Source organism: Phodopus roborovskii, unplaced genomic scaffold, assembly GCF_943737965.1.
Source record: "Phodopus roborovskii unplaced genomic scaffold, PHOROB, whole genome shotgun sequence".
Taxonomy (NCBI): Eukaryota; Metazoa; Chordata; class Mammalia; order Rodentia; family Cricetidae; genus Phodopus; species Phodopus roborovskii.
Window position 1 is genome coordinate 28,886,380 of NW_026126418.1, and position 144,179 is coordinate 29,030,558.

Consider the following 144,179-nt stretch of genomic DNA (forward strand, 5'->3'; position numbering starts at 1 on the left):
ATGACGTGCTTCCTTTCCAGCCATATCCAATTGGTTAGGACTGTGGCTGGGGACAGCCACAGGTATGTTGAGAGGACAGAGGGAGCACACTGACACATATACCAGCTGATTCCAGGCAACTGCTCCTCCCTCACTATGGAAGCATGAACGAACATGCCAAACCTAAGAGGGGTCCAGTGGAAAGAACAGAGGGGTGTCAGGGCCAGAGGGGAGGCATATTAAATGACTCCAAACCAACCAGCCAGCCCACCAACCCTCCTTCATCCCCCAACCCCAATAACTGGTCCCAAATCTCACAATTATTAACTGAAGTCTTGGGGTTGGAGTTTGGGTAACTTTGGATTCACTCCTTCCTCTCTAGATTTTAGACTGTCGTCTGATGCCACCTATGATGCAGCCCAGCTGGAGCACCACCAGGGAGCTGGAAGGTTGTGCTTACAGTGGCATACCCACAGGGGTAAGGCAAGATGATTTTGCTCGTGGTTTATAGTGAAAAGTTTTACTGCACACTCTCCTCTTAGATTCCCTTCAACAGTTTAATTGCCATAAAAAATAGGCATACCATATGTGGTAGGTTTTAAAATGTCCATCCAACAAATGGATCTGCTTCTCACGAGGCCTGGGGCTGGCAGATTTTACCTTCACATTCCTCACTGAGGAACCCAAGCTGGATGGCTGGAATCAGTCCGCTGAGCTATAAGGAGGAGATGGACTCGGTCCTATGACCCACAGAAAGGGGACACGGTTGCCATGTTTCCTTCCTTACGTTGGTGACAAAGGAGTCTGAGTTATCAGCAAGGCTTCTTCTGTTCCAGGAACATGAAGAAGTCTGTGAAAGTGGGGAAGGCTTTCTGCCTGCCCCTCAGAGCCTTTCAGACAAGCAGGCTTAGGCTTCTCCACAATGGCACACTGAAGCTGCTCCTGCCGACCCCATCAGCTCCTGATCTCCCCCACACTCCCAAGAGTGGCTCCGAGTAAATCTGAGACCTTCAGAGAGTTCCCAACACCAAATTCTCATCGTCTAAAATCTTAGCTGTTCGGATTGGAGGGATGATGGCTCAGCAGTTAGGAGTACTTCTGCTCTTCCAGAGGACCTAGGTTCGATTCCCAGTACCCACAGGGCAACTCAAAACCATCTGTATACATACATGGTGCAGGCAAGACACCTGGACACATATAGTAAAATAAAACATTTAAATTAAAAAATGACTAGCTACTTTACTGCATCGTTAAAGGACCTTTCTAGTTAGATCCTTAAGCTTTTGGAAAAAGAAAAATCACTAGGTAGGCAAGTGAGCAGCCCCCTGCCCTCACTCCCCACCAGTACAGTCAGAAGACTAAGACACAGTTTGGGAACCCTTACCCAAAAGGATCACAGTTCTCAACTAAGCCAGACAAATTACCCAAGTTGGAGCCTTTACCTAGCTCTTCTGCTCCCTGACATTCACAACCATGCTGCTATTCAACTGTTTTTAAAAGGAGTCTAAGTCCTCCATGAAGGCAGAGTGAAACAATAAGAAATACTTGTCAAAAAGACGTTATTACAAATGTGCTCAATAAAATGCATGTAACATAAGTCTGCTTAATAAAGTTGTAGCCTAAAGTGAGACATGGAGAACCTGCTCCGTTTTCATTAAAGCTGAATTTATTGCTTTGGTTTATTGGCTTATGTTCTCAGAACTTAATTCAGTCTTCAGATAATTTGCTCCCAAAGAAAGCAGGTGGGTCAGCTGTGCATTGCACTGTGCCAGTTTAATGAGTTGTGAAGCAGGTATTCACTAACCTTGGCTTGAATCAGCATCCCTCCTCCAAACCAAACAAAATTGCAACTAAAAAAAAAAAAAATTCAAACGATTCCTAACTTCGTCAGCATTAGTTTTCAGTAACTATAAATGGAACTTTTTTTTTTTTTTTTAACTGCAATGAATCTCATTTTCAGATCTCCTGCCCGGCTTTCTCCTGATAGCCCCCCTTTTCTGCACTCTCTCCCATCTTCTCCATCTGTTTGTGATGGAGGCTTGATTTAGGGCTTTCCCACTGCTGTGACAAAAGGGGCATAAGGGAGGATTTCTTTCCCCAGGCAGCCGAACTAGAAACAACTGACCACTTGCTATAGCTAGCTTTCTCTTTGGTGTTCGAGCCCAGGGAATGGTGAGGCATTTAGGGTGGGTCTTCCTAGTCCATGAACTCAATGTAAACCCTCACTGGCTACTAGTGACCTGAGGCACACCTAATCAGGAAGGCTTATCTCTTGAATTACAGATCTGGTCAAACTGACTATAAACAACACCACAGGCTGCATTGTTTCTTGGGATATGTATGTATGTATGTATGTATGTATGTATGTATGTATATGTATACATACATATATATTTACATATAGATCCCAGTTCCTTCTCCTTCTCTCCCTCCCTCCCATGCCCCCCTGACTCCCTCCCATCCCACCCCCACCCCAACTCCACAGGGAGGGTGATGCATTCCAGGAGGGATCATCAAAATCTGTCAAGTCATTTTCCCGGGTGCACAAAAGGACTTTGGGAGCACATTCCCCATGGAGGAATACCCCCTTAGCCTAAGGCAGGAGGGAGGACCTAGTCCCTACTCCAAATGACTTGACAGATTTTGATGATCCCCTCTTGGGGGCATTTTTATTTCCCTGTTCGGAGAACTGGAAGTGTGACATGAAGGAGGTAGTGGCAGGAAAGTCAGTCCCAGCATCATTAGTGGATGCTCAGGGGTAAAAGTCAACCAGGATTCCAGAGAAAGCAGGGACAAATTAGCCATCCCGAAAAAAGGAAGTCTGGAGTAAATAGGAGAAAGAAATAACAACTAGAAAACGTTTGCAAAAAAATGTTCTTCTATCAGAGGAGATGATGCTTCAGCATAGATATGGTTAAAATACCAATAAATATTGTTTCCATTACTAAGTTATTGGTTTTCTAAAACAAAGAAGCAACCATTTGTGAGTGGTTTTAAAGGTGATGGCCAAATACAGTGCACACAGGATTAATCGTGTGTTTTGACAGTCAGAAAGATTAATATGTCAAGAATCAAATATCATTTCTCTCTTTACCAACAGCCTGCCTGAAATTCTTCTACATGAAATTCAGTAAAATCCACCTTAAGCCCCAAGCCATTTCCTGGAAGCCTAACTCCTTTCGATAAGGTACTAAATCATTGTATTGCAAACACCACATGCTTTCTCATTGCTAAGAATACTATTACACATTCGCCTTTTCAAAATTCCATTGCAAACAAAATGATCCTTTGTGATATTTCTTAATATCCCACCAAGTTTATTGCTTTCTAGGGTTTCTATCATTACAGGGTCTCCTTTCACCACCCCAGCTTCCTAAAAAAAGAAGAAAAAAAAAACCTAATCTATTCCCCAACTACCTATCGGGGACCAAACAGAGGTGAGGCTGTCACAGCAGTGGTGACAGTCATTCCAGTCTCACAGCGGGACTTGTGCACTCACAGCATTTTAAAAATGACCCGGCCCCCAATCTGTCTAAATCAAATGTTCTTCCCAATCCTGGCCATTAGAGCAGCTTCCCGTGAAATATGGAGGGGGGACACAGAAGCCACACACACACACACACACACACTCACACACACTCACATACACACTCACACACACACTCACATACATACACACACTCACACACATATACACACATACACAACATACACACACACTCACATACATACACACACTCACACACATACACACACATACACACACTCACACACACTCACACACATACACACACTCACATACATACACACACTCACACAATACACACACTCACACACATACACACACACATACACACACTCACACACATACACACACTCACACACACTCACACACATACACACACTCACACACACACATACACACTCACACACATACACACTCACACACGCTCACTCACACACACATACACACACTCACGCACACACTCACACTCACACACACACATACACACACTCACACACACTCACACATACACACACACACTCACACATACACACACACACACACACACACACACTTCAGCTACCATGCTCACAGATAGGCACCAACACAATGCAACTTGAATACAGTGGCTCTCAACTTTCCTAATGCTGCGTGTGACCCTTTAATATATTTGTTCCTCATGTTGTGGTGACCCCAACCATAAGCTTATTTTTGTTGTTGTCTCATAACAGGAATTTTGCTACTGTTATAAATTGTATTGTAAATATTTGATATTCAGGATATCCAATGAGACACCAAGGGGTTCCTGAGCAATAGGTTGAAAACAGCTGTTCTAGATAGTTCCTGTAGGCAGCCATGAAAACTGGAGGGGGGGGGGGAAGAACAGAGAGTCTTTTCATTTTTTTCTGTGTGTTTTAAGAAGTCATTGTACATGAATGTTTTCATAGTGTAAACATAGTTTGGCAAACAGAAAAACTAAAAATGAGAAGGGCACTTTCTTCCTCCCCATTTCTTTCATCTTATCTTGAGTTAGCAGCTGCTTACCCTGAGTAGTAGTCCAATGTGCAAGGATTTGAAAACATTGCATCTTCTGGATATTGTTTTCAAAAAGCAAAAGCCAACCACCCCAGCATGAGGGAACCCTCCTAGCTCCTGACCATTGAGCAGTATTACATAGAATCCCTCAGTCTGCATGCAATCCTGCACAGAAGACTATACAGGGCCACAGCTTGGGGTGTCTTGGATTAGTTATAATTGCTTTTGCCAGTAGCTTCCTCTGTTGGTCCAGAGCTATACTTAATCCTTGTGATGTGAGATACTGTCTCTCACTTCCTTAGTATTCATGCAAAATTTTCTTCTCCAGTCCTGTAGAGCAGAATATTTGAGAAATGATCTTCTGTCTAGTACAGCTTTTTTCTAGATGTAAAAGATGTCTGGAATCTATGTTACATCCTAGTAATTACAACCTAACACCTTTTCATTGATATAACTCAAGCCACAAAGTTCAGATTTCTACTGCCCAAACCAGACTTTTTTTTTAAACTAGAAAACAATTTTAAAAAGCAAGTTTGTTACAGAATATTCCTTTACATTAAGTGAAGATATGGCACTTTGATTGGTAAAGAGCTGAATGACTAATAGCTAGTCAGGAAGAGGTTAGATGGATCTCCTGGGGACAGAAAGGGGAAGAAGAAAGGTGAAGTTGCCAGTCAGATGCAGAGGAAGCAGGACATGTCGGAGGAGAGGTAAAAGCTACAAGCCATGTGGCAGCACGTAGATTAATGAAAATATGGGTAATTTAAATTAGCTAGTGGGACTAACCTAAGCTAAGACCAAGCTTTCATAATTAATACTAAGTCTCCATGTTATTACTTGGGAGCTGGCTGGTGGAGGCAAACAAAGAATCATTACACAAGTCACTAATATTCCCTAAAATATAGGTCCATATATGATGAATAGGTTAACTACTAGATTAGTTTTTAAGATAACACAGCTCACCCCCTTTCTGTGTGGGTTTGAACAAGTTATTTCAACTGTTCTGAGCCACATAGTCTTCCTTATCTGCAATACACAGATGAGATTACAGGAAAGTTATAATTAGCTTGTGAGAAGCCTAAGAGAGTGCCATGAAATATGGTTGGTGTTGGCTCCAAAATGTGACTACAGAAAAGATCAATGGGCCCCAGTTTACTGAAGAGATGAGCAATACCCTTAATCACAAAGCAAAGACATGCTTTCATTTGGTATGTCTTGGGTGGCCGCCAGGCCAGTGGAGATCATGGAAACCTGTAGATGTAACACTTTCCCAGGTGTCTAGCAGAGCTACTACCAATGACACATACTCATAAATAACAGCCTTATTACTGAAAAATCATACAATCTGTCACTATCTCATTTGGATAGAACAGTTTTATAATCTTCTAACATATTTACTTCTCTAATACTTGACTAAACATATTTACAGCTCCTACATGTTAGGATTAGTAAGAGTTATGGTTTTCAATAGTGGTTCGATATAATTTTGTAAGTCTGTAGTTTTTCATTGCCCCATCATACTAATGAAATTTATACAGAATAACCTCTCCTAAATGATAACACAGAACCTAGAGGCCCATTCTAAATAGATTGGGGAAGGGGATAATTTCTGCCTAGAGATTTTCAAATTAAGAGTCTGGGTGTGAAAAAGGGGTTGGCAATGTGTTTCTACTTTATATACAAAAATCCAAATTTTAGCCAGCTCAATCATACCCCAAAACACCTTCACAAGCTTGAGTCTCAGACAAACACACCATAGTGTCTGGTAAAGTTTAGACTCTAAATTCTAAACATCAGAGGATTAGAAAGGTAAAACATAGGAGAGTGGAGGAAATGTTAGTTTTATGGTTTTTCCTTGGAGAAGGAAAAGACTAAAGTCATGTTAATCAATTCAAGCAACCATTTACATTCTTAACAGTCATCGTCTAAGAAAAAGGAGGCGAGTGACTTGAACTTAAATTTCAAACAGAGCCAATTACAATGCAGACCCTTCTTTGCCTTCCCCCGAACCACTCGAAATGAATAAAATACGGACCGCCTGGCCCTGCTTGATAACGCTCTCCGAAAGTGGGCTTCAGATGAGCTGGCAAGAATATACTACAATTCCTGGATTCCAGAGATGACGCGCCTTTCCCTTCACGTCATTATCGCTAAGCAACTCGAAACGTCACGGAACTGCCTCGGCATCGCAAGAGATTTTCAGCTACAAACTTTACTTCACCTTCAGAAGGAAGCTTTCAGAGCAATAGAAACAGGCAAAAGTGCCCCATCCTACTGAAAAGGCAGAGACCCCAATCCCTGGAAGAGGGTCAAGCAGAAGAAACTACATCTCCCAGAATGCAGCGCAATCAAGGAACTTGTGCATGCTGGGACATGGAGTGTCCCTGTCTGAAACGCCTAGGGAAGTGTCCAGTCCAGACCCAACTGCCTCTCCACAGTCCAGACTGTTTCAAAACTAAGCCAGAAGTTGATAAACCCGCGCCGGGGGGTCGCTGTTAACCACAACAGGATACTTTCTCTGCAAAGTAGCTTGTGAACAGCTTCCGTTTCCGGTTGGCATATTGCCTTGGAAACGAAGATGCACAAGAATCTGGGTGAATATGGCGGGGCTGAGCAGCTCACAAATCCCCGACGGTGAGTTCACAGCGGTCGTGTACCGGCTCATCCGCGACTCCCGCTACTCAGAGGCGGTGCAGCTGCTGGGCGCCGAGCTGCAGAGGAGTCCCCGGAGCCGCGCCGGGCTGTCGCTGCTGGCCTACTGCTACTACCGCCTGCAGGAGTTCGAGCTCGCTGCAGAGTGCTATGAGCAGCTGAGCCAGATGCACCCGGAACTCGAGCAGTACCGCCTGTACCAGGCCCAGGCTCTGTACAAGGCCTGTCTGTATCCAGAGGCCACGCGGGTCGCCTTCCTCCTGGACAACCCCACCTATCAGACTCGTGTCCTTCGCCTTCAAGCTGCTATCAAGTACAGTGAGGGTGACCTGCCAGGAGCCAGGAGCCTGGTGGAGCAGCTGCTGAGTGGGGAAGGTGTGGAGGACAGTGGAGGGGGAAATGACTATGATGGCCAGATCAACCTGGGTTGTCTGCTGTACAAGGAGGGGCATTATGAAGCTGCCTGTTCCAAGTTCTTAGCGGCCCTGCAGGCTTCTGGCTACCAGCCTGACCTTTCCTACAACTTGGCTTTGGCATATTACAGCAGTAGGCAGTATGCCCCTGCTCTAAAGCATATCGCTGATATCATTGAGCGTGGCATCCGTCAGCACCCAGAGCTAGGTGTGGGCATGACCACTGAAGGAATCGATGTTCGCAGTGTGGGCAACACCTTAGTCCTTCACCAGACTGCTCTGGTTGAAGCCTTCAACCTCAAGGCAGCCATAGAGTACCAACTGAGAAACTATGAGGCAGCTCAGGAAGCACTCACTGACATGCCACCCAGAGCAGAGGAAGAGTTGGACCCTGTGACCCTGCACAACCAGGCTCTGATGAACATGGATGCCAGGCCTACAGAGGGCTTTGAAAAGCTCCAGTTCCTGCTCCAGCAGAACCCCTTTCCCCCAGAGACCTTTGGCAACCTGTTGCTGCTCTACTGTAAATATGAGTATTTTGACCTGGCAGCTGATGTCCTGGCAGAAAATGCCCACTTGACTTACAAGTTCCTCACACCCTATCTCTATGACTTCTTGGATGCCATGATCACTTGCCAGACAGCTCCTGAAGAGGCTTTCATAAAGCTTGATGGGCTGGCAGGCATGCTGACTGAGCAGCTCAGGAGACTCACCATACAAGTACAGGATGCAAGACATAGTAGAGATGATGAATCTGCCAAAAAGGCTGTGAATGAATATGATGAAACTCTTGAGAAGTATATCCCTGTACTGATGGCCCAGGCAAAAATCTACTGGAACTTTGAAAATTACCCCATGGTGGAGAAGATCTTCCGCAAATCTGTGGAATTCTGTAATGACCATGATGTGTGGAAGCTGAATGTGGCCCATGTTCTCTTCATGCAGGAGAACAAATACAAAGAGGCCATTGGCTTCTATGAGCCCATCGTCAAGAAGAACTATGATAACATCCTGAGCGTCAGCGCCATTGTGTTAGCCAACCTGTGTGTCTCCTATATTATGACAAGTCAAAATGAGGAAGCCGAGGAGCTTATGAGGAAGATTGAAAAGGAGGAAGAACAGCTCTCCTATGGTGACCCAGACAAGAAAATCTACCACCTTTGCATTGTGAATCTGGTGATAGGAACACTTTATTGTGCCAAGGGAAACTATGACTTTGGCATCTCTCGGGTCATCAAAAGCCTGGAACCTTACCATAAAAAGCTAGGAACTGACACGTGGTATTATGCCAAAAGATGCTTCCTGTCCTTGCTGGAAAACATGTCAAAGCATACAATCATGCTGAGGGACACTGTCATTCAAGAATGTATCCAGTTCCTGGAACACTGTGAACTTTATGGTAGAAACATCCCTGCTGTCATAGAACAACCCTTAGAGGAAGAGAGGATGCACACTGGGAAGAATACAGTCACGTATGAATCAAGAAAATTAAGGGCTCTGATTTATGAGATCATTGGATGGAATATGTAATTATGGCTGACAATTACTTTTATCATAATGATTTTGTATGTAAATTTAAAATTTTACCTGTATCTAGCTTTTGCTATTTGTATTTGCTATATGTGAGACTTTGTATATTTTAGTGTAATAAAAACACTATTAGGTATAACCTGCCCTTTTAGATTACCCATCAAATGAGATTTTGTAAGAACTGAGAAAGATGTTGTGTCTATCATGTTTCCTTCATCTTTGGTTTGGTGTATCTTGGGCAGAGTTTGTATTTACATTATCAGGGGACAAGACACTAAGTTCAGAACTTAGTAGTATATAATGTCTTTTAGTAATCACTCCAGGGAGTGTGTTTTCTCTTTGCACAACTCCCATGTTTCTTATAGAGAATTTAGAGTATTTGTCAGAGTTTTCTAATAATTTTGTCCAGATTAAATTACTCAGGTAATTTAATGGTTTTGCTAGTGTTCAAAGTTCAGTAGATTCACTTAACAAACTACAACACTAATAAATATAAAAAATAAATAATTATTATAAAAGAAAAGTGGTGTGGTGTTTATTTCCATGAGTTAATTATTTGAATTTATGAACAAGTTATATTGCTGCTGTTTTTTCAAATAGTTTACTTTCATTTATTTCTCAAAATAACTAGGATCAGAGGTAACCAGAGAACTCAGTTCATTTTTTTTTTCATTCTCTCATATAAATACATCGGTTTCCTCTCCTTTCCATCCTCCCAGTTCCTCACTCCCACCACCCTTCTCCCCCAGATCCACTCCTCCATTTTCCTTCAGAAAAGAGCATGCCTCCCAGGGATATCAACCGAAATCAGCATAAAAAAGTTACAGTAAGACAACACACATACCTTTATATCAAGACTGTATGACCCAAGAGAAGGAAAAGTGTCCCAAGAGTAGGTGAAAGAGTCAGAGCGCCTTCCCCTCCCACTGTTAGAAATCCCACAAAGACACCAGGCTAACCACCATAACAGATATGCAGAGGGCTTAGCACAGACCCATGTGGCCTCCATGGATGTCTACAGTCTCTGTTAGCAGCTTGAGCCCTGCTTAGTTGACTCTGTGGGCTGTGGAGAACTTATTAATTACCTTTAGCTGTACAATTTTGAGTGCAATGTAGTTTCCTTGTTTTATTGACTTAGGTACAGATTTACTTCATTAATCATTACCCTGTCCAAAGTAACCCTTCTGTCCCCACAATCGACTAGAAAATCAGTCCTGGGATATAAATTCATAGATTCCTTTTTGCTGTCCATGACTCCTAGTAGTTTTTCTGGCTTCCCACTGAGATCCCTGCTCATTCTAACCAATTTATTTTATTTTCTGAATACTACAAAAAGTAATTGTTTCTCAGCCCTTCATCCTTGTCTTTCCATATGACCTGGTTTTAAAAAGGCAACAGTATCAGGCTTGACCACAGATGACTGTTGATTTTGAATTTCTTACCTATAAATTCAGCAGTTTCTAGGGTTCAACCTAATTACTTTCTATAGGTAGGCAAAGCCCCTGCCATAAGGTGAAGGTGACTTTTCCCCTGTAGGGGTATTTTAGCCACATAGGCACAGCATGCAGGTTCATCATGTTTCAGCAGAGTGAACTCGTAGATGCTCAATCTCCATTAGAAAAGACAACCTGGCTTACTGTGTAGTCTAATGGTTTGGGACTAAGGCAATTGGAATAATGACCTGAGCTGCTGTCATTTTGGAGGTGTTTGTTTGGGAGAGAATCAGTGTTCAGTGACCTCTTCAGAATGGCACCCACAGCATATGCTATGTCTCAGAAATGTTCTTTGATAAGTTCTGCTGGGACAGTAGCTCTGAGCACCTCTCAATCTCTGTGGTCGCTTAAAAACTGGAAAGTAGATGAACCGAAATTGTATTTTCAAAAAAAACAACATTAATTTTTCCTATTTCCTCTTAACTGCACTTTTCTTTAAAAAAAAAAAAAAGTATCAAGTAATTGATGGGAGATTCTGTAAATATGTTTCTCGTATTGGTTAATGAATAAAGCACTGTTGACCAATATTTAGCAAGATAGGTGGGACTAGGAGACAAGGAGGACGGAGAGAGTAGGTCAATAAAATGAGACCACGTGGAAATACTTAGATTAATAGAAATGGGTTAATATTTAAGACAGATCTAGCCAATAAGAAATGCTAGTAACAGGCCAACAGAATTATATGTAATATAGTTGTTTCTGTGTGTTATTTAGGGCTGGCACAACTCTGGGGCCAGATCAGCAAGGGAAAACATACTCTTGACAAAAAAAATCTTAACCATTAAAAAGCAAATGTTTTCCAGATCCCTGTTTGCAAACAGCTCAGGCTTTATTTGACCAATTTACTTGCCCAAGTGCTGTCTGTGGTTTGTGTGTATGTGTGGCTTCATTTTAAAACATAAAAAACTTTTCAGAGACACTTTTAGCCCCAGCAGCTGGGCAGTCAGGAAATTCTGTTCTACCACCAAGTAAAGGAATAAAGCTCAATCAGGGCAATTGTCTCCTGCCTTACTCTGGCTCTCCAGGGAAGCAGCCATGGCTTCAGTGACAGCAAATCCTCAGGAGCCCTGCAGAAGCTTGGGGCTGAGGCCTGGATGAGCTTGGCGGGAGTGGCATTCTTAATTTCTCTGGAGTATTTACTATATGTTATTGTTAGAATACATATGATAGATATACATATATGTAAGAATTTTTGCCGGGTGTTGGTGGTGCATGCCGTTAATCCCAGCACTCAGGAAGCAGAGGCAGGTGGATCTATTTGAGTTGAGGCCAGCCTGGTCTATAGCGCTAGTTCCAGGACAGCTAGGGCTGTTACACAGAGAAACCTCGAAAAAAAAAAAATTAAAATTTACTTAGTGTGCATTTGAGTGCAAGTGTGCCTGAGCCATGGTGCCTATGTGGTGCTAAGAAACTTGCTGCTTGTTTCCTAATACTAAAATATCTTTACAATGCCAGCCCCTCTCCTCATGTTGTTATTTGACAAGCAATGAATTAAGTACTGTTCCATGACCTTCACACATACACAATAGTACTAAAATCACTTTTCTTGACAAAGGCAATGTTATTTCTGAAGCCTTACTCTTCAATGTAAACCTACATCTCATGATTAGTCAGCCCTGGATCTCCAAACACAGAATTTGAGCATGCTACCAGAATTTTAAGGCAAAATCTCCAACTATGGGTGTCACAACAGTCTAGGCTCCGTTACACACAATACACAGGTGAAATGCAGGAAAAAGAAATGTAATTGGCATGGCCAAGGTAGAAAGACCAAGTAAAGCAATGTGTGACCCCAAGTTCATCCTCATGGGCAAAAGATGAGATTTTAATGACGAGGCTTTATTTTAATAAACAGCACGTGATGTTTTGGGGACAGTGGGTCATTTTCTCTGCTTTGATTCTACAAAGCGTTTATAGAAGATGTCAAGGTCATCAACTGAGGGGAACAATTAGATTCCTATAAGAAGATTGCATTTCCAAGGTTCAACTCCACCAGCATTTGGTGGGTCTCATCAGAGGTGGTGAGATCTGTGAAACGTGCTGTTATTGATCAGTGATAGTCTGAGAACCTTATCAAAAAGGTGTTTATTCATCTTGAAATCCAAGATTTACTTTAGATGAGTGACCAAGGAAGAAAAAAAATTAGGGATTTAAAAAAAAAAAAAAAAAAAAGCCAGGGTTGTGTGTTGGGGGTTAGCATGGTGGCTCACATCTTTAACCCCAGCACTCAGAAAGCAGAGGCATCTTTAAGACCGGCCAGGGTAACAGTTTCTCAGTCCCTACCACATACAGCGCTACAAAACTTTCACTTGATTTGGATTCTTCAAGCCATCTCTTTGAATGTGGTCTTTGCTATAGCATGGATGGCGCACTAAGGTTGTGAAGGCTGGGTGTGCATGAGCAAACTCACACCCGTTCCCCAGAGGCCAAACACCAGAAACCAGGAGTGCTGGTGAAAACGGTGGCGGCACAGCTGCCGCCTCACTCCTCAGGGGTGACACAGAGGAGCCTTCCTTCACGGGACTGTCATGACAGGTTTGGCCCCACATTAGGGTTCCTTCTTTATGAGGACTGTGGGGGGGGTAGGGTTCCTGTTGCTGTAATAAACACAACCAAAGGCAGTTTGGGGAGGAAAGGGTTTATTTTAGCTTACAGTTCCATATCACAGTCCTTCACTGTGGGAAGTTAGGGCAGGAACCTGGAAGCAAGAGCGAATGCAGACCTATCAAAGAATGCTGCTAACTGGCTCACTCAGTCTGCTTTCTTATGGAATCCAGGACCATTAGCCTAGGGGTTAACAGTAAACTGAGCACAGTAAACTGAACCCTCCCACATCAATTACCAACTTAAAACGTGCACCTGTTTTGCCCACAAGCCAATCTAATAGGGGCACTTTCTCAATAAGGTTCCCTCTTCCCAGATAACTCTACCTCTATCTGGACAGCCTTGTGGCCATTTGATGTTTTTACCCTTAGCTGCTGAGGTCTAACTATAAGACCTCCACGCCCCCAGAGCAGTAGCAATGTGCCTGCTAGTCTAGTTACTAGTTAGTGCATCGAACATGAATTAGGTTGCCCATTCTGAGTTTAGCACACATCCTTTTTTTGTTTTGTTTTGGGTTTTTTTTTAAAGCATGTGAATGTATAGCACGTGAATATTCATATATCTAGGTACACTTGCAGGTGTGTAGGTGTGTAGGTTACATGCAAGGGACCCCAAGGTTGATATTTAGTCTTCCTCGATTGCTTTCCACTTCAGTTTTCCCCTTTATTTTGTGTGTATGGGTATTTTATCTGCATGCATGTCTATGTACCACATGCATGTAATGCCCATGGGGGCCAGAAGGCGGCATCAGGTTCCTGGAACTGGAGATGAAGGTAGTTGTGAGCCCCATGTACTGGGAATCAAACCTGGATCTTCTGGAAGAGCAACCAAACCTGGCAACCACTGAACTATTTCTGAGAGAAGATGCTACTGGTAAGGTTTAAATTAGATCTCTAGGAAATAAGAAGTTCTGTAAACAATTAGTTTTTAGAAATGTTTTATTTGTTCCCAGCACATCTTTTAAAAATTACACATGGGCATTTTTTGTTCTAAAACAACAAAGTCTAAGAAAAACCAATAAAAGGAAATTCTCAACATACACTAAAAGCATGGTATATGGACTATGCATTGAGCCCTTGTGAAAACGGATGGCATGGCTCAGTTTGACCTCAACAAGCTCTATTAGAATCTCTGAGAAATGCTACCTCCCACTACATATCCACTGTTAGTGTAAAGGGAAGACTTGTTTCCTACACATTAGTTACAGTGGTATAATGGCTTACAGACATATTTTACCCACATGTAATTCCCAAAAGATTACTACAGTACTGGCAGAAACATGTACTGCCATGGAGGAAGACTCAGCATAAGAAATTATTCAAGTCAAGGTATCAGAGCAAAGTATTTCACAGGCTTAGCAAAACAGGACAAATCTGTAGAGAACACACCTACTTCTCACAGGATTTGTTATTGCCCAGGAACAAAACACTCATTATTCTGACAGCACCATCACACACAAAAAAGACAGACACAAGGCATAAGGACTACAAATCCCGCTTCCAGGCTCTATTCCTTAGGCAGCTGTGTAAACAAGCCAAAAAGCATACAGTGGGTGTCTCAAGGCTTGCCAAGTGTTTGCACTCGCCAAGCCACATCTTAGGGCTACCAGGTTGGGACAACAGGAATGAGAAGTAGACACAAACCCCACCAACTGATTGAATGCTTGAGTCCAGGTTCAACATATAACTGATTAAATATATAGACAACCCAAACCTACACTGAGCAGTGTTTCTACCACACAATCACCAAATTCTGATGTGTTCTTGGAGAGGAAGAACCTTGATTTGCTAAACCATCTGTCTTTACAGACATGCCCTCTCTCATTTAAAACTGTTTCATGGAAGAAAAGAGAAAACTCCCAAGAAGGCACTGTGAGCTTTAAGGGTTAGTGTTAAAGTCATCACTCAATAAATACCCATTTAGAGAAGCCACACTGACACAGGCATTCAGGACCTCTGTGAACAGTCAAGAGGATAACAACACTCCACATGATGAGCGTAGTGCTGCTGAGAAACAACACTAACAATCAGCTGTCTCCCAAATGATGTGCAGCCAAGCAATCTATGCAAGAATTTTTTTTTCCTGTTTCCCCGCTCTCAGAAAATAAGTTCCTAGTATCTAGGGGGAAAAAAACCAACCAACCAACCAAACAAACAAACAAAATCAATGTATTACCTATTCCTTCCTTAAAAATAAAAGTACCTTTTGGGAATAACATCAATAGAATCTTTTCATGTGCACAGAATAGAAGTAACTCTGTGAGGGTTCTTTGGCTCGAGTGTGGTCTACATCAGTGACATTCGCTTCTTCTATTAAGGAATTGACTGTACTCATTTACAGCATGTGAGAATGCTCACTGTGACCATCCAGGTTTGAAAGGGAATGCTTCAGAATCACAAAGACTCAACGCCACCTAAAAGTTTACTGATGCAACCAAGTTATGATATATTCAGCTATAAAGACAAAGGAATTTAGTCATAGTTAGTTGTCCTTATTATGCTACATTAGCAGACTTATAAAAATTATTTTCTATCTTCAAACCCATGGAAATATGAAGTAAAAAAGTAAAATTGAAAACATATGCAAACAGAAGAAAAAAACCGCTTCACACCTCCTTTTGATTTTAAAAAAAATCATAGGCCATGTCCATTTTATTAATAATATTTCTATAATCTCTTAACATTATACAAGCAGTTTTTACAGTTAAGTTTCACACTGAAGACAAACACTATTTGGCTTAAGGAACAGAAAGCTGGGTTACATCCTTCATGTCAAACACATACTTCAACAGTTGTTTTATACTTTTATACTTTCTGGATTTCCCTCTCATAAGTGATTTTCTTTTTTTCAGCAAAGAGAAAGAATTAAATGAATCTGCAGGCAGATGGCTCCCATTGGAACATAAAACCCTGAGCCAAGCCAAGCCTCCACAAAGGACAAAACCAAAGGCAGAAACTCAAGACTCTCCAATCCTAGCCTGCTCCCTGCTGTGCTCCCTGCCACAAGTGTAGCCTGGTTAAAATCAAAATCACTGAAGATTAAGTGAGGGAGAAAACCCTCAAAATTACTAAAGCTATTCATTGCTGTGCCTCAGCACTCTTCCACAGACACCATCTGTGGCTGCTCAGGCACTATCACCCACGGTGTAAAGCGGTCCCTCTACATCACTGTGTTCTGACAGTGATACCAAATCCAGCTCCATTTGGAGCAGCATACTTCATGTTGGGACTTCAGAGCTTCTCTGATCAGTTACAGTTAGAAGCTGTTGATATGAAAGAATATGACAAAGGAAAATCTCTGGGACTAACATGCAGAAAGGCTTTTCAAATATGCAAACTAGTACTCAGTTATAATATTCTGGAGGGGGGAAAGGGTTCTTGCATGTGTTTATATCTGATATAATATACACACCGATGGAAGCTTGTCTTTTATTGAATTTTTGTTTTCCAAAATAAAATAATAACACAAATATGATTAATACTAGAAAGCATCCAGATTCATACATAATCTTAGATCAATATTCCTAAAATATGTAAGCATTTCAAGTAACAACCTCTTATTCCTAAAAGAGCAGAATTTAATCCTGTATTCTTTGATGAAATGCTGGACACAAGAAATATGTGGCCTCACAATCCAGCTAACTAAGAGGCTCAAGGAACATAGCATGAGATTCAATTCACTTACACATCACTATATGTTAAAACACACATTTAAGGCAACAGTTTCTCCAAGGTCAATAAAGCCTGTCCATTTGAGTCTTTAGGATTTAAATCTCACTAGCAGCAAGTTCCCATTCCCTAAAACCCCAACCTACACGTGACATCATTAGATTTAAGCAAAGTATTACACCTATGACTAATCTAAGAAGGATGGGTCAGCATTAGGTGCTTCTGAGTATCAAATAGGCTACAGCTTTTAAAGAAACTTTTAAAGATACTTCAGGTAGGTAACAATATTCTCCTGGGTTTAGCTTCATGAAGCTATGTGCAGACACTTCTGAAAGAGGCAAGGTTTAGTAAGTGCTTTGTGCATATTCATAAACTCGTGTTCCTCTGAAGACACAGTCTACATGGAGGCACCTCCTAGAAGTGGGTGGGAAGGCTTCCTGATTTACAGCCTGAGAGAAACAGCACTAATGAATGTTCTTGTGTTTTAAAAGGATCCTTGTTGAAATTATTTCAAACAAAAAACTGTAATAACCATTATAGAATTAGGGTTGGTCAGGCCTGCATACAAAGTAAAAGAGAAACAAAGACATAAACTGCTAACCTCCACAAAGCTTGTGTCAGAGGGCGAACCCAACTATTTCAGGTGATAGTTACACTTACAGTACAGATTGCCAAGGCTATAGAATCTGAACTCCTTGGAGAAAGGTCTTAACAATCACATGCAAGGAACTGGATTTGCTAATAAATCTGTTTATTTAAAAATTACTTGGAAACATGTATACACTTCCAGTGAGATGTTGGAATCTTACTAAATGTTACATATCAGTCACCAATTAAGGAATCACCATGAAGAGATACATTTTATAAAGAATCTTATAATTCTAGAGGCAATTTCCTTGAGTGTCCAGCTATTTCAAACCATCAAAATCTTTAATCAAAGATATGGAAATTTTATAATTGAAAATAAATCTTCAATAAAGAGGCAGCTTCCAAAAAATAAATATTGAGTTTTTCTCGTTAAGCTAATACTTCATATTGATTTTTTTCTACAGATTTAAATTTGTTAGTTTGAGGCCAATTTTAATAGTTAAAAAAAATTATCATTTTGAAGTCTTAAAAATATCATTTTGTCAATTTTAAATTTTCACTGTTCTGTTTAAGGCTACTTCAGATATAAAAGGTATCAAACTGCTCCAATCTATTTGGAGCTGTTGCTACACAGACAGAATGTCCTTTTAAAGGACCATCTGCATTTTGACTTACATTATCTGATTAAATATTTTAAAAAATTATCAAAAGTTAGATATTGCATTAAGAAAAGAACCCATCTCACAATGTGAATCAGAAACCTCAACAGTGATTTAAAGCAATTGTTCCACTTATTTCTATATCCAGTTGTGAATGTAAAAATGTCCACTAAATGTGATTAATAATCTCTTTTTTATTTAAGAAATAGGATATTTCAAACTTGTGATTATGGCATATGCAATAATACGTTTTTAAAATTTAGGTTAAACCAGTAATTCAAAAAGTCATTAAACCATTATTAAGAACTGAATTGAAACTAATTTTCCATGAAAATTTATCAGGCTATTTGTGGCTAATTAGAAAAAAAAAGATTGTTGTCATTGAAATTACAGAGGCTTTCAAATCTAAGAGTCAACTGACAACTGATTCTTTAGCCAAAGAATTCTTTAAACTGGAGACAGCAGGTTCAGGAGCCTTCCTTTTGTTCATGCTGCAGCTGCTTGTGCAGCTTGGCAACAAGCATGTGTCAGCAGAAACATAAGGACTGGAGGATGGACAATGGCCTTCACTTCATGGTAAACCCTGCCCATCACCTATAGTAAGGCAGCTTTTCTTACAAAGTATGTTATGGATGGTGTAGAACACAACAACAGGTTACCCACAGTGACACAAATACGACTCACACCTACTAGAAACAGACGCGCAGAACAAAAATGTGTCTGCTCACAGAGTAATTTGTATGTTGGCAATTTAAGTTTGTAACTGTGTATTCACTTCAAGCAAACCTTAGGCTGAGCACCTTATACAGATGAAGGCATGCTAGTAACAGACTGCTGGCTCTGGCCTGAGTGTCCTCTAACCTCAATGGTCTACTCCCAGGAAAGGACGCTTTTAACAACACACACAAGTATCTCTCCCCAGCAGAACCTTTGCTAGATATCTGCTCTAGGGAAATGTTTAAGAAAGGACATAACATAGGAGAGGCTAGATGAGCAGCAGATGACACCATCTGCCTCGGCTCACCTAGAGGAACATGTAAAACAGCTGGCAGCATCTTCTTCAGATAATGGGCAGCCTTGTGCTGCCTGACTAAAATCTGAAATGGCAACCAGTTAGTTGGCTATAAATGGGTACATCTACAATGAGAGAGACCTAGGGATGCCATCTGTCAATCTATAGATGTAGAAACAAAGCACAGAACAAAACCCAACTTATTTGAAACCAACAAACAAATGTACAGTCCTTGATATATTTGATTACTGGTATAACCATAGCTGATGACTTTTAAAAGGTAACACTTTTCATAATGCTATCCATGGAGTTACAAAAGGTTTCTGTTTCCAAAGATGTTACTGGGGTCCACATATTCCTTGACAGACTTTAGCATCCCAAAGCCGACATCAGAAATGCTCTCCTTTAGCCACTGCTTTCGTAACTTGCCCACTGGAAAACAAAATAAAAAAGGCTTCAGTACACACCTTAAATACTGGAAACCAATCAATCTTGTGACCATGAGTGAGCAAACACTGTGTGATAAATGCTTTTATTCAAAAATGAGAAATGTTTTGCTTTATTTGATTTATTGAGCCCACCAGACTATCAAGCTCATTAAGCCCAATGCATTCCCAGGGGAAGTCTGTGCCCCACAGAGTCTCCTTTCTCAGCAAACTATGAAATGGAGATTGAAGGAAGTGTGGACTGAGATCACAGCCTATTTTACAAATAACAAGATGAAAAGGATCATGCTTTTCCAAAAGCCTACTACTTGTTAGAATTCCCAGAAAGCCAAAATTTTGTAGAAAATGAAGCTTGCTGGAGAAAAATATAGAAAAATGAATTTGTTGGGTAGAATTGACAAACATGACAGGCTAAATAGATCTTGAAAGTACTTTACGGAGTACACTTAAGAGAAATGAGAATATGACTGAAAGGATGGGGGGATCTAGTTATGAATCTTTCCAATCAAAAATTCCCTTCCAAGTGCTTTAAATAAATCCACATACCTCAAATAGCAGTTGACATTCTTGCCACTGTCCAGCCTGATCCAAACATTTTTCTTTTCTTTCTTTCTTTCTTTCTTTTTTTTTTTTTTTTTTTTTTTTTTTTTTTTGGGCACATACAAAAGCAGGTACCTGATCTGTTTTAAATTTAACTTCCTCTTAACTGTCCACTTTATTTTTTCCTTATTTTAGGTCTTACAAACTTGAGGGAATGAAGTCTCACAATAATTAGCCTAATTATTTTTAAAGGCACTAAATAAAAAACAGTCTTTTCTATATAAAACTTTTGGGAGGGACAGATAAAAAGAATTCTGACTTCCAACTTTGCTTTGGCACTGAAAGTAACGCAGTATATTATTCTAACATGACAAAATGGGAGTTTTTAATCTACGGTAGGGCTATTCGTAGTGGGCACACTTCTCAAATATATGAATTATTATAATAACTGGATTCAAATGGCCACTTTGCACAAATGTTTATTAATGATCCAAAGTCATCAACGGAGATTTACTTGGCCAACAGAAATGGGAAGCCTTTCATTAAAGTAACCAGCCTATTGCTCTAAAGTGCACTCCCATTCATCAGACTGCAGAAAGACATCACAGCACATGCCATTTGGAACCTTAAATATCACACCAGTTCAGCTCAAAGCAGTGTTCAGGTCCAGTTTTCTAGGAAACAGTCAAACCATCATCCAAATAACAAATGGATTGGTACTTCAGAAAGATGGGTATCTGTGGCTGGTGCAAGAAACAACAAAGCATTGTAGTGCTACAATACAAGAAACAAAGTCTAGTCAGGGAAAAGATCTAAAGTTCTCAGTGAACGTTTCTGTTCAGAGATGCCTGTCCAAAACCAGACGACTCACGTGGACTCCTCAAACAGCCTCCACCTGAAGATTTCTGACAGGACCATTATCACCTTGGCACCAAGCTGCAACCTGAACTTTTTCATCTGCAAATGGATTTGCCTATTCAATTGTAACATCCTAAGCAAGTTAAAAGTCTGCATTTCCAGATTTGCCCTGTGAGGCTGATAAGTAAATAAATAAACAAGCAGCAGCAGCTAGTCTGAGTTGTGGAAGGTGCTACTCAAGGCTGTAGCAGCTCAGGAGAGGGATCAAGTGCAGTCGGTGCCAGTCTCCACAGTTATCTGTAATATAGCTTCACCGAATGTGTCCTGTGGTTATGGATGCAATTGTCCCGAAAAGACGGCAAACAACTGCTCCAACAAGATGGAACCCATTAGAAGCTCAGCAGGATGCCCAACAGCTAGCTTGTCTGCCTGGTTTTACACCTCTAGTAATAATGCAATTCCACAAGGAACTGAACCATTGTCTGAGAAGCCACCCAACAGCCACTGCATACTTAATGAAGTCACTCACCAAGCACTTGAAAACAGAAGGTGCTTGGAGTGCATCATTAGTTCTGTCAGAAGGATAATTTACACATCTATCTTGTCAAATTGTCTATGGTTTATACTTTGACAATAATCAATCTAACATACATTTGATTAGTGAACTAGCAAGCAGCGGGGGAGAAGGCATAGCTGTGGCCCCTATAAACATGTTTGATGAAAGAATTTAACCCATTGGTGGTGGTACTGGTCTGTGAGCTGCTTATGTTACTGGTAAGAAATGGCAAAGCAAGGGGTTGGAGTCATGGTTTACCCAAGTGAAGGAACTAGAAATCTTTGGTTTTGCTTAACAAATTAAGCAAACTACCCTGTAGACTAAGTGTACAAGAATTTTTTATTAAATATGAGCATCCCATGAGACTTACTAATCAGACAATAACTGGAAACAGCTCTGAGATTCTGGGGAACTCTGTAGGGCTGCCTGAGATGACACATCAAGAAATTAAAACAGCACAGGCCTATGCCCAGAAAAGGAAGTGGCTTCCAAATACAAGACTTGTCAGTCCCTGGTCGCCTAATGGATAAAACATTGGCCTCCTAAATACAAGACTTTCTTTCCAGAGCTGGACCATAAAATCCTTCAGAAAATTATTAACTTGCCATATATTCATCAATTAGATGCCACACTCATCTGTACACACATGACACATGTGCTACACACTTATATGGTAGCATCTTAAACATTTACACAGCTTATTATCTGAAAAGGAAGTTTTCTTTCTGTCGCATGTCATATCAAAAGGGAAAAATGAATAGCTACAAATATTTGCTAATACGACAATTTCTATATACTTACTTTGTAGCAGTCACTACTAAGAAGCATATGACATGATAAAACTTAAGCTTTCTATACCGCGACTATCCCAAGTGTGGTGTTAATAGCCATTTGAGAATCTGATGGCTAGAGACATCTTTTTCTGCTTAAACTAAAAATGGATTTCACGTTTTAAGTCTGGTTTCCAGTTTTGTCTGTGTGCATTTAATGAATAGACAGGGTCTAGGGTAGACAGGAGTTCCAGGGTTGGCTTTTGAAATCACTTACTTAACATAACTGGAGAGATTCAGAGATCATTGTATTCTATAGTATGATATATAGCATTAAAATAATGAACAGGGGCCAGAGCGATGGCTCAATGGGTAAAGGCCTTGCTCTACTAAAGCAGGAGGACCTGAGTTTGGGTCTTCAGTACCCATATAAAAGCCAGGTGGGGGCATTTTGTTTGTAAACACAGTGCTGCACGTGGGCTTGCTGGTCTAGCACAGAAGGCAAATCCTATGTTCAATGAGAATCCCTGCTTCAAAAGCTAAGGGGTGTGTGTGTGTGCGTGTGTGTGTGTGTGTGTGTGTGTGTACCCGAGGTTCACACACATGCACACATACACACACAGGAGTTGTAGACACACAGGCACACAAGGTAAGGGTAAAGTTAGTGGTGCTATCCTGGCCCACAAATACCTGGGACTACTCTATGTGGTTTAAGAGACTGAAGACTTAGCAGGACCTACTAAATAATTCAATCTAAAAGAACGAAATCTGGGCCAGCTGTCCTTATAAGGGAGAACAAAATGGGAGGGCTGGCACAGAGGTAAAGAGCTTGCCTAGCATGCTACAAGGGTCTAGGTTCAACCCCAGTACTTGGAGGAGTGGTGGAGGAGGTGAAGTTGACCAGAAAGAGGAGAAAAGAGCTAACTATAAAACAGACCATTTATTCAGGAGCTTACTAAAGCTGAAGAACAAAGCAGAATTAGCAAAAGCCTAAACCAGCAGCCATTATTATAACAACCATGTCTTGAGAACTAAGGTTGCTGGAATGTCCAGGATGCGCAGGCCTGACCTTATTCTCCATCGTCACAAAGTGAGCAACACCAAATAAACAAAAAACTACATTTAACACACAATGTACCTAGTCAGCCTCCCTTCCACTAGTGTACAGTATAAGTGCTTCTGGGGAATGTGGAGGCCCAAAGAGGATGCCAGGTGTCTCCCTCTATTCCTCCAAGGCACGGTTTCTCACTAAACCTGGTGCTCACGTTTTCTCAGTTACAGTGGCAGCTAGCAAGCCCTAGTGATCCTCTTGTCTCCATCCCACTCAGAACCTCGGTTACAGAGTGTACCAGATGGCCAGTTTGTTATATGGGTGGTGGGATCTGAACTCTGGTCCTTGTGATGTACAGAAAGCATTCTTGACCATTGAGTCATCTCTCTCTAGTCCCCATTAATTAGCATAATGAAACTACTGCTAGGTTACACATAGAACTGTTATTGGATGGACATCCAGGGTCTTGTCAGATGAAATTTGGACACTATGGTAACTGTTTGGTACTGAGAAGAAAGAAAACCAATGGACAATCTGACTCAGAGTTACTCAGCCGAGCTAGCAATGCTTCTTAAAAGGAGACTTAGAAAGGGCTCTGACTTACATATCTGCTTGTGCCAGAACATACATTGTGGCTAGTTGATTCTGGCAAAGCTGTATGCTTCATAAATGCCAGTCAACAGACCTCTACCATGAGAAATGATAACATCTAGCCCTTAAGAGAATCTGAGATGGGGCTATGAGTCTTCATGACTTCACAAGAGAAACCAAATACTCAAAGGCCACAACACTACCTATTTGTGTCATCTGCTAATGGAACTTCTGACATTAAGACAGGCTGATGAATACCACAGACTTTACAAAGGCAATCAAAATCCAGTGTTGCATGGGTTTTCTCTTATTGCTGGCATTTAAAATGCCTATTTTCTTTCTGCCTTATTGGTTTTCTTGTGGTGGGGTCCTGACACTGAGATTGTACTGCCTCAGCTGCCTGAGTGCTGGAGTTACAGTCAAGCCCACCATCCACCATGCTTAATTGTAGCACCAGGTTGTTTAATGCTAAGGGTTTGTCCACACAGCTTAGTTAACAGCTCTGAATGTTTGCATAGCTCTTTTGAGACTAGAAACTGATTAGAGTAAGTAGATCACAAGAGCCAGATTCAATCTGCCTTCAGTGGCATCAATTATTTTGTTTGGTGCACTTGAAATTTAAATCTGAGTAGAACTGAGTGTTTATACAACAGAGACCAAAGCAAGTAAACAGGTTAAATAAAAATGAGACAGAGAAAAGTAGAAAGACCAGAAAATTTTATCTTTCTTGAAGACTAAGAACAATGCTTTATTGTACTTTGTAATCCTGTTATATAACACAGAATCTACCACACAGTTAGATAGTCAATAAATTTACTTCAAGTATAAAAGAACCGAACCATAGTTATTTCTAAGACATTTTAAATACCACATAGGGATTCAAAACTCTAGTAATGTAGTTTATGTCCTCAATTGTATTTACCCTGTGTTCTCTTTATCTAGACATTACTTCTTGGAGATACCCAGAGCTATTCTGCAGTAGGTAGAAGGAATGACACTGAACTCCAGGTTCTCATTTGTTCAAAATCTAAGGGACTCTCTGAACCTTACTGGTGATTCTCAACTGCAGTGACTGGTATTTAGCAATGCCTACAGACATTCCTGTCTGCCCTAATGTGGCAATTATTATTGGCATTGTGCCAGGTAGTTTTACATCAATTTGACACAAGCTAAAGTCATCTAAGAAGAAAGAATCTCAATTAAGAAAATGCCCCCATAAGATTGGGCTGCAAGCAAGCCTGTGGGGCATTTTCTTAATTAATTGATGTGGGAAGGCCCAGCCCATTATGGATAGCACAATTCCTGGGTTGAGCAAGCCATGGGGGAGCAAGTAAGTAAGTAAGCAGTACCCCTCCATGGTCTTCTGCATCAATTCCTGGCTCCAAGTTCCAGCCCTGTTTGAGTTCCTTTTCTGATTCCCTTCAGTGATAGACTACAATGTGGATAAGCCAAATAAAACATAAGCTCTTTCCTCTCCAATTTGCTTTTGGTCATGGTGTTCATCATAGGCATCTATTAGATGCAAGCCATGGATGCTGTTAATCATTCTAAAACTCATAGAGCAGCAACCAAACAAAAAATTATCTGACCAAAAATGTAAATAATACCAAGATTGAGGAATCCATGGGTCTCTCTGTTTCTAAGTGTGTAACACCTAAGAAACCAAACAACTGTCATAAAGGTATACTTTTACCGCTATAAAAACTGGATCAGCAGTAGCTAGGGGCACAGTTCTGCAAGAAAATAATTGAAATCTAGACTGTTCATCATAGTGGCCATTAGTTATATATAGATATAGAGCATTTGAAATGTGGTTAGCATAACTAAGAGAGTAAATTTTTATTTTATTTTATTTTAATTACAGAAATTTAAATAGAATGACAGCAGAAAAAGTGTACATAAAAAGTTCTTTTTTGTTTTGTTTTTGGCTTTTCAAGATAGGGTATCTTTCTGTAGTCCTGGCCGTCCTAGAACTCACTCTGTACACCAGGCTGACCTCAAACTCGGAGCTCTGCCTGCCTATGCCTCCCGGGTGCTGGATTAAAGGTGTACACCACTACTGTCTCAGATATAGTATTTTCAACAAATACCATACTTGAAAATATCTATTAGAATTAACTTTGGTAACCACAGACTATAACAAACTGTTACGTATCTATAAGAATATGATAATGTAATATGGGAATCCTCACACTAACACCTTACTTTTATAAGGGCCTATAAGCTGCCAGGAAGGGTATGTTCTCTTTAATTCCCTCACTCCTCCCAAACCGATGGCTGCTATTCAAGCCACCATCCAAGTTCAGCACATGGGACAGCCTAACAGATAAATGTTGACTCAGTCCTTTATCTGAGGCTCAGCCTCTGCAGCTGCCCAGGTGGAGTTTGTGGTAAGCAGTGTACTCTCAATAGTTTTCCCTGTGAGCTCAAAATTTGCTACACCTATGATAGGAATGAAAAGTTGCAATGTTCTGATCCATTATGAATTACATTTGTTTTTAATGCTTTGTTGTTAGAATATATTTACATTGCTTCAATAGAAAAATAGTTTATGTAATGCACAAATTCTGGGAGAAAAAGCCAGCCATAAAGAAACTCAAAATATTAACTTAAATGTTAAAACAAACTTTTGCTCTCATGGTGATCTGATACAGCACTGTTGGCCACACTACTCAGCTGCTAGCTATTCAGAGCCACAGCTTTCACACTGCTACAGTCAAGATGTAGGACAGCTTTGTCTCAAAAGCATCCATGTATTACCTGTCATGTCAAAACTGCTACAGAAACATAAATACAAGAAGTCACTTGAGATTGGCTTTTATACATTCAGCACAGTCCCCTAGAGATGCAGCCAAATATAGTCAATAGTTCGTTCCTTTTTGTTACTGAATAGTATTCCAGAACATGAATTAACAGGATTTATTTAGCCATTCACAGGTTAAAAGATATCCAGGCTGCCCCACCTTCATCTTGTTAACAGTTAAGCCTAGTTAACCAATGTTTCCTTTTGTGGATTATGCTTCTGGATCCAATCCCAAGAATTCTTTGTCAGGCTCTATACCTGAAGATTTTTCTTCTATGCTATTTTCTAATAGTTTCAGGGTGTCATGGTTTACATTTAAGATCACGGCCCATTTGGGATTAATTTCTCTATGAATGTAGATTTAAGTCATTGTTCTTTTGTATGAACAGTTGCATGTGTATGTGCTTGCAAATGTACAGCTGTTCCACCATCATTTCCACTGGAGTGTTCTGTCAAAATAATTAGAGTTCTGTGTTCTTTATTCTCCTCCATAGACCTAACACTGCAGTCTTCATGACTAACAATATACAATAAAGCTTAAAATCAGGAAGACTTTTTCCCCAAAAATTATTTTAGTTATATAGTTCTTTTGTCTTGCCATATAAAATTTAGAATAATCTTTCCTAGATATATTTAATTAAAAACAAACAAACAAAAAAAACCAAACAAACCTTGCTAAAAGCCAGGTGGTAGTGGTCACACCTTCAATCCCAACACTAGAGACAGAGGCAGGTAAATCTCTGAATTTGAGGCAGCCTGGTCTACAAAGCAAATTCCAGGACAGCCAGAGCTATACAGAGAAAACCTGTCTCACAACCCCCAACCAAAACCAAAACCAAAACAAAACAGCAACAAAACCCTGCTAAAATTCTAATAGAAAATGTGTTTAAAAGATGAATCAGTTTGTACAGAACTGACATTTTTACCATGTGGTCTTCTCCACCAATGCTATGACTTCCATTTATTAACATAGAATTTCTTTGGTTTCTTCCGCTGGCATCTGTAACTTTATAGAATACACAGCCTATGTATATTTTCTTATACATTTTTTAATAGGTGTGAGTGCTGTTATGTTTTATATTTTGGTTTCTGCTTTTGTTGTTAATTTTTATATGGGATTTTATATTCTGTATATTCTGTATTCTTGCTGGGTTTTAATATTCTTCCCTCCTTCCCTTCCTTCTTAACTTCCTCCCTTCCTTCTATTTCACACTACAGGTTTTTAACAGATGCTCTTCTCAGCCTCTTTTACTTCAAACAATTCTGATACTACTAGTTTCTGCTCTAACCAGCAGGGAGAAGAAAGCTAGTGACAGCTTTGATTTGCTTAGATACCAATATTTCAATTAAGATTGGTAAACTCAATCAGGTTATTTTGCTTACTGACAAAGGACTTGAACTTAAGTATGTGGCTGACACAAACTGTACTGTTTAACCTAACCAGCAATTCAGCTGCAGACACAAGAGCTACGGAGAGTAAGTGAAGCAGACTCCCTATTTCCTTCAGCCTCAAGTCCCAGACTACATCTGTTTTCTCTGATACACAAAACCAGAGTTAAAATAGCTCCATTTATCACAGCATGATTGTAGGCAGACAAACCAGCCTGTCTGTTCTCAGATAGTGAAAGCAACTATTATTAATCACAATTACAGGCCAAACCCTCCAAGAGAAATTGCATCAATATTCTCCTAGCCCACAGTTGTGCTACTCTGGTACTAAAAACAAAACAAAACAAAACAAACGCAGTACTGAGACTGTCATGACGCTGCCTGAAGGTCAATAAAGGAATTTCTACTGAGGCCAGCTTCAATTTTCAGTTAAAGCAGACGGGCCCATAGCGACCCCTATAATCCTTGTGCCTCAGGAAGAACAACTATGTGGAGCCCACTCAGGGTTCTGGGGACTGGAGAACAGAATGTGATCAAAGTCACTGAACAGAATTCAAATGAGGAACAGTAAAATTATACAAGTGAGCAGGGGACATCTCTAGGAAAGTGACATCTTTACTGGAAACCTAACTGACCAGGTAAAGGGAGCCATGCAAACATCTACAAGGGGAACAGCATGAGCCATGAGGGCTTGAAACATTTCTAGTACCCATTTTCTCCTTTCTTCATTCATCATTCTAACATTCACTAGCACCTCTGGGAGACCCTGCCTCAATGAATAAGGTAGCCATCAAGGAAGATTCCCACCCAGCCTCAGGCCTCCACATCCACGGACTCACACATGCATTCAACACACATGCAAGCAAACATACATTCACACACGTGCATGTGCACACACATGTACAAGTGCACGCGGCACACACACACACAAAAGAACTAAAGGAAAGAGTATATTTAGGTAAGGAGACAAAGGAATTTACCCACTCTGATGTTCATTAGACAACCTACTCAACTTATTTGTGAGGGTTAAGAAAAAAAAGATGACATTAAAGATGAAACTGACGTAGCAGTGTCTAAATTATCTTGCATCTCATTCATCTACACCATGGATCTTTTCCAGCCTGCCTAAAAGAACACTTTGTTGAGACAGGCACTCTACACTATACCCTTTTCCACCAAAATTCTCCCACTATCTCTCCACACACACAGACACTGAGTACCTCAGGAAGATCTTGCCCTCCGGAACTCCAACATTCCAGCAAGCAAATGCAAATGATTTAAACACATATGCACAGCATTTTAGATAATATAGTTATAAGGGAAATAAAAAAGGACAAGAGGCACATGGAGAGTCCAGGACAGGCTAAGAGTTTGATTTTTAGGTGATTATTTGTCCTTATGCACCTCCCTAATTTTTTTTTAAACTTCTACATTTCTATTTTTTCTAAGCATAAAATTACAGAAATATATTGTAACAAGTTTCTGTTATAAAGAACCTGTGGATAACCTCAAAAATTACAATTCTAATAGCAGAATGACTGTTGTTTAACTTGTAAAAGACTATCTAGCAACTGCATTCTGCTACTTTCCTAAGCTTATTAAAAATCCTGTCAATTAATTTGCCGAGTTTGGGTAGGAACAAATACCTTTCAATGTGTACAACTGTTGGTCTTCTACACTCCAACAGTGGCTGCAAAAGACTGTGTAGGTTTTGAGTTTCTTTCCTTTCTTTACAGCTTTGGCTGCTATGGTCGAATACCTCCTAGATAAGAATCTGCTCTCTAGTAACATGACATCTCTGAGAATTAGGAAAAGTTGATCTGTTCCATACCATGGCAGGCTTATCAATCAAGCATTCATTTGGCTATAACACAATTCTACCTACCTTGATCAGTGTTATTCTAAGACAGAAACATGTGTCCAGAATCTCAAGTGCTCTCAAATTACTCACATGATGATTCTCCCCCAAGATTTTAATGTGTCAAATATTGTTAAAAGCAGGAATATTAGACATTCTGTACCCCCCCCCCCCATTTAACAATACCTCCATGGTGATGAGAGAGGCTCCCTCCATTGGCAAGGATTTCATCTCTAGCAGCTGCCTGTAAATGGAAACAACACAAAATGTTTTTGCTCTTGGATTTCACTCTGGGATAGCTGATATTTACTGGCTTCTCCCCAAGTCCCAGGAAGGCACCAAGCAATCTGCTTGAACTCTTCATTTACTTCCACTATGCAGCCAGAAGCACTCTTACAGGGCACACCTCTTACTGCAGTCACATGGAATGAGTTATCTGCAGTTGTACACACATATCTAAGAGGAAAAAGGAGGACAAGGGAAGGAGGGAAGGGAGGGAGGAAAAAAAAACCCCAATTTTCCATTTTGTCCCCTTGCTTACCCTCCTAACATGCTAAGTCCTAACCATGTTTTGGCATGCACCTGAGTCAAGAGAGAAACACAGAACAAAATACAGACAGTATGTGCAGTGAAGGGCGAAGGGACCTGGAGCTGCCTTGGACCTTTCTGTTTCCTTTCTTCCTTACCTAAGCCCTGCGTGGCCCACTTTTAATTTTTATTCTTTTAATTGAAAAAAGTTTTAGGTTAGTATACAAAGTGATGGGGTTCATTATGGCTTTTTATGCATATATTTCATTACATTTTCTATTCTCAATGCTTTGCTAATATTTAATAGCCACCAGGTGATTATCTCCTGTACCTTGAGCTTCTCAGACATACTCACGTCTAGAAACCATCAACAGTGGTTGAGGGAGAAGTCTGACCAGGTGGAAGAGATGGACCAGAACTCACTGCAGAGTACTCTGAAGGAGCCACAGGACTTAGGAGCTGAGGTTTCACGAGTATGCTAGTCTTTGCTCAAGAGCTTAGCATTTCTAATAAATCATTTCAAATAAAACAGCTCCATGAGATCACAATTTGGAAAATAGAAATAATTTCAATTTGTGAACTCCAAAGGAGGTTTTGTTTTGTGGTGAGATGAGGCTATGTGACCCTTACTGGCCCAGAACTCACTGTGCAAACCAGGCTGACTCTCAAGCTTGCTGCAGCCCTCTTTCCTCTACCTCCCCTGTGCTTGAAAATATACATGTGTACCACCATGATCAACTAAGCAGAGACTTTCAGAGCTGGGCCAGAGAGAGACAAATGTAGTGGAACCTCAGGGCAGGTGAGATTCCTCAGTGTATAAAGTCACTTGCTGCCATCTTAAACACCTGAGGTTTATCCCTGGGACCCCTTATGGTGGAGAAAAATAGCCAATTCCCTCCAGGTTATCCTCCAACCTCCACTTGTGTGGTACTGCATACATGTACCTGTATACACATACACACGTGTACATACACACACACACACACACACACGGGGGGGGGGGGAAGAGAACAAAAACATAAAGAATATACTTAAACTTCAGTGGATGTAGATCTCACTGGCAGGCACATCATCAACTTAAAAAAACTAGGGCATCTATGTGTCTAAGTGACACATTTACTATGGCTTCTTCCAGTTTAGTGGAAGAATTCTATGCTACTTCTAACAAGGAATATAGCCATCAATACCAAGTCTATAAAAACCAGCAGCTTAAGGCCACTTAAGAAATGTATTTCAAACTGCTGGCAAATGAATCCAAAGGACCTTATACACAGTCATATCATAAAAATTCACAAACAAGGGGATATATATTATGACATAGATCAAGAACATGAGGGTTGCTGACCTCAAGAACAGCCACCTGGAGATATATGAACTACCAAAGGGACTCAAAGACCCCTACAGTAATGAAGGTTCCTGTTGTTATTTAATTGGCTATAATGCCAATTAAGCAAAGAGACACAGGCTTCAGAAATGCCATGTTAATCTCAGACTGACAATTTGGAAGTCGGTGGACTTAGCATATCTTTCATTTCAATGGGCTAGCAGTCAGGCAAACCATGTGTTACTAAGGTGACAAACTAAAATCTCTAAGATGGCACTAAACTTTATTTAAGCTAATGAACATAAAAGTTATATGCAAAATTACCTCAGTTTGTTCAAACACAGTCAGTGGGTCACTAATCCCCCTGTAGTTAAAGGCAAAATAGAAGTAGATACATGCACCTGCATCATACGTCTGTGTTACCCTAAAAGACAAACACACAAAAATCCCCATTTAACAACTAGAAACTTCAAAGGTAAGATCACTGGGCACTCTACCCAAGCCACAATCTCATCCTCTACTCAACCTCCCACTCCTAGGGAAAAGGGCCCACTGGCTCTTTGCAGCTGTTGCCAAAACAGGTGAACTAAGGACCCAGTGGGAAATAAAGGATTTTGCTTGCATTTAAACGTGAGGTTAATCAAGACTGCAGATGCATGGCTCAGCTCAGTTATTCTGTTTTATGGTACAAAACCCAGAGAAATAAAGCAAAAATGTTATAAAATTCAGTGTTTTATGAAAAAAAAAAAAAAAACCCACTATTCAGTGAGCTTATTGAAGTTATCTACAAGTAACAGAACCTTATTTTAAACAGCATATCTGAAAACATTTAAAACATAGTCAGGTAAGTATTGGCATAAACTACTTTAACATGCACAGCCAAAATAACTACTTAACAAAACACTGACTTAGTTTTTAACTTGACAATATAAATAACTTAACTTACCCTGTTACAACCAACTTATGTATAATTAGTCCTTCGTGTTGGTAATAAAGAACAATATATGAAGCACAGTACCATATTGTTCAAGTCTATACACATGGGTACATTTTATATTGCCACAGTAAACAGACATACTACACAAAAGTATCTACCACCCATAGAGGCAACATTAGAAATAAGGAACTTGTTCCTTCATTGGTCCATTACTATTTGGAGCAGAAATATGAATTATACCATGACATGTAAAAACCAAGTATTTAAATTAATTTTCATTATTTAAAGAAACTAAATTGATGATAAAACACAAACAAGCTTTCACCTCTGCAAAATACATAAATGCTCTGAAAACAATACCATGAGCTATCATTTGATTGGATTTATGTGGCTCAAGAAATTCTAGGCAGAAAAAAGTAAATCACTGAAGTGTTAGAAGAAACTCATATGCTCTCTATAGTCTATACAGGACACTTTGTAGACTACAGGAACAGGAGTGAAGAAAGCTGACAATTTTACGTTCCACTTAATGACTTTTAAAAAGGGCACATATCTTAAAACACAATTTAGTCTAATTTTACTATCTTTGTTATACTAGATAGACACTGGATAAATAAAGAGACAGATAAGTAATATCAACACCTTTATGCAGCTTAAAAAACAGAACAGTAGTCAATTAACAGTAGTAAATAGTCAATCAACAGTAGTAAATACTGGTGTTTAAATGTTAATAATCATACTATCCACGTAGGATATTGATACTGGGAAAATGAGTGAGGTGGTATCTGAAAATGTGATGGTTACTGCTAACTGTCAATCTGACAGAGTCTAGAGGCATCTAGGAGATGTACCTCTGGGTAGCCTGTGGTGGACTACTGTGAGTATGTCAACTGATACAAGAAAATTCATCTTAATTCAGACAGGACCATCCCAGATTACATGGAGAGTTGGAACTGAGCAGCAGCACACATTTGTCCTGTTTCCTAACTGTGGACGGGATGTGTCCAGTTGCTGAATGTACCTGTGCCCTTGCCTTGCTCACTATGAAGGACTGTATCTCATATGGTGAGCTAATACAAAATTCTCCATCCTCAAGTTGCTTTTATCAAGAATATTTTATCACAGCATCAGGTAGAAAACTAACATAACTATACTATTTTGCAACTTTTTGGAAGCCTAGATTATTATCCCTCCAAAATTAAAAAAAAAAAAAAATTAAAGCAATGCAAACACTTTTCTAGTTGACTTGAAATGAGCAAAACATCCATCTTATTCAGAAGTTACAACAAACAACAAACAATGCTTCCCAATCAGACTTCATAGAATGTGATGATGAGTTACACGTCTTCTAAACTTCTTAAAGTTAACATAAAGAAACAAGGCTCAGAAGTGGGAGAAAGGTTTAAGCATCAAATAGGATCAGACTTAAATAGAGCCTTTCCATGAAGTTCACAATAATTAGAAAGGACCTGAAAAACAAATAAAATGATGACCTCAAATACAGTGGCATGATGTTAAAATACTGTCCATTACTCCATGGGTATGCTGTATGTGTCTACACAAAAGATATCAGGCATGCAAAGTTCTGAAATTACCCACATAATAAATATCTAGGTTTTCAAAATGCTATCAGTAAACATGTAAAGGGAGTTTGGACAATCACAATCAAATCTCTAAATGTTGCTATAGAGATACAACAAAGGACTCAATCTAACAGAAGCAACAAATACTCTTTACTACACAGTTCAAACAGAATCTAATCTAAAACTGTAATGGTCTTTTAGGCCAAATGTTAGGTGCCTCAGAACAGAAGAAATGAACTGTTTAACCATGCTATGTCAATTTGCCAGCTGTTTTTCTTATAGTGTTAATTCACACTCATAAAAAAGATCCCTTGAACATTTACATTTTAAGTTCCAGATTTACAAGTTTAAGAACATTGGAGAACTATTTTAACTATAAAGTGCTGTCATTAGGAATAACCAAGTTTAAAAAAAAATATGAAGGATAAGTGTGTTTATAGCAATTAAGAGTATACACTCCTCATGAGGGAGTTATTAACATCAATGCATAGAATATGTAACCAAATTTTAATAGAACATTGCCACTGTGCTGGCTAGTTTTATGTCAATGTGACTCTAGTCAGCTGGGAAGAGAAAACCTCAAAATGTCCCCACAAAGTGGCCTGTCACATATTTTCTTGGCTGCTGATTGTCATGGGAGGGCAAGTCCACTATGGGTGGTATCACCCTGGGCTGGTGCTGGTCCTAGGCGCTGTAAGGAAGGAGGCTGAGCAAGCCAGTGAGAGCACTCCTGCATCGGTTCCTGCCCTAACTTCACCCAGGGACAAAGTGTGCCCTCGGATGTGCGAGCTGAAATACAAGCTGCTTTTATCACAGCAGCGGAAACCCTAAGACAGCTACCTTTCAACAAATTCAGAATCAATATATTACATGATTAGCGTTTGTATATAAAAACACTAAAGTCCATAGCAAATATGATGGGCCTAACAGATCTAACCAAACCTGAACTAACACAAAGTTTAAATAATGAAAACCTTGGATAAAAATTAGACCGTGAAAAGATTAAACTATTGCTAAAGAGCAGAACCGTGCCTCCACACTTCAGATGCATTCTGTCTTATACCAAATCTTTAAAAGTGATCTAAATGTTGTCATGGTGACAAGATAGTACACAGTCTGACTCCTTGGATAGGACAAAACCTCAAATATACTTCCCAGACTGAGATTAAATGAGATAAATCAAAGAAACAGGCATTGCAAGCAGAAATACAAACAACTCTGAACTTAATGACAGAGAGAGGTATGTATGTAAAACCTCTCAGTGTGAGGTAAAAATGTTGAGCATTGGATATATCGAGATACCAAAACATCACAGCTTAGCAGAGCTCAACCATGCTCAGTATACCTGCAGCAGCCAATAGCTGGGAAAAAAAAAAAAAAAAAAAAAAAATCAAGATGTGAACCTGTTCTATAGAACAAGCTGAGTCGCCATGTGTAATCACTGCACGTTGTACTGACTGACAGGGCGGCAGGTATGTTTCAGTACTGTCGCCAGCTCTAGGCACCATAAGCCAGAGACAGGCTTTCACAGGAAATGCTAGGTGCTGAACTATGTTTGTCCTCAGGTCCACCACACTCAAGTTACCTCTATTTTATTGATTTTACATTCTAAGTAGTTTGTATCTTAACAGTGAAATATGTTCTTGAGGTGCCCCTCACAGACACAGTTGCACATACACAGTGATAAAGTGAGACGGTTACACGCTGCAGTGGTGACTGGGTAACCCTTTCTAAAGGAAGTTAACAGATTTCCTCATGATTTGTTCTGACTGCCATTTATTCTCCATTTAAATCACTTTCATACCTTTCTAGAGAGTCAAATGTTCATCCCTGTCTGGACACATTTAACCCGGTGTTTACATAAAATTAATACTGTAAGACTAAATGTGAAGGTCTCTTCTCAGAAAAGCGTCCTTTTGGGCTGCTATTATTTAATAAAAAGGATAAGATCAGTTAACTAATCACTGTCCAATATGGAAGATACTGATTACAGGTGGCTTTTTTTAAACTTAAAATCTTTTTTTTTAAATTTCACACAAGCAACATTTCAACCACTTACTAATCAGTGTGGATTGTGTCTACCAAACTTATCAACAAAAATACAGAATATTTCTATTACCAAAGAAACATCTATGGGAAAGCAACACGTTAATTATCACTTGAGTCTTTCACTCCTTTCATCCTTTATTCCATTCCCATGGATATAATCAATAGTGAAAACGGCTACACACCCCTCCAGCACACACACAAGGGAGACGCAGATACACCAACTGACTGTTTCTATAGTTCACGGGTCTGTGCTCCACCAGTGGTTTATAGCTCCAGAGAGCGAGACAGACTTCCGCTGTCCAGGAGCTTGCATACTTGCTCTTCACGGCCATGAGGTCCTGAGAGGGCAGAAAGCCCACCCATGAGCAGTGTTCCTTGCCTCCGGGGTTAAGGACTGAGGCAGTTATGACAGTGTAGTGACATGTTCAGGGAAGTTTGCTACATGCAACAGGCCAAACCTACTTCTCAGCTGGCAAACTCATTTTACAACTGTTTAAAAACATACCTTGAGGGCACTGGGGTGACTCAGTTGGTAAAAGTATTTGCTTTGCAAGCCTTACCATGTGAGTTCAACACCCAGAGTCCAGAGTGGAAGAATAGGCCGACTTCCATGTGCACTGTGGCACACATGTGGCACACTCACATACAGCTCATACACAGGTACCCACCTTCACAGCAGTTAAGTTTAAAACAGTACTTTTCAGGATGAATCTATAAACAATCATGGAAACTCACCTGCATGTAGAAAGAGGGGCAAACTGAACACCCTTTTCTTTGCACTCCCTTCTTATCCTCTCTTTTACATTTCTACACAGATCTATAACCCTAGAAAAAGATAGTTGAAAACAACATTAAGTTTTCTTATGCTATTTCTTCATCAGTTCATGTATTTACATATTTATTTAACTGACTGGCCTCCAGTTAGAAGAATAAAAAGATAAGAGAACATTAACAGGTAACAAGGAAATTTGTAATGCTACAGTAGTAACACTATACTAATCCATTTTCCCAGTGACAAAGGACTGCAGGCCTGAGTCTACCTCAGAATGGACAGACTGAAATCTTCCCTTTCAAACCATATAATAGGAGGAGTCAGGGTAATCAGGTCCTAATGAATGGAAGTGGTATGTGTGGAGAGAGAGAGAGAGATGGCAAGGCTTGCTTTCAGCCACATGAGGACATACATAAACCTCCATAAACCAAGAGGGCCTTTGTCAGCAACCGGAGACACAAAGCACCCTTACATCACACTTCAAGGTGAGTGGATAAAAAGATCTCCGTTTAAAACATGTAAGCCAGCCAGTCTATTCTAACAATCCATATTAAGACATCAGTAAGGAGCAGTATGATGGACTGAAGCCATCACTGATAGCCATGAGCTGCCTGGCAAACTACTGCTCCACAGGGACAATGGTGATCAGCTGGCTATGCTTTTTTATTTTTAAGATTTAATTCCCTTGTTAAAATGTACTTTAAAAAATTCTAAGAAAGCAGGGGTATGGTGGTACATAAATATAATCCAAGTAACAGAGGTTGAAGTAAAGAGACCACAAGTTCTCTGGGCTGCATGGCAAGTTCAAGGACAGCCAGAATCATACAGATTGTTTGAAGAAAAAAAAAAAAAAAAAAAAAACCAAGCATGTACTTTTGGAGGTGAGAATAACAAAATGATCCTATAGATCAAATAATTCTTGGAATTTGATTACCAGTACACCAAAAGTCAGAATCCACAGTAGATTAGGACAATGTAGAAAAGACAGGTGCTTTATAGGGGAAAAAAATAAGGTATGAGGCAAACAGAATATTAAATACTTAATGCCTGAATAGTAGTTCAGACAGATCTGCTGTAGCCTATGTACTTCATTAGAAATCAACAAGAGTTCATACATTTTATAAAGGAAAGGTGAATGTAGGCATGTTCAAAGACAATAAAATATACTGATGATTTTCATAAGAAAGTTAACTCAGAAGTCCATGTTTATACAAGTATTTCAGTTTTTACTACGGATTCCCTACACTGTGTGAGCATTCATGTATATAAATGTGTGTGTTTCCAGTAGAGAAACCCAAATAATACTTCCCACAAATCCTACTCAGGACATTTTGTAACATATGTTTTAGTACCAAAAGTTTGCTTAAATTTAAAAGTAGAAATTATCCTTAATTTTTTGTTTGTTTTTTGTTTTTCAAGACAGGGTTTCTCTGTATCTTTTTGGAGCCTGTCTTGGAACTAGTTCTGTTGACCAGGCTGGCCTTGAACACACAGAGATTCATGGACTTTTGCCTCCAGGTGCTGGGATTAAAGGCGTGTGCCACCAATGCCCGGCTATCCTTAATATTTTAAACTGGATTTATTTCAGAAATTATTTAAATGCAACAGAAGATTTGGTTTAACACACACACACACACACACACACACACACACCACCACCACCACCACACCACACCACACACACACACCAAAACTAAATGACACATTACAAAAGAAGGCAAAAAGGTTTTATAATTTGGGGTTGGGGAAGAATGCTTTCAAAAGAACATTTAAATGTAAGAAATCACCTAAACTAAGCCAAACTACACAGTAGCCTTTTGTGTTTGTTCAGTAAGAGTCTTCAAACATTAACTTCAATATACTTATTTGTTGGGTTCCAAGAAAATTTGACCTTAGTCCAGAAAATGGGTGGGGTAAATGTTGAATGCAATGGTATCGCAATACTAATTTAAACAAGAGTACCTTCTTTATTTCAAAGTTTCTTATAAAAATTTTAAACTTTCCATATTCACACACAAATTACAAAGCCACACACATGCATCAATTACAAAGTATATCAGAGTAAGTCTTTTTATTTGTTTTTACCTGTCCCAAGGAGCAGACGTCTCAAAGGATTCTCCTACTACATAGTATTCTAAACCCAAATCCTGTAAAGATACACAAAAATATTGAAATTACAACTGATGCATTACTTAATAAACCATTAGAATTTCTAGAAGTTGTTAGTAGTGCACCTTTGGTCTAACCTAACCTTCCCTCTGTCTCATAAGAACATTGGTAAGTTCCCACATGTGGCATGTCCTCTCTGAGGGCAGGAGCCTTGTGTGCAGCTCTCCACAGCCTCAGCAGCAGATAAAGCATCTGATACAAAAAGGAACCCCAATATTTCTCTAATGCATGGAGTCTCTCCAGAAAAAGCTTATGCACATGTGAGAAGAGATTAGAGAACAGATGTTTAGTGGCCAAAATATAAATAAACAATATGAAAATTGAACATCAAGGTGAAAGGAACAAGAAAGAGACAGGACAGTGGGGGGAGGGAGACTTTTTCCACATCAACTTTTACTTAAAAACAAGTTTAGAAAATATAGCTGTATGGTGGCATACAGCTTTAATCCAAGCACTCAGGAGGCAGAGGCAGGTGGATCTGAGTTCAAGCCAGCCTGGTCTACACAGCAAGTTCCCAAACAGCCAGGACTACACAGAAAAACCAAACAATAAATAAATAAATCAATAAAATATAGTAAAAAGCAATCACTTCAATTCTACTACTGTTGGGAGGACAGGCCTCCATCTACTGATCTAAAATGTGTGGTCACTCCTGTGACTGTGGGAAAATGCGATAGAAAAAGGTTTTAAAGATCAAAGCAAACAGCACTGGCAAGGCAGCTCTCGTCAAGCCTGAGGACCTGATTGGATACCCAGGACCCACCAGGTAGAAGACGAGAGCTGACTCGTACAGACTCTCCTTCATACATGCTGTGACATATGTATGTATCTACATACGGATACGTATTCAAACACAAAATAAAGAAATGTAAGAGGAAAATGTAAAGATAAAAGCAAATAAATTTAGGAAGATCCCTAAACTTTTTTTGTATTGGCCTCAAAATTAACTGGAACCTTAAAAACAGAATTATTTCTCCCAAAGTACATCATGCTGTACTTATTACAGCTGCATTAATTTTTTTTAGATTTCTGAATTCAATGTTGTGAGAAATATGTCTATCAAGATACATCCTTCAATATACTCAGAGGAAGCATCTAATTTCATAAGCATTTCCTCTAGGAAGATCCTGGGATAGTGACAGTCTACACAGGTGACCCTGTCACCTACTCCCTTGCATGATCTGCTCATCTCCTGGTCAGGGTTCCTAACACAGGGAACAAGCAGTCAGTCTGCTTTTCTGGTAAGAATCCCTGGGGATGGGAAAACTGACTATTCACTATAATATGAAAACAGACCTTAACTAAGACTTAACTATTCCAAAATGAGACCAGTTCATGCCTTTTGAGAAGAACAACACCAAAAATTACATATGTTTTTATAAATGTTTCCCTCAACACGATTTCCAACTGGAAAATTAGGAAACCTATCACTTGGGAAAGTCAAATTTTCAGTAAGGCACCCAATGTATTTTTTTTCTTTTTTACATAAGACCATTAAAACAGTTAACCTTTAAAATAAATAAGTAAATAAAAGTAACTTCAGCCAGAAAACTGAGTCTGTAACAGCCAAAATAGGAAAACAAAGCTAAATGAACAAATGAAAACTTAAACATCTAAGGGCTGGTTATTAAGTAGTAACCGTAACAGACTTGAGCCTCTAATAAGCAGATACATGGTGAGAGAGTCTGCAGTGTCCACACACAGTTTCTGACTTCTGCAGTCATCATCACTTCTAAACCAGGGACTACTTGGAATCAAGTATTAATCTTTAAAGCAAGGATAAAGATTTATAAATCTTTACAATGGATTATAAATCAAGTGGCAACTGTTGCCACATTAGGATAGCTTGACTCCAACTCAAGTAACGTCAAGAAAGACACCGTCAGCTTTCAGGCAGAGGCTGGCTCCATTTTTAGAAAGACAGAAAGACATTAAATTATCTGTAAGTTCCTCAAAAGCACACACAAAAGTTTTAAAGGGCGTTCTAAAATGTCATGGTAAATCCAGGCTTTCAAGTAAAATAATGTGCTAAATTACAGTAGCTTTATACAGAAAAAACAATTATGAAGCAATTTTACCCATTCTAAACAAGAAAAACTACTATTTATTACCTAAGTCAATATGGTGGTTTGAATGAGAATGGACCCATAGCTTATACATATGTGTTCATGGACTATTTGGGAAGGGTCAGAAGGTGTGGCCTTGTTGGAGGAGGTGTGCCACTGGGGGGTAGGGGGTGGGGCTTTTAGACTTCAAATGTCTACACTATTTGAGCTCTCTCTACCTCCTACTTGTGGATAAAGATGTGAGCTCTCAGCTACCACTCCACTGCCGTGCCTGCCTGCCTGCTACCATGTTCCCTGCCATGATGGTCATGGACTCTAACCCTCTGCCCCAAATTAAATATTTTCTTTTATAAGATGCCTTCCTTGGGGAATGGAAAGATGGTTCAGCAGTGAAAAGCACAGGCTGCTCTTCCAGAGATCAGTTTTGAGTTCAATTCCCAGCAACCAATGGTGGTTCACAACCATCTGTAATGAGACCTGGTGCTCTCTTCTGGCCTGCAGGCACACCTGCAGGCAGAACACTGCATACATAATAAACAAACAAACAAATAAATGATGCCTGCAGGGAGAACACTGCATACATAATAAACAAACAAACAAATAATGCCATCCTTGATCACGGTGTTTTATCATGGCAAGAGAAAAGTAATTAATGACAGAAATACAACTTACACGCATGTACGCAATGACATAAGTCAGCAAATAACCCCTCTGTCCATTATCTTCTCCAGCTGCCAGACCACTGAAAATAAAGAACAAATTGTCAGTATATTTTAAAAGAAGAAATCAAAATAAAAAAGCCAAATTGATAACATCTCAAAATAACTGCTCAATAGATTAACACATTATATTAATTTTTCTCTTCATTTCATGAACCATTAATATACCAACCATTAATATATCAAGAGAATGAGTTTGAATAACAAATCTAAAAACACTTTTGTGTCTTTTTCTTTTCTTTACTTTTCTTCTCCTCCCCCCCCACCCACCCACCCCGACACAAGGTTCCTCTGTATAACAGAGCCCTAGCTATCCTGGAATTCACTCAAGACTGGGGTAAAACAAGGAATATCATTTTATACACACAATGCCAACAAGCCAACAAGATACAGTTTAGGTCAAATCACTCAAAGTGAAAACTTAGTTCTGGGTTGGATGTGAGGTTGAGGCAGAGAACCAAATAAAATTCTAAAACCACCACACTGCTGTGGCAAGGGCTTAGGAGGGATACAGATGGGTTCTGGGCTTAAGTAGACACAAAACAAAGTCAGGCTCTGCAGCTAACAAGAAGAAACAGAACAGAGCTAGGAAGTAAAGCAGTTCTCCTTGGAGCTGGAAGTAGAAAGGAAAGACCATGAAGCCAGGGAATGCTGCAAGACACCTGTGCGGGGAACACTAAGACAGAGTGTATATGGTGAGTACAATCCTATATGTGTCACTGGGTGGGATGAAGTCTACTTTTCCTGTCCCAGAGCAAGACATTTCCCTTTCAATCCTTTGCTACTATCTGGTGATAAGGAATACATCCCCCACTGGGGTCTGGTGGACAAACCCTATAGAAACATGCTTTTTGAAAAAAATCTCAAGGGGCTGGAGAAATGGCTCAGCAGATAAAAGAGAGCCTACTGTCCTTGGAGAGGACCAAGTTTGATTGCTAGCACCCACACTGGATGGCTGTTAACTAAGGTTTCAGACAAAGTGACATGTTCACATACACACTGGACCCACACACATAATAAATCTGAAGCAAAGAACAACAGCAATGAAAAAAACTGCAAATAAACATCCATGCTATGTTCATAAGCCATGAAAGAAGAAAGGGCAATTTGAGCTTACTTTTTATAATCATAGTTTTCTTGCAAATTTAGCTTTTGAACTTCTTCTATTTTTGGTTTCAGAACAGTCAATTTAACCGAAATCAAATTAAAATACAATATGCATACAATCACAAAACTCAGAAGTGAACCGTTTCTAAAGCTGCCAATTTTGCATCCTCTCTTTCTATATATATGTATACATGTATACTTATATATATACAAATACACACACACACACACACACACACATACAGTCTATGTGTTATTCTCATAAATTTCAAACACCAATTCACAAGGTTCTTAAACATTTAAAGAAGGAGTAAGTAGTTAAATGGAGAGGAAAGCTAGACTCTCCTTTTATGTAAAAGGACCATCTGGCCAAACTAATCACTCTCATGTTGAATTATAACAAACAACTTAAGAACCCTGTAAAAATGATGATAAAGTATTGTCTTAAGTTCTATGGAAAATGTCAAAGCATCTGACATGGCTACTGACAGGTGATGTTATTCAGCTCTGGCAAGCATGGATAAACAATCAAAGATGATTACTTAACATTTGGCTACTATGTCCATTGAGTCATGAGGCATTCACTAGTGCTGGAGTAGGGGTAAAAGGAAGGCAAAATGAGTAAAATAACACATAAAAACATTCTACATGGCAGGAGCACTCCACTAAAAATAGCTAAAATAGTTTTAGCTAATGAGGTAACAAGAACACAGGAGGAAAAAAAGGAAATAAGGGGTAGATTAACAATGCCCTAATTAAAAACAAGCTCCACCAACACATACATGCCTTAGCAGAGAGAAATGTGGAGCCCCTTCCACTGTGATGCATAAAGAGAAAGACGTGACTGAGGACTCAGAGTTGGCGGTGCAGCATTCACACAAGAAACACCCCCAAGTCTTTCTGAAGCAAAAATTCCTATCTACTTACAACAGGGAAGTCAGAAAGCCAAAAGACAATGTATTTCTAAGGAAAAAAAAAATAAGTAAAATAAAAATAACCCCAAATCATTTTCCTAATAATCTGGATTGTTCAAAACACACATTTGTATATTTAATAAGGAAAGACAGACAAAAGTTCTAGAAGACTTAATTTTAAGCAAGGAACAAACCCAGCAAAAGGAAAACAAGCCTTCAATCCCAGTCAAGGCCTTTCCTCTTTGCTTTAAAACGATTATCATTTACATTTTTTAATGGATAAATTTGATACACATTTATTTAAAGTAAGTAAAATTACTACAATTATCCAACATTATCTCAGGAAGGTTGAACCATAAATCTCAGAGATGATTTACTTTTATTTTTGAGTTGTGAGCCATCATGTAGTTGCTGGGAATTGAACTCAGGAATTCTGGAAGAGCAGTCTTAACAGCTAAGCTATCTCTCCAGCCCTATTTTTAAGTTGTAAATGAAGGTTCTTGTGAGAAAACAAAACTAGCATTAGTAACATTTATGACCGTTAGTAAATCAGATAAAATGACTCTGATAAAGCCCTACAAGTTAAAATACAATTAATTAGGAAGAATAGAACAGAAAAAAAAAATCAGGGAAAAAAACATCCTACTGAGTATCAATAATTCATTGAACACGTTTTTAATCAGACACACACATGGAGTATGCCCTAAGAAATGAAGTAACACCTCAGGAGAGACAGGCTAAACTATGTGTGAGGTAGAAAGAACAGTTATTTATCATCATTAACCTCCTGCATTACAATAGCAAATGTGACATATTACTAGCTACTAATCATCTAGCTTCACTGTGAACTGCAATAAAAAACATTATTTCCACAAAGTTGTGGGGGTGCATGTGTCAAGCAATGGGAGAGAAGCAGAACTAAGCAAATTTTAATCACGTATCTAGCAACTCAAACATTATAGAAAAATGTCTTTTTCATTCCCATCTAAGTACATCTAAATTTTAGAAATCCCAATTAAATATTTAAACACATAAAAATAATTTCCCAGGTTTTTGCTAAGATCAAGTGAAAATATGTAAATAAAACAAATTAAAACTTCAGTTTCTAATATTTCAGGCTAGAGCAAATACAGAAAAAAAATTTAACTTAAATCTCCTGACTAATAAGCTTTTTTAAAGAGAAATAAATCTTTTAAAATTCTATTGGTATTCCACATATCTTAAAAACTAGAAAATAAAGGAACATAGTATTTCTTCTGCAGAAGAAAATATGTACAATTCAAAAGCTTAAAAAAAGAGAGACTTGAAACCCACTTAGATATTAAGTGTATCAACTTAGAACTTCAGTAGTTAAAAACAAAAAACATAGAAGATAGAGAAAAGAGGAGTGAACTTCATCACCTATTAAAATTCTGCTTGTAATTTCAGAATAGACCAAAAAATAAAAAGGGATTTATTTTTAATGCTCAAAGACAGTTCCAAAAACAAAGTAAAAACTGAGTCTACAATTAGACTTCTTGCTCTAAGACAATATTTAACACCAATCTAAACAATCCTAGAAATAAAGAGCTAAGTTAGCACATGCACAAGGTGGAACACTGTGCAGCATTATCTACAACTTAAGTGAGTTTCTCAAACAAAGGAAAGGAGATAAATGTTTATAGAGTTCAGGATAAGCTTAATGTTAAGTATGCCCTAAGCTCTGGACACATGGGAGAGACTAACAGGAAAGACTGCTGGTCGCTGTGCCCGAGAAACAAGAGGAAACACAGCCCTGACAAATGGCATACCCACTGGAGCTCCCACCCATCAGTCTTCTAATCCATCAAGCAGACAGAAACCACCCCATCATTATTCAATGGGTTATAGATGGGACATGTTTTCTGTTTCTTTATACCAACATAAAACAGTAAGTGACAGGGGGTGGAGTGCAGATAATTTATCAAATACCACAGACTAAACATATTTTCCTTTTAAAAACACACTAGCAGCACATGCTTTATACATGAACTAGTAACTTGACAATTTTGTTTCATTCCTATACAACAAATAACACATCACAAAGTTGCCATTCATGCAAAAACCTAGGAAAAGCAAAATGCTTAACATTATATAACACACATTGTATATATGTGTAAAATTAGGTTAAAGCAACAGATTACTCTTCCAATAAACTTTTGGGATAAAAAGAGTATTATAAGTTTACTTTCACAAATCACAATGAATTTAAAACTAATCAAAATTAGAACTGCTGGCACATACAGTCTGTATGAAGCCACCACAACTTCAGCATACTTTCTCTGTGTTAATAAGTCCGAAGCCATACCCAAATTTTGCAGCAATGTCATATACTTGTTTCTCATGCTGAAGAACCTTCTCACGGTCCCCTTCGAACAGTAACGTGGCTACACTCAGTTGATTCGGATCAAATCCTTTAAACTACAAAATATAAAATAAAATTGTATTATTATTACCGGGAAGCCTTAGTCTATAAAATAGTAAACTGAAACACGCTCTGCTTTTTTCCTTCTGACGGCCTCAATCACTGCCTGTCAGACAGTGAGCTTGGAAGCTTTACATGTCAATTAACAAGAACCCCTGATGTCTTGTACTCTCTGTGGGAGTGCAGTGCACAGGTGAGTGCCTGCTGGGCCTGCAAGTGGCCCTGGGCTTGAGGCCCAGCACTGCAACACAAGAACAAACACAAGGACTGAAGTATACAGAATGCATCGTATTTCAAAGTGTACCCTAGTGTTATAATCACCTACTGGAATAGTAATACAGCAGGTAACCTGCCAGAATTCTAACTGCAATTTAAAAAACAAACACAACTTACAAAATGACAGAGCAAAGCAGAAAACCAACCACAACACATTATATAATATCAACAGAAAAGATCTTGTGCATGCAAAGAACTAAAACTAATTTTAAAAAGAAATATATAAATTCACTAGGAGAAAAATTTACATAGATGCTCCTGAATGCATAAATTATTTCAAATTTACCAATACTTGCCCAAGCTAATATACTAGAATATTCCAATTACAATAGAAATCCCAGTGATCTCTTGAAAAGAACAAGTCTCTAAAATTTTTCTAGAATAATGAGCATGTGATGGCGGTAACAAAGAATTCTAATAATAAGAGGTAAATTCTAAATAACAAGAGGTAAGATAATAAGATTGCACCTTTTTAACTATTCAAAAACAAAACAGAAACTATTATAAAGAATGAGTGGTGTCTATTCTCAGGTAGTACTGTACACAGTAAGATGCCTTAGGCATCAATGTAGAAAGAAGCACGCATTAGTCACAGTCACTAGTGCTGACACAAGGGTCAGCATAGTAGGAGGAGGTAAAGAGCAATCTAGATCTTCAGCTAATAGCAAAAGATTGAAATAAAACAAAAACCCTCACAACAAAACTCTAACTGTCAATTTAAAAAGGGAAGGGATATGATATAGTTCAATGGTAGGCCACTTGCTTAGTGGGTGAAACCCTAAGGTTTTGTTTTTTGGTTTTTTTTGTTTGTTTGTTTGTTTTTTAATAATTTATTTAACTTTATTTTATGTGTATTGGTGTGAACATATCAGATCCCCTAAAACTGGGGTTACAGACAGCTGTAAGTTGCCATATGGATGCTAGGAAATGGACCTGGGTCCTCTGGAAGAACAGCCAGGACTCTGGCCCCGAAACCCTAAATTTTATTTCAAGCACTAAAAAAAAAAAAAAAAACCACACAAGAAAAACTGGACAACACAAGAAAACAATGGAGGTTGGATAATGAAATGACCCTAAATATACTAGAAGAGAAAGGGTTTTTCCCAGCTTAGAAGTGATGAAATAGTCATAAGAACAGACATAAAATTGAATCCATGGAACCAAAAAGAAAAACCCTAATAAAAGGGGGGCACTTGATTGGAAAATATTATTTACAAAACCTATGTCAATGGGCACCTCATAATTCCGTATGTTTCAAAGTACAGTGGAAAACAAGTAACCTTCTCTAGCACAACCACCACATTTAAATAATGCACATAAAATTATACCCAGAAAAGAAAGGGACAGAGATTGATTCAATCTCTCTGGAGTTTTAAGAAACATTACCTAATGAAGCAAAATAATGACAAAGCTTACCCAAATAACAAAATGACATATTATTGGTACACACTAGTACAACCACATTTTAAAGTTCTCAGGAATCAAAGGTTAAATGAATAAATGAACCCACCCTCATTTCACTTCTGAGTGCAAGTGTAAAAAAAAAAAAAAAAAAAAAATCAAACTATAGGAAATGTTGCCAGAATGAGACTGTTCAATGCAGGACCGTTTTTAGACTTCAGAACCAGAAACAAAAGCTGGCTGCAGTTCAGTTGCTAACATACCTGCTCCAACATAAAAACATAGCCTTATGAGAGGTGTGCATACCGAGAAAACTCCTGTCTTGTACAATTTTAGATTTTTCATTAGTCTTACCTTTGTAATATAAAACTTTTTTAATCCATCCAAAAATGATGTAAAAATAGAGGAGACCTGAGGTTTAAGAGCATGACCTAGGAAAAGAAAAAAAGTTAACAGTTTAATAGCAAATTATGTGTTTCTCAGATCAAAAGATGGTTTTAATTGATAATTCTAAGGAAAGCAAGTTTATGTTGTAATTTATATGAACACTTATATTAAGCTCTTTTACCTCTATATTCTTTCAAAGGTGACTGTGTTTTACTATAAAAGCCACTGTTTATTTTTTTAAGGAAAATTACTACATGTTAACGAATAGTATATATAATTTTCAGTTATCTTTCAATGTATAGTTTACACACCATAAAACCACCTCATTAATTTTTATTTTATTAAGAACACCCAGTGGTAGCTTGTTTTGCTATCATTTTTTTAATTATACAGAAACCACCCAGAACTATAACTAAATATGGAGTCCATGTGAAGTTTAAGGTTGTTTCTTAATTAATTCTTAACTCATCTGAATTCTCAGCATAAAACTAGCAACTGCTTCCTTAATCACCCTCGTGGAGTTAAAATTGCCAAAATAACAAAAAACAGCATCTCAGAGTCTGTTAAATTAACATTGCTGCCTGCAGATTACACTTAATTGAGTGAGAACCTTCTACTGTTTCCTCATCATTTTCAAAGAGGAGCAACTTCTCAGCACCTATTAGGGATGGTTCCAGTTAAGTTCCACATCTGCCTTAGTGTTATGAGCACAGTTCAAAATATATGCCATCTTGTTTACACAGAATTTTCCAAAAGAATCTGCAAGTACTTAGCAAACCTAAAACTGTCTTTAAATAAAAGACTTTTTTCTAGTCTTTCCAGGTTGAAGATTCTGAAGTATGTAAGACCTTCCTTTAAACGAAATGTAAATGGTAAACTATTTGCTCCTAAAACAAGCACTGACAGGCTTCTGTTGCATTCCAATATATAATACTTATTCACTCCATTTATCCCCGATTGCAATGACAAAACTAGGTTACATAAAAGACTAAGTAAAATAGGTCTTACACAGAGACTAAGAGAGCCCAAGCTACAGCTTCGACAGTGAAAAACTGAGACTATCAAGTAGCAAACAAAGAAAATGAACTGTGGGGTGGATAGAGAACCTATGGATTAAAATTTGATCCAAAATTTGTCTACAATGTTTTTCTTTCCTGTAAGATGTCAGAGAAGTTCTCCAGTATAACTATATAGTTTAAAAGATAATTTAAGCATTTATAAACTAGAAATAGCATATCATCATAATGCTCACTTCTTTTACCAAACAGGACACATCATACATTAACAACTGAAATTAAGCACAGATATGTGTTGAGCCCTGCCTAAGGGATCAGAGTTGTAATCCCAGATATTCAAGAGGCCTGGACTAAGACTGAGTTCGAGGCCAGGCTAAGCATCTTATTGAGACCCTGCCTCAGAAAGTAAAAAGAGGGCTGGGATATCACTTAGTGGTAGAATGCTTCCCGATCACATCCAAAACTCAGCTTTTAGCCCCAGTACCACCAAAGTCCTGAGAATGTCTTGAGTTCTTGCACAGAAGATTTAAATTATGCTTTATACAAAAGTCTTCAAATTCACTTATCTTTACTTGGAACAATGCATGAGAACTCCAAATGTTACTAAGCAAGTGTGAGTAACACTTAAGGAGACATGGTCACCTTAATCCATTGACTCTTGTCAGCATCATTCCCATTACATTGATGCGAATCAGCCACATTCATCCACAATACTGAATTAAATTAACTATTATAAAAGTGATACTGACTTTAAGTGGGTTGACCATTACTAGTATTTTTTTTAATTCAGTTACTGTTGCCTATCAAAACTATTATATATCACATATATTTTGGTTAGCTTGCTTTATTTTTATAGCAAATTAATTTCTAAATCTTTTAGTCAGGAAGTATGATTAGCATAAATTAACATATGACATCAATTTCATGCTATATTATTAATTCAGCTACAGGAATCTGTTACTGTATTTCTGAAGTGATTAGACACAGTTAAAGCATGGAGCTTTGAAATCAGACAAACTGAGTTTGATCACAACTCTACCACTCACAACTTGTACAAATAATCATCATCTTGAAGATCAGCTGACAGGGGGTATTTGAGAAATTGTAGTACGAACAATGTGCTCAGCATTGTGCTATAAGTTATCTAGGATTTGTTCACTTTCTTTGCCAGTTCAATGATTAGTTCAACCAACACCTAAATGTCCATTACATGGTAGGTGCAGGAGATATAGAGACAAAGTAATATTCCTCATATTTGGAGCCCTCAAAAAAAAATTGGGAGCCTCATCTATACAGTAAATATGTAGATCATGTCAATATACTGAAAATTGATAACTTCAATATTGTTTTAAGGGTTGTATCAGGAAATATAAAAATAGTGTAATCAACAATAAGCCTTGTACCTCATTAACCAATGTGACATAAAACATTCATCAACCAAATACATGGATGGTGCAGTCCTAGGTACCATTTGCTGTGCTAAGATTGTATGAATAATGAAACCATGGTAGACTATACAGAGAGAAATTCAATGGAATCTGAGGAATAAAAAGAGTTATAACCTAAAGGGGAAAAGGGTATGTGCACATGGTCAAATATAATATCACTGAAAGACATTCTCATTATGAAAGCCAACATTCTGTGCAACAACTATATACAAATAAAGAAAGCAAACAAAAAGTCACAGCTAACAGAGGCATGGTATTTCAAAATGATTTATCTGGTAGCTAAATGGGGGCGGGGGATGAAACAGTCAAGACTAGATTTCACAAGATCCAACTTTGCATACAAACTTTAAAAATTGCTAAGAATTAAAAATAACGACTAGAAGTAGCAGGGAGTGTGTCTGTACATCTCTAAGCAAAGAGGATGAGGTAGTAGATGATGGCTTCAGAAGATCTTTCCTCAAATGCCCATTGAAATTGTTACACATCCTGCTCAGAATAAAATTTGCTCAAATAACAGGTGGTTTTACAAAGATGGACATTCTTGAGACAATTCAACATAGTTGAATATGACTCTCTTAATACCTAGATCTCCAATTACAGGCCAAAACTAATTCTTGATCTGTTAAGAGCCTGACATTCTTACTTAGGTTGCTACATAATGTAGTCATTTTTTCCTCCATTAAAATCTAAGCTGCCCTAAAACATATAACCAAAAGCCTGCCTATCTTCCTTTGGCATTTGCTACTGAGAAATGGCAATAATTTTCAGGAACTGTTTCTGGGGTATTTAAATTCTTAAAACTAAACCCCAAAGTAAACTTCAGCACACGAAAGGCAAAGTAGCAATAAACAAACAACAACAAAAACCCAAACTGAAAAGTTTAACCTTTTAGAAAAATATTTTTAGACAAAGCTGCTTACTATTCTCCACCCAAATATCCCAACAGCACCCCTTACTGTACTACATGTTCTCCAAAACCCCACTGCCAATCAGATAATCAATGTCTTGAGACGTTCTCAGTCTTCCCCTCAGCTTGCCACCTGCGGGCTGCAGATGGCTGTCCTAAAACTTAGCCTCTTGTCCACTGCTGCCACTCTACTCAGGGTGCTCCAAATTTGCCCCTGCATTGCTCACCACATGCAGCTTCATCTCCAGTCCATCCCCTCCTCACTCACCCTGAGCAACACTGCCAGAAGGAGCTTCCTAAGGCAAAGATGATTGACACCCCCTCCACAAAGAAAGACCACTGCAGACAGGGTAATATCCACAGAAACATATGGAGTACTCTAAAACATGCTACTGAGCTTTCACAAGTTCAGCTTTGCCAACAAATATGGTCAGGAAAAAGACGCAAGCAAGCCTCCATTTCCCCTTGAAGATTTAAAGCAAGTACCACCTCTTACAGAAGCCTTTCCCAACCTCCCTCTTCCACCCTGGGAAAGCCCCACAAATGAAGCATAGCTTTACCAGCAACCCAGGTACCCTGTGCTCCGCACAGCCCTCCACCACCACTGCACTCCCTTTCATGACTGTTAAGTCCTGATTACACCAAGAGCTCCATGAAGGACAACACGATGACAATCTTCATTCTCTGAAAACTCTGGAGGTTAACTGAGCACATTTTAAAATTGCCGCTCCTTACTCACCAAACTGAAACTGCTGGTTGTCCATGAGGCGGATAGATGCAGGAGCACATCTCTGTGTTAAAAGGAAGAAGTGGGAAATCAGTTCAATAGACTAAGAGTCACACAGCAGGATCTGACCATTACTTTATAATGTAAGACTCCAAGGACTTAGCTCCTAAAGATACATGGAAAGAAAAGAATCTCAACTTGTTATGTAACTTCATGAAGACCAAATATAAGAGGTTTATTAAAAATATCTGGAGAAATCTATGCATAAAAACAATTCATATATACTCAAACCTTTAATCTTTGCAACAAGATATACTTGCTGCCTGGCAATAACTTTAAGAACAACTTAAAAAGAATTCCACTCCTCAAAATGGACTATTTTACAACAAAGTAGAACTTAAGACTAAATATGTATTTTAAGAATTGCACATTTTAGCCAGGCATGCCTTTAATCCCAGAACTTGGGAGAGTGAGGCAGATGAATCTCTGTGAGTTCAAGACCAGCCTGATCTACAAGACCTAGTTCCAGGACATGCTCCAAAGCAATACAGAGAAACCCTGTCTGGAAAAAACAAACAAACAAACAAACAAAAAAAACAAAAAACAAAAAAAGAACTGCACATTTTGTAATATTTTACTAGGTTCTTATATAGTAATCCCCCCCCCCCCAATCAAGGCTGTGGCCATGCACAGCAGCAGCTGGGTAAATGCTCTACCACTCAGACACATCACTAAACTCTTACATACTTTTAAAATGAGGAAAGCAGTGATGAGAATTGTTATATGCCAAAAACTTCTAAGATATATCTGTAATGTCTTCAAAGACAATGCTAGGAACCTTTCCTTCCTTTGAACCCTTCCTCAAAATAATTCTAGATAGAAACCCCCCTTTCAGTGTTAAATATAATGCAAATAGCAACTTTGATGGTTAGGAATATATATCTAGCCAGGTGGTGGTGGTGTACACCTTTAATTCCATAACTTGGGAAGCAGAGGCAGGCAGATCTCTGTGAGTTCAAGGTTAGCCTAGTTTACAGAGTGAATTCCAGGACAATGCAGAGAAACATGTCCTGAAAGACCAAAAGAAAAACAAACAAAACACCTGGATGGATGGACGGACGGACGAACGGACAACAGGCTGTACAGATGTTACAGAAGTTAAGACCATTGGCTGCTCTTCCAAAGGATCCTGGTTCAATTTCCAGCACTCATACAGCAGCACACACCTGTCTGTAACTCCAGTTCTAAGGGATCTAACACCCTCATTACAAACATATACATAGGCAAAACACTGATTTCATAAAAAAATTTAAAAAAACAATAAAGAGGGTGTTAAAAAAAGAATATATATCTAAAGAATATGTCTGTCCAATGGTGAGTGGGGTATGTGTAAGAGAGAGAGAGAGAGAGAGTGTGTGTGTGTGTGTGTGTGTGTGTGTGTGTGTGTGTGTGTGTGTACTAACTAGGAAGAAGGGGAAAACAAAATGCAAAGACAGCAGATGCTGGTTGAGCTACCAATATTCACCTCAACTGAATGTGATTTTTAATTTGGAGGCTAAGTTACATGAAAAAATACTACTCCAAAACAAAGCATGAAGACTGACTTTTAGAAAGAAATTATCTAATTCAAGTCAACAGATTTAAGGTTTCATATTTTTTTCAAAGTCAATAGTTTTTCAGTTGCTATTGTAAGTAAATTCATAGAAGCAAAGAATTTAAATAAAAAATAGTATCTACTTAGTATGCTGGCCTTTGGCAACTGATAATTTGAAAATTATTACAGATTATTATAAATATACCAAATTTACTTAGAATATGAAACAAAAGTTACTACAGTAACTGATCAAAAAGAAGTTCATATCAAAATATCAAAATCATGTCCCTGATGTATGTATAACTCAGATCAGGTTGTCTCTACTGCTTTCAAAACTAAATGGTGAGGTCAAGCTAAAAAGAGAACTCAACCCTCTTTCAAGGACAGAGAGGATAAACTGTAAGAACTGGATTTCAAATTCACACCATACTACTACGCCAATAAACAACAAAGAGCCCACCATAGCAGATAAGGAGGCAAGGAGCCCTGGCTACAGTGACCCCTGCTGGTAGGTGTCAGAAGAAACCTGGTAGAGCAAACAGAAATTACTCTGACTGAAGTTAATGAAATATCTAAGTGAACTTACTAGAATTTCTCATGCATTTGACTTGTACAACCTATTTATAGTTAGTAGCTAACAAAAACAGTGTAAAAACTACTGTGAACTAATCAAAAAATATCAATTGTTTTATCTTGATGAATAAACAGATAAGTACACAACTCAAAATATGAACACAGATTTGTCCAAGTCAAAATTCTAACTATTTCTTTCCTTTGAAGGTTTGTTTGTTGTCTTTTGTTTTTTGAGACAGGGTTCTCTGTAGCTTTGGAGCTTGTCCTGGAACTAATTTGTAGACCAGGCTGGCCTCAAACTCACAGACATCTGCCTGCCTCTGCCTCCCAAGTATTGGAATTACACCACCAAGACCCAGCTCCTTTGAGGATTTTACAAAACAGGATTTCACCTTAATCTAATCCTAGAAAGTAAAATTTAGAATTACTCCCTGTACTAAATTAAAAGGGAACATTATCTCAATCAAACTATTTTATAAATTGAAAAAGACAATGTCTGTAAGAGCACCTTAGAAGATTTCTGAGAAGTGCTTTCCTTAAATAAAGTCATGACTGCTGCCAAAGAGCCATAGCATGTGCTTGAAATGGTGCATGTGAGGAGAGCTATCTCTTATCTGACTGGCTTTTACCAGAGTTCAGCAGTGATGTACTTTTTAAGATAAATGCCACAGCTAGTGAGCCATTTTTGAACTGAAATGGTTTTTTCCATGGATAAGACAAACTTTCTGCCCAAATTCCTGAGCCTAAAGACTATCAGAAAGTCTAGCCTGGTTGTAGTGGTGATGCACACCTTAGGACCACAGTGCTCCTACACAAAAGCCAATGACAAATTAATAAAAAGCTCAAATGGTGGGGAGGTTGAAAGGTATGAGTTGAATGAAAATTCCTAGAAACATACATTTTAAATATAGACAGAACTGATATTATAGGTGAAATATATTTAAGGATAATGGTAACATAGGAAATGGCATACATATAACTAGGAGTCTATTGTATACTAGAAATTCTGAGAATTTTTTAAGATTTATTTATTTTATGTGTATGAATGCTCCATTTGCATGTATGTCTGTATACATGCCATAAGAGGGCATCAAATCCCATTACAGAGGGTTGTGAGTCACCATATGGTTGCAAGAATAGGAGAAGGTGAGATAAAGGCTGCCTGTTAGCTTATAATTCTAAACACCCGATTCTGACACTGAAAAGGGCAGCTCTCAAGGAACTGACTAATTTATTCTAGTCAGTTTTCCTCTAATGGAAACACACACGCGCGCGCGCGCACACACAGAATCCTAAATTCTTATTGACAACAACCAAAAACAAGTGGAGTGTACGCTGCTGAGCTTGTTTCAAACTCTGTAAAAATCATCAGTGCTGCTTGTGGAGTGCTGTATCTGACATGACTAATACAGTCTCACCTCTTAACTGGCATTGGAAATCTATTTTCTAAGAAAGTCTTACAAAATCACTTACCCACCTACTGAGCAAACATGGAGACTGCACTGCCCTACCACTTAGGAGATTACCCACAAACTCTTCCTTTCTAGCCCCTCAGAGAGCAGGAGAGGACAATTCCTCACATAGACAAGATCACATGAGCCCTGAGGGGAGCAGCTCACCACCAGCTAAGGCTACTTAATGCTCACCCTCAGTCAGAGCAGTAAGAAAACCTCCAGCACCACATTCTGCAACTGTGAGCAACCACGCCTCTCTCCAGAAGACACTCATCCACCACAAAGTTGCAATTCAGAAGGAGACTTGAGGACACACACTGCAAAACTGAAAGTGTGAAATGACAGTAAAGAATTACAAGCAGCCAACTCTTTATTCATTCTAGAACATGATACAATCATAAAGCATGCACTATCTATTTTAGTCAATACCACCCTGCAATCAACAGAAATTCCAAACCCAAGCAGAGCAAAACATGATTTTCTGAGCTTTTTTCTGTCTGAAAACACTATTACAAAAGAACAGAATACAGTACCTACTGTTGGCATGAGGTTTCTATTCAGTAAAGTGATAAGGTCAATATCTCTTAAGCCATTACCAAAAAAAAAAAAAAAAACTATTTGTATCCATACCACGCAGTGTCTGTACATTTGCATTATAAGGCATGAATATATGGGTCTCCAAATAATGCGATACTGCCAAATTACATTCTTAGCCATGTTTCACAGTGAGGAGCAATGCTTGAGAATAAACTATTATCTACATAGATTTTTAAAAATCAGATTCAAATAAGGCAAGCTTTCTATTCTAATCTACATGATTTGTCTGTAAAAGCTATTTATTACGAAGTACATAAAACTCCTTCTAGAAAGGTACTTTTTCGCTGATCTGCTCTGTAACCACACGGTGGCACTATCGATCATTATCATCTCTATACTCAGTATGGTGAATCGCACTGTAGTTCTCAGACTGTGTACTTGGGAAGTTTTGCTGCTTTATGCCAAGGCCAGAAGGAGTCTACCCCTGCTCTTCCACAGCACAGGCAGATCTTTTGTGTCATTTTCTAATAGGAGTACACCAAACCATAAAACACTGCACCAGACTATCAATTACTCATGCTCAAACTGAATGGCTCCACAGTAATGACATTATGAACAGGAGTTTTGTAGATTTACATATCAGTTCTCAATGATGAAATCAAGGCACTTTCAAGTGAATACATGCATTGTGGGAAAATGGAAGGTCACTTAGAAAAGCATAAAATATTTACACCTGAATTATAACACTTATTGATGAATTCACTAAACTGACTAGGAAATTAGCACCAACCAAAACAGCTGAGATCTTCTGTCAAGAAAATACACAACTCCAAAATACTTTTCAACTTTTATGTTTTGTTTGGGGGTTTTTGTTTGTTTGTTTGTTTTATCTGATTTGAGCTGACAGAAGATGCAATAAAGAACCACAGCCAATCCTGAGCTGCTAAATGCTAAATTTTTTGGGAAGGAAGCAAGCATGCTCAGAGGCATTCTTGTCTGTCATCTTCAAGACATAAGTTAAACATACCCAAGTGTTCTCATCCACCACGAGAAGCTTTGCAGCAAGTGCTTCAACATTAAGCCAAGCATGCCCCTAAGCCTGTGCATCTTCCCTTCTTGAACAACCTTAAATTGCAAAAGCTCAAAAATGTGCCCACCTCTAAAGAGTGTTCCTCTATGTATATGCATAGGTCTCTTACATAAAATTAGCATGCTGACTTTGTTGGATGAGCCACCATTTTGAGAAGAACCTGTTTTCTCTTCCTGCTATAGCTAACAGAGGACTTTCTACTCATTTAAACAAAGAAAAAAATTAATCTGGCATTCATGTTTCTTTTACTAAGAAATACTGATTAACTGGAAATACAACATGACCTAGAGAAAATAGGGACTAAATCTTCAACAAAGCCTGTTCTACATTCTGAGAGCTTGTGTTTATGTTTTGTTTGGTTCTTTCTCATTTTTTTAAATCAAATTAATATGAATTTTGAAATTTTGGTTTATTTTTTAATTAGTGAACTTCCAACTACTTTATTTAAATTAAAAAAAAATAAAAAGCTAACTCTCCCCATTCTTCTAGTTACTAACTCAAAAGTAAAGCCATTTGGCTAGTGTAAAAGCCTTATGGCTGTGCATCCTTGATCATTAAGTGGCAGACTTAACAACATCCTCAGATCACACCTGAACTTCATTTCCCCATTTTTCAGTTAGCATTATATTAGAACACATCTTTACTCCTAAAAGAGTCCCATGATAATTCTCTTTAAAGATTACCATATGCCTTCCTTTTAACAAGCACGACATAACACTCTATACTCCAGTTATCTAACTGTGACTTGAAGCAAAGTTTGGGAGATTTTTAAGCTCCTGTATAAGAACATCAGCCATCAGCATTCACCTCTGCTTTGGCACCCAAGTAACCTGCCACACATCCAAACATGTTCATGCCAGGATCATACTTCTTGGGGTCAACCACAAAAAGCTTGTGCTAAGTCTAGCAAGCTATAACAATTGCTAACAATTATAAAAGTCATCCTTGCATCCTTGTCTATTGCTAAACTTGGTGATCACACCTCTTGAAAATGGAAATACACAGAATGAGTATCTCAGAATGCAAATTAAGTGAAATAAAGAATACAAGAAATGGTGTGTATGTATAGCATTTTCCTTATTTTTTACGTTCTTTAAAACATTAGCAATTGCTGGGAATATAGACTGGTAATAGACTATTTACCCAGAATGCTCAAAGCCAGGGTTTTAATTCCTAGTACCACACACTTTAAAAAAAAAAAAAGGGGGGGGGCATGCCTGAAAGGTAAAGCAAGAGGATCAAGAGCTTACGGCCTACCTGGGCTACAGTGAGTACAAGGCTTCCTCAGCAGTTTAGTGACAGTCCATCTTAAAATAAAAGGCTTTTTTAAGAGCCAGGGATATAGCTTAATGGTAGAGAGCACGTGCCTATCATGCACAAGCCCTGGGTATGATCAACCCCTAGTACCACAAAACAGAACGAACACTATAGTGGCTGTCTTGAATTGTGGGAAAGTGAGACAGTCAGCCACTTTGCCTGTCACTATCTTACAGTCCAACATGAAAATGGATAACTGGCTAGATATTTTCCTTGTCTTTATCAGTCTCCTTACAGTTTTCTCTGAATACTAAGAAGACCATACCAAAAAGTCCCCTTCCAGGACCAGGTGTGGTGTCCCAGCCTTTAATCCCAGCACTCAGTAGGGCAAGGCAGGTGGATCTCTATGAGTCTGAGGTCAGCCTGGTCTACAGAGTCCCAGGCTTGCCAAAGCTACACAGGGAGACTATATAACAACAACAATAACAACAAAAAGATTCTAGCTGTGTATACTAATGGAGACTATTGTAGAACTCAATGTGTTTACACAAAGCAAGAACAGGTGGGATATACTGCCCTACTGCTAAGAAAGATTGAAAAAAAAAAGAATAAAACTACTGCAGTTCAAACCATGAATAAAATATTTCCACACTAAAATATAAAATGAAATAAAAAGATTATCTGGCACGAGCTAGTTTTTTTTTTTTTTTTTTAAATGAAAAATGATAAATTTCTCTTTTTAGGAAGACAGGAGTTGTGCTTTTTTTAATATTACAAAGACATATACTAAATTAACTATATTACTTAAACAATAGGTGAAATAATATTATAAAACCAAGTAACACCTTGCAGCACATTACATGCATTAAAGATGTTTATCTACATTTAAACTTTTAAATTTTGGGGTTATTGCTATCCAGCCATTACCTCTAATTTCTTCTTTATCTTTCATTTGGGGAGGGGGGCATTAAGACAGGGTCTACATAGCCATGGCTGTCATGGCACTAACTATGTAGACCATGTCTTGAACTCATGAACATTGCCTGCCTCTGCCTCCTGAATGCTGTGATCACCATCACACCTGGTTATTTCTAATTTCAATAAATGTTTTATTTAAGATAAATTAAATATCATTTCAATTCATCACAAAATATATTATTCCACAATAACTTACAAAATATAGCATTCAACACAAAGTAGGACCATTCAAAGCCAAGAATCTAAGCACCTATCTTACACTGGCCCCAAATCATGTGGGTCTCTTGAGACGAGAGATAGGTGAGAGAGCAAGGTACTACTGAATGAAGTACGTGCATTTAAAGGGGTAACTTTCCATGTAAAACTTGGTAAAAAAAAAAAAAAAAAAAAATTACAAACATAACACAACTAAATATAAAGAGTACTTGAGACATCACAATTATGCAACAGAATTTTAATTGCATATACATCTTCTTTTTTTGTTTTAATTACCTGCTTCGCAATTTCTCTTAAACAGGCTACTCCTTGTTCAAAATTAGGGAAAGCTACCGAGCCATACTTTTGGTATTCGGGGGTTGGTCTGATTTTTATTGTAGCTTCTGTTATTACACCAAGAGTTCCTGAAAAAGAAGGGAACAATCCAATGTATCATATGACAATTTTCTAAAACCATATTTAAATCTATTTAATCAACTGATTCTATTGATTCATTCTATTATCCATGTTAATTCTTCTATTTGGGGAATAATGGCTAATCAAGTCTTTTTAAGTGATTAAGCAAATTTTATAATTTCAGAAATTATTTTAGACTTTCTTTTTTATGTACAAGTATTTTAAAACATTTCAAGCTTTCTCCAAGAAAATCAGTTTTAAATGGTTTTAGAGCATAACTTACTAAAAGAAAAGAATGGAGAAACATTAATCATATATGCACTGACAACGGTGTATTCTGATGTGTCTATATTCACTATGAAAACACTTACTGAAGAAAAAGATGCTAACTTTCTTAAAACGTTAAGATAATTGAAGGGTTCTGAGGAATTGTAGCCTCGCCTTGTCTCCTCAGATTTAATATATACAAAGACAAAACCATTATCACAATACGAAGCATGAGAAAACCACCAGTAAGACAATATTTACTGCTTAGAGCAGGGAGAAATTAATCTGAAAGAAAAATAAAAGTTAAATATAAGCATTTATACCAAAATATTTAAAGAAATATGACTAAAAAAGGAATATACTGACAAACGTTTTAAAACTGTGGTTTCAGAGATACAAATAGAAATTAATTAACACCGTTAGCAAATTTCTCATGATCATTTAAAAAGTGTAAAGCGGGATGTGAATGAACTTAGTTACAAAACTGGAAATGAAAGTCCAGGAAATGCTTGGCATCCCTAGAATGACTTACCAAAATGTAACATAGGGTTAAAAATTATAAATCAGATTAATTAGATTATTATATGTTCATTAGGTTAATTAGATTATTATATATTAATATGCTGCTTCTGGTTTATTTAAAATATGAGTCTCTTATAACTTGCATGGTCACAAAATCTCTAAGTTTGCTCAATTAACAATATAAAACAAATAACAAAATTTAAAATATAACTAAAATTATATTTTTCCCTATCTTTGGGGTATGATTTCTATAATAAAATTCATCCATTTAAAATCCTAGAAGCCCTCAAAACAACATAATGGCTATTACCATCCTCTTGGTTACCCCCATAACTAGATGCCAAGACCCCACTGCTAAAGACACAATACCCTTTGGTTCTAGCAAACATAGAAATCATGCTGGAACTAACCTGGAAACTTTCTTCCTGCTATCTACCTTTTGTACTACTGGACCCTGAATGCTACAGTACTAACCTGCCAGGCAATACATATACATGGATGCAATTGTGGCATGACCATTAGGGAGGCAAACAACTATTTTCTGGTTGGATCTGAAGCCTGGTTCACAGGAATACACTAATGCCTAGTCATTGTAAGCTGGTCAAAAGCCTATGTTTGGGGAGAGCACAGGCCCTGTATGTGTATAGAGGGGTTGGCAGGGTCATTTCCTAAAGTGATATGGTCAAACTACCTCCTAAATGTTATGTTTATACCCACAGATCAGTGCAGCTCTCAAGATCAGAGAAACTTCATTTTGCAGTGAATGAACTTCAGCTATGCAAAACTGGTTACAATGCTGAAAGAGAATATTGAGTACTCAACTCTAAATGGACATCTTGGTCAACCCCACAAGGTTAAGGAACATTGTGGAAAACAGAAAGAATGTAAGAACTGGAAGATGGAGTGGAGTATTGTAAAATGCTGTCATCTATCTGAACATGGTGTGGCTGCTGCATTCATGAACTCAGAGCAACTATGGTTACCTGCACAAGATTAAGCCAGTCAATAATTCTAGCACAGATGGTGCAGATGCTCCTAAGATTCTATCCCTAGCTGAAGAGCTATTGGTCATTGATGGCTGTTACAGGAGGGGAGAGTCATTTCTCTTCTGAGATGTAGCCACTGATATGTTGCCCTTAGTATATTCACATGTTTGCATAATCATTACTATAAACTAAATTTAGGCCATTTTAATCTCCCCACAAATTGTACCAAAAAATAGCCAAGCTCCATTTTCATACTCACACACCAGTCAACTATTCATAAATATATCCTGTCTTTATTCACATGCATATTCTAGATATTTTATATAAAAGAAATCTCGTAGTATGTGGTCTTGTGGTTTCAAGATTAACAATTGTACATTATCATTATAACATTATCATTATAATCACTGAACACTGAAAACTCTGGGAGATGAAATGTCTAACAATGGCAATAAAAAGTCCACTTAAAGAACCTGCCCAACAACATATGATCTGGTAAAAATCAGAAGAACAAACTTGAAGACAGACCGACAGAGACTGTGATACACTGTGCAATAAAAAGAACAGAGAGAACACGAATAAATAACTAAGTCTCAGAAAAACATGAAAAACCACTACTTACATTACTAGATAAATAATAAAAGTACTATGAGGGTAGGGGACAGAGCATAGGGCAGAAAAATTATTCAAAAAATAGCTGAAAACTTCCCAACAGTATCCTATATATCAAATACAATCAATAAATTCCAAACAGGATCAAGACAGAAATATCCATAAACAGATCATGAAAAATGCTCAAAGTCAAGGACAAGTAAAAAGACTTGAAAACTGTAAATGGATTTCTTAAATGATACAGAGGAAAATGCTGAGAGATCAGAGAAGGAGAAAGCCACAGCCACACCTTATCTCCTTAGCGTCTCAGCAGACAAAAGTGGGATTTCCTGTTTCTCGCTGCTTATATCCTGTTTCCATCCAGCTATCTCACTCCTACTTGTCTGTACAGACCTCCAGACCTCTATGGCTAGCTAGTAGCACAATCCATTCTCTGACCCTCAGACAGGCTTTATTTGTACAAGCAAAATATCACCATAGAAAACAACATGAACAAATGAACTACAAAGGAAATCTTATAAAATGTACAACTAACGTATCAGCAGAAATTATAGAAGCTAGAAAATAATGGAATAACATATCCAAAAGGCATAATGAAAAAAGCCTATCAACCACAAATCATGTATCTCACATTCTCTGATAAACAAAAGCTGGCTGGCAGGGGTTTTTTTTATTTGTTTGTTTTGTTTTTTTGGGTTTTTTGTTTGTTTGTTTTTTTGTTTTTTGTTTTTTTTTTTTTTTTGTTAAAAGACCAGACTAAATAAACTCTAAAAGTTCTCCAAGTAGAGAGATGAAGACCTCAAACACCAGAAATTCAACTTAATATCAGTATACAAAATAAACAGAAATCACAACAGGGTGCACCAGTTAAAGAAGTTACATATAACACAAAAGAGGAACAAATTCATAAAGCAACATACTATGAAACTCCTTTTATATTAAATGCCCAGAATATACAAATCAATATAGGCAGAAGATATAGATTAATAGTTGGGTGAAGTAGTTATGGTCATAAAGGCCTACAAAATTACAAAAACAATGTAGATGCTTAATTCTCTCTTCTTATACACTGTTGAAAGACAATGCTATAAAACAATACCATTATTATATATAAAGTGCTTGAACCTACAGCAGCAGAGTTGAATAGAAACAATAGTCTGTGCAGGTGGATATGACCATATACAGTAACTTGAGTCATAGAACAAACACAAGGGAACCAGAAAGGATAAATAACAAAAGCGCTACATGTATGCCTGCTCTCCCTTCCTTCTTCTAGCAGCTTCATTACAAGTCATACAATTACATAAAGTAATAACTGTACTGCTGTGTTTATAAGTTACATAGGTATAACAATACCATAAAAGAGTTTAAAATTACAGAACTATAAAGAAATGCTACCTCTGTGTTATGACATATTAGAATCAAGTTGATTCTGATTGAGTAAGGTATAGATCTGAAGCCATAGAGCAACCACTAAGAAACAACTAAAACAGGTATGCTGGAAATGAAAAAAGTGTGTGTGTGTGTGTGTGTGTGTGTGTGTGTCAAAGAAAAAGTACTTGCTAAAAGCAAAGGTAATAAAAAAAATAAAAAATAGATGGCTTGAGTAGATTCAACAGTGGCAGTGACATAATGTATTAAGCAACTAAAAGATAAAACTTTCCAAATGACTGAAATGAAATGTATTGTGCCAGAGACACATTTTAAATTCAGAAATATACCTAAACTCAAGTACAGTAAAAGTATATCACATGAACTCAGTACTAATACCAGACAAAATGAACTTTAAGAGGAATGTAACTACACAGAGAGAGGAATGTTTTGTAATAACAAATCATTGGGAAGACACACAATTATAAAAAGATGGCACTAATAAAGACATGAAAATATGAAGGAAAACTGACACAAGTGAAATGGACATGAATACTGGAGATCTCCCTACTCCACTTTCAATATGACTTAAAAGCTAAGAAGAGAGGACTGAACAACACTGTAAGTGAATTTGACCTAATAGGCTAGAACATACAGTTCAATAGCAGAACACAAATTCATTTCAAGTACACACAAAACATTCTCTAGGACAGACCACAAACTAGGTCATAAAACAAACTTGAACAGATTTCCAAAAACTGAAAATATAAAATATGTCCCTATTATAGCTGGACATAAACAACCCCCACGGGCTCATGTATTTGAACACCTGGAGGTACTGTTTAAGAAGGGTATGGAACCTTTAGGAGGAAGGCCCTCACTGGAAGACATATGTCACAGGGAGACTAGTAGTGAGAGTTACAGAATGACCCTATTACTTCCCAAGCCTTCTAATTCTTGATCTCTGAAGGGTATCATCAAGAAGTCTCATGTCATGGCCCCAGAATGTAAGCCAGGTCCAATTATCAAACTTTCCCCTCTGTGACCAATACAAATCATTCCTCACTCAAATGGCTTTGCACCTAGTATTTAGTTAAACTATTAGAAAAGTAATTAAGACAGGAATGGGGTCTTTGCTACAATACACTTGTCCATGTAGTTCTTAGGTTTTTGAACATAGTTTGTGAGAAGAATATGGAAGAGTCTGAAGTGGTAGTTGAAAGAAACCCTAGAATGTCATGAACAGAGGTGATGGATGATTCTGGTAGGAGTTTGGAAGATCATAATTCTGACAAAAATGTGAACAATAAAGGCCGGGCTCATGACATTTCAAAAAGAAGTAACTGTTCTACTAGACTCTCTATCTTAAGATATACTCCTCATCAATGACTCCTTCCTAGATCCTGGCTTCCAGAGACTTCATTCTTTTGTAAGGAATTGCAAAGAACTGTGAATAGTCAATTTTTTTTCTTTATCTAAAAAAAAATATTTTTCATTTTATGTACCAATTCCTGTTCCCCTCTCTCCTCCTGCCCTCCCACATCCCCTCTTCGTACCTCCCATCCATTCCACAGAAGGAATAGGCCTTTCTTGGGGAGTCAACAAAGTACAGCATACCAAACTGAGGAAGGACCAAGCCCCTGTATCAAGGCTGAGTAAGAATCACATCATACGAAATGGGCTCCAAAACACCAGTTCATGCACCTGGGATAGATCCTGGTCCCACAGCCAGTCCTGCCCCCAACAGATCAAGCCATATAACTGTCACCCACATTCAGAGGGCCTAGTTCAGTTCCATGCAGATTCCCAAGCTGTCAGTCTATAGCCTGTGAGCTCCCACTAGTTCAGGTTCTGTGGTCTTTCCCATCATGATCTTGACCACCCCCCCACTTTGTTCATATGATCCCACCTCCCTCTCTTCAACTGAACTCCAGGAGCTCAGCCTAGTGCTTGGCTGGGAGCCACTGTATCTGCTTCCATCAGTTACTGGATATAAGTTCTATGATAATTAGGGTGGTCACTAATCTGATTAAAGGGGAAGGCCAGTTCAGGCACCCTCTCCCCACTATTGCTAGGAGTCTTAGCTGAAGTCATCCTTGTGAATTCCTGGGAATTTCTTTAGCACCAGCTTTCTCCCTAACCCATAATGACTCCCTCTATCAAGATCTCTCTTTCATTGCACTTCTCCTCTCTCCCCAAATTCGGTCTTCTTGATCCCTCATGTTCCTATCCCCTATCCCCTATCCCCTCCTTTCTACCCCACCTCCCAGTTTACCCAGGATAGCTTAACTATTTTCCCCTCCTAGGGCTCTCCAAGTGTGTCCCTTAGAGGCCCCCCTTTTACCTAGCTTCTCTGGGGTTGTGGATTATGCAAGAGAGAATGTGGAGTAAGAGGAGCACTCCTCTATTGCTGGAGGGAGTGCAAACTTGTACAGCCACTCTGAAAATTAGTATGGCTGTTTCTTAGAAAATGGGGAATCAATCTACCTCAAGACACAGCAATACCACTCTTGGGCATGTCCCCAGAGGATGTGCATTCACATCACAAGGATATCTGCTCAACTATATTCACAGCAGCATTATTTATAATAGCAAGAACCTGGAAACAACCAAGATGTCCATCAACCAAAGAATGGATACAGAAAATGTGGTACATTTACACAATAGAGCACTACTCAGTGGAAAAAAACAATAACATCTTCAAATTTGCAGGCAAATGGATGGAACTAGAAAAAACCATCCTGAGGAGGTAACCTAGACCCAGAAAGACAAACACAGTATATACTCACTCATATGTGGATATCAGACATAAAGCAAAGGATAACCAGTCCAAAAAAAAAATTGTAAAAAAAAAAAAAAAAGAACTCACACCCTAATTTTTATACTTTTAATTAAAACAATGTGTGTGTGTGTGTGTGTGTGTGTGTGTGTGTGGTGTACAACTCAAGATAATTTCTTCCCTCCCAGAATCTACCAATATCCATTAGTTCAGAAGCAAGGGATAGAGAACACCATGAGTTCCCTGACTCCTGCCAATCATTACTGATTGCTGACAGAGCCAGTCTTGTACAAACCCAGTACTACTAAGTTCATGACTGTAATAACTATGCCATGCCTAGAAGACAGCATTTTACAGCCCTTCTTATGACTCCTACATTTTCTTTTATTAAATTTGTTCTTTGACAATTTCATAAATGTATGTGATGTACTCAATGCAGTGTATTCTCACCCTCTCTACTCTCTCTTATCTGATTTTTAAAAAGTGGTACTTAGAAAAACTGGAGATTTAAAAAGAAAATCTAAGGAACAGATGGCTTCATTTTTGAAAACGATCAAACACTTAAGGGAATCACACCAATTCTTCACAAAATTCTCAAAAAGTGACTCACTTTAAGAAGTGACTATTACACTATTCTAAGACCATCAAACAAAACAAAACAGACTAAATATGAGTAAAAAAGGATCTAACTTCATCATAAGGGAAAATGATAGGTATGAACGTATGTCTATGAGAGCAATCACTACTATAATACAAGCTGACTTCACTATAGAAATTAATATTGTCTAATTTATGTGGAGTTGTTGGTCAAGAGGTCCCAAAGGCCTTCAAACTAATAAAGTTCTCTACAGCCCTGATGGTCGCTCACTCGAACAAGAAGATAAGAATCTACTACAGATAATGAAATACAAGCAAATCATCAAAAGTCTCCCAACCAAAAAAAGCCCAGTGCAAGATGGCTTCAATGCAGAATCCTACCAGAAATTCAAAGAAAAGCTAATACCAATACTCCTCAAATTGTTCCACCCAACAGAAGCAGAAGGGTCATTGCCAAACTTTTTACAAGGCTACAATTATCTTGGTACCCAAGCCACACAAAGACACAACTAAGAAAGAGAACTATAGACCAATATCCCTCATGAACATTGATGCAAAAATACTCAATAAAATACTAGCACACTGAATCCAAGAATACATCAGGGAAATCATCCACCATGACCAAGTAGGCTTCATCCCAATGATGGAGGGATGATTCAACATACGAAAATCTATCAATGTAATCCACCATATAAAAAAACAGAAAAAGAAAAATCATATGATCATCTCACTAGATGCTGAAGAAGACTTTGACAAAATCTAACACACTTTCATGATAAAAGTTCTGAAGATCAGAAATAACAGGAACATACCTAAACATAATAAAAGCAATATACAGTAAACCAACAGTCAACATCAAACTAAATGGAGAGAAGCTTAATGCGATTCCTCTAAAATCAGGAACAAGACAAGACTGTCCACTCTCTCCATATCTCTTCAATATTATATTTGAAGTTCTAACTAGAGCAATAAGACAACAAAAGGAGATCAAGAGAATACAAATTGGAAAGGAAGAAGTCAAAATGTCACTATTTGCAGATGATACGATAATTTACATAAGCGACCCAAAAAACTCTACCAGGGAACTCCTACAGCTGATAAACACCTTCAGCAAATTAGCAGGATACAAGATTAACTCAAAGAAATCAGTACCCCTACTTTATACAGATGATAAAGGGGCTGAGAAAGAAATCAGAGAACCATCACCCTTTACAACAGCCACAAACAACGTGGCTTGAGGTATTGCTTACCAAACAAGTGAAAGCACTACATAGCAAGAACTTTGTGTCTTTAAAGAAAGAAATTAAAGAACACACCAGAAAATGGAAAGATCTCCCATGCTCTTGGATAGGTAAGATAAATATAGTAAAAATGGCAATCTTGCCAAAAGCAAGCTACAGATTCAATGCAATCCCCATCAAAATCCCAGCACAATTCTTCACTGACTTTGAAAAGATAATAGTCAACTTTATATGAAAAAACAAAAGAACCAGGATAGCCAAAACAAACCTGTACAATAAAGAAACTTTAGGAGACATCACCATTCCCAACTTCAAGCTCTATTATATAGCTATATTCCTGAAAACTGCTTGGTATTGGCACAAAAAAAGACAGGTAGACCAACTGAATCAAATCAAAAATCCTGATATTACCCACATACCCACGAACACCTGATTTTTGACAAAACAGCTAAAAGTATACAATGGAAGGAGGAAAGTATCTTCAACAAATGGTGCTGGCATAACTGGATGATGGTATGTAAAAGACTGCAAATAGATCCTTATCTATCACCATGCACAAAATCCAATGGATCAAAGACCACAACATAAATCCAGCCACATTGAACCTCTTAGAAGAGAAAGTGGGAGGTACCCTTCTAACGCAGTAAATAAGGATCAGGATAAACAAATAGGCCGAATAGATGTTTATTCAGGGAGAAATAACTTACAACCTAGACAGATGAACACCAGGAAATTCAACCCGATCCTTTCCTGTCCGAGTCACGCCAGAAAGAGAGCGCCTTTCCTGGCCCCCTCCGACCTCCTTCCACAGGTCACTCCGCCCATGGCTCCACCCCCAATGGGCGTGGTCAGTGCCACAGAACTATCTCACTACACCCTTCAACAAACTGGTACAGGAGACCGCTTCCTGAACATTAACACCAGTAACACAGACACTGAGATCGACAATTAATAAATGGGACCTCCTGAAACTGAGAAGCTTCTCTAAGGCAAAGGACACAATTGACAAGACCAAATGGCAGCCCACAGAATGGGAAAAGATCTTCACCAACCCCACATCTGACAGAGGCCTGATCTCCAAAATATACAAAGAACTCAAGAAACTAGTCAACAAAACACCAAATAACCTAATTACAAAGTGGGGTACAGAACTGAATAGAGAATTCTCAACAGAGGAATCTAAAATAGCTGAAAAACACTTAAGAAAGTGCTCAACATCCTTAGCCATCAGGGAAATGAAAATCAAGGCAACTCTGAGATACCATCTTACTCTTGTCAGAATGGCTAAAATCAGAAACACCAAAGACAGTTTTTGCTGGAGAGGATATGGAGAGAGGGGAGAAGAGTAGAGGTGAGGAGAACATGAGGGACCAGGAGTATTGAGTCAGGGGACAAATAGATGAGAGCAAGAAAACAGATACCATAATAGAGGGAGCCATTATAGGTTTGAAGAGAAAACTGACACTAGAGAAATGTCCAGAGACCTACAAGGATGGATGTCCAGAGACCTACAAGGATGGAGGGAGGGAGGGAGGGAGGGAGGGCAGGTAATTGTGAAACTCATAGGAAAAGTCCCTAATCTTTGACTTCTGATTGGTAACAAATGCTTATAGTTTTGTGCTTATAAAGCCTGCTTCTATTCCTGATCTGGGCTGTGAGGAAAAGCAAGGTGCCCAAATCCTTGTCCTGCAGCCCTAGTCAATCTGCAACTCCACATACATGGTGATTTATTAAAGTTTCTGGAACCCTAAGTGTCATTGTTCTCCCTCGTGGCATACAACAGATTGGATATGACATTTTCATTCTTGAATATAGCTAAATGTTTCCAAACTCTATCTTTTGAAGTAAGCAATGAGGCCCCCAGCCAATTTAGAAATACTTTGCTTTAATTTATCATATTTCTCTGAATTTGAGGAATGTCCCTTTCCCATTCAAAAATCTGGAAATCATGCCCAAGTTTACTTTACTCACACCATTTACCATTGTGCTTACACAACAGCTTGCAAAACAGAAGGAACTACATGTTTTAAAGGATCTGAAGAATGGCATTCTAGTCTATCCAACAATAAGCAAACAAGCAATAGATATTGCTTGTAAAATAAAAACTTAAATAACAAACAGAAGTTTAAAAGATACATGAATAAATGGAATTTTAAACTTCAGTTTTTTAAAGTAACCATACTAAGTAATAAAACATATGCTTACAGAAAAATAAGGTAGAAAAAGAACACTCCATTAGTCCTCTCACCTGGTAACGGTGACAAGATTAAACTGTAACATACAGAATTGAAATATTTAAGCCCTAACCAGTGTTTACTAAGATTCACTAAAAATTTTGAAAAAATAAGAACAAAAAGACCATTCTCTTTAGAAATATAAAAGAGTAAAGTATACACGTTTAGTATAATGTTCTCATTACTAAAAGCTACATGAAGTAAGCTGGGCTTGGTGGCACACACCTTTAATCCTAGCATTCAAGGCAGAGGCAGATGATCTCTGAGAGTTTGAGGCCAGCCTGGTCTACAGAGTGAATTTTAGGGCAGCCAGGCTACACAGAGAAACCTGTCTCAAAACAAAAAACAAAAAACAAACAAAAACAAAACAAAAAAAAATCAACAACAAAAAAAAACCTTTAAAAAACAGAAAATCATAAAAAATTATTCTTTAAAATTATAAAGTTTGCCTTTCTTTCAAAGACCTGATATCACATACCACAGATTTTCCCAAATTAAGTCATTAGCCTATATATTTTCCTAACAACTTTACAATTACACCAACCTTCAGATCCCATGATGAAGTGATGGATATCAGGGCCTGTTGACATACGAGGTCCTTGGGAGCTTTTCTCTATTATTCCTCTAGGTGTTACCATTTTCATATGAACCACCTGTTTAATACAATACACAGTGTAAACTCCAGGGAAATGTTAAATCCATGTCTGCACTTGCAACACATTCATTTACCTTTTTAATAAAACATCACCCATTAATAGTTGTGATGCCCTTCAGAATTCTCACATCTTTTACTATTGTATGCTAACGAGGAATACAATAATTTCAACATTTTTTCCAACAGTTTAAACAAGATACTAGGATCGTGACTTACATATTTTAAGTCTACACTTTTATTAAAGAATTATTAACACTCTGAAATGTTTTAAGAGTCTACTGTAGCCACAAAGACTAAAATACTGACCTTACTAGAGTTTTTATAGAAGCAATGCCAATTATGAGTTTCAAAAGATACAATATGTTACAAAGAAATTTAAAAACAAAATATGCTACATAATAACTTAGGTAGTAAGTGAGCTAATTGTATGCAGAATCTTTTCTCCTTTAAAAATCTTTAGAAAAAAAATGTTAAATTTATATATTTAATAGTCTATCAACTATCAACTTAGAAAGCTCTTAATTATCTAATGGTAACCCAAAATTATTTTTCTCTACAGATGGATTTAGTTTTAATACCAAAAGAAAACTGTACTTTTTACAGAATAGGAGGCATTTTAAAGACTGCAAAATACTGGGTATTGACTGGTAAGAGCTAATGTCTCTCATGAAATGAATCTGATACTCCTACAGAAGTATTAATAAGAAACCCTGAGACTTGAGGCTTGAAGAACTAAGCAAGAACAATGTTAGCAGTTATTACTTAAACAGCCTCACAGGTTTTTCTAAAGTACTATCACCATCCAGCATGGTATTGCCTGTCTGCAACCCTAGCAACTGAAATTGAAATAAGAAAATTCCAAATTCTAGGCCAGCCTGGATTAAATATAAATAGCAAGACAATGTATGGAAATGCCACGTTAAATGTTATCAAAATATTAACACTTATGAACCACCTGAGACCTGTGAAAATTTCATTTTATGTCCTTTAACCATATAATAATTCTAATATAATTATTGTATTTGACAGAAAACACTGAAGCTGGGAAAGGTAAACCAATTTGCCCCCAGAAAAGCGAACAAATGCAACAAATGGTACCCAACACTTAATAAGGCACCCACAATTACAGCACTGTCATGCTCCCTGAAGTATAGGACATATTAAATAAGACAGCCTATATAATCAATAGAACCATTATTAATAAGGTTCAACTGTATACAGAAAAAAAGAATTACTTCAGAAAAGTAAATGTAAAATCTCCTAAAGCAAGAATAACAATGATATCACCTGGGGGTAAAAAAGATGACAACTAAACTCTTGATGGACTTGTAAAATACTTATTTGCATATTTTATAAGTTAGGTACTATGAAACGACTACAAATCTTAAATATTAGTCACTCTTAAAAGGACATCCTTAAATATGACCACAATCATATCTTTTAATTGCTTCTACTATGCACAATCAGTATTACTATAATCAAATATATTTGGAAAGATTTACCATTTCATCCTTAATATTTTATTTATCTATTTATCTATCCATCCATCTACCCACCCACCCACCCATCCATCCATCCAGGCTTTTCAACACAAGGTTTACCACTCCTGGTCAGAACCTTAATTTTTAAAGGCTTTAAATACTTTATTGTATTTTCTAAATACTCATCATTAGACAGTAACTAGAAATAAATTTACCAGGTCCTCAATATTGCCATAGATATTTTTCTTCATGCCTGATGCTCGAGTGGATATCCATCCTCCCACAGTGCTGAATTCCAGGGAGTCTGGTTCATGACCTGTACAATAACCACTTTCTTTAAGCTGAAAGGCAAAAATGTAAAATTTTACTAGCAAAAATGGTCCCATTTCACATAGCATTCAACACATTTACTCCTCCACTTGGTTTCTAATATTCTTGACACATTAACATTAAACCTGTAAAGAAAACTTTTTTTTTCTTTTTGCCCAGTGAATAAATAACCTTCATAAAACTGAAAAAGCGTAGGTAAAAAAACACTACTCTTCACATTATTTTGTTTTTAAAGCCAGTTGAAGCTTACTTGTGCTCCAACCCCTTGAAGAGACACTTTAAATACTTATGGAGATCAGGTTATACTCAAATAACTGCCAACTTCACCTAACACTTTCAATAAATACAGCACTTCATCTTTCTTTCTCCCCTACCCTAACATAAAAGGCAGCAGGCCTCCAGAAAATCTGAGCAAATTGCCTATACTTAATTCTCTCAAGGAGCCGTGTGTTTTAATGTACAGCCATCTGGCTAGGCTTCCCAAATGCAAAAACATCATTTACTTGTGGTGTGGACCAAGCATTCCTGTACATTAGTCACTTGTTCCTCATTTTTCTGTATTAGCTTGGCTTCACCATCTGCACAGCACCTGCGGTTGAATGGATGCTCTTACTGCAGCAACACCAAAGCCATTCTACTGAAAGCATTTTAAAGTCTCGGCCATCTCCTGTCAAGTGGTACAGACACCACCATCTCATACTCACTGCTGCCTGCACTCGAGCCCATCAATCTGTGTTGACCATCTGATAGTCATCCAGTGCAGCAACTGCTTTATTTCTCAAGTAAGTCATGCAGAGATGTAGAGGATGTCTGTGGCCATGTATCAAAGTATAAATATGGCATGAAAGTTGTAATCCAAACTGTAGAAGCCCACTAGCTTAAAAATAAATTAGGCTTCACATGCCAGCAATATAAATTATATTTTCTAATTTTGCTTCAGGAAGACAGACTTGAAAGAACATCACTTGTTATTTTTTTTCACTAATTAGTCAATTTATGTATTTTTAAGGGCTTAATAATCAATCACAAAAAAGCAAGGTTAAAATGAAAATTATCAGTGCATTAGATTTCTACCATAGCTCCATCTTCAAGACAATCTATATGGACATTATTTTCAATTTTACTAAATTAGAATAAAAAAAAATTCATGAATCCCTAAGATATGTTAACACCTAAACAGGGGTTTGTTTTGCCACCCTGATGGTAATGATGCTTCAGGGTTATCAAGTGTCAAATGTACATTTTAGATGACTGCAATTTATCCTATGATGCCTACACCTCACTGAAACTATTAGGGAAATAAAACAAAAACACATGATTCCTAATTCAGAAAACTTAATGGCTTATTCTCCATGGCTTGCTCAGCCTGTTTTTGTATAGAACACAGGACCACCAGCCCAAGGATGCTACCACCCGCAATGAGCTAGCCCTTTCCCATCAATCACTAAGTAAGAAAATAACCTGCAGGCTTGCCTACAGCCTGAGCTTACGGAGGCATTTTCTCAAATGAAGTTCTCACTCTCAAATGATTCTAAGCTGTGACAAACTGACATAAAAAATAGCCAGCACAGAGGTGGCCAGACACTATTCCTGAAAAGTTAATGGACATTTAAGTTTATGAAACTTCAGAGTTAAAATTCTCCTCTAATGTGAAAATATAGGGGTCTAGCCCTATAAAGTATAACGTGGTAGCAGAGTTAGAAAATAAACCATGTACAAAAATAATCCACAGTATGGTTGATATAACATGGATTTGCTGTGCATTGGGCCTTGGATGTAAGTATAAAGTCTGAGAAATGTAATGTAGACCTGAGGGTCTACAAAATAATATTTGAGAGATGACTACAAACTTTGTCACTAAACTTCAGCTTTTATAATGCCGAGTTTGCAATTCTTATTACACAACCAAGGAGAGAGTACAGCCAGGAACTGGATATGGTCATCTAAAGTTTGGGGCAAAAATCAGCACCAAGGACAAGTTTGGAAATCTTCAGCTATAAAAGTAATAAAGTTCAGTGTACCTGAATGAAGTAAATAATGTTTGATAAAATTAATGGAATAAAGTTCTAAATGTTACATTATTAACAAAGTTCATTTTAGTGAAAACCTTGAGAGGTAACATTACTATTCATAGATGAAGATTCTGAAACATAAAGGTTAGTAGCCTGCCCGAGATCACACACATCTAGTAGCTACTTGAAACAAAAACAAAACAATACACTATGAAACTATTAGTAATGTTATCTCTGGAAAGAAAAAGCTTAAACATACATACCCAAGACTATTAGATAAAAAAGGCGTCAAAGATTTAGTAAATCCCAAGAAAACCCCAAAATCCGTAACTGGTATGTTAGTGATGTACCATAACATTTAACCACATTAAAAACTAATGTAATCTGCAAGTTCAAGAAATTAAAATCTGCTATTCAACTGTGTGTCTGTGTCATTTTAAACCTTCTCTGAGGAGTGAACAGGACACTTGAAGCTAGTTGTCTCAGCTGAGGTAGAGTTTAACTAGAAGGGATCTGATGAAGATAGCTACAGGTCCAACTGTGACAGCCACTGTAGGCACAGGAAGATCTGTGTCACAGTAAGAGAAATAAACTAGCAGGTAAAACCTCAGAATCACCTACTAGAGAGAAATGTCATTTAAATTTCAAGTAGATATGTTTCTTGAATTTCAATTTTAACCTTTAAAAAAAGGAGAACTTAGAAAACTTAAAAAGGTTAAAATACTACATCAAAGGCTATAATAAAGGATCTAAAACTGGAGGCCTAAAAGGCCATTCTTTTTTGTTAAAGAAAATGGCTGTCGATAAAGTTTCTCATTCAAGCTAATGGAAGACCAATCCAGGGCCTTCTAGATGTTTTTCATTGAACATTATCAAAGTTCACTAGAAACTGCAATAATTAATAAATCCTTTATCTTTGTTATATAAAGTATTGGTTTGTTTGAATATCTCTGACAATACCTCAACAAACCTGCTCGACTTTAAGTTAATTACTTTTCAGACCCTGGAAATAAGCTCTCAGCTGGGCAGTTGTTGGTATTTGCTAGCTGTTGAATTTCTCCAAATATAACTTCACTAAAAACTACTCATAAGTGACACTTTTAATACTTCAAAAATCTTTTAGTAATGTAACAAATTTTTCAAGAATTGGTCACAAGAGGACCAAATTTAGTCATTTCAAAAAAAAAAAAAAAAAAAAGGATTGGGGGGGGGGGGATAAAATTAACAACCACACATTTTCCATGTCTTATTAAACGTTCAGGGATAAACTATAATCTAGTTTGAACAAAGTGACTGATGTGTCACTAACAAATCTCAACTTGTAATTTTTAGTAATAAAAGCTGGTTACAATCACCTTGACCATATTTGGAAAAGTTTAAAGAATCAATTTTTAAATCTGGGGAGGGATTCATTTATTTTTATGTGTATGGCTGTTTTGTCTGCACGTATGTTTGTGTACCACATTTAATGCAATACTCATGTAGGCCAGTGATGGATCTCCTGGCAGTGGAGTTGCTGAGGATTGTGAGCTGCCATGTAGGTCCAAGTTCTTCCTACCTGGCCCCATTTGATAACACATACTTAGTCTTACTTACCCTGAATCATTGTCTATTTCTTCAATCTTCTATCCCAATATAAGTCCCCTGAGGGCAGAGGATACTTTCATTCACTACTGTATTCTCAGTCCTAGCTCAACCCACAACAAAAACTGAGCAGATTCAGTAAGTGACCAATGTATTGTGAAAGGTACTTCCTTCAGACCGAGAATATAGCTGTTTGAAGAGTAACATACCTGTCTTTCCAACTCTTGTCCTGTAATCCCAGCCTCTACGTGAGCTGTCAGATTGTTCTCATCAACCCAGAGAATCCGGTTCTGTTATAAAGGAAGAGAAGCCTCATTCCTTTGAGTCATTAGCAGTTTCTTAGGAAATACCTAACTTCCAAATTCAAAGCTTCAGGTACTAATCAGGAAGAAAAGAAGTAAGCGCCCCCCCCCCCATTCTTACTCTATGCCATGACATTGCAACAAGAGCAGTGCACTTGTAGGTGCTGGAATAGATACACACAGTCTTTGTGCAGACATTAAACTAAATGTGACTGCTTAGCTTAGGCAAGTAACTATCTAGTCTTACTGAGTCCTCAATTGTAAAATGTAGACAGTAGCAATATATTCTTACAGGATTGCTAAGGGAATAAATAGGATGGTCCACATTTTAAAACCAGTATATAGCAAACATTTATTTGTGCTGCTGTTAACACAGCAATCATATATAAGAATCAGGAAATGGGATGGCAAAAAACACCTGCTAAGATATTTAAATATAATAAAAAAATTCTGAGGAAAAAACAAGAAACACACATAGAAAACACAACACATTATTCCAGACTCACACTCCAAAAGAGGAATTGAGCCAGGATGGTGGTGCATACCTGTATTTCCAGAGGTAGACAGGAGGATCAGGAGCTAAGGTCATCTGCAACTACCCAGAAATCTAAGAACATTCTAGAGTCTATTCCAGAATAAGCTATTCTTAAACCAGCTTGAAAAAAAACTGTCATTTCTTAAACCGTGTTATAATGCAATGAGGCAGTTACTATCGAGTTTAGTCACTATCTTTCCCAATATTATATACAACAAAGCCATAGGTGCACTAACTACTGATTTGACCATTACCCAAAGTAAGTATGTTTCAAAATAATCCCAAAGCAGTACAACTATGTGTTGATTTTTAAGTAAAATAACATGTATTTAAAGAACAGATTGCCATCTCTAAGAGATAAGCTTTCTATGGAAGAGAGAGGGGCAGGGAAGCACGGAGGAGTGGAGACGGGAGGGAAGGAGGATGAAATCTAACTAGACAGATCCAGGGGCAAGAAGAAAAATTAAATGACACCAAGGAAGACAGTAGATGAATTCAAAACTAATCATTCCATACTATAAACAGCCTAGTTCTTTTCAAAAGTCAGGAATGCTGGGAAAAGGGAAAGTACACTGTCAGATAAAATGACACCTAAAGAGAAACAAAAAGTTAACAAGGCCCTTTTTAAGAGTGCCATTAGAACTAATCAACTATCGTAAAGACACCTATAAACACAGGCGTGGACTATTGAGTGTGACTTGACAAGAGTGATAAAATACACAACAGTTACATAAGAAAAGGGCCATTTTTAAAAGAGACAAACAGACATAAAGTAGCACATCAGGATTTGTTTTTAAGTCCTAGAAAAGAAAGGAGAGCAAATGTAACAGAACATTAGTAGCTGTTCACTCTGAGCAGAGGTATTCTGTTCCCTCTACCTTGATGTGCAAAGAAGATTCAGATTAAAAAGTTCACACAAGGTTGCTACTCAGGATTACTATTGATGTATGAAAGTAGAATTCAACCTGGATTAAAGTGTGAACACTGTCCAGCTTTCAGACCTTATAAAAACTAGCTCTTCCACTTATCACCAGCAAAGGTGCAAAAGCACTGGGTTAAGTCTGAGAGGCAAGTAGGTATGCAGTACTCAAATTACTCATAACTAATAATGGTGTCTTTACAATAATAGACATCAAGTGTCCACTGTCTCAAGCTTCAAAATCACATTTTTCATGCTAATTTGGCAGTACAGTACCAAGATCTATATTTTAGAACAAGGGAACCTAGTTCTAATTACCTGAACATGAAACTAAAATTCAGTATTAAGAAAATGATGTTTTAACAAAAACAACCCCAAAGATGTCTTAGAATATCATTTACCATTTGTGAAGTGTCCAAAGAAATTATTGTTCTTGTCTCATCTGCAGGACACATCAAGCCATATGACACACTTGTTCCTCCTGTCAAAACAGGAGACAAAAACTTTATGTCTAAATATTTTGCTTCCACTACATTTCTGGAACAAATCCCTAGTACAGAGATCACAATGGGCCTGCTAGCACTGACATCTATTTCTACTTTGTAAAAACTAACACACTAAAAGCAAAGTCACCTTTATTTTATGCTAAATTTCAAATGCAGACTACTATGGAACTGAAAGCAATGGGCTATGGCTCCATCCCTGGAATGACACACTCATGGAAAGCCCTACCAATTTGTAGAACTCCAAAAACATAAGACAAGATCTAAGCTAACAGTCACTGAGGAGAGATAGCTTAAAGGAAAAAGGACAAGTTCTGAACAACCAGAAGCACAATCAACTCCTTACTATCATAATCACATGACTGTCTTTCTGTTAAAGTCTTACACAAAAAGCTTCAATAAATTAAAAAGTTAAATGCCCAGATCATGATATCTAAAAATAAATCTTCATATTCTTTAGTGAAAATTGATGGTAAAACAGGTTAACAATATGAAGAAGTATTTAAAAAACAATGAAGTCCTATTTCCTTTTAATATAATTTGTCAAAGGATAAAAGCTTTCTAAACAAAGAATAATACAATATTTTAAGTTTTAACTATATCTGTATCATCCCATATCAAAATAAAATTTAAGTTGCTATTTCTATACAGTTTTTGTAGAGATGAAACCTCTACAATTCAATTTCCACAAGAAGTAATCTGTACACAGCAGTTTAATTTCAAGGTTGTTAGTTGCAAACACACCAACTGTGTGTAACAATCACTTGCTTATAACATCATTTGTAATTAAAGAAAAATTCACAAGTGGCACTATGGTGCCTCTCTTCACTAACTGAAGGAACAGTATCAGCTGGAGAGAGAGTCTGGGGTTCCTAGGACTGCTGAGGTTTGATTTCCATTCACCAATGCCAATACAGTGAGTGAAGGTAATTTCCTTTGGTTTACTTATTAAAATCATGCAGTCAACTCAAAAGATCAGTTTACTTTAAGATCAAAGGTAATAGCTTTATACAGTCAGAGAAACTGACTAGATATCAATGCACTGATGAACTTTTAATTCTTAGAGTGTTCCTGATCACTCTGGGGCTCCAAAGCTGAAAATGGGCACATTTACATTTTGCCTTAGAAAAATAAAATGATTCCCCACAAATATACAGGTTAAAAAAATTACTAAACATTTTCATATTTTGTATTAAAGCACACCTTCAACTACAATACATAATGGAAAAGAACATTAATTACAGGCAAACAACAGCTCAGGCAGTGTAGGCAGACCTACTTTAACACAAAAGATCATTATAAGCCAATTCTTTATAACTGCTTATAATTATAATGTTTGTATTCAAGGGAACACAATTAAGAACACAAAAATTTTAAATAGAACAAATTTAAACATTAAAAATTTAAAAACACAATACTTACCACCAATCGGTATGATACAAAGGTTATATTTGCATGCTAGATTCACAATCTTAACTACATCATCATGACACGCTGTTGAAAAAAGAAAAAGGTATTAACTATAGGCACATAAATAAAATCTGCATATTCTTCTTAGCCGAGCAGTGGTAGCGCACACTTTTAATCCCAGCACTCAGGAAGCAGAGGCAGGTAGATCTCAATGAGTTTGAGGCCAGCCTTGAAAAACAACAACAAAAGAAAAAAAGAAAAAAGACAAAAAATTTAAAAAATAAAATCTGCATATTCTTATAAAATAAGGGTCAATAAAGTTCTTGAGCATTTGAACTTTTTCCTTATTTACTCATACCATGTTAGATGGCTGTTTTAAACGACAGATTATTTTCAACTCTGTATTTCTATCAATTTCAGACTTTAAAAATTATATTAAAAATGTTTTTCATGTCACATTCTCAAACATTATCATCTCATACAAGGAAGGTCTATCAAAAAAAAAAAAAAAAACCAATCATTTAACACTGACAAAAACAAACAATCTATAGCCCCTCCTCCAATACCCCACTAACATTCCTTTCTGGATCAGGATTAAACCTAGAATCACATACTGTTTCTATTTGTGACATCTTATTAGTTTTCTCTAAATAGACATTTCCATATCTATTTTTGACTTTCAAGACAATGACACTTCTGAGGAACTTCAGGCAGTTATTTCAAGCAAATCTCTAAGTCTGCATGCTTCCCTAAGATTAAACATAAATTAAGCAGTTGGTGGACATCTCACAGGAATGAAGCTATGCCTTTCTCACCATGGTATAATCAAACACTTGTCTCATTTCTGATAATCTTAACTTTGATCATTTGGTCAGGTAGGCACTGCCAGCTATGTAACCAGAAGGATGTTTTATTTCCTCTTGAAATCAATAACTATATTCAGACTATGTTAATAGCATATTTCTCATATTTTCACCCACTAAATTTAGCACTGATGTTCCTTTATTTCTAAGCAAATACTAAACTCTTACACAAAATAGAGTAGCACATGAATTCCTTTCCTTTGTATATAACTAAGTCTCTAAATAACAAGAAACTGATGTGGGTGACTGACTATATGCCAAGTAAGATGGTACAAATCCAGCTGTCCTGGGCACTGGGATATGAGTGAGGCTTTAAGGAGGGAGCAACATGGCTGGCAGGGATTTCTTAGCATCAGTCTCATAGAACATCAGATCATGCAAGGCAAAGCTTTGAGATAAGGAAACTGAAAAATTAGCTGCTAAGATCCTGAGAAAGAAAGATGTTAGGAGAAACAAATTGATACACACTTGTATAAACAAAGGTCTTGTTATAAATGTTATAATTATCTTTCTCAGTTTACATAAAGCTAAAAATACTTAGCCTTTGTATAATAGTTCCTTTGTGGGATAAGAAACCTGGGGCCTTGAATATGCTAACAACATGCTCCTCTATGAAACTTCAATTTTTAATCAAACTCTATTTTTAGGCTTTCAGATTAAGCTTATAACAGCTTACTATTAGTAGTTTAAATATATGAGGGTTAAGAATGGCTCCATGAATAAGAACACTTGCTTTGCAAGCATAAGGACCTAAGATCATCAAGTCTCCAGTACCTACACAAAAAGGCAGGCATGAATGGATGAATGTGCCTGCAACTACAGCCCTGGACAGGTGGAAGGCAAAGGTAGATGGATCATGAGAGCTCAGTAACCAGCCAGCTTAGCAGAAATAGTGAGTTCTCTCTCAAGGCAATAAGAGAAAGAGACAGAAAGTTAATCAATGGTCCTGCTCTGGCTTCTGCACACATGTGCATAGGTACATACACATACATCCACAATTATACACCATATCATATACAGAGATGGAGAAGGAGACAGAGAGAGATCAAGGGGGGAGAAAGAGAGACAGAAACAATAATTAAAGAACTACCAGAGATATCTGTTGAAAAAAAGTTAAAACCAGGCATGGTGGTACACACCTTTAATCCCAGCACTCAGAGGCAGAGGCAGGTAGATCTCTGAATTTGGTCTACAGAGTGAGCTCCAGGGCAACCAGGGCTACACAGAAAAACCTTGTCTCAGAAAGGGGGGTGGGGATTTAAGGCAAAATGTCTACGAATGTAACTTATGTAAGAGCCTTCCTTGACTGTTGTCCTCATCCCCACCACCACCATCCTTTTCCATGTATCAGTGTATCACATACTTACTTTCCTTCCTCACCAAGTCCACTGCACTTTAGAACAGGGATTTTTCTTCTCAACCTCTTATCCTCAGCACCTAGCTGAGATGTTCATAATTTGGTATGTAGCACAGTGAAAATAATGCTAACTAAATAAGTGGAGCACTTGCTTCGGGATTTGGCTTTTGAGTCAAGCTGATCCTAAGCTCACAATACAGCCAAAGATGACCTGGAACTCATGATCCTCCTGCCTCTGCCACCCAAGTGCTGGGATTACAAGGATATATAATAGTTACATTTTTTTTAATTTTCAATTTTATTTCATGTGTATGAGTGTTTTGCCTGTGTGTGTGCCTGAGTATCATGTGCATGCAATGCCCACAGAGGGCAGAAAAGGTGTTGGATCTCCTGGAACTAGAGTTAACAGATGGTTGTAAGCTGCCTTGTGGATGCTGGGAATAGAGTCTGGGTCCTCTGGAAGAGCAGTCAATGTTTTTGACCACTGAGCCATCTCTACATCTCCATTAAAACAAAATTAATAACTGTTGCTGTATGGTGTTTGTGTGTGTACATGATGGGGAGCACATACGTGGACAACTAGAGAACAGTTCTGTGGAACTGGTTCTCTCCTTCCACCCTTAATGTAGGTTCCAGGGATCAAATTCAGGGAATAAAACTCAGATTGCCATGTTTGTAAAACAAGCGCTATTACCTGCTGAGCCATCTCACTGGCTCCCAAAGTTAATTTTTGCTAATGGAAATTTTGGGTTTTACATGCATACACACCAGTGGAAACATGGGTTACAGGAGTGCATTGAAACAAGACATCCACACTATTTGATGTTCACAATGGTAAAAAGCCCTACCTGAAGGGTCCTTTGCTTGATCTCAAATCAGGAAAGTTCTATATAGTATAATTAAGATTCAGATTAAATAGATTTAAAGACAACTTCAATAGATTTCATTGGTGTGTATGCATGTATGCACATATATGGAACTCCATACTACAAAGGGAAACAACTATCCCACATCTTGGATTAGCTTTAGATTGCCACATCTCAAAATGCATTGCTGCAAACTGCAACGTTCTCTTAAAACTTGCCCTCATGCAAAGGAAAACTAGGCTTCATTACCAGTGAGAAATTCACATTAAAATTAAAAAATTCCTCAGAGAACTGATAATATATTTGGAAACAAACTATACTAAAATGATATAAAAAGTTAAAAACAACTTACTTGGCCAAACAACTATATCAGGAATCCGTTCCAACATCCCTTCCCTGAGCAAAAATATCTCATGAAGACAATGACCTGTTTTGCGGTTTAAAAAGAAAAATGCAAAACAATTTAACTTACAGGAAGATTCTAAAGAAAGACAGGAATCCAACATGAGCAGTCCCAGTGTGAGCAGCCCTACTGTGAGCAGCACAGTGTGAGCAGCACAGTGTGAGCAGCCCCAGTGTGAGCAGCCCTAGTGTGAGCAGCCCTAGTGTGAGCAGCACCAGTGTGAGCAGTTCCAGTGTGAGCAGCCCCAGTGTGAGCAGCCCCAGTGTGAGTACCACTGTGAGCAGCACCAATGTGAACATCCCCAGTGTGTGCAACCTACCGTGAGCTCTGAACACTCGATCATCTGCTTCCTGTGAGTAGGAAATATGCGTTTCTTTAAGGTCCTGAAGGAAACTGTCATTTACAATAGAAGGAGGTACTTCACTAGGATTTAAGGATGCCTAAAAAATAAAATTTGTTTGACTTATTTCTAAATAATAAACTTTGATTTGAATATTTGAACATTCAAAATATGATAATTATATAGGAAAGTATCAGGCAGTAGTAGAGTCCAAATTACAAAGCAAAGTACAAATTGTTTGGTTAATCATCTCCCATAATATGTGTAACAGACAGACTATGCTTTCTCTTTGTTCTATGGCTCCCTTTGTAACTGACAATAAAGACTGCCATCAACAATAGAGAAGAAAGGGAAGTCTCAAACCTTCGGTTTAGAATAAAAATACTAGGTGTGTTTTACATCGAAAATTTTCACCTGTAGATAGAATTCATCACCTCCTGTTCTTCAATGGCCATTTTAAAATGTTGCATAGAAACTCTTATATTATTGGACAGTTTTAAAATGTATGACTTGGGGCTAGAGAAATGGCTCAGCAGTTAAGAGCAGCTGACTACTTTTCCAGAGGTCTTGAGTTCAATTCCCAGCAACCACATGGTGGCTCACAAGAAGGAATCAGATTCCTTCTTCTGGTGTGCATGAAGACAAAGCATTCACATAAAATACATGAATAAAAACACATGACTTAATATAAAGTTGGTACTCAATTTCAGCTGGTATCTTGAAGCCCAACCTTCAACTGTAAAGTTAAAACCACAATGTGCATATCATTCAACTTCCATGAGCCTCAATTTCCTCACATGTTAAAGAGATTAACAACCAAATGTATACGGCTAAACTAATTTTTGTGAAAAGCATCTAAGAGCATGTCAAACATAAAAAAATGGAATATAAAGAAAGTTAATACAGTATTTGGGACAAAGAATACATAAGAAAATATAAACAAAAATGTCTGACATTTCTAAGTCTGTTAAGGTACTGTATTTGTTCAAATAAATATTTATTTTTACTCCAAAAAGCCAGGTATTATTCTAAGCACTGTGGAAACAGCAATTAGAGTTAATGGGGATGGAGGGATGAGAGGGTATAGTCTTGCCTTCATAAAATTTATTCTGCAGTTACTAAAAGGAAATAACCAAGAGAATTCCAGCAAATGTGGTGTCTGGCCATTTAACTTAATAAAAACAGAAGTGCAGTTACAAACTACTGTGAGCCATCATGTGGGCTCTGGGAACTCAATCCAGGTTCTCTACAAAAGTATTAAGTGCTCCAACTCCTAGAGACAATTACATGCTGAATATAGTATATAAGACAGCACACATTTTCTGGCCTGGAATACCAATTGGAGAGATGACATGACTACTTCATGCACAGCAAAGTAACAATAATAATAATGACAATATGAAGGAATGCCACCAAATATTTCATTGGTTTCATATGTATAAAGTTTAAGTATTCTTTCTTTCTTTCTTTTTTTTTTTTTTTTAAGATTTCTTGTTTGGTTTGGTTTTATTCTTTTCTTAAGACAGGACCTCATTATATAGCTCAGGCTGGTCTCAAATTTATAATTCTTCTGCCTCTACCACCCAAGTGTTGGGATTTCAGGCATGGGCCACTGACACCAAGTCAGTTTAAAAATGTTTGACAATACGTTCTGAAACGTAGAACTACAAAAACTAATTAAATCTTAATATCTTATTCAAATTTTCACATTTTAGTAATTCTTCAAGTATCCTATCATTCTAAAAATTATATGGAATATTAAAATATATTTTCACCTTAAATTAGCACATATTTGTCCTAGATTAATATCAGCCTATTATGTTAAAACCAGCCTCTTATTGTAAAATCGACAGCTCTCAAAGAATGATTTAGCTTGCATTCACTGCCACCTGTACAAAGCAGGACAGTCTTTTCATTCATCTTAACTTAGAATCACCCAAGCACAGAGAATTAAGTATACCTGATAAATCTGTCAATTCTGAGGTTAGGATCTAGATCTCTGACACCAGAAAACTAAATTTTAACAAGATGAGTATAATAGGCTTCACAAAAAGATAACTGTACCAAACAATGTCACAAGTTATGATGATAACTGGTTAGGCATAAAAAGCACAACTGAACATTTATAACTATTGTTTGCTTACTTTAGAGGTAGTTTTATGCTCCAGATTTACTCCAAGGGTGTTTTGGATCCAGTCTTTCAAAGTTGGTAAAGCCAGGCCACTAAGAGGGTACCTAAGACACAAATTAGATAAAGAATGCTAGAGAGGTATCTTTAAATGTGAAGTTTATATTCTGCTTCTAGGAATCATCAGGCAGTTCCTAAAGGTTTTATTACCAAAACTGCTTGTATACGACATATTTACTTCCAGAGTACCTAGATCCATGTTTGGGGACTTATTCTTGTATAAGCTGTGGAGAGAGGAGAAAACTGCCTACCCCTAAAGTGAATATGCCAACTACCCACCTTCCCCATGCCCACCTTCAACAGCTTATAGAATACATCTTCATTCTTCCTTTCTCTCAACCCATGCTGATCACAGTGGCAGTAGTGCAATCTTCCAGTCTCTAAAACTAGCAGATAAATTCTCTACTTTTATTACTACCTAGATCAGCAGTTCTCAACTGGTGAGCTGCAACCCCTTTGGGAATTGAACCACTCTTTCACAAGGATCATGTATCAGACATCCTGTACATCACATATTTATATTATGATTCATAATAGTGGCAAAATTGTAGTTATGAAGCAGTAACCAAGATTATTTTATGGGTAGCGTCACCACAACATGAGCAACTATATTAAAGGGTCGTGGCATTAGCCAGGTTGAGAACCACTGCCCTAGATAATGTCTCTAATAGCACCACTATATCCTCTTTGCTCTTAATTAATTTAATAACCTCAAAGTGTTATCTTTCATTATAATCCAAACCCAGATGTAAATTACCAGACTTAAACAGAAAGTCACTTTCAATAAATCAAAAGCATGGAGGACCAGGGGTGGCATGGGATGACTCTTTGAACCCTGATTCAGAAAACTATCTATAGAAATCAATTGGAAGACAAGGGCAATGAGAATATGGACTAAATAGTTAGAAATTATAACAAGCTTAACTGTTACTTTAAAAGTGTGATAATATTAATATATGAATGATTATATTAGAACTTACTTTTAAAAATATAAAAATACAGGTATCACAATGCAAATCAGAATTTAAAATGTAAGATATAAAGGAATTGTCACAAAATGCTAGCAACTTTTTGCTTAGAGGAGGGGACATCATATTACCAGGAAAAAAAGGAATAGAATGAACTTTAAAAGCAGGGTTACCTTTTCCCAGTCAGCTCAACCTGGCCCTTCTTATTGAAGAAGAACTTGGAATCATTATAGCCCCATCCATTCCATTTCATAACTTCTTGCCTAATGAAAAGAAAAATATATACATGTATATGCATATACAAGACCTATGCTTGTGCTAGAGTTGGCTCAGCAGTTAAAAGTGTGAGCTGCTCTCACAGAGGATTTGAGTTTGGCAACCAGGACACACATGACAGGGGGCTCACAACCACCTGGAGAACCAGCACCTGGATTCCGTGTGCATATCACATACCCACACAGACCACTCTCACGCGCTCTCACCCTTTCTCTCTCATACACACATATACGTATCTCTCTCTCCTCTATACATAACATCATACTGTCGGTAACCACCATTTCCACACTTTAATACTAGAGAATGTGTGAAGCCGCTAAGACAAACCTCAAGATCCACTCACGTATACAGACTTTCACATGCCGACCTCTGAGCAGCCCATCCCTTTTTCTCACTCTAGAACTCTTCCCAAACACCCAAAGCATTCACTAACTGGCCTCACAACAGGGACCCATGCGCTCACCATTGCTGGGGTTAACTAAAAGATGCTGTGAAAAATCGTATTCCCTCTTGTTTCAGTCTTTTCTGTTGAATTTGTCTCTCACAACTAATATTAATATTCTTTCTCCATCTCACACACACACAAAACTGAAAATAATTTTAGCTCTTAAAAAAAAACTTTCGCTAAACATTTCAAAATCTAACAATGTACCATTGGCTTTTAATTTTCACAATCATTTAAAAAACCTTAGACTCATTACTATTAGTTGAAATAAAAATGAGAACATTAAAATTCCTACATATTAACAATTCTAAATATAAAATCACTGTAATAAGCAGTAGATGCTACACAATGAGCTACAACCAATAAATTTAATTCATTTGAAGACAGATGAAAAGGAATGGGTTTATAAAATAAATGTTTCATTTTGTATACTAAGTTTAAAGTATGAGATATACCCTGGCATGCTCAAATCCTGGGTCTGGTCCCTAATAGAATAAGTAAATAAGCATAAGATGGCCTAAATAACTCTGCAGTTAAACCTAGGTACCCACTTGAACAGGAAACTGACTTTTACATATGTTAGAAAAACATCAGAATTTTTAATTTTCAAAAACATCAGAATTTTTGATTTTCTGCTAAAATGAAAAAGACTAATATATAAGGTAGGTCAACTACTAGAAAACATATTAATAAATCAGATTTAAAACATAACTGCTACATTTTAGGTTATAAATCAAGGCTTAACATATTAAAAAGAAACTAATCTTTTATATCATATTAGCTTATAGTAACAGCAAGAGAAAACTATAGACAGTATGCAAACACATGGAGATAGAACAATACACTCTATGAGTAACTGGAGAAATCAAGGAGTAAATTTTAAAATTCCTACACTCAAATGAAAACAAAACAAAACAAAACAAACAAACAAACAAAAAGCCCTTATCGGAACCTCTGGGATAGAACAAAGGCAGTTCCGAGAGCAGCTTAGATGTCTGTGCTTACATCTAAACAACAGAGCACATTCAGACTTAATAAACTCCTCAGGGAGGAAACAACAGATCAAGCCTGAAAGCAATAGATGGGAAAAATAATAAAAGCCAGGGACGAAATTAGTAAACAAAAACTAAAGAAGAGTGAAGAACCACAGCGCCAAAGTATTGGAACTTTGAAATGAAAATATACAAAGACACAGGGAAGTATTAGGTTTATAAACTATCTACACTCTTCAGCCTCAATGTAGACCTACAGATAACCACTGTATCAGCTTTCAATAGTTCATTTTACAATTCCAAATGCTAGATCTCATAATTTCAAAGACCACTTTAATCAAAATCAGTAGTGCACATTATACAGGAATACACTAGTCTGGGCATGTGCAAAACCATACTCAAGTATGGTGTTAGTTTTAGTGTTACAAGGGTACCTGGTGTGATCTTTGCTACTGAAATACATTAGTGGCAAATGTTCCAGCTATGTAGCTTGAAATGAAAATAACTGTAAATGGAGTTCTTACTTGGTCTAGATAATAAAAAGCCAGAATCAGATATAGAGGGAAATGTTGAGAGATCAGAAGTAAACAAATACTGAGAAGTAAAATTTTTGTAACAATTACTGTCCTAGGCCAAAGGCTTTTCAAACAAATGCAACATGAATACAGTACAATGAATCAAATACAAGTAAGCAAGCGTGTGCAAAATTCTCTGTAGATTGAAGTTTCTGTCCTGCCTTGTCCCACAGTCGTTTAGTCCCAAATAAACACACAGAGGCTTACATTAATTATAAACTGTTTGGTTGATGGCTCAAGCTTCTTACTGGCTAGCTCTCTCTTAATTATTAGCCCATTTCTATTAATCTGTGTATCTCTACATGGTCTTGACTTACCAGTGATGCCTGGATGGACCTTTTGCTTCCTCAGCAGCTACATGGTATCTCCCTGACTTTGCCTACTACCTTTCTCTATCCCTGTTTGGATTCCCCATCTGGCTAAATTCTGCCTGTCCATTGGTCAAAACAGCTTTATTCATTAACATAAGAGAAACATATATTCACAGCATACAGAAGTACATCCCCCATCAAGTCTCTATACATAAAGATGAGACAAAGAAATTAACAATTTTCTCTTTGAAATTATGAATTCCTAAAACTAGGGAAGCAGACACAAAAGGATCACAAGTTCAAGGCTAACCTCGGCTACATATGAGACCCTATCTCAAAAAGCATAAATAATAGTAAAAATAATAATAAAATCATGGTTTGCTATCAATAAAAATACAGTCTCTATTTTAAAAAAAAAAAAACTGCTCAAAACATCTTTAAAACATCAACCCAAAGATTAGATCTATAAATGGGTCACATTAATGTCTAATTTTTTTTTTTTTCTATTTTGAAATAGAATCTCCACAAAGCCCTGGCTATCCTGGAACTTGCTATGTAGACCAAGCTGGCCTCAAACTCACAAAAATCTACCTGTGCTGAGATTAAAGGAATGGGCCTCACCTGTTTTAAATATTTTCTCCTAATCCCACAAGACTCCTACATAATGCAGAAGATGGTTTGCCTAGGAATGCCTTTATTGATTCACAGCTCAGGGCTAGAGAGATGCTCAGCATTAAGAAAACTTGATGCATGGGCATGCAGACCTGAGTTCAGAGCCCAGAAACCACATAAAAAACCAGCTGGGCCACCCTCCTGTAATCCCAGCACTGGGAGGAGGAGGGAAGCAGAAAAGGGAAGACAGCTGGGGGATTTTAATAGGTTGCCAATTTGCTATGGGTTTAGTGGGAGTCCCTTTCTCAAAAGAAAATGGTAGAAACTATAGTACTATACAAATGAGATTTGAATGCTAAAGAATATTTGGACTTTTATTTCGAATTAGAAACTATCCTGAAGAATCTCTAAGCTTTTGAATGTAAGCTATTGATGCTTCCTTTCTCTTTATCTTAATCAGGAAATTCTTTTTGCAAAAGTTTGGACTGGAATGTTCCCCCAGAGCCCTTGTGTTAGAGGCTTAGTCCCCAGGCAAGGTGTTATAAGATGATAAAGGTGAGGTCTGGTAGGTGAGTCATTAGAGACATATCCTAAAAGGACTGTGAACCCCTGGTCTCCTTCTTATAGCCAGGGCATAGAATGACTAGTTTGTTCTGACACATGATGCTTTTAGTGTGATGTGCTGCCTCACTCCTGGCCCAAAACAGGTATCAGTCACAGAAGGATGCCTCAAACAGTGAGCCAAAACAGCTTTTATGACGTGACTGATTCTACTTATCCTCCTGTGTAGAAGATTGCAAGCACCTTAATATGTATTACAGCTTTAACATTTGCAAATGAAAGTAAAGTTCCACATGCTACAAAATCTAAATCTCATCCTTAGGAACTCCCCTGTCCCACCTTTCCCAGACAAAGAAGTTTTACCAAGAGAGGCCATGGTTACATGGCTGAGTTATGAGTATCCAACTCTGTTTCCCACTAAATTACGCCCTCTTTTCACCACGTGTTCTTAATGCAGTCATTCTGCACTGGGCCTGAAGAAAAAATCTAGGAATCAAGGACTATGACTGTATCAATAGTCCAGGTGCCTGATACCCTCCACATCACACAGTAAACTCTGCCATTTAGAATAATCATCCTAAGGCACCAAGAAAACTACAATATACAAAGTTTGTTAAAACCTCAGCTTCCCCAAATATTCTAATAAAAGGAAGTCGTTCACAACTGAACCAGAGGTAAATGAGTATCTCCCAATTCCTGGAACTAAGTATACCCAATTTGATTTCTTCAAAACCTGACTTTCCCTACTGCATAAAAGAAGATTGGCTTGATTTTTTTTTAACTCTATAAAAAAGTTTTACAACTTGAACCAAGTAGTACAAATATGAAAAAGAAAAATTATTTGTTACAACAAAAGAAAATGGATACTTACAGAATAGCATCACATACACACAAGGTGGCAGTATTCTCTCCTAGGAGAAGTGTGGTTTGCAAACTCCATTTTCCCACTACCCAGGCCTGTTACTGGATCATTAAGGAAAATGTTTAGACCTGGTACTGTTATTATTAATCCATAGGGAGTTCCTTTATTTAGTCCTAATGGCAGGGCTCACTTATGAGTCTGTACCTGAAGACTAATCATCACATCCCCACTACTCATCAATAGTAAATTACAAGCTTCTGGGTCTAAATGCACGGTTTCTGCCATTACTTTTTTAAGCATGATATTCTCATGCAAAAATCAGGAAAAGGAAAAAGTCAGTTCCCTTACTTTTACTCTGGATTAACAACTTTTTTAAGATCAGTTAGCTAATAACTTTTAAAGCTTGTCTAATAAAATTCTAGTGAAAGATGTCTTACTTCTTACCCAGTAAAGATGAAGGTAAGCTTTGGTCTATCTGTTCCACTTTAAAGTGAGTAGCAGCCTTTGGAAGAATGAGAAGAGAAGAATGCCAGTAAAGACTCGGTGCTGGTCAAGCCGACCTCAGTGTTAGCCACAATCAAACCGATCACACACACATGCAATGTGCAGAAATTCTAACCGTCCTCAAGACTTTCTAATAAAGATCTCTATTCTCTGGCTGGTGATCAACTACTTCAAGGATGGTACAACCTATGAGAGATCATGGAAACAAGAAGTGAAGAGAGCCAGGCACTCGGGAGGCAAAGGCAAGCAGACTCTGTGAGTTCAAGGCCAGCCTGGTCTACAGAGTGAGTTCCAGGACAGCCAGGGCTACACAGAGAAACCCTGGCTTGGGGGAGAGGGGAATGCAAGCAAGCAAGCAAACAAACAAACAAAAATGATGAGAAAGATGGCAACACACACTTCTGCACTGCACACTTCTTGAAAAGATAGACTATGAAAAACTGCCGTAGACCAAGATGAGTGGTGAGGGTGGGGGTGGGGACTGTAACTGAGGGAAATCTTACAAATGAAATTCTATTCCCACCAACTTCTTTATTTAAAAAAAAAAAAAAAATGGAGTCTCACTAGAAATCTAAAGATTGATAGAGGAAGAAGGTATAACACTATATTCTAAATTTAACTTTAAAAATGTAGGTCTTTTGAAATAAATGTAAAGTTATCTTCATATCTAGCCTGCTAATCCCACAAAATTACTATTCAAAAACTCAGTAAGAACGTTTTCAAAAATGCTTACAATATACACTGCTTGAATCTGACAGTGAAACAAATTCCCTTTCAAATAGGGAATTAATACAAATAGCTTGGTTCTAAGTACGATAGTTGGAGTTACTTTAGAGAAAACCTTAACTTGGGTCTATCACGCCTGGTTGTGAGATGTGACATCTGACTTAGGAAATAAACTGAACGTCATTAGGTTTTGATCAGCATCTGCATCATATACTGTCTCCTGTTGCCTGAAATAAAATTCACCACCCCACCTTTATCTGATTAGGCTTGTATTTCCTACAGAGGGAAGGAACCATGTGAAACAGCCTCAAGACGGCACTAATTTTGCTTTCTGTGCAGGACCATGGACACTTCTATTTCTGACTATTTCTGAAGGAACCTTTACTTGTAAAACCGTAAGTCTAATTTATCCAACCAATGAGCTAGGGACACTGGGAGGTATGGGGCAGACAAACCCAATACAACTGAACATTACCCAGTACCTGCAGTTTACTAAAGACAGATAAGATGATCAGGAGTCACACAAAAGAAAATAAAATGAGAAGCTTCTTAGCAAACACATGAACCAAGTAGTATAATCACACCTCCCTGAACCTGAGCCAACGTGTTGCTCAACCCCTGAATTCCAGTGTCATCTTTCATATACCTAAAGGAATTCCATGAGAGTTTGTTACCAGGAAAAAAAAAAAAAAGTCTCTAAAATCTTTTCAAAGACAGAAGTTTGTTACTATCACAGTTTCAAACAAACAACAAACCAAATACATATTTAACTCTCTACAGTCAAACCCTTTTATACTTTGCAAGGTATTATAAAGAACAATCACCAACCATTCAGGTGGTATAAGAACAGGACACAACAGCTGCTAATCTTCCAAAGACATCATCAGCCCTACCTGTTGACAGATGAACCTGTATGGGTTGCACTGGCCTTTAACAAAAGAGAAACTGCAGGCTTTAGAAAAGCTGGAACAGGAGCAACTAAATGCTCACCATATAGAGGAATCAACCAGCCCTTGGAACTCTCCTGTATTTATTATTAAAAAGAAATAAGGAAAATTGTAACAGATTTAACAGTTGTTAATAAGGTGATGCAGCCAATGGGCTCTTTTCAGTTTGGAATTCCTTTGCCTTCTCTATTGCCAAAAGAATGGCCTCTCATAGTTATTGATTTAAAAGATTGTTTCTTTAGTATACCTTTACAAGAAAAAGACAGAAAATTTGTCCTCACACTTCTCATCCTGCTAAGAGATATCAGTGGAAGGTTCTCCCACAGTTAAAATACATAATCAAGGATAGGAATCATCCCGTATATATACAACACATATCCGATCCCATACGGGTCTGCCAGGCCCTCTAGCACAATGAAATGATAAAATTAATCAATTATTGATAGGAAATGAGCTAAAGGCCTCATAATTTCATTAAAAAAACACCATGTCAATTGCAAAGGTTTGAAAAATGACTTTTCTATCCCAAGGCAGAAAATGTCCTACTTGTCCTTTATACAACCAAACTCTACTACCTGCAGGAAGTAACCCAAACGGTACTCAAAGGAATGAAATCTGGCAGATGGATATGTTCCATTTTGTAGAATTTGGAAAATTAAAATATGTACACCACACTATTGATACATATCCAGGTTTTCAATGGGAAACTGCTTTGAATTTGGAAAAGGCTGATTGGTGACATTTGCTAGAAGTCATGGCCACCATGGGTATACCTTCCTGCACAAATAAAAACAGACAATGCTCCAGCATATGTCTCTAAGAAAATGAGACCGTTTTTTGCTTATTATAATATAAAGCATATTACAGGTACACCACACAATCCAGGACAGACAGTTATAGAAAGATCAAATCGAACTCTAAAGGATATGCTAAATACACAGAAAGGGATAATAAAGAACCCCAAAAATACATTGCATAGTGCTTTATTAACTTTGACTTTTCTGAATGCTAATGAAAATAGAACAACAGCTGTGGAGAGACATTGGGTAACAGAAAAAACTACAGAATTAAATCAGCCAATACATTTCAAAGATGTGTTGACCTCCAAATGGAAATCAGTACATGTGTTATGTAGGGGAAGACCATCAAAATTGATAAAGATTCAATTTGAACAAGATATCTATTAGAAGAGATGATAGTTCATCCAGCAGCAGGGCCATTTAACCAAAACTAATCTATAAAACTAACGAATGTTCTTCATTTGATCAAATATAAGTTGCCGGAGGAGAACCTCCCCAAAATTTAGAGTTGGAGAAGGGTTTTATTTTTGTCTTTTCAGGAGAATAAAAGGATCCAGCTAAGGAATCAGGAAACCACTGGACAATTGAGGCATCTGAAGAAAAGGAACAAATAATCCAGAAAAGTTGTTCCAAGGACAGGAATAAACTGACCTATTGGTATATCATATTTCCAACAAGATAAAATTTCATAAATCTTATTATACAAATGGTTCTTTTGTAGTCCCAGTCCCAGTCCAATTAAAGGTTAAAGCTGGCTCTGAAGTTGGAGTGTGGTGTAAACCCAAGCATGCTTGTTAGAGAAAAGAAAAAAAAAAAATCTGTCTCATGTCAGAAGAGCCACCTGATGTGGAACAGAAGAAAAACAAATATTTAAGGACTATTGTACTGCCACTAATCTCTTAATCCTTTGGTTTTTATATTGACTTTTAACAGATTTTCTTAAAGAATATTACACTTATATAATAATTTATAAGATTAATAAGTATGTTTTTTAAAGTTTCTGTCAAATTAATGGTCATATAGAGTACTAATTAACTGTACATGATTTCAGGTTTGAGTGTCTACAGTGAAGCATGACCATACCTAAAGGCAACTTTTGAAGTCTCCAAAAGGAGGAGGGGCGCCACAACAATTTCACCAGGACTATGATAACACCATTAAGCTGAACAATACCAACTAAACATCGACTTTGAACTATAAACTGCTCAGAACAAATTTGAGGAGCTAGCTGAGATGATCCAGCCTCACAAACTACCATAGCCAGGACTTAGGACAAGCCCTGTACTTTCACATTATTCAGAGAGTGAGAAAAATTGCTACAGTTTGACAGTTAATTCAAAATTTTCAGGATCCCCTAAAGATGTCATCACCCCCCCCCCAGATAGCAGGAAGTAACTTTAGGAGTACAACACCCACATTCCAAAGAGGTGGGGTGGGTGGTTTTTGATCACTGATTAGATTATGGATATTTGTCGTTGTTTAAGGGAACTGATTGCAAAATGTTGCTGGTTATGATCAGGAAGAAAGTTGAAGAAAGGGAATTAGATTCAAGGTTATTGTTTTGGGAAAAAAAAGAATACAAATATGATAGGATAAAAATGGTAGATTATTGAGTCTAAAAAGAAAAGAGGATACAGATGAGATTCTTTAAAAAGGTAGATTACTGAATCTACGCTTAAAAAGCAACTACCATTAAATATTTTACATTTGATTGGACTTCTTTATATTGTATACAAATACTGTATACTGATACAAATTTGAAATTAATTGGTTAAAACATACTGTATATACATTTCTAATCTTGTTCAAGATATTGTACCTATACAGCTCATTTATCAATGGTATGCAAATTCTAGTTCTTGAAAGTTATTATAGCCAACTATATTAAGATAATAAGGAAGCTGGGTGGGCACTGGTGGTGCATGCCTTTAATCCCAGCAATAGGGAGGCAGAGGCAGGCAGATCTCTGTGAATTCCAGGCCAGCGTGGTCTACAGAGCAAGTTCCAGGACAGGCTCCAAAAAAAATACAGATAAACCCTGTCCTGGGGGAAAAAAGAAAAAGATAATAAGGAAATGTAGATGAATAATTAGTCACCTATTACAATCAAACTTGTAATCACATTAGATATGTTTTCAAAGTCAAACAGGTCGTCTTCAAACACTTTAAAGATCTACAGAATATGGCATTTAAAATGTTTTAATAACAGGTATATTTTAATGACAATGAGATGTGTCTGCTACTGGCAGCACCAATCTACCTCAGAGAAAGATAATGGGCATCAAAGAAACTCATATGGAGTTTACTTTCTCTGTGGCAAAAGTAGCCACTGGACAAGAAAGTACCCATGCCTCAACTGCTGGCAGTATGTTGTCCAAATTGGACAAACATGACACAAATGAGAATAATTGAAATCCTTGCCAAGACAAGGCAGTACTTCACAGAAATGTCTGTCAGATATTCTAGGCCTACAGACCAAAGATAGATGCCTCAACGTTGCAGAGGAGCCTTGGGTGACTGTTCAAGCAGCCAGATGTTTCTGTCATTTCTGACATTTTTGGAAATCCCTTGCTTACACTTCCTGTTTACTCAGTCATGGCAACAAAGAGCCATGACTCCTCAGAGCCATCAAGAATTTCTAATGAAAGTAAATATTATCACTGGTGAGTGTGATGCCCACAATCATAACAATGGTCTGTGACATACAAGAAGTGCCAGTGTCTGATCTTCAGGACCCAACCTCCCAGAGGCAAAAGGTGACATCTTTTGGCTGTTTGTTTTCTCTACTGGGAGTGTATTGTTGCCACTGAGTATATCTCACTACTTTAGCCCAGCACTACTTTCTACCAGGTTTACTCAATAGTTCCATAATGTTGTTACTCAGTACTGTAAGGCTATGAAGTTTACAATTGGGACCTATTTCCTAGTTCTGGAATATAGCTGTCTTTACATCTATTTAATACAAAGGAATTAAAAACAAGAACAGGTCTAGGAATTTTAATTGACTTGTCCTTCTTTGGTCTTCAAACAGTACCTGATACACTAAGATCCAGATGTGCCCAACTTGCAGCCCTGGTCTCATGTCCCCAAGACAGCTATGAGATAGCTCCAACATAATATGGCAAACTTACTTAAAACATGATGAGTTTTTTGTTTTAACGCCACTGAATGGTTCTCAAACATGAATTTTGTAAGCAAAGTAGTCATACGGCAAAGTAAGAAAGCTGGTGGTCACCTGATTCTAGCAGTAACCACAGCCACAATGAGTACCAAGTAGTCTAAGGCAATGAACAAACAGTGCTCCTTTCTAGCTGCGAGTAGATAACTTCACTGTGGGGGCATACAAACTTCCAATTCTCTAGGAGATGGTAGAGACACAGAATTAGAAAAGCATAAGGACTTTTGCATCTACACGACTAAAGCATAAAGCTGTGCAGGAAAGCTACAGGCAACAGCAAAAAGCAAGCAGCATCAATGAGAAACCACCAGGGCAAACAGTATTTTCTATATGTCATGCTACCAGCAAAAGTGTAACTCTACATTCTGCTTTTGAACTGTTCACACTTACCTCTGTGGGCACCCTACACAGGGTACACAGATACGCATGCAAGCAAAACACCTATACACATAAAAATAACAATATCATCTTTAAAGACTGCTCACTCTCCAGCTATTCCCAGACCCAAAAACGTTATCACCACTCCTAGGACTTCATGCCCTTTTATGGCTGCTTATCTTTGTACCTGCTTCATGCCCCTTCTTTGAAATGCCCTCCTCTCCCTAATACAGGGAGCCAGCCCAAAGTATCTCTTCTGAAATGCTTCTCCTGTCTTCCTCAAGGATTTATGACTCCCTCTGTACACAATGATTATAACATTTATTACATCCTCGATACCATATCTATCTAGCTCCTCTAGGCTGCCAATCATTTGTGCATTGTTAAAAGGTAGCACAGCACAGCATGCAGCACTCAGTTTCCCTGAGAAATACCGGTCTCATAATGGAATGGAAAACATTTAAAAGAGATCTTTTTTTAAAAAAATGAAAACCCAGCTACACAGAGACCACTGACAAGGCCCTAGGTTTGACCCCAGCATTGGAGAAATCAAAATTTTATCTGAGTTAGTGTCAGTGAAGATAAGCATCTTGTGAGTCTCAGCTAAAGAAATGTATCTGACCTATCATACTGAATAGATGGTGGGGATGGAGCTCAATGCTGTTAGGAGACATGTTGGGTTTAAGCATTCAAATAATGAAAAATATGAAGACAAGCAGTGGCATTCTGGGAATGAAAACTATGACCGAACACAGATCATGTATGCAGGGTTGGAGAAGTCAGCAAGACATTCATTCACTTAGAATCAGCCAATAATTATCAATGTTAAAATGAGTGTTGGAAAGTTCCCTATAAGACTGGTGAAAGCTAATACAATCTAAGTAGATAAGGTTAAAACAGGATGTAGAAGGATGAACTAAGGACTGGGGATATGGTTCAGTGGTAGAATGTGCAATGTTCTGGCTTCAATTCCCTGTATATATACACAAAATAATAAAGACCAATAATAATAAATTCATCTTTTCTGCTTTCATCTAAATCAAATCAATACTTAATCAATACATGTGCCTAAACCATAGATTTCCTTTTATTAAGAAGTTACTAATTACATAAAACCTACTAGCCCTAAAGGGATTGCAGTAGAGTTCACACCTTATTAGAAGAAATGAAGATTCTGAATGGGCACTGTAAAATCTAGGAATTAGGTAACTCCTATTGCTTTATTCCAAGGTCTTAGAATACATAAACACTTGATGGTATGAAGCTTCTATGTGAGTAACTATAAAAAAAAAAAAAAAAAAAGTTGAGAGTACCAGTAAGAACAGGACTGGTATCCTGATCAACACCCCAATTAGTAAGTGCAAGCATGCTACAAGAACAGTGTATCACATGTACTCACACAGCAGTTTTTACAATGAATGAGATGGTATCTACAGCTCCAAATCTCAGCTAGGAAGCAGAACACACATCAACAGTAACTGAGTTACTGGAAACTTAAGTTTTCCTTAATAAGTAAGCATAATCAACTACTAAAACTCTAACATTATACAAATGCTTGAGAATCAAAGGAAGATGATGATGGTCTTATCTTTAAAAAACTATGTAAAACCTGACCTTAATGCCTATGAAATTTAAGACTATGGACAATAATGACTTGCTTATAATTTAAAATTAAAATATATAATTGGGAAACAGATTTAGACTTGTAATTTTAACTGAAATCTTTTCATATATAATAAATACATTTTTAAAGCATTTTTAAAGTTACTGTTTAAAAATTCAACTCAGTAGCTGACAAGATGGCTCAGAGAGTAAAGACACTTTTCATACAAGACTGTGACCTGAGTTCAATCCCTGGACCCACATAAATTCAGGAGAGAACTCCACAAAGTTGTTCTCAGACTTCTATATGTGCACTGTGTCAGGTGCATACACAAACACACATGCACATACAAATATACATACATACATACATACATACATACATACATACACACACACACACACTAAATACTTTTAAAATTTCTATGTAATCAGTCTAGAAGAATGATTTAGTGCTTGGTTAAAAGTTATTCTCTCAAATAACTGACGTGGTTAAAGAGACTGCATATACCACTAAATATACTACATGGTAAACACAACTAAAAAACAAATTCACTAAATTTGAGATGAATCAGTTTAGCCTCTTCTTTTGCAAATAATATATATAAAACATTCACTACTAGAAACTTAATATTAAAACAACTAAAATGAAAAATATTAATTATTAAAATGCCCATTAATAACAAAGTGGACAGACTATAGTATAGATACATGCAATGGAATACTTTTCAATAATCAGGATGAACAAAATGAACAAGTACAGGCTGGATAGTACCCCCATCAGTAAAGCGTTTGTTGTGCAAGCATGAGGACCTGAGTTTGGATCCTTGGCACCCATATAAAAAACTAGACACAGTGATATTTGTCTGTGATCCCAACACCAGAAAGAGGAGACTGAAGGATCCCTGAAGCTTCCTGACCTGCCAATCTAGCTAAACCAATGAGCTTCCACAAGAACACTGTCTGAAAAAAATAGAATGTCTGAGGAAGATACTTAACACTGACCACTGGCCCCCACACCTTTGTACAACCATATACGCATGTGTATGTAACACACACACACATGTGCACACGCACATACACACAAAGTCATAAAGAGTGGACACCAGGTTAGGGAGATAGTTCAGTGGATAAAAGGTGCTTGCCATACAAGTGTGAGGATTGGAGTCAGATCCCAGTACCCACATAAGAGTTGGTAAAGCAATAATAGTCACCTCTAATCACAGCACTTAGGGCACAGAGACAGGGGAACCCAAAACCAAACAGGGTAGGTAGCTAGATTGCAGGGACTGGCAAGATCCATGTTCAGTGTGGCTCAGAAGCTAAAAGCACTTGAGGCTCTTTGGGAGGACCTAGGTTCAGTTCCCAGCACCCCACTGGATGGCTCGCAACCATCTGTAACTCTAGCTCTAGGGTGTCCAATGCCCTCTTTTGGCCATGGGTACCTGCACACACGGTGAACATAAATTCAGGCACATATACTTTCAAATAAAATGTTTAAAATATATAAATTCACCTTTTTAAAAAGGAAATGTAGTAGGGCTGGTGAGATAGCTCAGCAGTTAAGAGTCTGCACTTCACTTACAGAGCACCCAAGTTCTATTCAAAGCATCCACATCAGATGGTTCACAACTGCCTGTAACACCAGTTCCAGGGACCAGGCACTCTCTTCTGGCCTCCCCAGGTACTACACTCATGAGTACAAACCCCCACTCAGACACACACGTACATATAATTATTTTTTTTTTAATAAATAAGGTAGGGAACAATCAAGAAAGACACCGAGGGCTGGGCAGTGGTGTCACGTCTTTAATCCCAGAACTAGGGAGAGAGGCAGGTAGATCTCTCTGAGTTCAAAACCAGCCTGGTCCTCAGAGCAAGTTCCAGAACAGCTAGAGACACACTGAGAAACAATGTCTCACAAAGAAACACCAATATCACGCTTATGCATACACAAGCATAAACATACACGAATACACACATACACATGTACATTTATAATAATTCAAATATGGTTTTGACCCATGTACCATTCCCATATTACCTATGCACCACCAAACAATATGCATTGTGCTTAATGGAAAACAAACACGTCAAAAGTAAAGAAAGAATGATCCACGTATCAAATGTATGATATGTAACAGAGTACATGGTATTATCAAGGAATGAGAAACTGACCTAAAAGGACTGACTATAACAAATTCTCTGAAGTCATAAGCTGTCCTGTCTAAAGTTCTGTGTAATGTAGTTCAGTAGCAACAGTGATAGTAAACAGCACATAGCAATGAAAAGTAAAAAATGTTGTTCAAGTCCTGAGCAGTTTCAGACTATTTCTCTTATTTCTTCAAAAACATTCCGGCCATACTTCCATTCCACAGCTCCAGTTTCTAACACGAGCAGACTTCAGCACAAGTAAGGAGGTCTGTCTCCAAGTCTCCTGCCCACACTTACTCAAGACGGGTAAAGGGAATACTTGCTGACTTCTTAGAGAAAACACCCAAGCACCTGACTTAATTTTTCCTCTCTTTAAAACATTCTCTCATGTTAGCTCTCTGGAGCTAGCTATCTCCCCCAGAGGAAGTTTATACAGTCCAACACTGCCTATTGCATGATCTAATAATTCAAGGTAAATATTATGTAATTTAGATCTAAACCATGTTCTATATGTAACAGTTGGCATTCACTTTTCTTTTTAAAATTTTTATTTTATGTTTATGTGTTTTTCCTGCATTTCTTATGTGTACCACATGCCTGGTGTCCTCAAAAGCCAGAAGAGGGTGTCTTGAACTTGAGTTGTGATAGTTACAGATAGCTGTGAACCACCGTGAGGGTGCTGGGGACCAAACTCAGGTCCTCTGTGAGAACAGCAAGTGCTCTTAACCATCGAGTCACTTCTCCAACCAATGTTTTTATTTTTGTTTGTGTCTTGCTATATATCACTCAGCTGATTCTGAACTCAGACATTGGGATAGACATAATGAGCTATTACGCTGAAAATCCAACAAATAAAGAGAAGAAGAAGAGCAATCACTGTACTGCCAAAGGGTTGACTCCACTCAAGATCCTCTGATTTAGTTTAGGGTTGAAATTAACATACTAATCTCATAAGCAGCAGAAATCTTTTCTCAATGGTGAGAAAATAAAGGAATAATATTCGCTTTTAAAGATCTATAAAGTATCTCATGCTATTACAACAGCATTCCATTTCTCTGTAGTCTAAAAGTAGATCACTGAATTCCTCCCAGATAGTCTTACACTGGGGTAGACGGATCCACAATAACACAAGGAACATCGGAGAAGGTCTGCTTTATGTCAATGTGAAAGCAGAGATTAAGACATCAAGGCTTCTTACAACAGTTTAACCAGGCAGAAAATCCTCTGAGACCCCTGATCTTTTTCCTCTAACCCTGATTCTCCCACATTTCTCCTTGTTCTTTTTTGTTTCTAACACTGACTTCTCCCACAAGGGCAACAACAAAATTCACTCATTAACTTGCAAGCAGCCAGCCTATCTTTTTAAAGCACACTATATTTTCCTAAATTTCACTTTGATGGTATATTTTTAATTTATCACTAAGTACAACATGAACTAACACACACCTTAAGTACAGGAACCAGTATCCAATTATTACCATCACAAAGAGTTGAAGCTTATACACTAAGGAGAGCAACCCCCGGGAATAAGTGCCATGGTGTAGCAACAGGGAAACAGCACAGGGAAAGGAACATGGGTTGTGATGAGGCCAGAGTTGAAATACCACTTCATTCATTTCACAACTGCATATCATTAGTCAAACAAAATTAACTGAGCTTCTACTTCCTCACCTGTAACCAACATATAATACCTCCTGTTTCCCAAAGCTGTTAAATGAGGTAATTATACATGTATGGTGCCCGAAAACTCCTATTAACACTGTCTCTAGAACAGAACTCATACCATGCTATTTCATGTGGTATAACTACCAAAATAAGCTTCACTTTTTCTAAATAATGTCATAAGTAAGTCACTTGTCCAAGCTACGGAAATGAAGCTGTGGGCTGCCTTCCTAAAAATCATTTGCAAGAAGTTAACTCAGCTTCTGGAGAACATCCACCCAAGTTGTGACACATGTTAAATAATACCTTCAAGGTTGGTCTTCAGAACCTGGAACTCAAATAGGCTAAGCTGTCTGACCAGCAAGATACGGAGAACCCACCTGTTTCCATTTCCCTTGAAATGGAATTATACACATATCACAGCATCTGACTTGTTTTATGTGGGTGCTTTGGCTCAGACACAGGTCCTCATGCTTGTGGGAGCAAACATTTTACCAACTGAGCTAAGTCCCCTGCTCCCAAATAATACATTTTTAAAGAATGACATATGAAGGTTGGGGCTGTAGCTCAGAAATGGACTCCTTGCCTTGCTTGCAAGATAACATGTCTTCACTACAACTCATTCTTAGTGGCAGCAACTAATAACTAAACTCAATCCAATCAATCAGTCACTGCCCAGCTTATCTTGCAGGCTCCTCCATTCACCAGCCCCTCAGCTGTTTATTATGTCTATCACCACCTGACATGCTATTATTATTTGTCCACTGTCTCTACTCCAACTAGAATCTAAGTTCCATAAGGGCACAGCTTTGTGTAATGCTGTATGCTACTTTAATGAATGAATGGCCTGATTATCTAAAAGCCAAAGCCTTCAGGGCCTGCCATCGCCTTTCTTTTTTCACTTACTCCCCTCTGTACCAACACTCGACTGTCACCTAAATACAACATGTACTTCCATGGCCCCCCTGCTTTGCCATAACAAACTTTCCTCATCATCCAATCAACCCACCAAAGTATCAACAATATTTTTCAAACCTGCTTCAGGAAGCTTCAAACCCAGAGAGTATGCCTTTTTCTTTCCTTTGTGCTACATCAATACCTTTGTCTACACTAGCACTAATTATTGGAATTTATCATCTCTCTTTCTAGATAATGATTTCTTAAAGACCAGGGCTTTACCGCCAACCTAGCACAGCTCCTGTCATAAAGCAACTGATCTGCAAATATTCACTAAATTCACATATGCATGACTATTCTGCAAGACAAATGAAAGCATGGAGTATTAACAAGTCACTACTCAGCTGGGTAGTGGTGGCACACGCCTTTAATCCCAGCACTCGGGAGGCAGAGGTAAGCAGATCTCTGTGAGTTCGAGGCTAGCCTGGTCTACAAAGCTACACAGAGATACCCTGTCTCAAAAAAACCGAAATAATATTTAAAAAAAAAAAATCACTTCTCCAAACTTATAATAAGCAGTCATGAAATAAAACAATGACAACCAATACCACCACCCAGAGTAAGGAAAGAGAAGTAATATGCAAGTCACTGAAGATTCCAAAATCACCCAGCACATCTATAATCACACCTTGCTGAATATATACCTTGATTCCTACTTGTTCCAAAATTTGCCTTCCCTGTAAGCTTGGTTCTTGTTGCTCAAAATGCTGAGACCCAGCTAAGTAGCAGGAAGTAAAAAGAAGACCTTGCTTTCCCAATGAACAATAATCAAGTAGAATGATCACGCTCTGAGACAGTTTCTGATGTTTCATCTAATACATGGCTTTATGTTTCCCCTAATACAAGGCAATGTGCTACACATTGAGTCAAAAACAAGCATTTTGATTAAACTTCAGAGTAGTTCTACAAGTATAGATGTCACTAGCCAACTAACCCTAGCTCCTTACCACTACACCTTATGCTATAAATGGGCTACAGTAGTGCCTAGGTTACCAACAGCCATACAAGAACTACGCCCATCCAGAGCAGTTACCCTCAGCCTTAAGACATCTCATCCATTACCTCAAGAGCATTGCTATTTCTTCTCCAAATGCCTAATGCAAAGGCCACTAAACCCAACTCTAATGAAACCTGCCCTGCCTACTTAATTTAATAGTGTAAGTGCACATATAAATGTTTTATCACACACTCATACTAATATAACATCAGTGAAACCAGAGGTTACATGTGACCCTCAATGGCTTTGGAGACTGTTCTGGAACTTGCTCTTGTAGACCAGGCTGGTCTCAAACTCACAGAGATTCCCCTGCCTCTGCCTCCCGAGTGCTGGGAATAAGGCATGCACTACCACTGCCCAGCTGTGACCCTCAATTTTACCCCCTGCTTCCACCAAGTAACCAAATTCTGGAATATTTACCTCCTCATATTTTCTAGATAGTTTGCCTCAGTTCAGAGTCCCAGCATTATTGATTAAGTAAGATTCATAACCGCGGTCTTCTGACACAAGGACCGCTACAGCTATTTGTTGAGAGTTTGTATAACAGGGAGTACACTAAGCATTTCATCTTTTAGATGCATTTTTTTGTTCCCTGTTTCCAAAGCAAAAATGCAAGACAGGTTAGTTCTTCTTTGTTTTGTTTTGTTTTTGGGGGGGTTAACATTTTTTTAATGACTTATTCATTCTTATTTTCTGTGCCTTTATGTTTTGCCTGCATATATATGGCTGTGTGAGGGTGTCAGATCTCCTGGACCTGGAGTTACAGACAGTTGTGTGCTGCCAAGTGGATGCTGGGAATTGAACCTGGACCTTCTAGAAGAGCAGCCAGTGCTCTTATTGACAAAGTCATCTCTCTAGCCACTTTGGTATAGTTTTCTGAGTCAGGGTCTATCTATGTAGATCAGGCTGGCCTCAAACTCACAGCACTCCCAAGCGCTGAGATTAAAGGTGTACACCACCAAGTCCAGCTCTATAATTCTTAAAATGAGGGGACAAAGCTCTGAGAGAGACTGACAGTGTACAAGTAAAAAGACTTAATGGAATTCAAACCCAGGTCTGCTTCTGGCCATTATACAGCCAAACTATCTTCAATTCCATCGCAGGGTGCCCTTCCTGAAGAGTAAATCCAACGCTTTGCCCCACATACCCTGAAATGTGTCCCCTCTGAAACCTTCATCCCTTGTCATTGTCACCTTCCACTCCAGCAGTTCCCTAGTCTCTCCCTTTCTTTAACTGGACTGTTCTGTTTGTCTACTGTGAACACTGTTCCCCTCTGGTAGTCTATTTTCAACACAAAGATTTACACACACAAAAAAAAAAAAAAAAAAACCTGGCTCGGGAAAGTCTTTTTTTATCCTAAGAAATACATACTCAAAACTGGGTTAAGTGGCCATGTGTTTCAATTACCAGCTAAATTTCTTATACTACATTACTTTAGTGCCTTATAGTGAACAGTGCGTTTCAGAATCTCTGCATTGCTAGCACAGTGTATATGCAGTAAGGACTTACTCGGGGTAAATTAATGAAGAAGTTGATTTGATTTGCCTCTGGTGTCTAACCTGTCACACAGACACCTGCTACCTGCAGCAGACTTCTTAATCTTTTTATTTCTTCATCTGTAAAATGGGAGACTAGAGTACTACCCTAATTGGAAAGAATGGATTTGCACCATCTCCAGTACTTTGAAAGTACACATTAAAGTTAGCAAAATATTTTCCCATTCTCCAAGTTCTTCCAAACTGATCATCTCAGAACACACCATCTTGCAACATGTTTCATCACAGACAGATTTCCTCCAAAGGTCTTAAGATTTTATAAGCATCGCTCATCCAGACGCTTGTCCTTTAGCTTCTTACAGAGATCAGTAGCTAGAATATCAAACTCTTAAGTCACTAATGCTTGCAGTCTATTGCATCTTACTCATTCGCCGGTTTCCTCCCTAAAGTCAGAACCCATGCCCATAAGGAAGTGGTGGCAGCCTCGGCCACAGAAACCACTCAGCACCCTTCCCCGGAGTATCCCCTGGTCCCCACCCCACTTCATCCCGCACTCAGGCTTTAGGGAATTAGCAGAAATCTGATCATTTAGTGCAAATGTGAACCTCCTCCTCTTAGGTTAAGAAAGCCCCTGCTACCCGTTCAAAGATCTTCGGAGATAGAGAATGAGTTTCTACCACCAAATACCAAGAACCGGGATTCCTTTAAACCTTTCTCCATACGAGGTCATGAAATGCGTTACCTTCAAAGGAAGCAAAATTAGCCAACCCATCCAGCCCCTTCCAGACAGAATCCTGTTATCTGGTCCACTCTCAGTCCGTGAGCTGATGTACTCGCAGGGACCGGGATGCCGTCCGCCCACCGTGTCAACTCGCTGCCCGCTCCCGTGCCCTGCTCTCCCTCAGCCCAGGCCGCGCGCATGTGGCCTCCCGCCGCCAGCTCCTTCCCCGGCCCGCTACTCACCGCTTCTTGGGGATGGTGCCCGACTCCGGCGCGGCGGGAGTAGCAGCGGGCGACGCCCCGGCCGCCGACGCGGCTCTCCGCGCTTTGCACTCATTGGTACTCGGAGCCTCCCGGGGCCGGCCCAGCAGATGGCCCGACAGAACCCGCAGCCGCCGGCGCGCGCGGACCGCGCCTGGGTCCCGCTCGCTCGCGCCCGCCTCGCCCGCCGCCTCCGCCATGGCTTCCGCCTTGTGCCGCCGCCCGAGGCCGCTGGGCGCGGGTGAAAGGTCACTCAGAGCGGCGCCCCGCGCGACCATTCGCTGCGGCGCATCCCGGCAGCCACCGCGGCGACTGGCGGCAGGGGCCTTGCGCCTGGAGCTTCACGGGCTCTGTCCCCGCCCACCGCCGCCTCGCCCCGCCCCTCCCCGCCTCGGCCACGCCCGCCGCCGTGCCACGCCACGCCTCAGCTGGGCGCACCTGCAGAGCAGGTGAGTTCCAGCGAACCCGGGATTGGCCCAAAGGGGCAGGATGAGAGCCAAACCACACAGCACTCCTGCAGCGGGACAAACCTGTGGGTGTGGCGTCTTGGATGTAGCCCCAGCGCCTGGAGGGTTCTTTCCTGGGATTGATGCCTAGGAGCTTGAACAGTGGGCCACCGGTGGTGCTGCCAGCCTGGCAATGGTACCAGCCCTGCCTTTCCTGGTACACCGCTCTATTTCTCCTGCTAGCTCAAAACCGATCCTCTAACCTATAGAGTCAGTGTCTCTGTTGTCTCATTTCTCATCACCTGCTTAGTACCCAGCACTGCGCTCAGCACTCATGTGGAGGTCAGAGAACAACTTCCAGGAGTCTCCTTCCACCATATGAGTCCTAGGCGTCAAACTTGGGTCGTCAAGCTTGGTGGCAAGCGCCTTTACCTAACCACAGCGCCACATTACCCACCCTGAGGTGTATTTTCATATAGCCCTTAAGCTAATGGTTTTTATCCTTGAAAAGGTATCATCTGCAAAAACACCAATGAAATGTGGTTAATATACCCAGTGAGACTCCAGTAGAGGAAACCAATTTTTCCTTTGCAAGCAGGTACCAATTTCAGATAACTTCTTGGTTAGGAGTGGGAGCCAGTGTCCATTTCACCCTCTCAACTCCAGGACCCCACCTGGCTTGAACCTCTGCAAGTCCTGTATGTGCTGCCAGTCTCTGAGTTCATGTGTGAATCAGTCCTGTTGTATCAGGAAGACACTGTTTCTTTGGCATCATCTATCACCTCTGCCTCTTACTATCTTTCCTCCTCTTCTGTAGGGAACCCTGAGCCCCTAAAGGAAGGGAGAGGGGTTTATGAAGACCTCTTATTTGGGTAGCTTGGCATCTTTTTATACTTGATTTTCAGATGTATAAAGCTCTAAAATACTAGTAACATCTACTTAAAGTCGATTGAATTTCCATTGCCCTTCTTCTGACTTTTAAGTTCATGGGCCCTGTTTCAGTGTATACCCTCACACCACAGCAAACCCACTCCTGCTGGGCACATTTAGATTTCAGGGGATGGCCAAGAAAGTAAATATACATTCCTGAGCATCTGGTAACAGAAGAAGTAGTGCCTGTTAAAGAAGTAGTGCCTCACTTTAAAAAATATAACTAAATAAATAAATAAGCCTCATTCTACCTTCCAGTAGCATTCTCATAATCATGACCTTTTGTCTTGTGAAATCTGACGAAAGACACACTCATATCTATTAGCCTGATAAAAGTCACCTGAGTAGGTGGAGGTGACTCAGTTCAACAGTTAATGGGCTAAGAGTTATTCCTAAGTGATGTTCCCTCCATTCATCTGGGCATTGCTTCCATTTCCTCTTATTTTACTTCCTTTATCTTCCTCAAGCAAACTCAAGTGTCACTGGTGACAGTGCCCCAGAGAAAAATAGCAGTGCTGATCAGGTGAGTCAAGATTCCCTACAGCCTCCAATATAGATTATCCTTTGCTCTTGCAAGAGCATATTAATTCACCTGTGCTTCCTTGAGTGAAACAAAAACTGGTCTCATCTCCCTGAACCCCCTCCCCGTGTCATTAACCCCTGTTCTACCAACCTGACAGTTACTTGTACTGCCTTTTAGCCTTTATACAGCTGGTATTTCACCAGTACTTTTCTCTGTGTGTGTATTATTTCCCTAAGAGTGTCTGTTTTTCATTTGCCATTCTCTGCCTTCATTTAAGTTTTATTTACATGTTTCTCTTCCTCCAGAAAGGTCAAAAAACTTCATGAAGACAGAAGTCATGTTGTAGCCGAGACTTACACTCAATTTATAAGGGACTCAAAAATTTGAATCTGGGAAGAGGGACTAGAGCCATAAATGAAAATGTCTAAATAACAATTAATGTTCAGGTGCCTCCTAAAGTAGTACTGAGGTAGTTAGTGGAGACCATCTTGTCTTCATCTTGGTTCTTTTCCATTTCAAGGATGGTATTCAAAGACATCAAAGAATACAAACAGGGGGTATGTTTTTAACAGTCTGCGATTAACAACTTTAAACAGGATAAAAACAAGTTTACCTCACAGGATACAAATAAAACAGGTTTGAACTCTTGTTAGCAGTAGGATGCTCTCTAGGAGCCATGAAAGCTCTGAGAAATGTTTGCTCTGAGGAATGTTTTGTGATTTGTTTGGAGTTTTTGTTAGATTGTTGTCTGTTTATTTGTTTGCTTGTTTGTTTTGACATAGGGATCTTAACTACATAGTGCTGGCTGACCTACAACTCACTATGAGATGAGGATGTCCTCTAATCCATAAATCTGTCTGCCTCTGCCTCTACCCAGTGTTGGAATTAAAGTGCATGCTACCTCCCTGAACAATCTTGGGGAATGTTCCAGCCTTTGGAGGCTGGAAGCGGCTGGTGGAGTTAATTTTTGTCTGCAGCTGAAGGGAAGAAGTTCAATGTCTCAGATGCTGAGGATGAATGAGACTACACCCCACCCCCACTTCCTGTAGCCTTTGGTTGAGTCCTAGGGACTGACTGGAAAGGGCTCCCTGTCCAGGCCAGAAGCATTGGGTGCCAGGGACCAGCATCTCTAGTGAGACTTAAAGGTAACATTTCTTCTCTGCAGAGTGAGCTGACTGGGAACTGGATCCCAAAGAAGTCTTTCAGGCCTCTTCCCCTGAGACCAGGTTCAGCTGGAGCTGGGAACCAGGCTCTGTAATCCTTGGGCTCCTGAAGCGGTTCTAGTGCCTTCTGTGGGCTTTTGCCTGAATTTATAGAGGACCGACTGGACGCTATTTGACTGAAGAGATGAAACCAATCAGAGAAGAATTGTCAAGTCCGGTAGGAAAATAGAACCCTGAGCCAACCAAAAATTTCTCAAAGTTCAGAGTCAAAGCTGCAGGTCCCTCCCTGTTTCTGCATAGAGGAACTGATAAGAAAACTACTGTCTGTTCCCAGTTAGGTGACCTAGCTTCCTTCATCTGGGGGAATTTTGCTCAGATAAGGGCTTTTTGTTTCTTTGGGGCCTATCTGCATCTCCTCTGCCCTCAAAGCTTGAGCTTTTCAGCTGTCTGAACACCTGGGGGCATGGAGTAGGAGGAACAATACTATCCCTAACAGTAGTACTTCCTCAATGGTGGAAATGCTCTATAGCTGTTTTGTCCAATCATTGATGACTAGATTGCTGTTATCAACTCTTAAAATATGGCTAGTATGACTGAAAAAAAGCTGAGGACTTAAGGGGTGTGTTGAGGTGGTTCTTTTGTGTTTTGATTGTTGTGTTTTGTTGAGACAGGTTCTTATGTAGCCCAGACTAGCCTCAAAGTTCTGTGTAGTCAAGGATGGCCTTCAATTCTCTGTCGTCCACCTTCTAAAACCTGGATTACAGTCAGGTGCCACCAACGTCCAGCTTTGAGTTTTACATTTCAATTGATTTAAAATTAAATGGTCACATTGTGCCTTATGGTGATCACATGGGATAGCACAGTCACAGAAAGTTAATATAACTGTGCCAAGAACTATGAACGATATGTTCCTCCTGCTACAGTCAACTGTGGAGAAGTATGTAGGAAAACATTTGTGTTTCCAAGGCTGTACTTGTATTTTTACCCCCCAAATGTTGTACATGGTTAAATGTAGACAAATCAGTACAACTTCTGGCACATTGTAGATTAGGTAGACTTTTTTGTAGGTCACCTTGCTTCTAACCATTAGAAGCTCCTCTTGTATGATGTGCATTTGGAAGATGTTTTGAGAATAGTAAGAATCTGGGCTGTGGTAAGAATTCTAGCCCTACTGAAGCCCCACAACCTTTCTGAGAAACCATTTCCTTACCCCCCCAAAAAAATTTACCTCATTTTATTGTATGTGTGTGTCCCTGAGGCAAGCAGAGGACAACTTGTGAGTGTTGGTTTTCTCCTTCTACCACATGGGTTCCAGGAATTAAACTCAGCTCTTCAGGTTTGACAGCAAGCACCTTCCCTGTTCAACTCCTCAGCCCAGAACCATTTCCTTTTAAACAAAGGCTCTGTGAAGGAGCTAAGATATTTCAAAAGTTACCTGAGTACTGAAAACAAAAAGTGAAAAAAACTGCACAGTGGCTGTGAGAATGTTCAGAAGATAATCAATGCAGATGTTATATCTCCATTTTGAGGGTTAGTTCAACTATCCAGCCCTCCTCCAGAGTCCCTGAAACATTTACAAAAAAAAAAAAAAAGTGTTTATTGATGCTACTGAAACTACTGGGCTTTTCCTAGGGGAATCCATTAGCATTTTCACTAAGACTTGGAGTGACAAAAGGACAAGAGTAAATTACTGGGAACACCCAGGGTGATTATGCTTGACGTTTTAGCAATCCTGGTCTTTAAGTTTCTCAGAACCTCCCCAAATATTCTAGAATAATGCTGAAATAGTACCTAACATGTTGGTTTATAACCATGTAGATAATCTTGTGTTTTACTAAAACACTCTATAAGCTGCATTGTCCTCAGATTCATTTTTGAATGGGCTGTTTTGAGCTGGCTGGGGAGGGTTCAATCTAACACTACCAGCACACTTTAAGTAAAAATAAAGTTAATTCTTGTTCAGGTTAAAGTCTGAATCCTTCACTTTGCCAACTCTTGTCAAATTTATAAATTATTTAACATCAGTAGATTAACACAGTCTTTATCCTAGATGATTAAAACCTTGATGTAAACTAAAATTATGGGTAGCTAGAAAAATCACTTCACATGTATTTGAGAATGTATACTCTAATGAAAACATATAGGTAGCCAAGCAGTTATGGGACTGCTATGAACCTAATTCACCACAAAGGGCTGTGACATACAAAGTATTTGAGCTGGTAGCTCTCCTATATGGCACATTCAGGTTTAGTTAAGAGTCAGGTTCTATGTGGAGAATAAAAACACTATGATATTGTTGGACAGAGGTGACTTTAATAATGAGTTTCCTACTATCTCCCATTACAAGAGTAGGTTTTAAGCATAGTACCCTGAAATTTGTGTCATGCTTCAAAGAGCAATGGGTGTTTTCCATGAAGCCTAATGCACTAAGATGCTTCTGATACCCTTGAAAAACAAAGCCTCACATTTAGGTGAACCATCTCAAAGAACCCACTCTTTTGGGTCCTGGGACATCCAGCCCTGATGATTATTGGAACCCAGTAGAGAGAAACCTACATGCACAGAAACAATGGTAGACCCCTGATGTGTGGAAATAGAGCTTCTGTCCTTGAATCCATGGCCTTTCTTCTAGTTGGGCCACAAAAACATTCTAAAAATTAACTGCTAAGACATATACCAAATTATTTTCTGTACTTATTTTCATTGCCAGTCTTCAGGAATACTCAGTAACTCTAAATATAGAAAGAGGAGCCTGTGCCTTTTATATTGTGAAATATATTACAGAGAATGAAAGCATAAGTTATCACAAACCAAGCTCCACCAATCACTGCCACATAGGTCAAGAAACATCGCCAGCCACTCAGAAAGCCTTCCTGTGAACTCTCTGCTTACTTTACCCACCTACTTGGCAAGGCAGCCACTGTGGTGAGTTTTATGATAAGCACTCCCTTGGTGTTCTTTATGATATTATCAACTAGGCATGCATCTTTTACCTAGCTTCATTTTGCTTTTTTTGTAAATTCATGTCTTCTACAACTAATAGACATGTGAGGTGCTTCCAATGTGATACTACTAGTATTGTTATGAATGTTCTTTTATACATCTCTAAGAGAACATATAAATTTCTTTTAAGTTCCTATCTGGGCATAGAATTGTAAGTCATAAAGTATATTCACACGTTCAATTTCAATAGATAATTAAATGACAATCTGTTCCAAAGGAACTGTACAAAATCTACTATCCAGTAAGATGTTTGAAAGCCCCCATTGCTTTAATGTATGTGGTTGTCAGTTCAGGTCTTAAAAACTTTTTGATCACTTGGATTCCTTTATAATGGTAACAATTGAGAACCCTGTCCTAGTTTGCTTCCTATTTCCATGAAATACACTGTGATCAAAAATAACTTGGAGAGGAAATGGTTTATTATATCTTACAGTTCCATCATCAAGAGAAGCCAGGGCAAGAACTCAAGCAGAGACCTGGAGGCAGGAGCTGAAGCTGAGACCATGGAAGAGTACTGCTTATCAGTTTGCTCCTGTAGCTTATTCCCTTTGCTTTCATCTATGCCTCAGGGCCATCTGCCCAGAGATGGCCCCTCCCACAGTAAGCTGGGCTCTACCACATTGATCATCAGTTAAGAAAATGCTTGGCAGGATTGCTCACAGGCTAATCTGATCCAGTCATTTCCTCCGCTGAGGTCACCTCTTCCCAAGTGACTCCAGCTTGTGCCAAATTGATGAAAGGAAGAAAGGACGGAAGGAAGGAAAGAAGGAAGGAAGGAAGGGAGGAAGGAAGGAAGGAAGGAAGGGAGGGAAGAAGGAAGGAAGGAAGTAAGGCTGACCAGCACAAACCTCAAGGAGTATCCCTAACTAGCTTTCTGTCTACCATATAATAATTTAAAAGTGGAAAGTACTAAAGTACTTAGAATATTTTTCTTTGTACATATTCTAAGGAATATAAAGATAAAATAAGGTATGTTTTCCAAAGTAAAAGGAGAATACTCTTTCTTTTGTGTGTGTTTCTGCATGTCTTGTCAGCATTTTACTCAAGAGGAAATGACAGGGGTCTTGCGTCTGTTTCTGGATTCTATCTCTGGAGATGTTTCATGGCTCCTGTCCTTTAGCAAACTTCCCTTTGTGTTCACGAGAGAAATGAGAGGCAAATGACATCTCAGCTAACCCCTTCAAACAGTTTCTAGAGCCCCCAGGGGTTTCCAGACATCACATGGAGGATACAGCTCTAAAGAGTTCCTCCTCAGGTGTCTGCTAAGCATTCCCTGAGGAAGGCCTAGACAGCCGAATGCCAGAAGCAGTTAATGAAGTACTATGTGAAAATCTAATTCTCCCTGCTCTGAACATGTAACAAATTTCATGTGTTCTTCTCCATTTAAAAAAAAAAGTATATATAATACCACTATTAATAAAACAAAGTTGTATTTAAGGCATAATATGTTTTGATACATGGGATTGGTTTTTTTTTTTTTTTTTGAGTTTCATATAATCAAATCTTGAAACTTATTGCTACACTTTAAAGAATCAGATTTTGAAATCCAGTCTATGGATAACTAGGAACATAATTGCTGTCAGTGAGACAGCTGAACTCAGTGTGACTTTTGTGATAAAACAGGATTTGTTACCTTGTATGATCAGACTCACTCCTACTTTATAGACTCATAAAGTTCTTTTTATTGTTACATTTGGATCAGTGGTAAATATTTAAAAGGATCAGTTACTATAAAAGCAGTTTCTAATGCTATGGACAGCATGGCTTAGAAATTCTTTATTCACAAATCACAGTATTTGATCTTCATACTTCCCGGTCCTCAGCTCTTTTCGCCCAGTTGTCTTTACATATTGTGGCCAACAACATTCAAGTACCAGGGACAAGTGATATTCTCAAAGACAGGTCTATTTCCTCTGAATTCCAGTGGGAATTGTTTTCCCATTGATTAAAACCTCTTCTCAAAGAGCTGAGGCAATTTGTTGTGTGATAGGAGAGCCCTAACAGAATCTGCAGTCGCCAGGAGCCTATTATTGCCTGAGATGGGGGTCATGTATGCTTTGAGCCTGAAGACTCTTGGCGATTCTTACTCTAAGTGCCGGAGAATTTGCAGAGAAAGGATTCTGCTTGCTTCATTCCCACAGCCACCTGCTCACTCTCTATTTGTCATTTCCCATCTTTTCCCTCCTGAAAGGGACACTGTCTTTGCTTCCCAAAGACTCGGGCTATACTGTAAGAAAGATACTGTGAGCATATTGGGGGAAACACACTCCTCATGTCCCTCTCACATTTATCCTTATAGAGTCTAAGAAATTTTCTCTTTAGTGTAACTACTCCAACCACAGACAATTAGACCCTTCAAAGCTCAGACATGAAAGCTGCTTAAATCAGTTGTCGGAAGTGACCCGCGACCCGATGGTGCCATGTTCCCACTGTACTCCAGCATCTGCTACTTAAAAAGGACAAATGTCTGCTTTTGAAATACATTTTTTAAAAAAAATATTGATGCTCTATAAGACTTGCTGCTGCTGCTGTTGTTTTAACCAGAGATGTATAGCAACTTCTTCCTGTTCTCGATTTCTACCCTCATTTTTAATGCCCTACTGCTTATTTTTTTTTCTTGCTGAATCTTCATTTTCTGTTTTTCAGCTTTTGTCAGTATGATGCAGGGCCCCAGAGAGCTCATAAAAAATAAGAAGTGAAGGGTCAGTACAGTGAGCCAAGTGACAGTGTCATGGGGAAAACAAAGACCAATGCCAGAAGGTATCTCTAGGAGAAGCCAAAGCAGGAAAGCCTGCTTTGCGTATGTCCCAAGGAGAGCCCTGCATAGAAAGGGCCATAGAGAGCCAGGCTGCAAGGCAAGAATGTGAGAGAGGACATTGTGGAGCCAGCAAATCCTAACCTGGAGAGTCTTTTCTTTCATATACTATTCAAGGACACCATCTGCCCTTCTGAATATAGTCTTGAATATATTCCTTGACCTGGCATCTTTTATACAAAAACTAGAGTTTGAAAGTGTTGAATATCAATTTATTTTATTTGTCAAGACTGGGTTTCTCTGTGTAGCTTTGTAGTCAAGCCTGGCCTTGAACTCAGAGATCTACCTACCTCTGCCTCCTGAACGCTGAGATTAAAAGCATGTACCAACCACTGCTCGGCTTGAATATCAATTTTTATTCTCTGGTTCAAGGCAGTCAATTACCATGCCCTATGATCACATCCACTCCTTATTTTCTTTAATATGAGTTTTGAATCTGTGGAGTGAAAAGTAAATATTCTAGTTTCCATGTATGCTGGGTTAAAGAGGACAGTTTAAATTCATATAACAAACTTTTATTGTAATTATTTCTAATGCTCTATTTTTATGATAAGTATATGCTTTTTACAACTTGAACTACTAGGCTTTCTGGAGAAGCTAGCCAGCCTGTGTGACCAGGAGAATAGACACAAGACTGGACAGCAAGCAGGAAGAAACTACAAAGACCAAAAACTTAGACTCAGTTCAAACTTAGATGAAATGAATGTATTCCTACAGAGAGCAGAAAGATGGCAGCCTTAGAGCCAAACAGCATGCCAGGCAAAGGGGGCTAAAGGAAATGTTTATAAATGTGGATATCAAAGGTGTATATTACCATTATTTATGGAATCCACAGCCGGGCCAGAAAGTTATTTTATTCCTCTCTGTTGTTCCTCTTTCTTGTTGTGTAGTATTAAAAAGACCACTTCATCTCAGTCCCACAGCGATCAGCAAGTTTATAAACGCAGAAAGCAAGCAGTTAAATACCTCACAGCAGGAACACCATTATCCTGTTTTTGTTTTTGTGTTTGTTTGGGGGGGTTAGTTTTCTGAGACAAGGTTTCTCTATATAACAGTCCTGGCTGGAACTCACTCTGTAGAGCAGGCTGGCCTCAAACTCAAAGAGATCCACCTGCCTCTGCCTTCCAAGTGCTAAGATTGAAGGGTATGCCACCACTGTCCAGCTCATTATCCGATTCTTATCTCACCTACATTAGTATCACACAGGCTTTCCAGGCCAAAGTTCAACAACTCTTGAAGGATGTTTGGTAGCATATTAAGTTTCTTGAGCCATCCCAGGGGAGTCATGTATAAATTATTACACAAATCTGGGCTCTCTGGGGGAAGTGTCATTAATGGACTTGGATAGAGCAGTCAAATAACACAGTGTCATCAGGTTAGGACTATCACAAAGCAAGCAACAAAAAGTGGAGTTTTGTAAAAGAAAAAAAATAGAAAAAGAAGTGTATGAGTTCATCCAAGGCAATGGGTACATGAAGAAATTGTCACTATGCCACAATCTTCAAAAGGGAGTTTGCACCTTCAACTGATGAGCATGACTCATACGGTCATAGAGAGGAACATCCCCTAAGCCAAGAAGGTTGAAGAGAAATAGAGAGAGCTGGCTCTGAAATAGTCCAGTAGGGTGTTGGGGAGCCCTGCCAGTGACTACAAGGACAAATATAGCCATCTATATTTGGCCTGGGGAGCAGCCAAAGACTCAGCCTACATGCTACGGGCCAAGACAGATGGCTGTGTGACTGTGGCTAATAAGCAGGACACACTCCATAGAGGAGGCCATGAATGAAATCTGAGTCAATAAACTCTGGCAGAGTGGGAAAGAGTTACCAGCTACTCCCTGGGCATCCCACCCCACTCCCTTTGACCTCCAGTAAGCTGGGGGCATGGGGGACCCATCTTGGAGCCCCATTTCCAAACTGAGGTCCTACCAGCTGTCTCTCAGGCTGGGGGATAAATGGTTGTCACTATTGCAGCTTGGGTGTGTGTGTGTGTGTGTGTGTGTGTGTGTGTGTGTGTGTGTAAGAGTGTAAATGTGTGGGTTGGTGTTTAATCTATATTATTCCCTACAGTCTTTGAAACATTTTCCCCCATGGAGACGGCGTTATTTTACATTGAATAAACACTACTTGATCCTGGGGAGGGAGAACTCGTCCATTTAACCACAGCTGAAGTTCAGAAAGGTTGCCTGTGTAGGGAAGGGTCACAGGATGAACCTCCTGAGAGTAAGGAATAGGTTGGTAGAAGACGAACATCAAGAAGCTCCCAACAGAGAAGCAGAGCACCAGCTGGAAAAACATGATGCCAGATGTAATAAGGACCGTGAAGAAGTCTAGGCATGACTGCAACCAAGGATGTTGGAAAAGCAAAGGGAAGCTATGTGAATAAAGGAATGCTGATTCTATTTGACCCTTATAATGCACACAATCTTCTGGAAAGTCAGGCTTTGATGGCTACCCATTGACATGCCCATTTGGCCCTTGACTACCTTTGTAGAGGTGGGAAACAGTATCACAGGGGCTAACTGTAATTTTTCTAAAGACAACACCATCATTAAGTAGGTTGGCTCAATCTGTAGATCCTAAAATACCCAGTATAGTTTTGCCCTTACTGTGAAAGTGTTTGAAAATTAAGTTTTATTTTAGAGAAAATAATAACATACACTGTAAGTTAATGGCCAGTTATGTAACTTGCCTAAAATCCAAAACGTAAATCACATCTCCTTTGGACCAATCAGTGAAGAGACAGGTAAGCTCCTCCTTCCTAACCTTCCAATAAGATTGTTAAGATTACTTTGTTCTGGGGCTAGAGAGATAGCTCTGTAGATAAAGAACTAACTCTACAAGCAGGAGGACCAAAGTTCACATCCTCAGACTTAGGCAAAGCCTGACACAGAAGTAAACACTTGGAACCTCAGGACTACTACAGGCAAGTAGACACTAGAGAATCACTAGAAGCTACTTACATTCACAGCTATGAACAATAAGAGAGACTGCCTTAAACAAGGAAGATGGCAAAGACATGCACAGACATTACTATCTGACCATCACAAATAAGCCATGCATATATGCTCACACTTACATGCATACATTCATCAGACATACTACACACACACACACACACACACACACATTACATGTCCAATGAAGAATAGGATTATTTGGATTAAAATATAGTTAATCTAATATAGAAGGAAAGCATGGGACATAAGTGGATTTGAGAATATATAAAACAAGGCTGGCCATGTTAAAGTGAGATTATGGGCATATAAACAAGGAGATTCATATACTCACTTCTTTTGTATACATTATCAAGATTTCTATAATAAAAATTTTAATTGTATTTAATGGACAGGCAAGATGGCTCAGTGGGTAACTTGCCACAAAACCTAATGACCTGAGTTCAATCCCTAATATTCATGTAGTGGAAAGACAGAAACAACTCCCACAAGTTTCTTCCTGACCTCCACACTCATGCTGTGCATATGAATGTCCACAGACACACAACAAATAGTTAAATGTAATTCGTGACTATACTTAGATTTTCAGTGTAGTCTGTATTTTTATTTCCATTTTTAAAACAATCCTTATTGTGAAAGAGCTAGAAAAGATAACCAAGTATAAGGGAGTAAAAATGTCCCTGTGCTTGGCATTTCCTGACACTTAGATATTAAATATACAATGGTGCCACTCTAACAATGTAAAGGGATCCATATTTGTATCATCAACCAGTTACTAACTTTAATGCTATCATTTCTTCCATATTATAGAGACTGGCATCCCTCTGTGTTTTGGTGAGAGATGAGAAAAGAATTACTACAAAAAACCCAAGCCACTGTACTATTTAATCACTATTAGTTGTGTGGATTTCAAGGTTAGATCCAGCAGTGAGCTAGATTGAGGAGACACCTTAGAGCCATGTCATCACCCTATGCACTGAAGGAACTCTGAGAGAACTAAGACATCTGGTCAACCACTATCCACAGAGTTCGGTGAAACACTGAGAGCGACTGACATCTGCAGAACATCAAAAAAGGATTTCTTCATACTAACCAGAAAGACAGTATTTCATGGATCATTACAGTTGTGTGTGTTGGCTAACTATTGCTGGGTAACAAAGCCCTGAAAAATGGAGAAGCTTAGAACAACAAAAGGATTGCCACATTTGACAACCATTTATCTACATTCATTTCTGAGGGTGATGAATGACATAGGTGGGTGGTTCTGGCTCACAATCTCTTAAGAAGTTGCAGCCAGGCTGTGAGCCAAGGCTTAACTGCTAAAAACAATCCACTTCTAGGTTCATTCTCAAGATTTTTAGCTGACCTCAGTTCCTTGCTGCAATGGCTATCCAGTGGCTGGCTGGGTGTCTTAATGACACAACAGATATTTTCCCATAAATTGGTCAGACAGAGAGAAATGAGAAAGAGGAGGTAATTAAGAGAACATCCAAATGAGAGAGTGTCTGTGATAGAATCTGCATCATCTATAATCTGGTGTAGGAAGTGATATGCCATCATCCTGCCTTATCCTGTTGATCATCACTGTCAAACAAAAGAGTACAAGAATGTGAATTCTGAGAAGTGTGGATCGCTGCGTACACTTTAGAGGCTAGCAATCTCATGTAGGATGAAAAGAAAAAGATAGTACTCCTAAGTACTAGAGATAAGATACATGAAAATAGATCTGCAAAAGAATTATAGATGGACTCCAATCTAACAGGGATTTTTAAAAAAAAAAAAAAAAAAACAAAAAACTAAAGTCAAAGAAAGAGGGCCAAACAGTGACTATCAATCATTTAAAATGCTGGCATTATTTATGTTACAGGTCTCTGTATTTAAGAACAGAACAGCCCTATTAGTCAGTTCAGGAGCTTCCTGGCTTACTAGAGAATAATAGTAGCAATGGCTACTAAATTCTGTATTCTCCCTACCTTTCTCAAATGGAGTTCTGTGTGCCTTGCTCAAGCTAAGCTCCTGGTTTTTAGTCCCACCCCTCTCTGCCTTGACAAAGCTGCTCTACTTCAGCTTTTTTGCTGATTCAGAAATCCAACCACCCTGATCAAAGAACTGTGGTGTCTGACTGCAACAAACCTAAAATTGAAAGTTTTAGGAGGCAGAGGCAAGCAGATCTCTGTGAGTTTGAAGCCAACCCAATCTCCTGAAACTGGAGTTACAGACAGCTGTGAGCCATCATATTGGTTTAGGAATTTTACCTGGTCCTCTAGAAGAGAAACCAGTGCTCTCAACCACTGAGCCATATTTTCCAGCCCCCACTACTAGTGATTTTGAAAAGATATGTTTAGATTCCCTACCATGCTTTGAGAATGCAAGAAATCAGCGCAACAGATCTGCTCTTGCTTCCTACCTCAATCCAGTACCTTCACTGTAATTGATATGGGTGACTTCCAGCCTACCAAGAGAATCCCATTTACTCATCAATGATATTGATCAGGTTGTGGTAATAAAGCACAATCTTTTGACAAATAGATAACATCCCATCAAAACAGAAACAACTCCATATTCAAGAATAGCCTGAAATCTGGTTAACTATGCAAATTAAAGAATGTTCACCGAGGCCTGAAAAGGAAGAAAAAGCTTCCCGTTACTTCCATAATAGCTATTGTGGAAGACATAGTCTATAATGATTTTATTTATTGCTAAAAGATAAATTTAATCATTCAGTTCTACAATCAATGGGATAATAAATCGATTCTGTTTGGTGGAGAGAGTTTGATGCATATGGCCATGCTTCCTGAGTCTAATGGTCACTATCAATCATACCTCCTCCCAACAGCACCCTCAGTGGCTACAATTCTAAATTTTTCTGAGTCCTCTTGATGTTATCAGAACATATGGAATTAGTGTTGTCAGGTGTTTTCTGCTTGTCAGGATAATTCATTGGTATCTCTTCAAGGGAGGAGTTTTTTTTTTTTTTTTTTTTTTTTTTTTTTTTTTTGCTTGTTTGTTTTTGTTTTATTAAACACTTTGAAAATAAAACATTTATTTCCAACAAAGGTAAAACATAAGTTCTTGACCCTATAAGAAAGAATTAACTAGGAACAATAGTATCTCTCTTCTGGCTCATTCTTTGTAAGTTATTATATTTATGCACCAAATTATGAAGGTTTTCTTTCTAGGTTCACTTCAATAGACACTGTTTCCCAAGGAAAGATGTTGCTGCTGATCATGGCAGTGAGTCCAGTTTCTTTGTTGTGATTATTTCTGAAGAACTCCCACAGTCTGGACTGGCTTTAACTGGTTTGTTCTGTGCAATTTGGGAGGAGTTTGGGAAAGGGAGAGATAGGAAGGTGGGGGGGATCTCATTCCATATAAACATAGTAGAACCCTCAAATACACTCCCTGGGCTGTATCTCACCAAAGAACCAATGGTTGACATCAGACACTTTGTTAATAGCAAGTTTCGATGGGCCAGAAATGGAGATACCATGAGAGCACCAGGTTCCTAAAACAGGAGTCAGGAAAGGTCAAATGTAAGTCTACATCCAGAATCACTTATGTGTTTTTCCATCCAAGTTCTAGCTAAAGGCAGGCTTCCCCCCTGTGGCTCCCAAAGGTGCTTAAAACGAACATTTTAAAATACTCCTTCAGATTATGACTTCAAAACACTATCATCCCGATCAGTAAAACTCTACCTGACCTTTTCATTAAAAATACCAATTTTATAATTACTCAAAGTTCCAGGAAGTTTCTCTGGTACCTAAAGAAGTTTCTTCTATGTTCTTCCAACCCATCCTACCAGTTCCCACCACACCAAATCCCATAGTCCTTCTCTGCACACATCATTGCTCTGCTGCTGTTTTAAAACACCCAATACTATCACCATTGTCTGCTAGGATTTAGCCCCTAAGTACCTTTCGAGATTTTTCCTGCACGACTCTGATAAAAATGATTTGTCCCAACATTCCACTATGTAGAGAACGCCCCTCCTTCATCATGCTTTCTCTTCCGTGAGTCACTCCTTCCTTCTGGTATTTTTAATAATACGTCATCGGGTTCATTTGTTTGGTTCAAACACACATAGCTTACGTGGGCTTTACAGTTTATTATATTGTGTCAGCTTACGTGATGGCTGTGTCTTCTATATGCTATGGTAAGCTCCTAGAGAAGAGACCCTCATCTTCATCAACTCTCATTTCCCTGATTTTGCATGACACCTTTCCCATTAGAATAATGTCTACATAGAATAAATGTCTACAAAAGGAAAGAGAGTTTTTAAATCATATGTATTGTGTTTTTGTGTGTGTGAGGGGTGGCATGCTCTGCTGCATGTGGAAGTCAGAAAACAGCTTTGTGGGAATTAGAGGACAACTCTTATGAGCCCATTCTCTCCTTCCACCCTGTGGGTCCCAGGGGCCAAACTCAGGTGCTCAGAATAGGCAGCAAGCTCCTTCACCCAGTGAGCCATCACACTAGCCAGAGGGGAAGAATGTAAGGAGGATGTAAGGATGTAAGAAAGAAGGGAGGTAGGGAGGCAGCAGAGGCATGCTGACTATACACATTTTTCTTTTTATCTAATTTTGTTCAACCTCTAGATCAATGGCTTTCAATATTGGTCGTTTATTTGAATTATTTTCAAATAATAAGGTAATACCTCATACCCATTACCATCAAATATCTAGATAGTAGAACCCTAACATCAGTATACTATTATAAAAGTTCCCCCCAAGTGATCCAAAAAGGTGTTGCCTGAAAATGGAGTTTCCACACCAGAAGGAAGCATCAGGCATTTTAGAAATTTATTAGAACTGGAAATTCTGCTGGGGCTGGAGAAAAGGGAGATGCCTTTGTTGCTCAGTGCTTGCCTGGACCTGAACACAGATCCCAAACACCCACATAAGAAGGCAGGTTCCACGCACATACCTCTGCAATCTCAACAAGACAGGGGGATCCCTGGGGCCACTGGCCATCCAGGTTAGCCAAATCAATAAGCTCTAGGTGTTAGGAACTAGCAGCCAGCTGACCCCCCCGCCTCGAAGCTCATGGCGGTGTCATCACTACATCAGCCTTACCTGGCAGCTCAAGCTTTACCTGGCTGCCAGAGGACTCAGTTACGCATGCGCAAGGCCCCCTTTTAAAGCAAGCTCCCCACACCCCACAGACACTCTCTCTCTCCTGCTTTCGGTTGGCCACCCCCTCTTTCTCTCCCTTCTCTCAATAAACTCCACTGGGCACTGAGTCTCGTGTTTTTCTTAGGCATTAGCTGCAGCAAAAGAACAACACTAGGTCCAGGGAGATGATGCCTTCTCTCAAAACTAAGGTGGAGAACAATAGAGATCACCCAGTGGCAGTATCTGACCACATATGTGCACACACATATTCACACACAGAGAGAAGTATTAATTCTCAGGCTTCATTCCAGATCCACTAAATCAAAATCTGCATTCAAACAGTCTAGATCACTTTGGCGGACATTAAAGTCTGAGAGCTGTTCTAGAATAGTAATAAATATAGGACAGCAGCCAGTACATCCTTAAGTAAAAAGAATGGAATGAATTTGATGTTTTGTGATGGCAAGAGACAGAAGCATTGCCAAGACAAATAAAAATTTAAAGCTATACTAATGGAAGATAATCAAAAGAAAACTTGGTATCAGGCTGATTTACTGTTGAATAACATGAAGGATGGTCGTTGTTTTTAAGAACAATATAAGAGAAAGATAAATATCAAAGACGTAATCTAAAGTGAATATAAGGCCAACAGAAAAACATTCCTCACTTATACAAACTAAATAGGAAAAGGGGAATCACACACCCACTCTTTAAAAGCAGGGGAGGTGAAATAACACAACTGACTGTGTATAAGGAACCCTTCTTAGTGGGTTCTAGGCAGCAATTGCTTCATCTTGATTTTTAGATAAAATATTTTGCTATGGTAATTAATAGATCTTGATGAAGTGCAATGCAGAACTTCAGTGGTGTCTACGTGGATGCTACGTATATCTCATTAGTAAGCGTGATTGACATGGTGTATGTCTCATAGTGTTGGACAGGGAGAATTAACCTTCTCTTAATGAAATAACTGTACATTAGATCTGTTTTGTAGCTTTTTATTTTAAAGCCTTGGCCAAAACTACAGGCTGAAGAGATGGCTCAGGGGTTAAGAGCACTGCCTGCTCTTCCTGAGGACCCAGATTCAATTCCCAGCACCCACATGGTTCGTAGCTATCTGTAATTCCACTTCCAGGGGATCCGACCCCCTCTTCTGGTCTCTGCAGGCATTGGATACACCCGGTGCACAGACATATGTGCAGGCAAAACTAACACAAAAAATAAACATAAATCTTAAACAACTAAGGGCAGGAGGTGTCGCTCAGTTGGCAGAGTGTCTGCCTAACATACTTGAAGCCCCCCTCAGTTCAACTGCCAGCAGTGCATAGACCAGGCATAGTGACACACATCTGTAATCCCAGACGTGGGGAAGAAAGCCTTTTACCTTGTGTGAAACTTGCTTTCACTTTTGAAACTTTCTGAATTTAGCTTGTTTACTTTTGCAAGTAGAGATCTTTACCTCTTTAACCTTTGGGGTTAGGATTATGAAATAATGCATATAAAAAGGCTGCTCAGGCATTGTGGAATGTGCCTGTCACCTCAGCCCTTAGAAATCTGAAGTGGGATGGCAAGCCTAGACATGGGATGCATAGCAGGTCTCTATCTAAAATAAAACCAAAAACCTAAGAATATTATAAAAATACTTCTGAACATGTGCCATTGTTTGTCCACTTGTCATTCTTTTTAAATTAAATGTATTTTTAATAAATTTTTAGCAAAAAACCATCTTGTTTTATAACTTGGAAGACAAAATTTCCTAAAGAGTAGCAAAAGGATATGTCTAATACCCAATGCTACAATTTGTCTTAATTTTGATGCACAAAGGTACTTAAGGTAGTAATATAATTAATCTTCATCAAATACCAATGGGTGGATCTGATATTAATTAATTTAGCTGCTGCTTTTTAAAAGATTTTTTAATGTATTTTTTACAGTTGATTGTATGTGTGTGTGGTGTGTGTATACATGGCACAGGCCTGTGTAAAGGTCCATAAACACCCTGTGGAAATCTCGTCTCTCCTTCTATCATGTGGGCACACTGGGCTCAAACTTGGTTTACCAGTCTCAGTGGCAAGCACATTTACCCATTGAACCACGTCACCAGCCCCTGTTTGATTTTTTGAGACAGCTCAATCTGGCCTTGAATGCATGATCTGCCTTCCTCCACCACCCAAATGCTAGGATTCCAGGCATGCACCATGGCAACCAGCCAATAGAACCTCTTAAAGAGTAATGATACCAGGGCCTGCAAGATGACTTCGAGGTCAATCTCTGGAATCCACATGGTGGGAATAGAGAAAGACTCCCTCAAGTTAGCCTCTGACCTCCATACACACACACATACACACAACACACACACACACACACTCACTCACACAGAGTCCCACACAAAATAAATAAATAAATAAATGTAAAACAAGAACACCAAAGAAATTTATTTCAAAACATGACAATAGACAACTCACTTAAAGGAAAACAAGTAAGTTTGCTTCTGCAGCAGCTGAAATGCTAACAAATACTTAAATGATTAGAAAAAAAATAAAGAACAAACAACTTTACTCTGGTTCACATACATTTCTCCTATTCAGTCTATGACTAATTGTCATTTGTTTAAGCAAAGTTTTTAGCCTTAGCATTAGTTAAGTTACATTGTTAAGGTATCTATATATAAATAGTGATGATGAAAAGTTAAATATAAAATTATTTTTAAAGCTGAAAATAGCATTGTGAAGTAGTATATCTACACACACACACACACACACACACACACTCAAAGAAACCAAGCATAATATACTAGAGAGAACCCTTTACAAATTAGGACTTAATATTCTGTTTTCCACCCTAGAACACATACTCCTGACTGGCAGTTGTACATCTGCTTCTGGTACCCTACTGAGAAGTGATCCAAATCTAAAAAATAGGTGAAGACTGGAGAGTATCCTGAACTCTCTAAAACTTTCTAATGGGAGAAAAGGAAATCTGCCACTTTGGGTACCTAATTTAATTATGATTTCCTAGGGCAAATTCTGTAGGATACCAGTTCTTCTGAGAATAACACATCTGTGGTTCCACAGACACAATTTCGGACAACACTTCCCGCTCTAACTGCCTCCCTTTGAAAAGTCACATGTACAGTTTCTCAAAGGTATTGAAAAATTTTCATAACCTTGTACAATACAGTAGATTTAGCCTCTGGATGGCGCTAACATACATTTCTATATCTTTGGGTTCATTGGCTTACATTATAAAGTCTTGTGGAACAGATGCGGGAGATATGAATGGCCAAGGCCGGCATCTCGGAAGGACAATGGTCTCTGATGTGTTCTCTGTAAATGGTGACTAAAAGTGCTCAATCTGAAGTTGGGGTCCCAATTATCTTTTTTAAGATCCTAGATGGAGAACGTGGCAACATGTTCTTGACATTTGAAGATGATGCTAAGCTAAATCTGTATTAGCTTATTATTAATTGTCTATAAAGGAAAGTCAACCAATAGTCTTTATTTTAAAATGTAGGTCCAGAAAGCTGACTGTCCACACCATTCATGAACTCACACATACATTCGTTGTTTTCATAGATGGGATTCATACTTGAGATGAATAATTGCTGTGGTTTGGACACTAGATAGTCCTGAGGATGTATTTAGAGAGTTCACAAGAGCCCAGAATAAAGAGAAGTCAGGTGTTTATTGGGGACTCACTCCCAAATGACAAAGCCAGGTAGAGAACCACAGAGGTCTTCTACCCTTAGCAGCTGGATGCTGCCATCCACCTAGTGAGCACAACCCAAGAAAATCCAGCACTTACTCCCAGCCCACGTGTAGCTTCTGAGCCCTGCCCCAAAGGGGTCAGTCCCTCAAAGACTATTGTCTGAAAGAATTCCCTAAACACAGCCCCACCAACGGCTCATGTATTAAAGGTATAAAAGCAATGTTCAGCCCTGGAATTTTCGGGAAAGTAAACAGATCATAAGGTTTCTGTCTTCATCGATGGCTTATAAGTGACACCTCCAAACTTTGAATAGACTGCTGATGGTGATGGAACAGTGGAAGGTGGGGCCTAACTAAAGCAAGTGGGTCCCTGAGGGTATGCCCTAGAAAGATACCTTGTTCCATACCCCTTCTTTCACATGAGGTAAGGCACACTGCTTTGCCACATGACCCTGTTGCTATGATGTCCTCACCAGAGGAACTCGGTCAGCTGACCATCCGCTGCAATCCCTCAAGCCAGGAGCCATAAATGCTTCCTCCTTTAGGTCATCATCACAGTGACTCAGAGGTTGGCTAACACAGTAACTGTAATTTATACCTTGAGGGATTCAAGAAGAACCATTCAAAATTTTCCTGTCTTTGTGTCAAAATACTTAACAGAAGCCATAAAGGGAGAACACATTCTGGTTCATGGTCTGCATGGTTCTGCAACAGTGTTGCAGAATATTTGTTTACACTGTGCGAAGATGTTGAATAAAGAGCTGAATGGCCAATAGCTATGTAGGAGAGACTAGGCAGGACTTCCAGGTAAAGAGAAGAGGTCAGAGGGATGAATGTAGACACACAGGAGGTGCCAACAGACAGGGAACAAGTTGAACATACCAGACAGAGGAAAGGTAACCAAGACCATAGATTAATAGAAACAGGTTAATTAAGTTATAAAAGCTAGTTAGAAAAAAGCATAAGCTGAGTTCAAGCATTCATAATTAATAATAAATCTCTCAGTTGTTATTTGTGAGTTGGTGGTCCAAGGAAAGTCTGACTACAGCACACAACCTACCATCATGAGGAAGGCCTGACCTCTGAGATAGCTTGTTTATATCTCAGTATGTTAGGAAACTGTAAATGCTCAGGCCAGAAGTAGGGCCAGGCTGGAATAACCCTCAAAGGCTTGTCCCCAGGAGTCTACCTCCAACAGACATGTCTCCTGCCCTAAAGGTTCCACAGTTTTTCAAAATAGTACTACCAGCTGGAGACCAAATGCTCAAACAGATGAGCCTGTGGGAACACTTTACATCCAATGCCAGCAAATCTCATTGTCCAGAATTATCAAAGACTATCAAATGTTTTAAAGACATGTGCAATCTTTAAAACACATTTAGTTCTATTTGTTCTCCCTTGACTACAGAAGTCTTGCAGCAAAGAGCAGGATTCACAGGTTGCAAAGGAGCAATTCGTCATGAGAAATATGACCTTCTCTATATTTTCATGATTTAGCATGCTCTGTGTTTAGCAAAGATGGCCTGGGATGTATGCAGGAATTAGTTATTATCTATAGGCTTCACCAAGTCAAAAAGGCCATCTTATTGACAAGATATATTCTTGCCATTTATAATCAGAATTTCTGTGAAGTCTACCACTTGCACAGTAATCACTTACACACTATTTTCCATATAGTTTTAGATTGGCTTCATGTATATATAGCCCATTTCCCCAAAGTCACTAATGCTACTACTATTCAAACCTGAAAACTCTCCCTGTGTTTCTATTTTCCTTCTGCTTCTGTTCCAGTCATCACCATGTTTTACCAGAAATGGAATCACATTTCCCTCACAATTTTTACTCTCAGTCTATATCAGGCCACTCCTCCTCATTCCTGCTCAATATAACCTTTTCGGGGCCCGCAGTTTTGAATTACTCTGCACACGCCCACTGGAATCATCTTGCTAATACATCATTTGTGACATTCTCTAGGCAAACCTAATTGCTCCAGACCTTAGCAATTTCTTCAAACCAAGATTACCCCCAAGTACCTATAGTTATATCCAGATAGCTTAACAATCAAGTATTTTCAGATAACTCCATTCAGTTCATTTTGTCTTCCTTGCAGAGAGGGTTATCTCATATTTCTTTGAAGATGTTATGCAAGAGTTTTACAAGAATACCTTTCAAATTCAAGTAGTACTCAATAGGTTCTAGAAGTGTAGCTCAGTGGTAGAGCGCTGTCTAGCATGTGCAAGTCTGTGGGTTCAATCCCCAGGACAACAGACAACAAAACAAAACAAAAACAAATACTTCCCAATTATGACCACTTTAAGTATGTCATAAAATGTTCTATACTATGCCAGTAAGAGGGAGATTACCATTCATTTTTCTTTTTAATCACTTGTCAGACATTTTGAAGCGATCTCTCTATTCCAAACATTATGCAAAGTAATGAATACAAAGAGATGTAACTGTTGCCTTCAGAGAGAGGGTTTGTGAGAGTATTAGTATCCTACTAGATTTTACAATCCAGTGGTTATTAAGAACATTACTAAGAATGCTACCAGAGGAACTCTGGGAAGAGATCTGCTGTGAACTGGTGTTTTTTCATGAGGCAGTCAGTAGGTCTAATGACTAGTGCAGGATGACCTTTTGAGAAACTTGACTAGGAACAGATCGGTGGCAGTCAACAGGATAGGACAAGCGAGATGAAGCGTTGAGGGGGTGTTATTTATAATACAGACTATTGAACTTCTTTATATACTGGGGGAAAAACATAGTCAAATAGATATTAATGGTTAAGATGAATCTGAGGAACGGGTGCTTGATAAAGCTAGATAACTGAGCAAGCAGTTAGAAGAAGACCTATGAGTGATGAGGATGGTGAGGTAGAATTAGCCAGAGGAAGAAGGAGATTCGTGATGGGTGGAGAAAAAGAGAGAGAAGACAAGTACAACAGAAAGTTGTAGGTGGTGGAAAAGTTATTAATAATAGCATTAAATTAATATTCCTTGGGGTCCACTTCTGCACCAGTACTGCTCTCAGCAGTTTATATCATGTTGGAAAGTTTAGTCTCTTGCAGTCTCAGGACTCAAAGTCTCTACATTCCTCAAAGTTTCTAATGAAAGGCATTCACATTAAACATATTCCTTTCAAAAGTCACCCACAATTTGAATCTCTCAGTTATTATATATATATATATATATACATATATATATATATAATTTGTATTATGTAATTGTGCATGTATATAAACACACACACACACACACCTAAGTGAGGTGTTCCCATCAAACCCCTCCCTTTGGAGCTCAGGGAACCCCATGGAAGAAGAGGCAGAAGGAATGTAAAGAGCCAAAGGGGTGGAGGACACCAAGGAAACAAGACTTTTTAACTCAAATGAGCAAAGCTCATATGAACTCACAGAGACCGAGGCAGCAAGCCCAGGGCCAGCACCAGATCCTCTGCGTTCATTATGGCTTCCAGTTTGGTGTTTCATGGGATTCCTGAGTGTGCAAACGAGTGGGTCTCTGACTTTTTTGTTTTTGTTTTGTTGAGACAGGGTTTCTCTGTGTAGCCCTAGCTGTCCTGGAACTTGCTCTGTAGACCAAGCTTACCTCAAAATCACAAAGATTCACCTGCCTCTGCCTCCTAAGTTCTGGGATTAAAGGTGTGGGCCACCACCCATGCCCAGTGGCTCCCTGATTCTTGTGCCTTTTCTTGGGCTCTTTTCCTTCTGTTGGTTTGTCTTGTCCAACTTTTATGTGATAGGTTTTCTTATTTGTTTGTTTGTTGGATTTTTTTTTTTTTTGAAAAAAGTTTGCTCTGTGTCCTGGCTGTCCTGGAACTCTTTCTGTATACCAGGCTGGCCTTGAACTTAAAGAAATCTGCCTGCCTCTGCCTCCCAAGTATTGGGTGCTATGCCCAAAGTCTGGAACCTGAATCACCTTGAGACTGATTCCAGTGCAAAAACTAAGAGTCTTTATTAGCCAGTTAACTAGGGTCCCTCCACCTATCCAAAGCAGTGACAGCAGCAAGAGCTTCAGCAATAGCAGCTGACCAGGAGAGACCCCCAAGCAGAGAGGGCAGGGGTTTTTATAGTAGCCAGGCCGGGGGAATGGAGGGGCTTGGGAAATTCCAAATCCGGCATAGCTACAGATTTGGGGTTGGCTCAAACCCTGACTAAGAGCATCTGGCCTGAGCGGATTGGCTGCCGGGGTGTGGGGTGGAGGGATGTGGGTGGGGGTGTTGGGGGTGGGGACTGTGTGCTAAGGTCATGCCTGGCTGACTGGAAAAGGCTGCCTCCTGCTAAGATCATGGTATGTTTCTAGGCTTGGGGTTACCGCTTCCCTGGGCTTAATATCTATGGGGAGTCGAGCCTCTAGACTAGAGGTTACTACTTTATTATTTCTCTGGGCTGGAGGGTACTACTTTAGTGCTCACAGATTGGTCAATGTTCCCAGCTTAGGGATTGGCTGGTTTTGTGTCAGAGGCAAAGATGGCTCGTTTCAGGGCTAAACTGTGTTTCTTTCCATAGTTCTTTATAGTTTTTAGTCTCCAATTTCAGGGCCTGGGCGAATTTCCTTTACAAGCTCTGATTCTTTTCAGAGTTGTGGTGGTTTTCCCTGGCTCTAGCGTTAGAGATAAAATGTCTCTTCCATTGGCTCGGGTTCCAAATCCAGGGTGTGTTCTTTCATTGGGTCGGGGCTCAGGGACTATGTAGGACTACGGCTCAGAGATTTGCTGGGGCCTGGGTCTCTCACTGAGATTAAAAGATCTGGGTTCGGCTCCTAGAACCCATATTGTGCTTCACAACCATCTGTAACTCCAGTTCCATGAATGCAACTCTTTCTTCTGAACTCCATGGGCACCAGACACAAATGCAGGCAAGACACACATGCAAGTAATATAAAAGTAAATAAATCTCTCTTTCTATTTAAAGACACGCATTTGGCAGCCTAGTTAAAACTGTACTTTATCTGGGTGTGGTGGCTCATGCCTGCAATGCAGCACTTAGGTTAAGGTAGGAAGACTTCTGCAAGTTCCAGGCCAGCCTGAGCTGCTGTAATAACAACAACAACAGGTGTTAAGTGAATTCTTCAGCACAAACTTCAGTTGTTATAGTGGATGATGCTTAGTCTCCCAGCCAGGATCTAAATGGGAGGACAGGGAAAGAAAAGTTTAGACTTGCCAGCTCTTGGAGAAGAGGTACACAAATCCTCAGAAATGGCCACCATTCTCTATAAGTTGGTTCATCATTATTGTTCCCCTGCAGGGACAATGAAAGGCCTCCCTGTTTTCACACAACAGGACAAGGTTCATCCTGATTGAAGGTATGGGGAACTTTAATCTATCAGGTGCACACATCTCCAGGCCCCATCTACAGGGAAGCAAATTAAGAGAGCACAAAACAAACAAAAAGCCTGTTTACATAGAAGCCCTAAGTTACTTTTCAGACATGTCAGCTTTGAGATGCTTACACTTGGAAGTTACCATCTGCAGGTTAACTGGCAGGCATACACAGAGAAGAAAAGATACCAGCCACCTATCTGACAGTTTATCACAGAACAAGAAGATCATCTGGCTACCTGCTGTACATAATCGGGTAGTCACTGTAGCGCTACTTGGCAAAGGCAGAACAGAAACAAAGCCTGGGGTGCTTTCAGGGCATAGAGTGGCAGAATGCAGGAAGCCCCAAGGATGGCTAGAGGATTGATTGCAAGAGGCACTTGTGAAGGGTTTAAGATTAAGCAGAGGACTGGCAAGCACCTGGGGGAATTGCAAAATCAGTTCACCTTTGTTTCATCTTTCACAAACTGGCCTCAACCCAGCCTTTAATTAAAATGTAGCAAAATTACTCTGGGTTCAACAGCCAGGTCAAGGTTTCAGAACATCGGCCCAGAACGGAACAGCCAACGCTAACTTCTCCTTTTTTTCTTTAACCTGTTGTCTTCACTCCCACCAATATTGCCTCTCACCCCCTCTTTGCCCAAATATATGTTTTTAAAGTATAGTGAAACCCCAAAGTTACAAATTTCTGCAAAGATATTATTGACATTCGGGACAGTGGAGGTACAGACCTTTAATGCCAGCAGAGGCAGGAGGATTTCTGAGTTCAAGGCCAGCCTGGTTGACAGAGTTCCAGACTGAGTTCTAGGACAGCCAAGGCTACACAGAGAAACCTTGTCTCAAAAGGGGTGTGTGGGGGTTGGGGGGAGAGTTGTTTCATTTAGTAGCAAGTCACAAAGTCTGGGTATATTTGTTTCTGGCTCCATCCTGGACTTAGTGTTACATTTTTTTTTTTCAAGTACGAGAATGTGGCCAAAAAGCACATCCAGAACAGCCCATGTAAGTGTCCTAGAGAGAGCTACCTCAGTCATGTCTGCCACAAAGGTGAAAAAGGGCCTGTGGGCATCGCAGACCTTTTTTTAGAGGACATTGCTTATAGCAGAACTCTTACGAGTTGGTCTAAGGCTCATCCATTGTTATCTAATGATGCATGTCCAACTCTCAAAGCCTTGTCTTGTTTTTATTAATCATAAAAATGTAAGTATCATCTATCCTGTACTTCACAGAATGACATAATTACTTAACATAGGTTATTTTCTTGGGGCTGGAGAGATGGCTCAGTGGTTCAGAGCTCGTACTGAACTTGTGGAGGACCTGGGTTCAGTTCCCAGCACCCACATGGCAGCTCACAACCATCTGTAACTCCAGTTTCAGGGAACCTGACTCGTTCTCCTGTCCTCTGAGGGCATCGGGTACATATGTGGTACACAGGTATACATGCAGGAAAAACACTCATACACATAAAAATAGTAATAATTATTTTTAGTAAAAGCTCATGATCTGATTGTTTTCCTAACTGAATCTGCTCAGAGTGGGATCTCTTGTTCCTTCTCTTCTTATTACGCCCTGTTCACGACACTCAAATCCCTTACTAACCAGCACTCTCTTAGTTCTGCAGCTGGGCTCAGCCACTCTCCTTCACAGGTTTCAGAGGACCTGGATCAGTTCATAGCATCCAAATGGCAGCTCACAACCATCTGTAGCTCCAGCTCTAGGGGCTCTGATGCCCTCTTCTGGCCTTTGAAGGAACCAGGAATGAACATGGTGCACAAACATTCACGCATGAAAAAACACCCATCTATATAAATAACATAATATATAAAAAAAAGAAGATTTAAGTTCTATCTCCAGCAAAGAGAAGGAAATGAGTGGAAGAAGCAAGAAGGGAAGGGTGACAGAGGAGGCCCCAAATGTGGTGATAGCAATTGAGAAACTGGATTTCTAATTTTTATTATTTCCCACAAATTTAATCATCACCACCTATGGGCAATAGGCACCATAGTATAAAGCACCACATACACTACTCTGACCCTAACCAGGGACACTTATCCAAGTGGGATAATTATGTCTCTAGAATCCCCAACTCAATGTGGTGATGTTATTTATCAAGAGAAAGGCAGTTGCTATGAGCAAAGCAGGAAATCTACAATGCTACAGTGGAAATCCCTACTAGGGAACCCATAAATTGTTTAGCACAGGCTCAAGTCATTCCCTCAAAGTGATGCAAATAAATCCAATTTAATATTTTTCTTTCTCTCTCTCTGTCTCTGTCTCTCTCTCTTCCCCACCCCCCTTAGTTTTGCTTGAGATGGTATCTCTCTACAGAGCCCTGGCTGTCCTGGAACTCCCTGTGTAGACAGGCTAAACTCACAGAAATCTGCTTCCTGGAGACTGGGATTAAAGGCCTGGGCTACCAAACCCAGTCTCCAGCTTAATGTTTTTCATGCTTTCCCAAATGTATGCTTACAAGGTGAGTTTTATGTTTCTATGCTAACCCTTGCTATAGAGTACTTCCCCAAATACCCCAGGGCCAAGACTTCTGAAACCAAAAAAAAAAAAAAAAAAAAAAAAAAAAAAAAAAAAAAAACCCACAAAAACAAAAACAAAAAACAAACAAACAAAAAAAAAAAACAAGTTACTGGAATTAGGAGACAGACTATTGTCCATTGTTCTTTAGCAAGGCCTCTGGGGGCCTTCCAAAAAGTAACTCATTCATCTCTTATAAGAAAAGAGAACTATATAGTATCTAAAGGCTCTTTGTTGAAAATTTGCCTTTTGACAAATACAGTCTATCTGAAGGCCCTTTGTTGAAATATTGCTCTGAGACTGTGTTTATTCTGATTGCACTCTTCTGATATGTTTCTACTCAAAAAGAAATAAGGTAAGAAGCTTATGAGATGAGGATTCAGCCATTGCCCTGGCCTCTTTTGAAATAGTTCTGATTGCCACAGCCCAGTTTCCTGTTCCTTCTACCCCAGATGTGACAAACCCAGGTAGTGAAGAGACCATTGTTTGTAGACGCCAACAATCTGGAAGGCTCCTGGCCAGCACCCTATATGTATATCCACAGCCACGTAGAGAGAATATGAGTCATTAAAAGTTATAAGAATTATATTATTCCTTTTGTTATGGGAGACTGAACAGCCTAAAAAAGAAGCCTGGGGCTGGGCTGCCTGGGGCAGGGTCTGGGGAGGCTGAGTTGAAACTCCAAAGGGCCCAGTTCTTGGCAAGGTCATTCCTGAATTTGCAGGAAAGTTGTTGGGAAACTGAGGACTGCATTAAAGACAGGATTACTTAGACAGTAACAGATGCCTAGGCTATGTGAGACCCCCATCTTATTAAGAAAAAGAAAGGAAAGGAAAAAAAAAGAAAATTAAAATAATCTGACCAGCCACTCATTTTCTTTTTAAATCCCATTCTTTCTCCTTACACCCTGTTGCCACTGTTAGCCAGGGCCACACCATTTTGTAAAGCTCCCCCATTTTGGTTGAACAGTGACAGCTCCTTAAACAAAAGTAGTTGGGTTCCCTGAAGTAACTTGTTTACAAAATTCTTGCCCTCCCCATCCTATTAGCCCCCAGTAATTGCCAGCCATAAGAGATGACTAGTGATCACCTGACTTCCTGGCTGGCACTACTTACCCCAGCAGTGATCAGCTGCCAGTCAATAAAAGGGGCAATATCAATCTCCCTGTCCCTTTTTTTCCCTGCCCTGTAACTCCTCTAACCCGTAAGCAGACAGAGGGTTCTGAATCTATCCCAGAGACTCTGAAGGTCTGTTTCCCAAACAAATGCCTACACTGCTGCTGAGAAGCTGGGTCCTTTCCTTTTCTGTCTTTCCTTCTCTCTGATCTTACAATCACTGCTCCTCCCCACCCCCCCCCCCACTTCCTTGGATTCTCCACAAGTCTCAGCAGCTTCCGACCCTCCTTTCCAGTCCATTCTTAACTCATTCGCTCCATCGCAGTTCTGCCCTCCGCCCTAGTAATGACTGAGACCCTGGAAGGTACCCCAGGGCCACATACAAAGAGGCTTTCCCCCACCTCCTCAGCTTCTGCAGCTCTTTGTGGGACACCCACAGGAACGCTACCTCCAGCCTGCTTCCCCCAGCCTTGGGCTCTTCTCTAACCCTGCTTCTCCTACAGTCTCCCCAGTGCCCAGCTAAAATGCAACTTCAAGGAAGACTTCCCCAACGCCCAGACAGCTGTTAGATGTCTCCCTAGCTTCTCCCCTCAGTGCTTATTACAGATGTAATTGTGTAATTAATTGTTGCTTTCCACACACAAACTTGTGAATTCTTATTTACTGCTCTATTCCCAGCAACTATGCCAGGCCAGCGTGAGATAGGACTCATTAAATATCCGTTCAATGAATGGCAGAATTCACATGCCAGAGGTCCACATGCCATTGTCTCTTCCTTGACATGAGGATTCTAAAGCAGAAGGAAGTTTTCTGGATTGCTTTTAGTTTGTGATTTTTTTTTTTTTTTTGCTTCATTTCATATATATATATGTATATATGGGTCTGTGGAGAAGGGGACATGCATACAGTGTCATGTATGTGGAGCTCAGAGGACAACTCCTAGGAGTTAGTTCACTTCTCCTATCAAGTGACTTCCTAGGATCAAACTGTGTCGTGAGAAATCACTTTACCCACTGAGCCATCTCGCCAGCCCTGGTGTTTTGATTTAATGGAACAGGGCCTCGTTGTGTAACTTTGGCTGGATTGGAACTCGTGGTGTGGAGCAGGCTGGCTCCACATTCTCAGCAAACTTCACGACTCAGCTTCCCGAGAGCTGAGATCACAGGCTGCGCAGTGCTAAGGTGAGCACACGCTCTCAGGTAGAACCACGAATGGCGCCTGAAGCCACACCAGTTCTCTCAGATATGGCCCATCTTTCTCTGTTTCCTTTGTGTGGACAGCAGGAAGAGTCTGGAGAGAGTGCCAAGGCAAACGGATTGTGGCTACTGAAGTAAGTCCATCAAGGTCCCAGCTGCATGTCACATTCTCTCAAGAGACTGTCTCTTCTTGAGAGAGTTTCTCTCTCTTCCAAAGCAATTCCCTTTGCCTGTTTAGCAGTTGTGTTCTCTATCTTTTTGTTGTCATTTTGTTGTCATTTTGATGCCCACCTGCCCAACCTATTAATCAATCTCCATCCCTCCCTCTCCCTCCAGAAGTTCCGAGCTGGTGGGGGTCTGAATCACCCTTGTATCTTCAGCCTCCAGCACAATGTGAGATGTTCATTACCAAAAGTTGGCTTTCTTCAAGGCACAGGAGCAGAGTGAGAGGAACAGAGTCTTATAGACTTACTGTTTTCATCGGTCAGTTCCCACACGCCTTGCTCATTTCCAACAAGAAGTGCAAAGGACTGAAACATCCTGAGCCTGAACAGACTATACGACCCATGTATGCACTTATAAAAGCCTCCATGACCAGCACAGTTGGCCATTATAGCCGTGACTAAAATGAGCCTCAGAGAAGTGAAGTAATTTGCATTGGTCACATAGCAAATACCAAAACTACAAAGTCATTTTTTTTAATTAAAAATTTTAATTATGGGGCCCCAAGGGAGGAAAACAATAAAAATTGTTAATTCTCCCTCTTACACTCTTTAATGGTTTGATCTACTGTAACAGTAAACTTGGAAGCAGTGAAACCCTGAGGACCTGTGCCTACACATGGGCCAACCCTGAAGAGCAGAGCCTACACAGGGGACAGTGCTCAAGAGCACAGCAACCAGACTGAGAGAGTGGTTTCTGTGGTTTAAAAAAGAAAACAAAAGTCACTAGCACGGTTTATTGGCTGTTGATAAAAAAAAAAAAAATGTGCCTGTTAGTGTTTAAATCTGAATGTTGGCATTATGCAAAAGCTTTTAACAAGTTTATCTGTAACTGTTACGACGTCAAGAAAGTGGACAACTGAAACATCTCTAACTTGTATTGATGCTTCATGACCCTGAATTTATTCGAGACGTTCACACACAAATGACCTTGGGAACCCTGACAACATCTGAGTTTTGTTTCCTTTTCCTTTTCATGGTCATAGACTTAGGTGCCTCTCAATCCCGTAAGGGAAATATCTAAGCTGAACTGCCAGTGTCAGGACGAAGAGAATATTGTAGGATGAAATTCTCCCCATCATAGCAGATTTATAATCAGATTCTGGATGTATGCAACTGGGTTTTTGCATAATGATTACATGTTCAGCATGCAGAGAGCCCAGGCCGGTCTTTCTTGAGAAAGGCTAGCCAGAGAGGCTTTGCTTGTCTCTGGGAAGCACCAACACCTGCGCTTCAAGAAGCTCGAGTCTGGTTTAAAACCCTGAGTATTTTCTTGCACCAAACCCAGGAAGAGGAGCATGTTAAAGAGTTCCTAGATTTCGGTTGAGTTCTAATCTTATACGATGCCAAAGGACCAGGTCTAGAAGGATGAGGTTTTCTCGGTCCTCCTGCAGAGTGTGCACTCTGAGGAACACTGCTGTAGCCATTCACCTCCCAGTGCCGCTATGGGCTGTGATCTGGACAAGCCATGGTAGAGAGGCCTTCTCAGCTCCCCTACTTCATGTTACAAAAGTATAGCCGTCTCTCCTCCCTCTTCCTCTCCTCCCCTTCCCCCTCCCTCTCTCCCTCCTCCCTTTCCTCCTTCTCCCTGTCACTGGCTTATTTAAGTCAGAAAGCAAACAATGCTGTATCTGTTAAGCCCTTTTGAATCTATGCATGCCTCACTCCCTCCACATTCTTTCCCTTGTGGGCATGTGCAGCCTTTGGACACTGTGACACTTGGTTGTCACGTACTAGTTCATGCTCCAGAACATCTCACTCAAGCTACCAAAAAAGAAAATCTTCATGTTTTAAGTAAGTTCATGATTTTGTACTACACTGCATGGGCAGCTATCCTGAGCTGAACACAGTCCACAGGCTGGTTCTCGGGTTGGGCACACCTGTAGGGCATTCACAAAAGAAACCAGTCTTTCATCCTCAAGTTTCCAATTCCATTTCCTGTTTCTGGGTTGTGCTGATCACCTTCTGTGACATCAGATCATATATATTACTGTTTCCTATAAACTGTTAGTTCTAGTTAGATGTTTATTCTTGTTCTGGCTTGATTCTGTACTTTTTTTGGCAAGAATACCTCCTAAGTGGTGATTGGCACTTTCCCTGGAGGAATGATGTCTTACTGTCTTTTTATAATGTGAGCAGTACTTATGACAATGCCAGCTCTGATATTACACCATTACTTCTCTATGGACTTTTACCGATAATCTGATCATAAAGATAATTTGAGATTTTGAGACAAGATTTCCCACTCAAGACTGCTGGCTCAGCAAGTCTAGCTAGGTAGCTTGCTCCAGGAATATCCTGCCTCCACCTCTTGAGACTGAGACTAATGGCAGGCCACCGTGTCGCCTGGCTCTCATATTGGGATCTGAATACCAGTCTTCTGACACATAGGAAATACCATCAACTCATTCTGCCTTTACACCTATTGTCACTCTTACAAATAGAGAAGTTGAAATTTTATGTCAAAATAATTGGAAAAGAGACAATAAAGTGATGTGATCACATTCAGTTTCAAAATGAATCTCAGATTCGTGTGTGTGTGTGTGTGTGTGTGTGTGTGTGTGTGTGAGGGATAGAGAGAGAGAGAGAGAGAGAGAGAGAGAGAGAGAGAGGGGACCACACTTTCCAAAGTAAATATTACTGATTTAAGGCAACTCATCAGAAAGCCCCATGTGTCCTTTCCTGTGAAAGAACCAGAAGATGCTTACCCATCAGACTTGTAAAGTGAAATTATCATACACTAGCAGCATAACCTGTCTATGAGTCACCCTGGGTCCAGAAGTCCATCAGCCTCCAGCAGAGAAAAGGACAATTATTCCCAGCTTCTCACATTTTTAACCCAGTCTCAAAGCTTGTTTTCCTTGTGTTCATTTAGCATCCTTCCAAGCTTGCTAGGCCACACTCCACAAGTAGTTAGCAAAGCTCTCCAATTCTTCGCCATGATGTCATATTTTCCTGAGTTCACTTTATAATTGTTGTTTGCTTCCTCCTCCTCCCTTTGTTTCTCTCCTTCTCCTTCTTCTATTATACTGCAGATTGAAACAGGACCTGGGCATACTAGACAGGCATTCCACCACTGAGCTCTACTCATCTCTTTAATTTCCTCTAGAATTTGACTGTAATTATAGATATGGAGATATGTGGTGAGGATAGGGCCTCAGGGAACTGGCTTCCTCTCTTAAGGTAACCTCCTCAAACTGGGTTTTCAACAGCATAGAAGACAGGAGCTTCAGAGTCAGCTGCCAAGAAGCCTAAGAATTAGACATCTGGGCTCTGAGCTTCTCAAACTCTGCACTATACAGCTACTTACTTACACTAACCCTAATCTTTCCGGATCAGCACAGTAAGTAATCCTCGTATAAGAGCTGCAGTAAGAAGGTAGACTGATTTGCAAGTTAGCAGTCAGTAAGGCCTTGTGTTGTTGTATTTGTCTCAACTCTGAGTGCTACTAGAGTTTCTTACAACACATTCATGCTTTCAGTTTCAAAGCATGTTCTAAGATAAAAACCTAGAGATTTTTCACTGCTCAGTCTCTCGATGGAAGTAGCTAACCTCAGTGTACAACTCTGGGATTCTCTATGCCCTCCACACTATCCTGTGACAACCAGTTGTAACACAAAAAATAAAGACCCAGAGACTGATATTGGGCTTCAAGCTGAATATCAGAAAAGGAAAGCAGCTGGCCACCAGCTTCTCATCTCTACCTCAGACTGAATGTGCTGATCCTGTCTCCACAAGCTCTCACCAAGCCTCAGACTATAACCTCTCCTCAGTGTGTCTGGAGACTGAATGCCTCTTACTTCAGTGTGGCTGGAGAATAAATGTCTCCTACTGAATACTGAAGACTCTGCTTCTATCTTTTATACTCTTCTAGTGCTGGGATTAAAGGCATGTGATCTGTTACTCATTTAGACTGATTCAATCT

At 38.9% G+C, this 144,179-nt stretch overlaps 2 protein-coding genes across 2 annotated transcripts; one reads left to right on the forward strand and one right to left on the reverse strand.

Moving 5' to 3' along the window:
- The first annotated feature begins 7,086 nt into the window (after positions 1-7,086).
- Positions 7,087-9,545, forward strand: LOC127222390 (tetratricopeptide repeat protein 30B). Its single transcript, XM_051184433.1, has one exon. The coding sequence runs from the start codon at positions 7,120-7,122 to the stop codon at positions 9,112-9,114; it is 1,995 nt and encodes a 664-aa protein (XP_051040390.1). The 5' UTR covers positions 7,087-7,119; the 3' UTR covers positions 9,115-9,545.
- Positions 9,546-15,826: 6,281 nt separating this feature from the next.
- On the reverse strand, positions 15,827-109,524 carry Agps (alkylglycerone phosphate synthase). The gene is made up of 20 exons (XM_051184430.1): positions 109,191-109,524; positions 88,367-88,456; positions 87,182-87,272; positions 85,017-85,137; positions 84,647-84,721; positions 81,221-81,292; positions 79,697-79,776; positions 77,749-77,829; positions 73,829-73,954; positions 72,022-72,130; positions 60,749-60,876; positions 52,786-52,837; positions 48,643-48,719; positions 46,495-46,607; positions 42,101-42,170; positions 39,279-39,340; positions 37,157-37,246; positions 32,177-32,276; positions 30,187-30,244; positions 15,827-19,570 (listed from the first exon to the last, which is right to left on the reverse strand). Exons 1-20 carry the CDS (start codon positions 109,484-109,486, stop codon positions 19,449-19,451), a joined length of 2,013 nt encoding a protein of 670 aa, XP_051040387.1. The 5' UTR covers positions 109,487-109,524; the 3' UTR covers positions 15,827-19,448.
- Positions 109,525-144,179: the final 34,655 nt, after the last annotated feature.

What these genes read in the sequence shown, in the direction of transcription:
- Agps (XM_051184430.1), bottom strand. Translation starts at nt 109,486, where the DNA reads ATGGTCGCGCGGGGCGCCGCTCTGAGTGACCTTTCACCCGCGCCCAGC. An exon ending in TCGAGTGTTCAGAGCTCACG is followed by an intron (nt 84,722 to 85,016) that starts GTAGGTTGCACA and finishes ACCGCAAAACAG; the next exon opens with GTCATTGTCTTCATGAGATA. An exon ending in TAAGAGAAATTGCGAAGCAG is followed by an intron (nt 52,838 to 60,748) that starts GTAATTAAAACA and finishes CTTTTAACACAG; the next exon opens with AGATGTGCTCCTGCATCTAT.
- LOC127222390 (XM_051184433.1), top strand. Translation starts at nt 7,120, where the DNA reads ATGGCGGGGCTGAGCAGCTCACAAATCCCCGACGGTGAGTTCACAGCG.